We start from the raw sequence: 142,347 nt of genomic DNA, 5'->3' as shown, positions 1-142,347 counted from the left end.
AGCGCACTAAAACTGAAGGGAACACTTAAGCGCCGCTTCAGGGTATGGCGGGATAGTTTTAACGGGTTAACACCCATATATGCGGAATTGGTCATTCTGCAGTACGTAACTTCGTAATCATAGAACCCTGCAGGGAGTCCTCATCAGAGGTGGGCATTTCACCTAAAAAAATCTGGACCTCACCTCAACCTCAAAAACAATTTGCCGACCTCACTCAACCTGAACCTCATCAGTTGAGATTGAGGTCTCCTTTGACGCCCTCACCTCACTTTTCCTGAGGCCACTGCAGACCTCACTCAACCTCACCTCAACCTCAATTTGTGAGGCTGAGGCCAGCTGCTTGACCTTGGGAAACAAACGAAAAACGAAACAAAAAGCGATTAAGAAGTTTTTCAGTTAAAATAATTCTGAGAATCCTGTGATCCAGGAAAGCCAAAATGATGATGGTATTATTTAATAAGGTGTGTGCAGACACTATTGATGTGCACGCAATAGGAGAAGTTTATAATATGGGATGAACCCTCAGAGAGTATATGGTCTGCGGGCAGGGGTGTCACATACGCGCTTACCACCAGTACGTCGGTGAGTACTTTATATGTGTCAGTATTTGGCAACCTGCTTCGTGTATACTTGTTCGTATTGGAAGCCTCTCGCTCATTCACGCACGAACCGGCATTTGACAAGCACGGCCCTTCTACACCATCTACCAGAAATTGGGAGGAGGGGAGAGGTATTCACGATACTCTTTTCAGGCTTGAGAATAGTTACCGGAAATAAAGAAACTGGTCGTCGATGTACTTTCCAGTGCGACGGTTATGCAGATGCATATTAGTATATTTAGATTTTCTAGCTCTGTCCGGCATAGCGAGAACGCTCTTTTCAGTCCTCTGTATGTTGCCTTCGAAAACACTTAACAAGCTGCGACTGTAGTACACCAACAGAGGCACGTTGTATTTATGTCTGTGTAAAAGCGAGCGGCTTCTTTTATTATTGCGAAAGCATTAGATGGCTCACTTTCAAGGTCATATCCGCAAGAAACGGCACCGTGTGAGGTCACGAGCCGACAAGTCACGCGACGAAGATGATGAGGTCACATAAAAAGTTAATGCTAATTAATATAATTTGATAACGCTAAGGCTGATTAGTATAATGAGTGATTGCATCATATGAGTGTGACATCATACCAGGTCACGTAACAGCAATGTATTGTGCCATCAAACCTAGTCACGTGACTATGCTGTAATATTACATCACACCACTCACGTGACAACGATGTAATTTCTCGTCATACCAGGCCTCCATCCACCCCAAGATCCGTTTGGATTCCACATTACTACACATGCGCGCATAACGCATTACAAAGAGTGCCCACAGCCTAGTCCACATTAATGACATTCGGATTGTCCAGCAGGTAAACGCGCCAGTTCTCATGCATGGCATACTGCAAAGATCATGCCTTTGACTCTCGATATGATGGCGATGATGATGATGGTAACAGTGCATCCTTATGAGCCCGGGGAAGTCTGATATACCGCTACCAAATTAAAAATTGCCAGAATACTGATTAATTTTGTACATTACCCAGCAACAGAAGACAATTATTGTGCGGGAAAATAGTATACCTCCAGCTAATAATTAGGGATGATGATGCTGATGTTCCTGGGAGGTCAAGACCCTCCCTCGTTTCCGCCACTTCCGTCCAGGTGCCGATGGTAATGGCTTCGAAACCCTGGCAATTCTCCGATGAACTCGGTGATCCCGCGGAATTTTGAAAGAAAGGGCTAGATTACGTCTTCGAACACTGTGCAAACTATTAAAATCACACGGGGCAAAATAACTGGCCTGGAGTGGGCAGCGTGAACCGCTCTCTGTCAAGAACACCATGGCTCTCCGCTCAAATTTCCCCGCAGCGAAATCTTTTTCCGAGACCACCTCCCCACACCGGGGGGAAAAAAAAACGCCTAAATACTCATACGCGTCAAAAGAATACTGGGTACCATTTCGTCAACCAGTCTGAGACAAGCTGCTTTAAGTCAATCACTTGTTTTCCTTCAGAACTGAACTAATCAATGGTACGCCAGCATCCTAGACGTTTTTTTACCCGCGAGCGCCGCGTGAGCATTCTGCGAACCCGTTTAAAGTGAACGATGGGTCTCTGCAAAATAGTTAAAGGAAAGATAACGTGTAGTGCCTGGTCATCTGCAAGGCAGGCCGCCAACCTAACTGATCCCATACGAGAAAAAAAAAAGAGAATGATTAGAAACATACAAACAAAATTCGCACACTAAAAACAGAAGCGAACAACTGTGTGCCCCATTAAACGTCATATTAGAAGGTTTGAAAAAGCGACTCAACAGCACAGCGCGAGCATGTGATCAGTTCTATTCCCATATCTTCATTAAAAAACAAGGATAAAGAAACAGCTACCGCATCACCATACATTCATTATAGTTTTGTATTTTTTCGCCGCTGTAACACCGCTATGCTGGCGCGTTCGCCTCGTGTTGCGGTGTTTCGGCATAATAAGCGAATTTCCTAGAATGAACAAGGAATAGGAAACCAAAAGAGAGGTTATTCGGAAGGATAAAAAAGTGAAATTATATTTGCATCTGCATCTGCTTGCATTACGGGACGGGAAAATACAGAATTAATGTGAGAGTCGAAAGGAGAAGTCACCGATGAAAAGCTTCGACGGAGTTATACAGGTTTTTCTGGCTTCGTGCTTTTTTAATCAAACCAGCAGGTGTCCTTGCTAGGAACAAAACAGCCTGAATCATATTCTCTCGCCTGTGCTGGCTGCTCCAGCTTCTGTTAAGTCAGCTTGTAATGTACAGCAGGATCCCCTTTATTCGACTGCAAGGCAAGAGCCATGACGTCAGCGTCGGCAACGAGCATGAACACGAAGCAGTCTTGCTTGGGGCCATCCGCGCTGCGACGAATTTATTGCGTGCTTGTTGGACTGAACTTATTTGTTTGCGGCATCAAACAAAAAACAAAGCTACCGGGGGTCAACGTGAGTTACGTGCTTTGTGCGCTCCCGGGAGTTTGAGCCGTCCGGCAGGAAGCTACAGGTGCTACGCCAGCGGTGCAAGGGGGAGGGAGAGTGGCGTGCTGTGACAGTAACACTCCTTCCGGGAAGACCAGAGCGGTGCGTCTTCCTGTCTACTCGGGCTGAACTGACATTACGGCGCAGCACCGGAAGCTAAGAGGGAACTGTGGCATCCGGTCGTCCAAAAAGCGAAAACCGAACACGAAGCGTCATTGCATGAACACTGCGGTGATGCGCTTTAGCTCCGCTTCGGAAGCGGCACTCGTCGGAGTAAGACGTGGCAACTGCAAAAAGTCTCGACCTCAAAATTTCGTCCTCACTGAATGGCGACCTCACTCAACCTCAAACTCAGGCGTGATGTTGAGGTTTGATTTGCTGACCTCGCAAAATTTCGAGCCATCGCCGACCTGCACCTCAACCTCACCTCACGACGTGAGGTTGAGGTCATTTTGAGGTTGAGGTCGACCTCATAAGGTCAAAACCTCATTAGGGTGCCCACCTCTGGTCCTCATACCACTCCCGGCGCAGTGGTGCAGCGGTTAAGCGTGCGCCACTGCCCTGCGATGGCAGGTGCTCTTAGCGGTGGGCCGCACAAGGCCAACCGCTGAGATCATTAATCGTTCATTTAACTGTCACCTGCCATGGTGGGCAGTTTGCTCACTCTCCGGTGGGCAGGTTGTGATGATGCCGCAAGGTCACGTGACCTAGATGGGCCACCTGCCTCCTGGGTTGCTCTCTGGGGACCACCTGCCAGATACATGCTCGTGATTTTTCGCTCACAAAGCCGACAACGGCGACAATACCAACGCCGACACCGGATTTTCTGGTGAACGGGGCCTTAACCGCTATCGCGTTAAAATTCTTATTGGAGGATATTCTTAAGGCGGCGTCCTTCTACATCCCAGGCATAACATTATTGAGAGCCCCCTTTCAGAGCTCCTTTAGCTGTTGTCGCAGTTAAAAAAACCCCTCCCGCACGGGGGACAATTACTATGCTCACAAAAGGTGACGCTCATGGTTTTGGGAATCTGGCTGAGGTGCATGCGTCAACCAGGCCCGTTAATCCAGTGAGACGCTGTTATGAGGGAAGCAGATTCCCATTCGACCAACGCAGCGCCTATCGCATGACGACAAAGAGGTGTCGTACGATAAGAGATAGCTCTTCATGAAAATGAGTCTATATATACCTGCTTTCCCGGACCTCCAAACTCGGCACTCGCGGGCGATCCTTTGCTGCTGCGTCGAGACGTGCGGCGCTTGCTGCGGTGCCTCCTGCTGGTACGGCTTACGGCCGACTCGAAGCGAGGTGTACCCGAATCTTGCGCCGCCTGGCGTGCGTCATCGGCGGCGGATTCCGGGCGCACGCTGGACGGAGTCTCCCCTCCGCTCACCATGCTGCCCCGGCTGACCGCGCTGCACACCATGCACACCGATGCACACAATAAGGTGTTTCGAGCCCCAGAATACTCGTAAAATACGTCAGCAGATTACGCAGTCCGACTTCCGCGGACTCAGTAGACAAGTATGTGGATTTGCGCATTTGGAACACCCTCCCATTCAATATTTCCAGTAATATATATGGAACAGTGCTCCAGGTACTCGTTGAAGGATATGTTTCCCCTGCGCCATATTTATGACTAAGAAATAGACCACTGCTTTCCATATAGCCAGCAGGAATCATGTGATGCAGCTTTGCTCTGTACATATCTTACTGATCAGCAAACCTGGGAAAGAGATTTATTTAAGTAAGCAGAACCTTTCAAACGTTCCACAAGTTCCAGTTACTAGTTAGAATCTATGTGAAACACAAACGAAAGTGTGCTCACAACGCCTTCTTCGTTCCACATACCTCGGTGTACTCGAACTAGGGACAGCGCCTGGCGGCGCCTTCGGGACGCGTTCTGGCGTCGTCTTGCCCACCGAGGCGGCGCTGCCTGTGTGCGTGGTGGCTGGACGCTCAGCCTGGTCGTCTGGGAGCGCCAGAGGAGACTGTGGACGAAGCGTGGGGTGGCGTCTCATGCTTAGGAAGTGTCGCAAACCGCCATCGAAGGTTTGTCCTCAGTAGGCGCGTTCGCAGTGGTCTAGCAATCGTCATCATTATCATCACCATAACTACGACCGATGCATAGCATTTGGTATAGAGCTTTTTTCTATTTTTCTACTTTTTTATGTTTGTTTTTCATCTTGGCTTGATTCAGAACTCTGATCCATGCTACAAAGGGGAATGGCCGTATCAGCATAATCAGCCAATTGCAGGACAAAGGCCTCTCCCATAGCTCTCCAATTAGCTCTGTCCTTTGTCAGCTGGGCCACCTCACCCTGCAAGCTGCCTTATCTCATCCGCCCACCTAACTTCCTGCCGCATCCTGCTACGCTTGTCTTTTCTTGGAATCCTGTCCTTTACCGTTAATGACGATCCTTGCATTACATGCCCTGCCCCATGCCCATTTCTTCCTCTTGATATCGAGTAGGATGTCGTTAACTCGCGTTTCTTCCCTGACCCATTCTGCTGTCTCCCTGACCTTGAGCGTTACACGTATCGTTTTCCGTTCCAAAGCTCGCTTCGTTGCCCTCAAATTAATTCAACCCTTTTCGTTAGCCTCAACGTTTGTTTCTACAAGGTGCCTAACAATAAGATACAGCTGTTGTATACTTTTCTCTTGAGGAATACGAGTAAGCTTCAATTCATCATTTGTGAGTGCCTCTCAAATACGTTCCACCCATTTCCCTCTCGTTATCCAGATCTGCGATCGCTACCTGCCCTAAGTAGATGTATTCCCGTACCACTTCGTGTGGTCCCCTTCCAAGACAGTTGAATTTTACTTTACTTTTCTGCACGATAATTTTTAGTTCCGCCGTTCTGCTTTGCCCTTCTAGACACTCTCCAATTCATCTCCTGGGTTACTTAGCAAAGTAATGCCACTAGCGAATCGCAGATTACTAAGATATTCTATATTATCTCTTGTCGCCAACTTTTTCCAAACCAGATCTCTGAAGGCCACCCGTAAACGCGCGGAGAGTAGCTCTGGAGATATCGTGTCTTCCTACCTGACACCCTTCCTTATTGTTATATTATTACTTTCTTTATAGAGGACAATGGTGACCGTGTGGCTGCTGGATATTTTATAGTACTTTGAAACAGGCCCCTCCTACGCCCTGATTCCGTAATGCCTGCTGAGGTTTCGAATGAGTCAAATGTTTTTTCTGTAATCTACGAAAGGTAGTTTGCAGGCATAGGCTGGGCGCAGCTGGCAAAGGACAGGGTTAATTGGAGAGGCATGGGAGAGACATTTGCCCTGCAGTGGGCGTAGTCAGGCTGATGACGATGATGAAAGCTACAAATAAGGGTTGGTTATATCCTGCGCATTTCTCTTTCACCTGATGATAGTGTGAATGTGGTCACTGTCGAGTAGCCCATACCAAGACCAGCCTAATTCTTCGATTTATTAAGGTCTAAGGTTCTCATGACTCTATTAGCGATTGTCTTAGTAAATTCCTTGGAGACAACGAACGTAAGCTGATACGTCTATAATTTTTCAAGTCCTTGATGTTCACTTTCTTATGGATTAAGATAATGTCAGCGTTCTCCCAAGATTCCGGTACTCTCGAGGTCTTGAGGCATTGCGTATACAGAGAAACCATTTTTGTTAGCACAATCTCTCCGCCGTCCTTCAACATGTCCGCACTTACCTTATCCCCACGAGCTGCTTTCCCCTTCGCATTGCTTCTGAGACTTTATTTCCTCTTTCATTACCGACGGGGTGCCCAGTTTCTCTGGCTGGCTATAGTGGGTACAGCTCAAGAGCGCAGCTGCAAATGCCCCTCAAAGAAGACCGCCAAACCAAGGACGTCAGTCTACTATTATGACGCCATGGTCAATCACCTTGCACCTGTTCGCACCACGCTAGTAGCCTCAAGGCAACTGGCGACCAAGTTGCAATGACAGGTCGATGCCATTGTCTGGTGGGACCATTGGAGGGGCATTTGCTTCTGCATTCTTGGGTTGTATCCGAATACAGACCGTTCCAACTTGGATGTAGCCATATTGCTCCCTGGACTGCGGTGTGCACTTGGAGCGACCGCTTCAACCGTGCTTGCGCCAAGTGCACAGAGAATGCCAGGGAGCAATATGGACATATCCAAATTGAAACAGTCTCCAGAAGAGTAGCGCTGCATAGCAAGCCTGAGCATGAGGCGCGCTTGTCATGCGCTTTCTACAGAAAAAATGTGATGAGGTAGGCGATGCTCGCTTGCACTACATGCAGCACACACAAGCAAAAAAAATATTGACACGTGAGGATCGAACATGTTATACTTTCCCCCATCGACATCTCTAAGTGAGCTATTCTTCCCGTAACAGCCTCGGTGGAGAGACTATAGGTTGCTCACGACGGGTCTCTCGGCACGCCTCTGGAGCGAAAGACGAGCCGGTCAACTACCCTCGTCGCGTTACATCACTCGAGACGGAGACGCGCAGCGAGAAACAGCTGCAGGGACTGTCTGGTTTGGAAGCCCGAACGGTTCTCGAAAGGGCGGAGCAAGTACGAATTAATTTCCCGCCAGCTATCAACCAGATGAGAATACAAAAAGAATTTGCCTACGATAAGGCTTTCTCATAAATGGATTTTTAGAGAGCAGCAGTGGCGTGTGCTGCGTCGTCCTGGTGTCCATTGAACCCCATGAAACTCTTTTCACCTAATCAGAGTTCTTCATTTATCAATTTGACCAACTTGGGCGCACGTAGTTCAACCAATCAGATGCTTCGCAGCACTCTTACCACGGCCTCTTCCTCTGACCTTTCCTTCTCATCGTATTAGAGGAAGCACTCGTTGCACCCCACGAACCTCTTTTCGCGTGTTCATATCTCCTATTCCTCCCTTTTCATAGAAATGCTTTCACTCTCCCCATGCCCTCCTCCGCTGATTTTTCCTCCCCATCCTCTCACAAGACGAGCTCGTTTCGTCTCATAAAATATTTTCTCCTGTTCAGGCCTAATCCTCATTCTTTACAGGAACACTTCCACACTCTCCAAGCCCCCCACACCTGACTTACCTTCCTCATCCTCTTACAAGACACGCCCATAGCGGCCTATGAACCTATTTTCCCCTATTCTGACCTTCTCCCCCTCCTTACACTTCAAAGTTTCATATAGTAACGAGTGGTGTATTCTTAACATTACCACTCCGACAGAATTCGCCGTGTCGCAAAGAGCTTCTCTTCGACGCCACTTGCAGTTCCGGCGGCGAAGACCTCTAAAGAGCGACGACGGGTTACGTTCCCTGGCTCAACGCCCGGGCTGTGCTCGTCAAACTCACGCAATTCATCCATTTGTGGAAGCGCCCCTGAGTCCATGGCCCTAGGAAGCTAGGGCAACGACGGAGTCACACCGGGAATGTGCCATCATTAACCATAAAAACAGCGCCCTGCGCGCGCTGTGCATGCTTGGCCGCTGTCATCGCGACCGATGGATAAGCTGCGATGCTTACTTTTGACGACTGCCTGCGTCTTCTGGGCTTCCGGCTTTTGGTGATTTGGCTTTCCTCCCTGCTGGAAGGCGCCGGTTTCTCGACAGACGACGACTGGCGATCGCTCATGACGAAATGGCGGCCGATTCACTGCACCCGCTGGAGCCACTGGAGAATACTGAAGCTTCCCAGCAACGTAGTATTCGCGCCCTATAGAAATATCGCGCAACCAGCCGTGACTGCGTTCCACGAAGCCTCTTTCTTGATTCTCCCGAGCTGAGGAGAAAGAAGAGCTGTCGAAAGCTGTATCATCTGTCTGTTATTTTACTTTAAATATTCTTCTGTCGTTTTTATTCATACATTTTTTCAAAATTCACGCTTGGGGCTAAAATTTTGTCGTAATCTCCTATGGAAATTTCCTTGTTTATGCCACTACACCTTGGCAAATCCCCCCATGTGGGTATGTGCCATGCCTTAAGAGGACGAAGAAGAAGAAGAAGCTGTATCATTAAACGTCATGTCCTCTTCTTCTTTCGGCATTCTACTATCTCACATTTACTAAGAGGCATTGCTTGGCGGCTCTTTTTTCCTGCCTGTCCTGCTCGGCGGTATACTGTAGCAAGCCAACTTAGAGTTTTCGGTTCTGGCCTCTAGAGAAGAGTGGCACACGTGGCAGTGTCTGTAACTCAACATCACCATCATAAGCCCAGCTGTGTCCACAAGTATCCGATATTGGTCTCAATTTAACTCCCTTACGCGTCCGCTGCAGTTAATGTACTTTATGCGTCAGTGTACTTTCCAGTGAGCCGCAAAGAGCAATTACGAGGCTTTTTCTCTTAAAAAAAAATTTTGTAGAAATGTTGGTGGGCGTTGTGCTGGCAACATTAAGCGGCGGCATCCATGCCCTTCCCCTTCCAAGGCTGGAATTGCGTGCGTGGGAGAGGAACGTGACTGCGTCCAAGCGAACGACCGGACAATAGGGTATTTCTTTGCATAGCAAATGAATCGACCAATAGAGGCCGCTAGGAATGCTAAAACGCCAATAAACGCAGCATCGAGTAAATATCGAGTTAATATAACCGAAAACAGACGGCAGCACATATACTGGTTCCAGACAGCGATGCGGCAGTCTGTGTGTGACTCGCACTGAGTAACAAAAATAGCTCTGCTCGTAACGGCATAACAATCGCTTTTTTTATAACGTAAACCTATGGGGGCAGCTTGTATAGACACAGACCTCCAGTACGCCGCTAGGCCGCATCCCCCATGGGAGAACAACATCCCTAAATGTTATTCGGACGGCTGCACATAACAAAGGAAGGCACAGCATGTTGGCCACATCGTCTAAGACCGACACGAATCTTTGCGTGGGATTCAGATCGTTAGCGTTACCGAGTACTCGCCGTTGTTACGTTTCTGGGCGATTCGACGAGCAAGCGGCGACACCGAAGGTTGTCAGTAATGCCTCTATTCCGTCTCGGCAGCCGGGCAGGGAAGAGCGGCGCAGCGCTCTGCCGTGGCGCATATAAATAGCCAGCGATATCAGCGTTTTTAATACGCGTCATGTTGAACAAAAAATCAGCAATACGTGCCGCGCGACAGAGGGTGTTTTCGCCAGAAGAACGTAACACTGTCTAATCGGACCATGCATAGCTTGAAATGGCGGCGAGAACAAATGGGATGGTCACAGAAAGAAGAACCGACATGACAAGCGCTCATCACAACTAACTTTATTCCTTGTTCAGGGCAGTGGAAAGTCGGTCGCGCATGCGCAGCGTGCCAAGAACCGACAAAAAAGTCTAGTCAAGCGCACGTGGCCCCACACAGGCTAGAAAACATCTCGGAAGAGAATAGTGCACAAGCGTTCCTATAGTGCACCCAATGCATACTACTCTGCTGCCAATGCATGGATGCACGAAACTTGTTGCAGCTTGTCCGTACAAGCCATGCATTAGAATTGTTTCCGCATACACACCTGCACCCCAGGAGTTCGCCTCTGCTCTCAGCTTTGGTAGTGTGCTCAACAAGTGCAACACTGCCGGCGATCGGCCAGCCATGATGCACGACTCTATGCGTATATACTTTTCACCGTCATTTTCTGCGCTGGCCTCGTCAATGCGTTACCCCTTTTCTCGCTCAACGAAACCGAATAACAATGCAATTAATTTTCAGCGACAGAACAAGAACGCAGTAAGACAGAGGTAAAGGCAAGGGACCCTTTGTTCTTTATTGATGCCGCGATGGCTCCATTATGCTGCTCAAGCGAGAAGCTTTTGCACTGATGACTTTTGACCAAGACTGTACTTCCATGAAACTAATATTAATTACCACAACTGCACGCTTACCGCAAAATTGTCTTGTGAAGCAGAAAATAGGCAGTGCTCTATTTGTTATCGTTAACCTCTGCCGCTTTGCAACTGACGCTTATTGATAATACCAACAAAGATAGCGCATGTACAGAACGTGCGCTAAAGCAGGAACCATGGGACGCGCACAGGAGCGCAGGAGAGCCAAGGGCCAACTCGCGTGCACACGTGCTCGAACTTGGCCTCGAAATCTCTTGCTAAATAAAGTTTTTCTATCCATCCATTCGGTCTGTGCCATTAAGCCTGAGCTCATCATCATCATCATCGTCACCTGCGTCAAAGTCCACCGCATATTACAGCTCAAGACCTTGCTCTGGCAACATAGTGCTGATGGGCGAGGGTATCGCCTGCAGCCGTGTGTATGTACCGTCCGTGTCACCCTTGTGGAGAGCGCTCGAGCAGTGCGTACTTGGTAAGAAAAACTGAAATTAGAGAGCAGCCCCTAATCTCTGGGCGAAGTGCTCGTGTCTGCTTTGTTTGCGGGTCTATCTGTCACTACTTCCGCGCGAGTGTTGCCGCTGGACCCTTGAGTCTGCGACAAGATCTGGGTTTCTTTGCAGGGAAGTGCACCGCCCGAGCGCTCTACACAAGTGTGACGCAGGAGCTTGTCCGTGCTACCATTTTGGCGTCGTTGTCCAGCCTGCAGCTGCGCACGAAGAGGTGTACGTTTAAAAGTGCGTCATTTCCACGGTGTAGACTTGCTCTGCATCAGAGCTCGCTGCGGTGGTTCCTCTGCAAAACAGTGCAAAGCAAAAGGGGAGAACATGAACACCGCTCTTCTTCCGAGGGCATCGTTTTCGCGGTTTCTTCTTCCGTCTTTTTTTTTTTCGTGTACAGCGTATTGACAAGAATAGCTGCAGATTTTACATACTTTGCATCCATCCTCTGGTTTCTTCTATACTAAGTACGAGCCCGTGTGGCCCTCCAACTCAATTCCTCTTCTCTCTATCTCTCCCCAGGATGAACAGCAGTATACACCCCAAATTTCGGTTGCATTCCTACTTCTCTGCAATCATGAGTAAGGCAATCATACGTAAGGCATTTTTAGGCATGGATCAACACGTAGTATTCGCTCACGACCGCTAACTAGTTTATAATTGAATTTCTTCTCTCATCTATTCCGTTTTTAGTCCCAAACCCGAGCGATGACTATGACAGAGGTAGAAAACTTCCTATATATTCTACTTTCCTGCCAGTCCAGAAGTCAGCTGGAAAGGTCAGAAAAGTCAGCCAGAAGTCAGACTGAAAAAAGAAATGCAACTCGAACCCAATGTCGTTGTCATGGCAACAGCATCCAGAAGAAAAGACTGCGTCGCCAAGTGGGACTCGAACCAGCGCCGGCGGAAACATAGAAACTTCATTTCCCGGTGCCCCAGACAATTCGGCTATCGATCACCACTGCCTCTCGCGCTGCGCGCATGTGTAAAAATGTTTCATGCTTAAACGCCACTTATCCTCTATACTCACCAGCTCGTGGTCACCAGGTGCGCTAAAGAAGTTAAAATCGAAAGTATACTGGAGTTTCGTACCTCTGTCTATGCCGTCAAAGGTCAGCATAGGTCATGGTATAGGTCAGTACAGATCTACGGTGGAGCAATTGCCAGCAGAATAATTATGCAAGGCTAATCCCACCTGTGGCATGCAACAATTCAACTCAACTCACGTGAAGCGTCAAGAAAACTCAAATACAATCGCTGTTTCTTCACTCGTTGTGATTACGCCTCTTGAGGTAAGCTGGATTTAGCGTTGTAATGAATTAAAACGACGAAGCAGCGATTACGTCGGAGTTGTTTTCGTGCTTCACGCGACTTACAGATACAGTCCTTTGCCGTCGCAGCCATCGCTCGGCTGTTGAAAGAAATACTATAAGACATTATTTATCGGTCATAGGCGAATGCAACGTGATGATAAGTGTGATACTAATGTCATACGCATTGTTATAAAGAAGAACAGACGCAACCAAAAATTTGGTGCCTACAATCCTTTAACTCCGGGGATGTTTTGAGTTTCACGCTGTTTAGTGACACATTTACCGTAGCTTCGGCTCGGTGTCCTGACCTTTTATGCTCAATTTCGCAGCCGAGAGGTGCTTCGTATCAGTGCCATTGAATTTAAAGTTTACCATTTTTTAACGTGATCTGAGGCAATTTCTGAGGGGAACCTTAGGTTTTTGCCATCGAAAACTACCCGTTGGTCGCTACTCTCTCCGCATCGGCTGGACTGTAAAATGTTGCCACTCTTTTTCAACACGACAGACATTTCATGAATGGAACCGCCGTTTTTAATCACCGGTTTAGCCTCTCAACGCAAGCACGAGACATATCCTGATGCTGTCTGTGACCTCATTTACCTTTTTTTAAATTATGAAATTATGTGATAAAGTGCGCTTGAATTGGCGATTTTCACAACCTGTACTCCGTCTCATAAGTTTCTTGCAGCAGTGTGCAAGGTAAATATCTCCTCAGCCAATCAGGAGAGAGCGCTAAACGTTCCTGAGCACCCCGTCATCTGTGTGTCGTCTATTCGCGGCGTACACAGATTTGGTCAGAAAAAGAGTATAAATCAACGCTGTCTACGCGTACCACTAGCGTATTCACGTTTACATACGCTAAACGCAAGCATCTTGCGAAACGTTACGCCATTTGTCACACTGGCACATTTATTTCAGCGTATTTGCGATAATTCGCCGACGGAACAACGAACTATTAGCATCTGTGAGTCATCTCAGGCACTTAAGCAGATGCCTAAAGAGAGGGATTGGTGTTTTGACCCCGTGCACGCTTACGAATTTCGCCTGTGTGTGCACCCGTGCGTGTACGGGTGCGTTTTTGCGGGCATCAGGACTGCATGGTCGATATGCCTGCATGCCCCGCGGAATGGGGCGAAGAAATTGTTTGTTTTCGCGAAGGCGTTTCCTCTATTGGTTCAGGGCTTCGTTTAGCGCCTTAGGATTGCGAGGTCGGTTCGCGTAAGTCCGTATCTGCCTATTTGTGCAGTTACGGCCGTATTGCTCGTGGGTGGTGCGGCCTCGACACTTTGGGCAGAAAGCAGGCCGCGGCTGTGCCTCAGTGGTCATGGCGCTCGGCTACTGACGCGAAAGACTCGGGTTCGATCCCGGCCTCGGCGGTCGAATTTCGATGGAGGCGAAATGCTACAGGCCCGTGTACTGTGCGATGCCAGTGCACGTTTTAAAGAACCCCAGGCGATCTACGTTTCCGGAGCTCTTCACTGCAGCGTCCCTCATTTATACCGAGTCGCTTCGGGACGTTAAACTCTCAGAAACCATAAACCAAACTTCGGGCTGATGATTATCTCACTTGGGTGCGCCGTCCTGCTTGGCGAAGCCGTCCTCGAGCGTCTTCTGGAAGCTCTCCGGAAGCAGCCATGAGGAACACGCGCCGGCCACACACAGCGCGGCCGCCACTATGTTCGGCACCCACGGCTGCGTGGCGTAGCCCTGTGTGGGAACAGCAATGTCGCAGTGTGTCAAGGCACCGTCCCAATTTGTATGCGGTGCGGAGACTATAATCCTGTCATGTATACTTCAAGTTCTTGAAACTTCTGCGACCTTTTTGGCGCTACATTTCGGCCTCATTACAACGCGATCTATTCGTCTTCGGTCAACCGAAGGGCCAGGCTGGCTATCGTAAAGGCTACCTGACAATAGACCGCATTCACAATCAGGTGATGGAAGTGCGCAGAATCTAGCCTTCATGGATTACGAGAAAGCATTTTATTCAGTCAAGACCTCAGCAGTCATGCATGCATTACGGAACCGGGGAGTAAAAGAGGCACAGGTGCTACAAATGTTGGGAAACACATACAGCAGCTGCACAGCTACCATTGTCCTCTGTGAGGAAAGTAATAATACTCAATAAAGAAGGGTGCCCGGCAGGGAGAAAAGATCTTTCTAATGCTATTCACTGAGTGTTTAAATGAGGTATTCAGAGAAGTGGGTTGGATATAGCTTGGGATAAATGTTAGTGGAGAAAATCACAGCTATCAGCAATTCACTGATGACATTGCCTTGCTAAGTCTCTCAGGGGAAGAACTGCAAAGGGCAGTCGAGGATGTAGACAGGCCAAACAGAACGGCTTGTCTAAAAATAATTATGCAGAAAGCTAATGTGATATTTGCAATACGCAGTGAAGCGTCTGAAGTGGCAAGGGACATCTACTTAGGGCAGGTAGTGACCGCAGACACAGGAGTGAAAAAATAGGAGGTTTAGAATGAGGTGGAGTGCATATGGAAGACATTCTCAGATCATGAAGGGCAAAAGTCGTCAAGACACCCGCCGTCCACTATAGACCGCCCGTGTAAATTTGCAAAGCACTTTTTCTCCAAGCTGTCAACAACGCTGCCTCAAGACGATAAGCGAAGTGGCTGCAGCCGCGGAGCGTGAAAAGGTCACGTCTCCACGGCTCAGTGCAAACGCTTTAAGAGATCCCAGACCACGGGGTCCTTTTCAGCAGTATATATTCTGCACTTTAAACTCCAATGAAGTGCCAAGATTCACAGAGGTAAGAATAATTCTTCTCCTAGCGCCTACTAAGAATTGCAGATTCGGAGGCGTTCTCAAAAGCGGACTTTGCGGCCTGGGAAATTTTCACGTAGCCTGTACGTGCACAACCTCTCTAATCGCAAACAAATGCTTTCATCCATTGCACTGGAGCGTCCGCCAGAGTGACAGGCCTCAGCGTGCCGTACCAGGTCGTCGAAGAAAGGCGCCAGGGCCGAGCCGAGCCGACCCAGGGTGTAGCAGAAGCCCATGGCGACCGAGCGCACGACGGTGGGGTACGTCTCGCTCAGCTGGACACGCAGCACGGCGCCGTTGACCGACGTGCCCACTTTGCCCATCATCAGCAGGCCGAGCCGGACCCACGAGTACTCTGAAAACCAGAGCGCAATCCCGCTGCTCAATCCTTGATCCGCACCTGCCCATTTTACAGGAAAGTGATAAAATCGACGCGTTGTACTAGTGGCTATAGGGCATCCGCCTCGCATTTGAGAGTTGCTCGGTTTGATCCTCAGTGCCCCCGGGTACCCCCGGTTTTCTAATGGGTACAAGATTTCCACTGGTCTGTGCTCGGTTCTTCTGGGGTGAAGTGCTTGGGATAAAGGTATGAAAATTTGCCGGTGCAATTCGACCTTTATTGTCGTTTTCTGCGCTCAGGTAACGTGACTTGTGGGCGTGAAACAATGCCTGCAGCACTTATTACGTGCAGGAATACCGTTCCGGCTGAAGAGGCGCCACCGAAAAGGTCTCGCTGTTTCTCAGCCGCACAGACACGGAGCTGCAGGAGGAAATGAAGTTGACAGTAGCGTGGCATTTTGAAAGGCCTTCAGGCTATTTAACGAACCCAAACTCGCCATGGCAGCCACCGACGCCAACACAAGAGCTGCAATGACGTCGTGAGTCGTTTCGAGCCGGCAACCTTAATATACTGCCAAATCAAGCTGTCACGCTTAAGTGCATTTGATGCTGCATGTGCAGACGGCGGTGCGCATTGTAGCCTATTGTAGCCTATCCGACAATTTCTAGCCTGTCATTCTTTTATTGCTGTTGTTGATTGTGTCTGCAACTTGTTGGCCTCCTGTCAAGTGTGGAGAGGGAGTAGCTTTAAAGAGTGCTGCTATTCGCTTCGCAGTGGAGGCACCGACGAGCGAATATATCATTTCTTGTGCTAATGATACTGCCATCTTTATCTTTCACTGCGTGGAAGTTCTGCTGGAACTTAGTTTTTCATACGCTGCCTTCGGCCTATCTCTTTCCTTTAGTGCTTCTTCAGTTCTTTCTGTGATACTTCCTAATGTCGCGTATTTCTCTCTTCCTGCCCTGTTATGGCAGCTGCGCTTATTCCACATATTGTAGAGCTGGACCCTTTTGTGTTATGGCGTTCTTTAAATGCGTGCTTTGTTTCTTGTCGTTGCTATAGTTTTCGTATTAAGGTTCTGCCCTAGTTTCTTACTTTAGCATTGAAGTTGCGATTCTAATGGAGTAGAGCGACATTGCGTTCACAACCTTTCGATCTCCTTGTCAGCGTCCCTCTACGTTGGTGAGCTGTCACACCTTCTTCTGGGAGTGAACCTTAATTTTTCTTATTACTACTGATTTACCCCCGCGCTTAGAAGAGAACGCTCTTATAGCTGGGCTTGGGACGGAGCATCAATTGTTTTTTTATTTAAATATTCTGTTTATTTGGAATATACTGGAAGCCTCCTTCTAGGTTGTTGCAGGATTGGTTTACAGTATGAAGGTTTCAGACACGTAAAAAAAAAAACCTTCCGCTAAATGAACGTTAGGAGAAGAGAAATACGAACACAGGAAGATCAGTAGTCACCTGCAGAAAAACAAATGGTTTAATATTATATGATAAAATAAGCGTACAGTATAGAAAATAAGATTTCTTAACAAGCAGTACATGCAGTGCCGGAATAAAGTGGTTCAAATAAACAATTATGACAAGTTAGAAATTAAACGTCCGCGTCATATACATCGGTGCAACGTTTCAAAAATCCACGAACAAAGCGCCAGCTATTCTTGTGACCACGTGCACGTGAGCGGCATGCAGCACGCGCAAGTGCATTGGCCCAGACGAACCCCAGTCGGGACTGGCAGTATCGCACAACGCTCCAATGCCGCCTCGGAAGCATACTTTCTGGCATTCAGATGCGGGCGTGAAAGGGCGAAGCAATTTGCCGGATTTGATCCAGCATTTCGCCGGGCTACTCCTCTGAATACTAAAGCCCCTCGAAGAACAGCAGTCTGAAAAAATACAGAGCCAAATGGGCCTAACTGCTAGATGTATTTTTTTTTCTCGCGATACTTTTGGCTGGAAAAGACAGCGCTTTGCGTGCTTGCTACATCGTCAGCGCTGATCCCTGACACCGCGAGCGACTCCATATTCGCTGCCAGTGATTGACTAGCACGAAGTGCACCTCTTACCTGGCGGCACGAGCCACAGGGTGACCATGACGAGTGCCGAGAAGCACATGGTGCCGCAGATGGTGTGGCGCCGGCGGCAGTACTTGATGAGTACCACGTTGATGAGCTTCACGGGGTACTCGGATGAGGCGCCGATGGTGAAGTTCACGTACGGGTCTCCGCCCACGCCAGCCGTAGACACGGTCATGTGGTACCACACCAGGCTGGAGACTACCCTGCCGGGAGACACGCTACAGTCACTACAGACCTGCACCTGCCGCGGCAGTCGTTGTCCACAGGGTGTCGACTCGAAATTGGCCCGGAGCTTCGTCGAGCCAGATTTTACAGTAGTAGCTCTGAGTGCGACGCTTCGGCAAAACACGGCGTCCGACCCCACAACCTCAAACCAGTATACCCTCCGTCAAACTGTGCGTGCGCGGTAAGACCAAAAAAAAAAGATTACAGGACGGTTGCGAATTCATAACGCGAATGATTGAGTGTTAGCTGGCTTGTAATTCGAAGAAATGGAGACATATTAGAGTTGATGTATTAGAGTTGGCGCGCTAATCACCAGGCCGCCGCAAAGGTCGGCTATTGGTAGATGCATCCGCCTTTTGTGCGAGAATGGCTCGCTGGGAAGCACTGTACTCTTGTAGGGGAGGGGCATTTTTATTGGTGGGTCCCTGGCGGAGGCCTTGAGGACGCGGGCGGCGCAGAATTCGGGAAAGAGTCAAGAACAGCTAAAGGTGTAACCATTAGACTACGACAGCTGCGGCCTCGTATGCCGGGGGTGGGTGCCAGGCTCATGGAAAGGGGGGGGGGGGGGGATACATTTTTCGTGGTGGGTACCCGACGATGGGCTTGCGGACGCCGATATCGACGCAGAACTGAAGAAAGAGCTGCTAACACCGTAAAGAAAAAAAAAGAGAAAAGGCTCCACACACAAGAACGCGTTCACTTTCTCTCCTTCTGTGGCCACAGCGTTATCTCTGGTTGTTTACCGCATGCTGCGCACATGACCTTGCGACTGCTCTCAGCGAGAAAAGATACGCTCTCGCTTCTTCTTTCACGCCTCCGACGCCGCAGAAATGACTCTGCCGTGTTTGTCGCCAGAGAGCAAGGCACGTCGCTTGGTCAGTTTTCGTCAAATACACCTCGTTCACGCAAGGTTCGCACGCCGCTCAAGTTATTCCAGTGGGAAGTGAACGGGAAGCGTTTTGAGCCGAACGAACAGGAGAAGTGACATGGCGACACGAGAACAAAGATGGACGCGGGATGTCCACTACCACTCACGGAATCAAGCGCGTATCCGACAAACTCGTGGTGACCTCGAGTTCCGCGATCACACTTTCAGCGACTTACACGGATCGCAAGGTGGCTCTCGTAACCACCGATTAATGCAAAACAAATGCCTCAACAATTTGCGAGTGAAGTAGTCTTAACGGCAGCATCCCCCACAGCCACCTTTCAGTACCATATCTCTAATTCTCCTCTGCAGATCACCTCTCAAAAACTTGGGGGAAAAGCACTCAAGTTCCGGCTTGAGGGTACGACGCGACAGCGTTAATGGGTCCCTGGGGCCTCTTTGCGTTCCGCTTTTCGGACACGGGCACTGTCTTTTTTTTTTCTTTTCAACATCACATAACGCTTCACCAACCCTTAAGAGTACAATGCGATAACATTTGAGATCCCTCCCGCGCAAGAACACCTCTGTGGCCTACTAGGCTCTGCCTACTTGCTCACAAATGCGGAGTTGCATGGTCATTCTCTCCTTTGCATTCATAGATCGCTGGGAGTCCTCATACCGCTCCTGGCGCAGCGGTGCAGCGGTTAAGCGATGCGCTACTGCTCCGGCAGGCGGCTGTTTCAGACACAGCCGCTGACGGGGCTTGTGAGACCCAATTGCTCTCCCCAGCAACCTCTCGCGACCAATCATTAACTGCCACGATGGGCAGTTTGCTCACGATCCGTTGGGCAGGTTGTCATCTGCCCCGGTGGACAGGCTATGATGGCATCATAACTTTAGGTGATCTATCGGTGGCAGGCTTTTCCGCTCACAACACCGCTGACAACGCCGGGCTTTAAAGAGATAACTTTAAGGGCCCCGTTCTGCAGAGAATCCAGCGTCAGCGCCGGTGGCAACGCAGTAAAAGACGAGACAGAGCAGCTGCTCTGCGCCGTCCGTGTTTGCGCCGAATGTGCGCTTTAACATATGTGCTGAAAGAATCAGTTTTCTCTCCTGGCCGCATCGCAGTCAGTCGTGGCCTGTTTTCACTTTGCGCACACTTCTGAGTAATATATTTCATGCTGTAGATCCGTGTTTTACTCGTGCTCTTAATTACATCACTTATCGTGGTGCCCGCTACATCTACAAAGCCATCGCGTCACACCCTTGAGGCGAGTTTTTTGCAGAACGGGAGCCTGAACACAATCCCGTTAAAATCACAACTCAATTTCTTTTTTCTAAACCGTATGTCACGGCGCTGCTGCTGCTGTCATTCGCAGCCCACTTAACCCGATCGTCGCGTAAACTTTCTAATGCGAAAACTGCGAAAACGAAGGCGAAAACTGTCCAGTGTCGGTGCCTGTGTGGAGGCGGCAGGTGGTGTTTAGACGGATCTTCCTCCTTCCACCCGCCACCTGCCAACCGTTTCCCTCTTCCTCCCCTCTCCACTTTAAATGGAGAGAAGGAAAACGCCACACTAAGAATGACTCGCAAAAGTGGATATGACTAAGAATGACTCAACAAAAGTGAATAAAAGAAGCGCTCATGAAAATAAATTAATTAAGAATGTAATGAGAATAGAATCTGGATTTGAACAGATTGGTCAGTGAAACAAAATGAAGTCAGAATTGGAAGAGATTGGCGGGTAAAATAAAAACTTGAGGAGACTCAAGCTCCGCCTTAAGGGTATTACGCGATAGCGTAATGGGTTAGTTGCCATATATGCAGAAAGTCATTCTCTACTTTACATTCATGGATCCCTGGGAGCCCTCATAACCCTTCCTGGCGCAGTGGTGCAGCGGTTAAGCGATGCGCCGCTGCCTTGCGGTGGCCGGTACTATCAGCGGTGGGTCTTGTCCGGCCCAGGTTGCTCTTCCTGAGCGGCCAATCACTAATTTAACTGTCACCTTCCACGGTGCACAGTTTGCACACTATCTGGTGCGCAGGTTCTGACCTAGATGGCCCAACTGCCTCCTAGGTTGTTCTCTGGAATCCACCTGTCAGAATCATGCTCGTGACTTTTCGCTGACAACGCCGACGGCGTATTTTCTGGGTAACGAGATCTTTAACGCTATCGCGTTTCCTCCGCAGTAATCCAAATGATCTGCCATAATTTTTTTTTCTCCGAACGACTCACTGCATCAACGTGATACTTTTTTTTTTCTGTTGGGGGCTGTGACCTGTAGATACGAGTAGGTAGTTCCATTAAGTTCAATTTTTCCCAAATAGCGAGACACAGTTGGCACGGCAGGTGCAAAATGGTCTTCGGCACGACTACTATGAGAGCTTTCCATGTCCCACGAGTATCTCCATCTGCGTCTTTAGGTGCAAGCAAAGCTCGCTGTCGGCATGCACACTCTAAAGAAGTCAAATTACTCGTATATCACATTTCTTGCCAGGTTTCTTTAGCAAATTTTCCAGGCTAAGTACCCACGTGACATTTAGGAAAAACACTGAAGATAGAGTTCTTTGCGTCTGGCCACACAGCACTTTTGCGGGTCATCTTGACATCGCAAAATTGCAAGAACGACGCGAGCTGCTGGGAGATGTAAACGCAGCGGCTGCCCAAACTTCCAATAACATGCGGCGGAAGATTACAAAATGAAGAAAAAGGAGATGCCTCCTGAACCACTGTCCATGTTGGAATTCAGCTTTCTTGAACATCACTTTTGGTTTGGTTTAAGGGGGTTTAACGTCCCGAAGCGACTCACGCTATGAGAGACACCGTAGTGAAGGGCTCCGGGAATTTCGACCACCTGGGGTTCTTTAACGTGCACTGACATCGCACAGCACACGGGCCTCTAGAATTTCGCCTCCATCGAAATTCGACCACCGCGGCCGGGATCGAACCTGCGTCTATCGGGCCAGCAGCCGAGCGCCATAACCACTCAGCCACCGCGGCGGCTTGAACATCACTTTTAATTTTGAAGACACTGCAGAATATTAAACATATTGATGTGAGTGAATGGCTAATCTTCTCATGCGTGTCAAAATCTTGTTTTTAAAGTTTGTCCTGCGCTCTCACTTAATAGTCAAGGCTGCGCCATAAAAAGTAAAAGGCGTGCGCTTTTGACAATAGATAGATCAAAACTACAGCAGTCCCGAGGTGGGTTCTGCGGATATATTTATTGTTCTGGTGCAATCTTACCTTATGCGGAAAAATAGCTCTCACAGACAAGTTATCGTTGAAAAATGTGCGTGTCCAGAATTTCAGGGTACGCGTGAAGAGCGAACTCACAGCTGGAAGCTGAACAGCGACGTTATTGTGGCCCACACTTTTGTGGAGAACAGGTCAGCGATGCTTGCTCTTCCCACGTCGCGGGCCTGGGAAAGAGAGGGAAGAAAAAAGACCGAAATTGCGCACTTATTTTCACCTTTCGCGCCCATCGAGTTCCATGAGGACGGTTTAGGTAATGGGGTTTAACGCCCCTAAACGACTCAGGTTATGAGAGACACAGTAGTGGAGGGCTCCGGATAATTCGATCACCTGGGTTTCATTAGCGTGTACTGACATCACACAGTACACGGGCCCCTATAGCATTTCGCCTCCATCGCAATGTGACCGCCGAGGACAGGATCGAACCCGCGTCTTTCGGGTCAGCATCCGGGCACCATAACAACTGAGCCACCGCAGACATGAGACATTGCTGTGGTAGCAACTCGAGTAAGTGCTAAACCAGAGCTGTTGGCACATGCCCCCTCCTTTTTTTTTTTGGACTTGCCCCCATAGATCGCTATGAGACCAGTGACACAGCCCTGTCTAATAAAATACGCTGTTCTGGTCCTGCGTTGCATAAAACGGCAGGGTTGCAAAGCCCAAGTGCTGTTAGAGCTGGTGGTCGTGCTCCCGCGGCGTCAACGTGCATGGGCGTGCCATATTGCCCAGTGAATTGTTTTTCCACCTGACGCTGCCAGCCCACCGCGTGTGATAGATGTGCGCACGGCAGATTAGTGGACAATCGGAAGTCCAGCGGTCATTATGATCTCGGCCAAGTTGAGAAGTCCTATCCAATCCGCCTTTTTCAAACAGCCGCTCCACGCATACGCGCCTGTGCTCCTCTGCCATCTTCCGAGCTCCATGCACTGGTTTAAAACAACCCAGCAAGTTCTATAGTCGGACACAACTCAAAAACAAAGCGGCAGATACCCCTCAAACGACGCCATCCAGCAAATGGCGTCGACCGATCTTCATGACGCCGCGGTTAATCCGCGGTTAATTCCAAGTTGCGCTAGCTTATTCCCTGTCACGCACAGGTGCAACCATATATACTACGTCCCACTTGGCACACCTCGTAGTTTCAAAACGAGGCGCATCAAAGCGACATGAGCATGCTTTTCTTTCGCAGTAGACCGATTTCACTCGAAGCTTCACTACACCGCTCCCACGGAAGATGGCGGTAGTTGTATACTCATTAGCGGAGCACGCGCAGTTATACCCTTAGAAGTTGCGCGGTGCGATGTGTTTCCAAGCTTCGGAGCAGAGGTAAACCGGCGAGGACAACAAGCCACGCACGTGTGCACTGAGCGTGCACGGCGAAACCCGCCTGCATTAATTAATGACGCCGGCCTCGTTGCGTGCACTCACCGCGGCCTTCTTGCGCTTGGCCTCCTCGATGATTTCGTCCACCAGGTGCGCCGGGGTCTCGCCGTGCTTGGCAAACTTGGCGACCACTTGCTTTGCCGCCGGAAACCGGCCGGTGGCCATCAGCCACCTGGGAGACTCTGGCAAAAAACTGGGCTGGAGGGTTAAAACCTACTGCCCGCCCCACTCGCTGTCTTCCGTATACTCCATGCACACTGCCAACTGCATCTACAGCGCGTGGATGCCTTTTCACGCCGCATGACTTTCGACAAACGTTGTGTGGTATCTTCTGCTTCGGGCGCTCTACAAATTGCCTGCAATAAGCTATATATGATCTCCACCGTATCTGGAAAATGTCTGGTCGATGTCGGCGGAATTGTACTGGAGTAGTATTGTCGACAGTCAAACAGAGCCAAGAACGTTTTACCATGACACTAATTTTTTGAATAACTGGCTCTTCAACCACCCGAGAAGCACGAAAAGACTGAGTTTAAAAGTTGTAGATCGCAACAAAGTACTCAATAGGGACCAATTTTCTTTAAAAATAACAGTGGAATATGACCCATGCAGTTCTGCGTGCTCTTAAGGAAACGTACGAAACCTCAAAGCAGCGGCAGATCGCGGACACTAATAGTGCCCGCATTGAAATGGCCCCAAAATGCGTGACCAGTATTTTAGCGCTGCCAGGGCGCCGTACCGCTTAGAACTATAGAACAAAGCGCGTGAAGGACCCCACTTCCTTCTGAGCTCCGCTCTCTCTTCTTAGCTCAGAAATCTCTACTTCATCGAGATACAAGAGACCACTCTAACCTCTGACAACAGAGTACTCACAACCTCTCACAAACCCTGAAACACCTGAACCAGACGGACAACTGCTGCTAATTAACCCTATAACAATTTCGGAATATTCCTATCCCTCAGCTTGGATGAATGTTCGGCGTCTGCTGAGGCTGTGCCATATGCATTTGGTTTATGGTCTACAGAGTGTGCAAGTTAGTCTTAAGCCAACCGCAAGAAACAGGTCCTCTTTCTCTATTCAGTATGGCATATATACGGCAGCCCCAGCGAGTGAACCCTGCAATTATCGGAGTATCGCCTACATGATAGAGAGAGCAAAAATGCGAATTATTGTCCGCAGAACTACATGACCTGCTAACGTATAATTGCAGAAGTCACCTTTTCAACCATATTTATCAAATCAAAACCAAAGTGTAAGATGCGAAAAATCCAGGAGGCGTGCTGAAAATTAGATTCACACAAAAGCTAACACCGAACGCCAAAGTGATCGTAATGCTCGACTGACAGGTGATGACGTAGTTTTGAAATTTTTATGTTAGTTTACAGCATGCACCTCTGTATTTGAGAGTAGATTTATTGTCCTTAGGCATCCGTAAATCATCAGAATCAGTTAAAAATATTTACTATACATTTGTATTTTTCTCAATAAATCTTCCTGATTTATTCACATTTCTGTGACGAATGAGCCAATAGCGATGAAGGATAACGTAGCATAAAGTCCCCAGACAGCCACAAGGCGGGTTCAACGTGTCCCATGGTACTTACTAGCTGAGCGCCAGCAACGGCAGCAGTGGCAACGCGGCGTAGAGCTGAGTCGCCCGCCACTGGCCGGACAGGTAGTGAAGCCACGGCAGCAGAAGCATGCCCGTCGTCCAGCCGTTGCCCATCGTCATCGTCGGCATGTACCGGTACCGCGGCGACACCGTCTCCATTACTGAGAGTAAAGAAAGAACGCCATTCGCTCGCTTCCGCCCCGGGGCTTTGGGAAGAGCTGCGGGAATAGAGCCCAATTCGGCATGGCAGGCATCGCGCTTGCTCTCGAATCGTGTTGGGCTTTCGTGAAGCTCTCCTTTGATGGAAGTTCAACTTAGTGAACTTCTCTCACAGAACCCATTGCTAAAAGACAACTGTTCATTTGCAAGATTGTGTGACAACTGTCGATGGTATCCAACGCCCGTAGGGAAGACACTTGTCCGAGCGGCGAGACAACTTTTTAATCTTCCTCGTTAAATCGTAGCCTCACTTAAGATGAAATGGAAGGCCCGGCATGCATGAAAATTGGGAGTGCTATTCTCGGCCGATGTCTTGTAGCAATTAATTTTCCCTTTCATTTGTTGAGTCGCCATGGCATTCCCTGCCTTTGGTACCGCAGCAGCTGAGGGACGCTGCTTCCTAACTGTCGGAACTGAGGTTGCCGGCTAAACGGCGTGCAGAGGAACAAAATAACTAATCTGGAGAGGAACAGCCCGAAAACATAACTCGTGGTCGCGCCGTCGCGTTTTTCGCAATACAGGATAGGCGAATCATAACACTTTTTCCCAGCTGCGCTTTCTTTCCTGCATGCACTGCGCTCCTCACAAGTACGACTGGCAGGCAGCAGACGAGGAAAAAGCCAGGAGAAAGACAAGCACAAAACAGAGTTCGTGTGTGTCCCTCTTTTAGTTTCCTTTCCAGAGTAAGCATACAGTCCTGTTGTGGCAAAATCTCGTTGTCTGTCTGTCTGTGTGAAACCTCCACCTCTGGGCATTCGTCGGTAAAAATGCACCTGGCTCCCACGTACGAGCGTTTATCCACCACCACCCCGTATCCTCCCTCATGAATTCTCTCCGCCCACCACATACGTAACAGATCTACGGTGAAAGCAAACTCAAAAACTCAGTGGGAAGGCAATCGATGTAAAATCTAAATTTACCATAAATTCCGCTAACGCAGATTTTTCGCATCACATCGTTTGATCGCCTGTGTATCTTTTTTTGTCCAATGTGGCTTGTGAGAAACGGATGAAGCCAGCTTTGAACTGTGGTGTGAATTCCTTATTTCTCAGTAGAATGGAAATGCAAGCTAGTTAGCTAGTTGGAAGTTTTTATTCGTACTCAAGAAAAAGCAACACTAAGGTTACGTAGGGTAAACGAACATATATTAGATTGGGGCAGCCTAAAAAGATTGAAAAATAATAAGCCCCCCTGCCTGCACCACTGGAGGGTACACGAACAGAAGTACATAGAACAGGCGTAATGGCGGCGGTGTGGATGATCTGATTTTAATGGTCCAAGAGCAGCTAGCGCTCGTCCAAAAAGCGCCATGGCTATCGTGCTTCTGTTCTGCACCCCACTGAAAGCCCAACACCAGGTCGTGGTAAAGCATGTGCCCATTGGAAAATCGGTGGACACCCGACGACGCGCGTAATGACGTTTTCATTGTTTCTTCCGGTTATGTTTTCGAATTTTAATAAAAGTTATTTTAACTCACGCGTCCTGTAAATTCTCCTTCTGTCGTACGCGTCCCCTCAGCATTCGTTTTCCTGACTCGACCGGTTTTCTCACACAGCCCGCTTTACTTCACCATTGTCTGCCTCGGCAAACGCTTTTTAATGCTACACACGAAAGCGGCACGAAGCATAGAGCTCGCAAGCAAGCGGCGGGGCACTGGATGCGCTTCTCAGCAGTGTCTAGACCCATTTGCGCATCTATACTACGCGCAGTCGGCCGGCGGTAAGTGCGGAACTCTGCTCACTGAGTGTGTAGATGACGTCAGCGTATCCGGATATGCTGAGAGCCATGACGAACCGCGATGCGTAGTACATGGCGGCTGAGGTCGAGAAGGCAGTCATGGCACTCGCGCCGGCCGACAGCAGCAGGCCGCCAATGATCGTCCACTTGCGCCCAAACCTGCGTGCCAAAGAGACTCCAGCTGCTCGGGAGAGGCACCCTCGGAATGCGGTGTATATAAGAGATTGCAAACAAAAATTGACCAAGAAGTACTTGACCAAACGTTTACCACAGTGGGAATGGGAATTTCGGCTACGACTGCATGTGGCGACGCAAAACACTGATTCCAATCGGAGCGTTGGAAGTTATGAGATCATTACAACACACATTTTACACCACTAGCAGATATTAGCCTAGTCTACAAAGAATGTACGTATCTATAAAACCAAAATTAACGACCTGTCCCTGTTTATAGCACGCAGTGCAGATGTTTCAGCTGGACGTGTACGAAATATTTGTGAATATGCAGCATGGTGGTTCACAGGCAGTGCAAGCATCCTAGAAACTTATGTTATTAACTAAATGTGGCTGAATCAGCGTAACATCTAAAGGTAAAACCAAAAGTTCCATACAGTTGGATACTCATCACATTGGGTACGTGAAAAGCACACACAAGTTGATGAAACCGAATACTTTACCGAATACTGGATGTATTTCCGGCCGGTTCATTTCAATTGGTACTCGAATATAGAACCGTACATAAACGCAGTATCATATAGTACACCGTAATACCATACAAAAATCAGTAAGCGCATCACTCCACTCACCTAATTCGAACAGATTACATTCACTCATGCATACATACCATTCAAAAAACGGAATACCCATATAGGTTTGCGGAAAAATGTTGCTTACCAAAGTAATCTGAACGAATGTTGTTCCTTTTTATCAACTGTGTGTGCAGCACAGTTCAGCAGGTTCATGTACAGAGTTCCTTTAGTTGGCACCTAATTCTTGACAACACATAATACGAATTCCAACTAAAAGTTGTTAATTAGTGTGCATAGCCCTCTCACTCTAAAGTCTACCGCTGTGCTATACAGAGGTGACAAAAGTTTACGGGATGTCAGTTCATGTAAAAAATATATTTCTGCGCGGTCAGGTGAAGCACGTCAATGAAACGCATAAAAGCCCGAGGGGACTCGCCTGCTCCGGCTTCTGGAAGAGTTCCAATTGACTGGCTTTAAAGTCACCAGTGAGTTTAAAGTTCAAAAACTTGAAGCGCACAAACAGAAGAGGGCGAAGAGGAAGGACGTGGCACACATGTCTCACCAACGCGCCCAAACAACCACCTTGTTAAAAATCAAGACTGCCTCACTGCCCAGACCAAAGATACGATGTTAGTCGTTACTGATTTGTAAAGCACACACATTGTTCTTCTAGAAAGCCCGACAGGTGCGAAACCAACTATTTTATGAATGCTCTGAGAAGCGACAATGATTGTAAAAGTCGGTACTAAACGCTCACCAGTCAGAAATATGAGACGCGGCAACTGTTCCGACGACCATGCCAGCCAGATAGATGCTTTGAACGAAAGAAGTCATCCACCTATTGCTGCATACCATGTCCCACTGTGAAAAACATTGGCAAACATTCGCTACATTTTTTTAACTTCCTTCTAAATGGAAGGTCACAGGTTCTGCCAATATTCACCCCTATATACAATATTGCTACGCTACTAACTACTCTAGTGGCGCCATACAGCGGCTAATCTGCATTTCCTGGCAGTTGGGAAGCCTTGAGCCATCTCGGCGCTAGATGCTTCGTCTTCATCATCTCTCGTGCTGCCTGCTGCCTTGCGCGTCTAATTAAAGCAAGTAAACCAGCCCTGCTTACGTCAACCGTTTCTCGGTGACAATATACAGCATGGTGTTTGGAACAAATTTATGTAAGAGCTTTGCCGAAAACACGTCTTCAGCAGAAGACATTCTAACAATTAAATACTCCAGGAAAGTGTAGGCTGTGGTGATCTGCACGTAAATTTAAACCTGGCACTTTCATCAAACTAATAGTCCGCCAAGGCAATAAAACATTTGAGAAAAAGCTATGAAGTACGCGTGTCTTCTACGAATACACACTATAAGCACCACTCTTTCCCCATCCTGCAAAGCGTATCTGGAGTTACCAGTGGTTCAGATGTCCGCCGATATGTGAGACAGATACTGCGCCATTTCCTTTCCCCAAAAACCAATTTTAATTTTTTTTACCAGTGCATTACTTCGTAAGAAGGTTAGGTGAGGCTAAATGTCCGCATACAATAATTCTACGATCTGAACTTCCATCTTTACTTTTTTTTTCCACGAGAAAAGCGCTTACCTCTTCGGTCACTGTTTTCCCGTACACACTGCGGTCGTATACCCAAGAAGTGCACGTTTCCGAATCGCCGGCGCTTTCAGCACGGCTGAAGCATTGCTCCGTGTCATTGACAGCTGTGCTGAAGCTGGAGTTGTTCCGCCAGAGCTGGCTGTTGGCAGGCATGGATGTCCAGTTGGCAGCCATTTCCGGGTCGTCGGCGCAACGAAAGAGGACGGCCGACGGCGCCACAAACACCGGCATCATCAGATTCCACGTGACGGGCAGGCCTCGCATGAAGGCGAACACGAAAATTACGGCGTGGGTGCGGGACAGCTTGTCCAACACGGCGTCTACCGTGGCGGCAGCCATGTTGGGGCCTATAGCGAAAAGATGCTGTGGCCTCACCTGCCACGAGAAAAGGACTGTGCTTAACTCTTCAAGGGGCAATGAACGTTCCCGTGTGCCCCAGGTCGCCCTAGTTTTAGAGTGGAGACTATGTAATCGCTGATGCTTGTTGTCAACAAGGCAAGTCTTCGTCAAACCGTTCACAGTTTAACAGCGTAGCCATGCGGCTCTGTTGCCCTTGTTATAAACATAATTATTATTGTTGAGTTTGTGAGTTCGGAGTGCGGCGAATATAATGGGCCCACTTTATTCCCGCATTACGTTTGCCATTTCAACCCAAACTGAAAATGCCGCATCGTTAGTATAGTTTTAGAACACGGGGACCGTATCGGATAGGGGAACAGGGTAATAGCACCCCTAACCGACATGTCCTCCTATTCTAAAACTCCCTAGTGTCTTATCGCGACAGCGTTAATGGTGCAGTTCAGTGGAGAACCCGGCGTATATAGTCTGTCGGTGTTGTGTCGAGACTCCGAACAAGTCTAAAATTGCGGCTACGTCAAGCATGGAACGGCGGAATTGAAAATTGATTAAAACTTTAGAAAACTGGGCATTAGAAGGCCGCAACATGACTGAACATGACTTAACGTCATTGGGAGATGTAAGCGTCTAAAGTAAATGATATTTAGTAAGGCAGGAACTTGGGCTAGTTGGATATTGTTTGAACTCATATTTACTAGCGCTTAGTGAACACAAGGGACAAGAACGTCCTGTGTATTTGTGTTCTTGTCCCTTGTGTTCACTAAGCGCTAGAAAATATGAGTTCAAAAAGTAAATGAATTTGGCTGAAAAAAGGGGGGCAATTAGTCGAAAACCAAACCTGTGAACCCAATTGCGAGTCAGACGCACTACCCCTATAGGCCTCGCAGGCACTTTCGTGTGCCTTGTTTAAAGCAGGGCTTTTTATGTAAGTCGTGTGGTCTTTCGCATAATGATTGCGATTGTGAAAGAGGAAACAGTATCCTTGACTGAGTGGGCAAGAGCGCTTCACAACCTTAACGACGGAGCTACAACCTGCAAACACACTATAGACAATGGATGCACGTTTTCCACACCAAGATTTCAGCGCCTTAAACAGTGCTCGCATTTTTGTCTATTTATAAAATGACCACTGTCCAGTGCTCTCCTATTTCTTTAGTACATTATTCTTGTGTTTATAATGACCTCTTTGGCGATATCCGCTAGTGGTATCCAGGGAGCTGCGAGTTCTATACATGAATGCATCCAATGAAATCGGATTTTTAAACGAGCGCACGGAGTCGGTGTTATTTTTACGTGCCGCGATGGTAGAAGGCAACGCAATGCCAAAATCACATCCGCGGCTCGAGTTCAGCAGAGAAGCGGTCAAGGAAGCAAAAAAGGCGTCGCAATATGCGTCACCAGATGCGCCAGAATATGGCCCCGAGGTTCAAGAGAGCTGCGCGTTCCTCAACGCTGGCGTAATCAGCTCCCGGGAAGGTCGAGCCATTTTATGTCCCCTATATCTCTTCAGACGGTACACAATTAGTTGCAACCCCCAAGCGACTTCCGTCAAATCCTGCGCTATGAGATCCAGTGATAGAACTTTCCCCGAGGTTTTCTTCAAGAAGTCATCTGTCTATATGCCTCGCCTTCCTCACGCTTCATCGAGCGGTTCTCTGTGCCCGTTCATGATGCTAATATCTTGCCGGCTACTTTTATCGCTGTAACCGAGGTTCACTTAGCTGTGCGGAAAGGACGAAGCGAGAAGAAAACAAAAATGGGGACTTCGTGCGCGTTATGTTAACTTGAAACTCTCACTGTGAAGAAATATGATCTATTCAAGTGCATGGTTTAACTCAATTCACACCAGACGAACAATCAGAAAAATAACGTCCAAGCTGCGCGCTTCATTTTTTAGTCATTGTTCTTGTGTACGAACTTCATTCAGCAAGTTCCTCCGCACATTTACGGGAACCAAGTACAGCGGCTTCTGCGGTCTTACTTTTCTCCGCACGTCTGATACCTCTAAGAAGGACAATACCTGAAATGCAATGCAGCTGCTGAGAGCGCGCACAGAAATAGCATAGACAAAATAGTGCTCTACGCTGACAATGAGAGTACGCAACGAAAAGTTTGAATAAGAAATACAAATGCTTACATTACTGCAAACAACGCTCATGAATGTGTAACCTAACCTTGACCCACGATGGACAGAGAACACGGCATACGGAATTCTGAACAGCACAAAAAAAGAACAAAGGGGGGAGGGGGGGGGGGTCCTCAGTCTACTGTAGAACGTTTCCAATAAGCGGACTGAAGCTTCCCTCTTCTTGGTGCTTGTTCATTTTGTGCTGACCTCTCACAGGGTGTGAAAAAAAAAAAATTGCAGGGCCTCTACTTTGAACCTTCCAACCCGAAAGTTTAAGTATGCGCGAAAATTCCCTCAACATCCGCAGAAGTATTCGTAACAAGGCTGCTTCCACTGCGTCGGAGCAGCGGTCCACTCACCGTGCGTGGCCCCTCTCGTGTCGGAGTGACGTAACGACCGAGCCTCACGAAACGTCGTAAACCATACAGCGGTAGAGCCGGGCGCTGATAGTCAGCCCACTTTCGCAGGCCGATTGCGCTTGTGTCAACATGGCAGTGGTCCTAGAACAAAGGAAGCCGTCTGCTCTCACTCGCCTGCTCATTTGTTGGCACTTTCTCTCTGTCGCCTGCTTCTGCCTACTGCGGCACTTGAATGGACTCTGGGGACATCAGATTTTTTATTAAATTCATTGGATCTTATATAGTGGCTATGCTGATGTTTGTTCACCACTAAAAGACGCACTTAGTGTCGAGAAAATTAGATTTAAAATTTGTCGATTTTTTTTTTTCACCGCTTGATTCAAAGTGCCGTCTGGCCCGAAAAGGACTCTGTGATTACCATCTTAGCGTGAATGGCGGTATAGCCTAGCCTCAGAGATTCGTTTAAAGAAATTGGCCATGATGTTATTTGCAGTCTGTTTGTGAAAACGATCAATGCGGCGATCCCTGTATTCAATTTTTTTTCTTTTCTAGCTCACAAAAGCTCCGTTTGCGCCGAGGGCAGCCTCTTTACCGATTACCGCGATTATTGTTAAAACGCGGTAATCTATAGATACACTACAACTTCAATTTGTCCTCATTCTCCCTTTGAGCGCGGTAATCGCGCTCTGCTGAACGAAGGGAGCGGCGCCCGTCAAAGAATAAACTTGAATACCCATCATCAGTTTCGGATTCCGGGCATGTCACCCTCATACAGTCCCTAGAGGCAATATAAAATCGCTCAGCCCGATTCACATTGAACAATTATCAAAGAACTTCCAGTGTTACTAATATGAAAGCGCTCCTACACCTCTCTCGTTGGCACCCCTCGCATCAAAGTATCTCGCCTGTGTCTCTTCCATAAAATATATTTCAACAGTTATTATTTACGTTGTCTTTGGGTCCAACCACCACCATATACATCTCAACTCGCCTTAACCACAGCCAAAAGATAAACATTCCGCATTGCAACCAACACCGTCAGTAATTCGTAATAATTTCTTCTCTGATTTATTGCAAACATTGGAGCAACTTGCCCGCTTCATTTACAAGCATAAATGGCACCGATAACTTAAAGACTGCATGACAAAATTTTATTTTATAACTTATTGTTACGACTGACAGTATGCTCTGTGCAATAACTGTTTTCCTTATGCATTATATTTTTGTTTCTATCTGGCGTTTCCGGAATAATTTTTTGCATGCTATAATTTCTGTGTTTGCCTTTGATTTTTGCTTGGAATGTTTTTGTTTATTTGTGTTCTATATTTTGTATCTTTAGTTCAAGTTTGTGTCGTTTGCCGTTTTATACTGCCCCTCTCCTCTGCAAGACAGAACTAAGGACATGAATAATAAATAAATAAATAAATAAATAAATAAATAAATAAATAAATAAATAAATACCTGTGGTCGTTGGGAGATTCATGTTTTTTTTTTCAATGCTTCAGCTCGCTGCCTTTGGCCTACAACTTCACTGCTTTGGTTCCCAAACCCGTAGTGACAACTGTGAAGTGTGTTCAATTAAAATATACACAAGTTCGACCAACTGACTTTAATGGGGAAAAATGAATAGAAAAAAAAAACATTAAATGGCCTCAGGCAGGGGCGGGCATAAGAGGAAGGTGGACAGGGAGAGTGACGAACCCCTCTCTTACTCAGGGGAAAATTTTTCACTGGAGGCTGTCACGGAAAACCCTATTTTTTTTCAGACGAAAAAGGTTCAAGAAATGCATTGGGTGAATAGGCTGCAGCCGCACATAAATCGCACTCTCCGTGTGTTTCACATAAATGCACCCCTGCCTCAACGACACATGCACACTTTCGGGAGAAGAGCGCTTAAGCGTAGGCAATAAAAGATAATTGCCTAGCCTCCTTGCAATAAGTGTGTCCCGCATACAAGAATTTTCCAGCGGAGCTAGCCATTTATCTCTTCTCTCTCTCTTTTTTTTAGATATAAAGATAGCTCCTGCATCAAAGCGGCAAACTTAAGAAAACGGTTGACTCAATTTAATTGCACAGTAACCTGGTCGGTGCTGTGGCGCAAATATCTTTGGCTCAGCCGACGCGTTAATCGAAAACCGCGCGGCTGTGAAGTGCGCGCAGCCGCGCTCACAACATATCCCAGCCGAAAAAAAAAAAAACGACAGAATAGTGGAAAAATAAAATAAGTACAAAATAACAAAAAATATGTGTAATTAACCAGAAAATATTACCAGATCAACAAGCAACATTGGCGAGTGTGCTCTACAGAAGGAGTATGCAAGGAATGATGCAGTCGAACTACAGAACGCTTTACTCAAACCACAGCAGCCGCCTTTTTACCGTGTATATGTGAGGCTAGGGCTGTGGACGAGGTCACATGGCTGAGAGAGGCTTGAAATGAGGACACAGCTAGATTTAATAGCATGGACAAAGGCGAGACACTTCACAAACGCTTCTGGCGCGCGCTGCCACGTGACGCCTACTGAAAAAAAAAAAACCTCTGCTTGTCAGCGGCTCTCGGATTGCAGGCTTTTTGGTGGGCAAAAACCTAGGGCGAGATGTACCAGAGTTGCCATCTAATGTGATGTTGGCAAAATCTACAACTGAGCGGCTGCGAGGTGCTGCTGTCTTTACCTTGAAACACCAAACACCAGGGCCCGTATCCAAACTTTCATCCCTTTCGTCCAGTCATGTGTCGCCAAAAGGGACGTTCTCGATGGAACCCAAGTTAGGTTACGGGTCCAAGAGAACAAGGAGGTGAGTCACCCGGCCAAAGGTAACGCGGCATGTCTATGGGAAGCTTATCGCCACCCGCACCGGATTGCACCGCTCAAGCTACGCCATCATCGTGCGCTTCATGTCACCCAAATGCCCCTACGCATCATCCCTCTACGGATCGTACGCACACCCATACTTGCCAGGCTGCGACACGTAAGCAGGGACGCCGAATGTCAATGGCCAAATCTTGGTGGCACCGTTAGCCCGGCGCACCCTCACTGTCAGCGACACTTTGGACGGCAGCGGATCGGTTCCCCGCGCCCTCCTTGAATTACTGCTTCATGGTAGAGCGCGAAACACGCCAAAGTTACGGTTGCTGAACGTGTACAGCCTTCCGCTCGACCGCCAAACCAACTACAGCTCGCTTAGCACAGGCGCAAGTCCGCGGCATACAAGGCTCGTCCTCGAAAATTTCAACGCGCCGCACCCATACGGTTACACCACCTCAAAAGGTCGCAAACTAGTCGATCGAACCCCGCATCTCGGGAGGTGCGGGGTTCGATCCCCAGTGCCGCCGAGCACCCACCGGTGATACAATGGGTGCAAGTTTCCCCTGCATGATGCTCGGCTTCTTTAAGGTGAAATGCTTGGGTAATGGGTCTTGGACCCCACCTAGAGTAGAAGAAAAAAAACCTTGTGTCATGGCCCTCTTTGGCCACAGATGCCCTTGTGACATAAAAATTCATCATCAACAACAACAGTGTTGCTAAAAACTGGCGCTAATTTCGTACGCAGAGATGCACAAGGAAGAAAACAGATAATTATATAGAAGACACCTTACTAGAGAGAAATTTTAAGCGTCCATTAAATAACCGCACGAGATGACCAAGGAGAGACTCATTGAAAACGCTGTTGTTAATTTCGCAGTTAATAGAGTGTGGGGCATGACGCACCATGGGGCAAAGCGCGACATTATGTTACTTAATGCCCCGTAATTTTTAAACACTAAAATATATTAATGAGATATTTACCTGGTATGACCCGCCACATGTCCACTGCATGACAACATATACAGGGTTTCCAGGCTAACTTTAGCCAAAGGTTAAAAAATAAGATAGTTGAGGTAGGCCAGGGAAACCACTTACATTCAGTTACCAACCGGTTTGTGCATCATGGGCGATTTTTTGTTTTGCAATTAATTAATTAGCAATTAATATAAGTTTGTCTAAATGCGTAAATATTGACTTTAGACAGCAAATGTGAATAGCAAAGTTGGAGAGCACCTTCAGAAACCCCCATTCCATTAATTTGCGATAAAGAAAGCCTGACCTGTATCTTTTTTTCCGAACTCCAAAGAAAGCCCGCGAATTACGAAAAATCACGTGACTAGCGTATTCGCGCGCCATGGTTGTGCTGCTCTCAATCTTGGCTTGAGTGAACGAATTCAGCTGCTGGCAAGGCGCGACGACCCCATTGCTCCGGCAGGCCGATAAGTCGACCGCGGTTGCGACGCTCGCGCGAGCCAGTCTGCAAGTGTGACGGTGCAAACGACTCACGCTATAGGCAACCTCCTCCCAATCGCTCTCACTTCGTGTCTCGGGAAACTTTTCGAACACGTCGTGCTGGCAAGACTCACTCAACACATGGCGGACAACGACCTCCAGCGCCCACAACATGGTGGGCTCCCGTCCCCATTCGTCTGCGCAGGATGCCATGCTGCAGCCCACCATGACATCTTTGACCTGGCCCTCCCGGGCCACACGAAGGCCGTCCTGCCTTTGGATTTATCCAAAGCCTTTGATCGGGTTGACCATCAGGCGATCATGACGGCTCTCTCCCCTCTTCATATAGCTGTATACGTACCATCGGGGACAAAAGTGGTGTACTCCACGCAGTGGAAGCTGCAGCAACGGAAAACTGCATTGCAACGCCATCTAAAGAACGAAACATTGAAACGAGTCAAGCGACATGCCTGCAGATAATAAAGGGCTCCCATTGGCTGTCTCGATCCCAGATGCCACCTGTTGATGGCGTTACGATGCAGTTTTTCGTTGCTCCGACTGCCACTGCGTGGAGTATAACATCTTTTGTCCCCGATAGTACATAACCTATATCGGAGCTTTACGTACCAACCGCACGGCTGAAGTCCACTTTGGCCCACATGCATCACCTCCTTACTCCCTCAGAAGAGTCGGAACCCCTCAGGGCCACGTCCTCTCCCCTTTCCTTTTCAACGCGACCATGATACCGCTCGCCCATAAACTCACCACAATACCACACCTCCGGCACACCATCTAAGCCGACGACATCACGCTGAGGACCACCCACGGCACTGATGGCGACTTAGAGGACACAGTACAAACCGCCGCCACATTAGCATAAGAACACGCCCGAAGCATAGGACTCTCATGCCCCCCACAGAAGGCTGAGCTCCTCATCCTCCTCCCCACCACCTGTAACCCTCCTACCGCCCCCATAGCATGCATTGCTACGGACGATCGTCCAACCCCAGAGGTGGACACCCTCCTGGTCCTGAGCCTTCATATCCAAAACAACGGTAGAAACAGCCTCGCCATAAAGAACCTCAAGCAGGTGACGGGGGCGATCTCGCACCTCATCCGCAGAGTTTCGAGCCAGCATGGGGGCATGAAGGAGCACGACCTATGGTTTATTCACGCCTTTATCCTCAGCCGTTTCCTATATCAGCGCCTTCTCATATACACGCTCCCGTACGTCAGACTTATTATAGGGGTGAGGAGGTCACCTTGGACGCGATGCTTCTCGTCGATTGGGGAGCTTGTGGAGGCCCACAGATCTCAGTACCTTCGATTAACACAGACTACCACAGGACAGCAGCGATGGCGTAGAGGTAGAACATCCGCCTCGCGTGCAAGAGGACCGGGGCTCAAATCCTGGTGCCGCGCAATTCTCCACCGGGGTTAAAAAAAAATCCGCGTGTCGATGGAATTGCATAACCAGGCCTGGAGTGCGGCCTGATCTCGGTGACCAGAACCGACAACGCACTCTCTCACCAGTGCAGGATTTGGCCACCCTGGTGTAGTACTTGGCCACAACCTTCTATGATCAAACCAATTAACCCTCGGCCCTCAGTCCCCAGCGGCTGCAGAGCAACTGACCACGGCGGCGGTCAGACCTGTGACGCAGCGGAGGGCCTGTCCGGAGGATTCCAATTCCTCCGGACAGGCCGCCATTGGAATCTGAACCTGGCAACGTTTAACGCTAGAACTTTAGCCAGTGAGGCTAGTCTAGCAGTGCTGTTTGAGGAACTAGCGGGAATTAAATGGGATGTGATAGGGCTTAGCGAAGTTAGGAGGACAGGTGAGGCGTATACAGTACTAAAGGACGGACACGTACTGTGCTATCGCGGGTTAGAGGGTAGACAAGAACTAGGTGTGGGATTCCTCATCAATAAGGATGTAGCTGGCAACGTAGAGGAGTTCTACAGTATTACCGAGAGGGTAGCAGCTATAGTAATTAGGCTGAATAGGAGGTACAAGCTGAAAGTGGTGCAGGCCTACGCACCCACATCCAGCCATGATGACCAGACCGTTGAAAGTTTCTATGAGGACGTAGAATCGGCAATGAATAAAGTAAAATCGCAGTACACTGTACTGATGGGCGACTTCAATGCGAAGGTGGGCAAGAAGCAGGCTGACGACCACGCGGTAGGTGACTATGGGATAGGCTCTAGAAATAGCAGGGGAGAGTTATTAGTCGAATTCGCGGATAGAAATAATTTACGGATCATGAATACCTTCCTCCGCAAACGAGAAAACAGGAAGTGGACCTGGAAGAGCCCCAATGGTGAGATTAAAAATGAAATCGACTTCATACTATGCGCTAAACCTGGCATCATTCAGGGTGTGGCCGTCCTCGGAAAGGTGCGTTGTAGCGACCACAGAATGGTAAGGTCTAGAATTAGCTTAGACTTGAAGAGGGATCGGAAGAAGCTAGTGAAGAAGAAGACCATTACCGAGTTAGCCGTAAGAGGGAAAGCACAGGAGTTTAGGATAGCGCTGCAAAACAGGTATTCGGCTTTAACTGAGGAAGATGATCTTGATGTTCATTCAATGCACGATAATCTGACATCAATAATTACGGAGTGCGCAGTAGAAGTAGGCGGTAGGACAGTTCTAAAGGATACCGGGAAGCTATCTCAAGTGACGAAAGATCTGATTAAGAAGCGCACCAACATGAGGGCATCTAACGCTACCGATAGAATAGAACTAACGGAGCTATCAAAGTTAATAAATAAGCGCAAGGTAGCCGACATAAGGAAGTTTAATACGGAGAAAATCGAGCATGCTATAAAGAACGGAGGTAGCCTAAAAACAGTGAAGAGGAAACTAGGCATAGGTAAAAACCAGATGTATGCATTAAGAGACAAGCAGGGCAATGTCGTTAGCAATATGGATAAGATAGTAAACGTAGCCGAAGACTTCTGCACAGACCTGTACAGTAGCCAATGTAATCAGAGCGTTAATGAGAAAGACAGCAGTGCACAGCAATGCGTCATCCCGCCAGTAACGAAAGATGAAGTAAAGAAAGCTTTAGAAGCAATGAAAAGGGGAAAAGCAGCTGGGGAGGATCAGGTAACAGCAGATCTGTTGAAGGATGGAGGGGACATCGTGCTAGAAAAACTAGCCACAATGCCTTATGACCTCGACTGTACCAGAAGCTTGGAAGAATGCAAACATTATCTTAATTCATAAGAAGGGAGACGCCAAGGACCTGAAAAATTACAGGCCAATCAGCTTACTATCCGTTGCCTACAAAGTATTTACTAAAGTAATCGCTAATAGAGTCAGGGCAACGTTAGACTTTAATCAACCAAATGATCAGGCAGGCTTTCGTAAAGGATATTCCACAATAGATCATATTCACACTATTATTCAGGTGATAGAGAAATGCGCAGAATAATCAACCTCTATATATAGCTTTCATTGATTTCGAGAAAGCATTCGACTCAGTGGAAACCTCAGCAGTCATACAGGCATTGCGTAATCAGGGGGTAGAAGAGCCTTATGTCAAAATACTGGAAGATATATATAGCAACTGCACAGCTACTATAGTCCTCCATAAAGTCAGCAATAAAATTCCAATAAGGAAGGGCGTCAGGCAAGGAGACACGATCTCGCCAATGCTGTTCACCGCATGTCTACAGGAAGTATTTCGAGGCCTGAATTGGGAACAGTTGGGAATAAGAATAAATGGAGAATACCTAAATAATCTGCGATTTGCTGATGACATTGCCTTGCTGAGTCACTCAGGAGGTGAACTGCAAATCATGATCAATGAGTTAGACAGGCAGAGCAGATCGATGGGTCTAAAAATTAACATGCAGAAAACCAAGGTAATGTTCAACAGCCTAGCAAGGGAACACCAGTTCACAATCGGCAGCGAGAGCCTAGAAATTGTGACGGAATACGTCTACTTAGGGCAGGTAGTGACAGCTGATCCGGATCATGAGAGGGAGATAACTAGAAGGATAAGAATGGGGTGGAGCGCATATGGCAAATTCTCGCAGATCATGAGTGGCAGTTTACCAATTTCCCTCAAGAGGAAAGTGTACAACAGCATAATCTTACCGGTACTCACCTACGGGGCAGAAACGTGGAGGCTAACGAAAAGAGTTCAGCTTAGGTTAAGGACAACGCAGCGAGCCATGGAAAGAAAAATGATAGGTGTAACGTTAAGGGATCGGAAGCGGGCAGAGTGGGTGAGGGAACAAACACGGGTTAATGACATCCTAGTCGAAATCAAGAGAAAGAAATGGGCTTGGGCAGGGCATGTAATGCGAAGGCAAGATAACCGCTGGTCCTTAAGGGTAACGGAGTGGATTCCAAGAGAAAGTAAGCGGAGCAGGGGGCGGCAGAAGGTTAGGTGGGCGGATGAGATTAAGAAGTTTGCATGCAAAGGGTGGATGCAGCTGGCAAAGGATAGGGTTAATTGGAGAGACATGGGAGAGGCCTTTGCCCTGCAGTGGGTGTAGTAGGGCTGATGATGATGATGATGACCACAGGACGCCACATCCTCACCACTCTCTGAATTCACATCCGGCTAACGACCCCACACTCCTCTCCATCCGATGCCCTATCCCCTCCAACCTTTTTGTCAAACCCCTTCCCAGAAGCACCCACCCGCAACACCACGAGCACCGCCGCCAAGCACGGGCAAAGACGCTTCACAAATGTTGCGGCTCCGAGCCGGATGCCGTATGGGTGGACGACGCATTATATGGCGGGGAAGCGGCGGCAGCTGTGGTGGACCATACTTTTCCCCTTTCTATTCTCCCCCTCCCCTCGGTCACCCCCTCAGAAGTGGCCGAGGATGCAGCCATCGCCCTGGCGATTGGCCACACCGAAACCCGTTATATTCTCACAGATTCGAAAACTGCGCTAAATTTCGCAGGCGGGTGGGTTCATGTCCCTGCTATCTGCATTCTATCCTCGCCCGGTGCCTACTCGCCCAGTCACGTGAAGCTGCTCTGGGTGCCTGCGCGCACGGGGAACCCCGACAACGAGACCGTCAACAGCTAAGCCCGAGGTCTAATGCACAGGGCACAGGCCCCCCCCCCCCCCCCCCCCCCCCCCCCGTCGAAGTTCTCCCGGGAACGCATGCACACGTTCAGTGAGCAGAGTCATGCCTACCGAGCCGGGAGATAGACCTCCCCCAAGCACACTCTTGATGCAGACACCTCCGTGGACGAGGTTCGTGCGGCGCTACTCACGCTCCGCACCACCTCGGCCCCGGGGGCGGACACCGTAGCCCGAGCTTTTGCCGACCGGGAAATGGGCTCGCCTGCTCCTACGAATTTCTCGAGAGACGGCTTGATCTCATTTGACGACATTAGCAATCATTTTAGGCTGGAGAGGCGCGTTTATCCCCCTCCAGACAAATCTTTAACTAAAGCTCAGGAAACCACGTGGAGTCATCTGACGCGCTCGTTTCTAAACCCTTCGCTGCTAGCACAAATGTATCCTAGCCAGTGTAACCCCCAGCGTAAGCACTGTGGTATTCGAGTCACTTATGATCACATTCTATCGGACTGCAAAAAAGAGCCCCCTACGGCGGATTTATTACTTCTTTCTCTCGAGCGGTGGGAGCTAGGCCGTGCTGGCCAGCTCAGACCTAAGGACGCAAGTCCATGTCACTGAGTGAGCCGACCAGGTCGCCAACAGCCACGGGCTGACGGCCACTTAACATGACTGCCTTAACCAGCTCTTTTCGACGAAATATTTTTTTCTCCAATCGAGAAAACCGCACTCGAGGGGGTGGGGAAGGAGACAACAACACAGTAGTTCTTATTATAACCTAATTAGTTTTGCCGTTTATCAAATATGCAGGTGTTCCATAACTATATTGGGTACAGTCGGTCAGACCAATTGGATGCAATTATGCCAATTGGGCTCGCCAGTTGGCAAAGACTGATCCAACTGAGTATCAAATTGGAACCTAATTGGTTAATTCACAGCCCCACCGGCACGTGACTGACGCGGGTATAGGGCCGCCGCAGCACCGATTTTTCTGAGGGAAACCTCCTCCAATCTCAATAAGTTATGAGGGAGGGGGAAAATGCACGGGGGTATGAGGGAACGTGTACAGCAGTTGGTAGGTTAACCTACCAACTGCTGTGTCCAACTAGTACATGCACTCTTTAGACTGTCCATTTGGAGCAACAACTGTAATTGGAACCGGTTGCAAACTCAATTGGTCCAGTTGGGAGCCCGTTTTGACTGTCCAATTGGCACCCTCTTTAAGGAAAAGTACACGTTCCCTCATACCTCCGTGCATTTTCCCCCTCCCTCATAACTTATTGAGATTGGAGGAGGTTTCCCTCAGAAAAATCGTGGATGCGGCGGCCCTATACCCGCGTCGGTCACGTGCCGGTGGGGCTGTGAAGAATATGCAGGGCCCATCACTGTCACATATATTAAGGAGCCTAAATTAAATTTTGAAGGAAAGAGGTGTGAAGAAGACAACGTGGATTAACCGAAGAATAAAGAAGTTGAAGAGGCATTCGGTGAGGTGGAGAGAGATGAAATACACAAGGCTTACGACAAGGCTTACGTGTACTAATGCGAAGGCTTAAAAGGGCGAGTGAGAGCGAGGCACGGGGGGAACAGCAGAGAAGCGGAGGCTCCGGCGGGTCAGGGACACATCGGCTGGAAGAGAGCGACGCCGGCTACTGCTCCGGTGAGCTCGCGTTCTACGGCATCGCATCGTGGACTTCCTGCCGTGCCTGAGCCTGTTCCGGGGAGCCAACGGAGGACGGTACCACCTGCTACTGCCAGGGATATCTCCAGCGCAGTTGTCACCCAGCCGGGTGGTGTCCCCAACGCCAACAACACCGGCATCACCTCCACGGGCGCTTGGACCTGGAGCTTATACGACGCAGCCAGCGACGATCCATACAACGCCGCAGCCGCACCGAACCAACCGTGAGCACGAACGCCGAACAATAATATTAGAACGCTGGTAGCAGTAGTAGACGCTGGCAGCAGTGTGCCCGGGTCGTGTGTATTTATAGCCTTTGTGTTTTGTGTTAGTTTTGTTAGTTTTGTGTTCTAGTGTGTGTGTCACGTAGGGGGCATTAAATGTGCGTCTATATGTGTACACCTGTCGCCTTGTCCATTCTTTCGGTCCGAGTATTCTCCGGGGAGATCCGTAACAAAGTTAAGTCATTGTCCGTGGTCTCCTCATATCCTCCCGCGACATGCGCCTGTTTCCACAAAATAAACTCCTTCTCCCGTTCTATCCTTTTCTCCTGTTCTTCTGCCTCCCGAGCTCTTTTCTCTTCTCGCTCTTCCGCCTCGCGAGCTCTTCTCTCTGCCTTGCGAGCTCTTATCTCTTCTCGCTCTTCTGCCTCGCCAGATCTTTTCGCCTCGCGCTCTTCTGCTTCACGAGCGTCTGCGCGTGCTTGCGCCCTTTCCTCTCTCTGCCTATCTGCCTCCTCTCTCTGCCTCTTTGCCTCTTCTGCCTCTTTCCCTCCTCGTCATAGAGACGCATCGCCTCTTCCTTGCTTAACCCTAGCTTGAGCGCCAGTTCTAACGTTCTTGCCAAATCCATACTTTCTGCCGTCGAGAGATCGGAAAGATCCGAGACAAAGCAACAAGAAAAAAGGAAATGAATCCTGGCACAGGCTCGCCACTTATCTTTGTCACTGATCTCCCCGGAGAACATTCGGACCGAAAGAATGTACTAGGCGACAGGTGAACACATACAGACGCATATTTAATGCCCCCTGCGTGACATACACACTAGAACACAAAACTAACAAAACTAACACAAAACACAAAGGCTATAAATACGCACGACCCGGGCACACTGCTACCAGCGTCTACTAGCTGCTACCAGCGTCTACTACTACTACCAGCGTTCTACTATTATTGTTCGGCGTTCGTGCTCACGGTTGGTTCGGTGCGGCTGCGGCGTTGCATGGATCCAGTAGACGGCGTCGAGGCGGCGTTCGACGTGCTTGGGCTGGCGTCGCTGGCTGCGTCGTATAAGCTCCAGGTCCAAGCGCCCGTAGAGGTGATGCCGGTGTTGTTGGCGTTGGGGACATCACCCGGATGGGTGGCAACTGCGCTGGAGAGACCCCTGGCCGTAGCAGGTGGTAGCGTCCTCCGTTGGCTCCCCGGAACGGGCTCAGGCACGGCAGGAAGTCCACGATGCGATGCCGTAGAACGCGAGCTCACCGGAGCAATAGCCGGCGTCGCTCTCTTCCAGCCGAAGTGTCCCTGACACGCCGGAGCCTCCGCTTCTCTGCTGTTCCCCCCGTGCCTCGCTCTCACTCGCCCTTTTATAGTCTTCGCATTAGTACACGTAAGCCTTGTCGTAAGCCTTGTGTATTTCATCTCTCTCCACCTCACCGAATGCTTCTCCACCAATCATCTTTCTCCACCTCACCGAATGCCTCTTCTTCATCTTCTTTATTCTTCGGTTAATCCACGTTGCCTTCTTCACACCTCTTTCCTTTAAAATTTAGTTTAGGCTCCTTAATATATGTGACAACCACATACCTGCCCGAGGTGTTCTACGTCGGCTGCAGAGGTGGATGTTTGCCACCAGCTGTGGACGTCTTGTGCAGAGACAAGGGCTCCAAGGACACGAATTTTACAGGAAGTGCGACTAACGGCGACAAGGGAGGCGGATTTCTCCAACTGGCTGACAGAGCAGGAGCCTTCTCCGATTCCTGCATGAAAACACGTTACATATGATTTCCTTTATGGCAAGTGTGCGAAAAAATAATTGGGCCACAATTCCAACTGGGACCAGTTGGAAACTAAATTAGTCCAATCAGGAGTCCATTTGAACTCTGCAGTAGGAACACTATTCCAATTGGAAGCAGTTGGAAACTCACTTAGTCCAACTGGAACCAATCGGAAGCCGAATTGCTTCTTTTTCTTGGTGGGGGTGGGGGGATAATCCCGCCCGCTCACTTTGTGAATGCAGTGGCCCGGGCATGACACATACCTTATTTCCTTTCCTTTCAGTATAACTATAAAAGAAAACACCTCACATGTCAAGATTACCGACATTGGTTGAAACCAAATTTCTAGAATTGAATTCGGCGTACCTTTATCGTTTTTGTTTTGCCACAAAGTCCTACCATCCAACCCCATGGATTGTGGACACCGTGGATACTTGTTCATGATGACATTAGTTTCGCTTTCTCTTGGCTGCTGCTACCATCTGCTACCTTCAATCGTCATCGCGCACAGCCTGCGATGTGCGCGGTAATGGCCCCGGATTTTGCTGAAGTTTCAGTGGTTCGTTGTGTGGAGATTATTGACAGTATCCGCCTGTAGTGAAAGTTTGTTGCTATTTTGTTACCGTTTAAGCGCCCTCCCGCCACAGTAATCTCTCCTTTCTTGAAAAATGTCCGGTTGCAGGGCTGCAACACACCAAGCGGCGGGTGGGAGGTGCCATCGCGTCCATGGCGTCCGAAACAACTGTCAGTGAAACCACGGATCTCGTCGTCCAGTCGAAGTTAACAGTGTGAAGTAATTAACGAAGGCGTGGTTTTGTACGCCAGCTGACTGCAGACTGTACGATGGAGCCAACATTGCCAACGAGGGTTGTGGATGGGCGCGTTGCACCACCGTCGCGGAGAGGCATCGTGCCAACCGGCCACCGCGACCGCGTCTTGTTCCTGCTCATGGTGCTCGGCATCCCTCTCGTCGTCTTCTTTGATTTTTATTTCGTTGCACCGAGGTTTGTCATTTTAAGGTGTCGAAGCAACCTTTTAGCTGTGATAAGGCCATAAAAAAGCTGCATGGTGCACTGAGTGCAGTGCCTGCATGCAGTGAACTACATGCAAGCGCTTTGCATATTATTGAAAGTGTCAGCGATAAAAACGCACAATACTGTATGTATGTATGTGTATATATATATATATATATATATATATATATATATATATATATATATATATATATATATATATATATATATATATATATATATATATATATATATATATATATATATATTAACATTCCTCGTAAGAAGGCACGTCGAAAAGCTTGCTTTTTGCATGGTCCGCATATCGCTGTTTGGTCCAGTACCAGAAAGGTATTCGTCGAGATGAGCGCGGTACTGACAGAAAGGTTGAGAAGCGGTAGGATAATTACTTGTGGCTGCGATGCCGTATTAGAAATGGAGAAGTGTTTTAATTCAAACGGTACGGTTGCTACTGCGGAAACGAATATGGGTCGCGTTTCATGCAGACTTTTAGAGCCTGCCGACTGATGGTGCTAGTTTTCCTTGCGTGGGCTACTCATAGAGCATGAATGAACGTGCCAATATTCTTCCTTGCAGGTATCACGAGACCTTTGATAACATGATGTGGATCCATACTGCCCTGGCAACCTTTCTCGTTGTCAACATATACGGAAACCTGTTCAAGCTCCTCCGGATTGGCACAGGCGTACATGATGTGAAGACACCGTCCGTGCTCATGCCTGGCTGGCGGTACTGCCCCGTGTGCGAAATGAATGCACCACCTCGTTCACATCACTGCAGTGTTTGCAACGAGTGCATATTGAAGCACGACCACCACTGTATGTTTACGGGCCGGTGCATTGGCTTCTACAACCAACGGTACTTTGTTGTCGCTCTTCTCTACATGACAGTCGGTAAGCCATTTCCATTTGTTTTACTTGTGCACCGAGGGCTCATGCTTTCGGTCACCGCCTTACATGAACTCCATCTGCCAATATCACGCCACCCCCCCTCTCCCCCCATTGCGAAGCTGGTGCAGCACTAAGCTTAGCTTTAGTCATAGTAGCCTTTCTTTAGCTCTGCAAGTTTTATTGGCAGGTAACCGAGTGCTTGCAGCAGATGCCGTAAATGCCAAGCTGTGCTGATGCATTTATTGCTTTGCAGGTCTCCTCTACAGTCTGTCGTACAAGTTTCCCTATGTGTGTGAAATGCTGGGCGGTTTGAACTTGGTTACCGTGATTCAGATGCTGGCCCCACATTTTGGCCTTTTACTGGGCCTATATGACGTCTGGCTCTTCCTGTGCACTATTGTGAACTTGGTGGAGCTGGTCGTGCTTTTTCTGTGCGCCTACCTGCTGACAGTCGAGCTGACCTGCGTGGCCAGAAACCAGACAACCTATGAAAAGAGCCACGGCATCAAGACCTACGGCATGGGTGTGAGGAGGAACCTGCGGGAGTCCTTGGGTGCCTTCTGGTTCCTTGTGTGGCTTTCCCCATGGATCAAGTCCCCCGTGTCTGGTGATGGACTCCACTTCGATGGCAGTGTAGTATGTGTCAATGCAGATGGCGAGAAGCAAGAGTGAGACCTTCTGTTGAGTCACCTGAAGGTGCTATTTGACCGGCTCATACTGCGTGCCAACCAGTGTGTAGCTGAGCGCATCCCTCCCCTCAGCAAAAAAACAAAGCAATGACAAACAGGCCCTATGCAAGGACATGGTATAAAGCAGTGAACAGAGAAATGTGACAAACAGCACATAAAGAAAAGGGCCCTAGCTGCCGCAAACTTACCTGTTTCATTTAATGTGAGACACCAGGACTACAAATCATTGTTCAGCAAACTGGCATGCAAAATTTGAGAGGTCACATGCAGGCTAGTTCAAGTTCTGATCATTTGTGGTATCTCTGGTGCTTTACATTCTAACAGTAACTGTGTGGGCTACACAAGATGGCACAGTTTGGCAGCCCTAGAGTAGTTCAAACAACTCAGCTTCAACCCATATGAGAGGTGGCCACAGTGGACAGGATCAAGTCCATATTATTAGCTGAGCAGCTCTTGCATGTCAAGGTAGATTCTTGCTTGCATGTGAGAAAAAGGGGGGAGCCTGGCTTCGGCTTGATATTTTGCAAGAAGTGGACAAGCTCATGTCTGAACATTGTTTGGTTAGAAACTGTGTTTCCTGGTTGCACGGCTACCACTCATAGTTTTTCACTTCTCAGAACCAGCAGGTACTCTGCCATTATTAGAGATGGTAGCGATGCGGCCGCGGCGGTCGGATTTCGATGGAGGCGAAATTCTAGAGGCCCGTATACTGTGCGATGTCAGTGCCCGTTAAAAGAAATTAGGCGGTCAAAATTTCTGGAGCCCTTCACTACGGCGTCCCTCATAGCTTGAGTTGCTTTGGTACGTTAAACCCCCATAAGCCAGATGGCGGTTATAGCCCTTTCACTTGGACAAAAAAGCTCGAACCTCCAACTAAGGACACTGCAGTGTGAACAGACTTGTCACATGCAAATCAAATGCCATGCTGCATTCAGCATCACTAACACACCATTGGCCAAGAAGTGAATTCAGTGGTCATGTGCTTAGTAACATACATCATCCTCCTCCTCCTCCTCCTGACTACGACTACTGCAGGGTGAAGGCCTCTCCCATGTCTCTTCAATTAACCCTGTTCTTTGCCAGCTGCGACCACCATATTCCTACGAACTTCTCAATATCATCCACCCACCAAACTTTCTGCCGGCACCCGCTACGCTTGCCTTCTCTTGAAATCCACTCCGTCACCCTTAAGGACCAGCGGTTATCTTGCCTACGCATTACATGCCCTGCCCAAGCCCATTTCTTTCTCTTGATTTTGGCTACGATGTCATTAACCTGCATTTGTTCCCTTACCTGCTCTGCTTGCTTCTGGTCTCTGAACATTACACCTATTATTTTTCTTTCCATAGCTTGCTGCGTTGTCCTTAACTTTAGGTGAACCCTTTTCGTTAGCCTCCACGTCAAAATTCTACCACAGGGGGCAAAGGAAACAGCTAGTGGGGGGGTGCATTTGAAGCATGTATTTAACTTTTTTCATGAAAAAAAAATTTTCATTTAGGGAGGTAAGGAGCGTTCATAAATCTGCACCAAGTTGTGGGTCAAGCGGGGTACACTGATCCAGCAGGCGGCTGTTGTACTGGCAAAGCATCGCTGTCTTTCATCATTATAAGCCACTGTCCACTGCAGAATAAGGACCTTTGCCACATCCTTCCAATTAACCTTGTTCTGTGCCAGCTGCAGCCGCCTGAGCCCTGCAAACCTCCTGTTCTCATCCACCCACTTGACAGACTGCCACCCCCCACTATGCTTGCATTCTCCTGAAATCCACTCTGTTACCTGAACTGACCATAGGTTACCTTCCCACACCATTACCTGCCCTGCTCATGCCCATTTCTTCTTGATTTCAGCAAGGATATCATTAACTCATACGTGAACATTCCGTGACACACTCAAGTCTCATTCTGTCCCAACTTTACACCTACCTTGTTGCTTCCCATAGCTTGCTGTGTTGTCGTCAATTTAAGTTGAACCCTTTTAATTAGCCTGCCCCATAATTGAGTACCAAGAAGCTACAGCTGTTATGTACTTTTCTCTTGAGGGATATTGGTAAACTGCCATTCATGATCTCATGGAACCTTCAAAACGCACTCCACCCCATTCTTATTCTTCTAGTCATTTCACTCTCATGATCCGGATCTGCGGTCTCTATTTGCCCTAAGTAGATGTATTCCCTTACCACTTCCAGTCCCTCGCTACCAAGTGTAACCTGCTGTCCTATTCTGAAACTGTTGAACATTACTCTGGTTTTGTTTCCTTACTTCTTGTTCTCCGATGCGCATGGTTAAAGTTCGCTGCCAACAGTGGCTTTCTGCGCTACATGTAATATCTTTGTAATATCTGTTACAAAGCTGATGTCCAGTATGAATGTAATTTTGCCCGTCTTATTCAGCAGCATGCCCTATAGTCTCACCATGTTTGCAATATGCAAAAGTGCTACTAGTTTGGTCTCCCTGCACCAGTGTAGAAGATTGTTCATTGTTGTTTCGGTTAAGCATGCAGCCTCTTCATTTGTTTGCTGCATACACTATATTTCTGGCATCCACTTGCACCTGGATGCTGGCTGTAGATAGAATGGTTAGAGTTCATACTTGAGGCATTCTAGTTTGAAACCTGTGTGGCATCAATTTTATCTGGTCACTACATTATCTTCTGTGGTCATGACTGCTGACCTTTTTCAAAGTGTGCAAACCTAGCATTTTATTTAAGCGCAAACTTTTTTTTCTGGTTGGGTGAGAATATGTGTGACTCACCTAGAATTGTTTTAAGAGTGCTGTTTTCCATTCAGCTTTAGCCACTTATTGTCATAAGACTTGAACACTGCCTGGGCGATGTTTTTAGTTAGCACATTACACTGAAATGCTTTATTACTGCATTTGGAAGTACAGTCGAACCTGGATATATTGAACTCGAAGTGGGTTACGAAATAATTTGATATATCGCTAATTCAGTATATAAAAATGGAAATAGTTATGCTACCAACACTAGTGACGCACTTCTTGTGGCGATGCCCCTCATGCTGGTGTGCTGGCATTGCACTGATCAATAGGCGTTGTTATGCCTAACCCTTTTCGCTTCGAAGGCGCTGCTGTGGGGTGCTGTGGAGCTCAGCACTGCATGTCATAACATCTCTAATCCTTTTATCAGTATACTATGAACAGATTAATCGCTTGTTGAAATTAAGGTACAGTTATTTTCCACAACACCTTCGGCAGCCAAGGGGGCTGCCGCAAAGCTTTGTTAGGTTGGCTTCATTGCATGACAGCAATGTGGAAAATGAGTAAACCAGACCGAAGGCCACCTCAAGCCCACCCCACGTTCACCTCATAACATGGCTTCACAGCAATAGTGCTGTCAGGAGGTGCTCAAAGCCCCACAGTCAACCCATCTTCGCACTCGGAAAGTGATCGAAGAGTACTGTTAGGAGAAGCACTGCTTGCAGGGATGCAGTGCACAGTTCAATATATCAAACGACCAGCGAAATGAGTTCGATATATAGTGCGACTTCCCTATACTTTTACACAGAATTTTCCAAGGGATAACGTGTGTTCAACGTAGCCAAGAATTCGAAATATCCAGGTTCAATATATGCTTGACTGGATAGCTCTGTGATATGACCTACCGTTGCTCTCAATCTTGTTTCATATGTCCAAGATGTGTTACCCAGAAAAATGGTAATAGTCTTTTGCTAGTCTCCAATGAATGCCACAAGTGGTGGACAGCTATGTTTCTAAAAATGCGTGAGCATGTCTTGTACAATAAATTCATTGTTATTACACAAAACTGAGTCAGCGTGTCTTGTCGAGTAAGGTCTCTTTTGCAAAAGGACCATGACTCTGTACCAGTGGAATAGCAATGCATTTGTTTAGTGCTTCTTTATTGTTCGCCTAGACTTTAAATTCTTGTGCAACATGTAAAAATATGGCTCTTGTATATTACAATAAACAGGAAACATCTCTAGCTGTGTAGGGTGCACTGAGATTAGTCACTCAGAATGCCTTCCTGCCAAGCTCTATTCCCACATCTCATCAAAAGGCTTAGCTGCAGCTTGAACAATTTCAAGTGTCCATGCAGGGCAGCATTGTCTTCAAGGAGGCTTCTTCCAGACAGCATGCCAATCAGCCCGAGATGGCAAGTTCAATGGTGTTTCAAAGACTATAACCTAAATTACTAATATCTGAGTAGCAACCACACTAAAACACACAATATACTAATTTGTAATGATAATAAAATAACTGATATCTTTGGCTTCAGCATACAGCTTCAAAAAGGGTATTTAAGCCACTTGTGTGAAAACTCAAGGTTGAGTCGTCTCCATCGTTAACCCTAGAGTGATCAAATTACCCACCTTTAACTTTGTATACCAGGCAAAAAAAAAAAGATCAAAGGAGACAAACATTATCACAAAAGATACAACAACTCTCATAAATCAACAGACCAGAAAACTTCACTATGCCTTCATGTGTTCAGCAATGTAAATTATGCATCTGCACAGCTATCATAATCTCGTAACTACCACATTTATCCAAATATAGGTTTACCTTTCTTTGAAAAATTCTGTCCAAAATAGAGGGCTGACCAGTAATTAGTACGACCAAGCAAAGGTGGTATATAACCGCGATCGTAGTCATAAAGCACAATTGCTAACTACCTTCACTTGCCTGTCCCTTCAGTCTGGAAGCGGCAGATGCACGTTGTGGTAATCTCAACAGACTGAAAAGGCAGCACTTCATTTAGTTGTGCGCCATCAGAATAAAGAAAATGATGAGTACTCCAAGACACCACAGTTAATATGTGTTGCACACATGCCTGTGCACAGGCTAGATACCTTATTACCTTTTTAGCATAACTATGTGCATGGCTGCAAAGTAGGAAGCAATGTTCCCTCTATGCCATTTTGATGCATTTACCGTTCCTTGTTTCTGCCCAGAGTTTACTTGCAGTTCTGCATGTCTGAAAAAATGTCACATTGGACAAGCTACGCTGCCAATTCCAAATTGTCTTCTAGTAAGCTTGGCATCAACGAGAAATCGCTTCTGGTCTAGTTTCTCTGGAGAATGTTAAAAAAATGGAGATGCCACTAGTGTCTTTGGACTGTGATGCTTCACTTAGTGAGCGCAAAAAAACGGCAGTCAGTGTAGATTAAGATATTTTTTAACTCTCAACTGGCTTCTAACTTGGGGGTGAGCCTGCATTCTTGGTCAACATATATTTGGATAAATAGTGGTACACTTGGTGTGTCTGCAGTCATCACTTCACAAATGGTGAAAATGGCAATGGAAGATCTGATGGCAGGCAAAAGCAAGACTTGCAGCCACAATTGAAGAATATGAAACACAGAATTCCTGATGTACCACTGGGTTAGTTGGTGCAACATGCTTGATTCCACAACAAAGCACCGAACAATGACAACAGACAAATTGAGGATAAGATGAAACAGCAATTCTTTTGAAGGCAAAGGCAATCCCTGCTTACCACTTCGGAGGTAGGCACCACACATTTAATCCCATGGCCTGCTGATGGAGGGAAGCTACTAAACACTGCTAAGACCTCGTGTGCTGTCTTCCCCTTTACGTCTGCAGTCTCTGTTCTGCACACTGTTGCTAATTAATATTCTAAAAGTTGGTTATCTGATGCCTAATTTCAGTGTATCAATGAATAACTGCCTGCCCCAAAAAGTGCAGCTATCAGCACTGGACCAGTACCACAACAGTGCATCACAGTAGCACCAAAAGGTTTAAAAACACAGGTGCAAAACCATCATTTGGTCAAAACATGCCCCTGACTACCAGGGCACAACTGCAGCATAACAAAGAGAGCATGGTGCATGCATGACACCTGGTGAGTTAAAAGTAAAGTGAAAGTGCGGAAGCAGTGCCCTGCCCACACATGGAGGCCACACACAGATGCTCCATGTTGTCTAACACACACACTTGTCACAGCAAGTTGAAGACAGAAACGCACACGGAAATGAGTTGCCCTCAGGCTTGACAGAGCTTTCCATGGCGTCACAAGCGTACACAAGTAAAGGAGACGTCGAATGTTGGCGCTCACGTCGATGCCGCATCTGCTTCCACCATGCTTTGCCTCCTGCAGCACAGGAAAAGGGGAGGGGCTTAGCTTCTTAGTGCAGCTGCCCACGCAATACTGAATGGCATTAAACCACGTTGCTTGTGTTCATGCAACATTTCTCAATCACTGCTAAACACAGACTAGTGCTCATCACATTTGCCATCTGTTGCCTTGCACTCTTGTAAAGAAACACCAAATTACTAAGCTCTATTTCTTCTCAAAAAGGAGACTACGATGAAGTCTAGTGCAGGTAATAGCACAAACACTCAGTTGAAACTGCTACCTGCCATACCTGCCAGACTGTAATGAGCTTTCTTCTGGAATGTTCAAGCTCCAATGCACTTACTCCTATACTCCAAACTATGCAATGAACTTTGTTCTTTTTTTTATGGCAGGGATTCTCAAATTTTACCTCGGGGAACCATAAAAGTCTTCATTATGTGCCAAGGAACCCCGCTCTCAAAATCAGTTGATCAGTATTGCTTGTGGATGGACCCTTTGCACTTTCTTTTATTTTGTTCAACCTTTGTAAGCCTGTTTGTTTTCTTTTTCTTTCACCAAAACAGTTCTTTATTAACCTATCTGCTTCCAAAGACGGCTATTAGTTGTCCTCACTTTAAAATACTCGTTTTTAATATGCATCAAAAGAGCATGCCGCATGCTTGGCTGCTAATTTTAGATAACAGTTTTCAGGCCACATGACACTAGCTACTCACCAGTTTTGAAAATATATTGGAGGAAAAAAATTCTTTCCTCACCGCTTCTTTTGAACACGACTATGGTGTCATGAGAAGACCGAACTTTCAGGGGCTCAACATTCATGCGCTGCATTTTGGCCGTGAGGGGCATGCAGACTTCAAATCGCCTAAACTTTTAGATGACATTACCTCCATCCAAAATGAGCATAGACTTGTCAGTGGCAAAATTTTGATTGCCAAATACCCCCGAATCATGGCATAGCAGAAATCTTTATGCTAATGTGTAGTCGACAAAGGTCAAAGAAAAACAGCGAAAACTGTCGGGAGTGCGACAAATCGAACTTCGCACTTCACATACCTGACTGCTTTAATATTTTTCACAAAGAACAGAAATTTTACTTGCTCTAGATTTGAGATTGTCTTGGCAGCTGAATAAAATAGAAATTTCTTGCATGCGACCTCTGCATGCGACCTTCCCAGTTATTGCAAATTCTCTCCAGCAACCTAGCACACGTTGTGCTGTTCTGGACGGACTGCGGAAGCGAATCGGTTTAATGGCCACCTCTCACTCATGCTCAGACCTCTAACTCCAAGAAGAGAATGCAGAAAGGCAGAGCAGCGCCAGCGTTTTTTTTTTTTTCATTCTGGCAGATACCAGATTTACGGTGCAAATGGAACCGCCGCTGGCATAACTTCACCCTGGCGCCGCCGACACCGTTGAATCGCGAGGTAAAATGCCCATGAGACGCGCACTTTTTTTCTCTTTGTCTCGGCTAGGCTCGGCCAAGCCAAGACAAGCATTCAGTCACCACGTGCAAGAGTGCACGTAACTCCAACATGCGTCACCTTGTGTAACCATTCGCTGGTGTCCTAAACATGTGTACACTGACGTAGCAGTGTATTGGCACACTGCCATGTTCGTCAGACGATTCCCACAACTTGGTACTAGCTATGATGTCACAAGGTTGGGTGCGCCTTAAAATGAAAGCCCAAGTAAAGCCTAGAAATCCCCATCCATACAATCCTGGCACAAAAATTATCGCTAAACGCCACTTGCACTACGAAGCACACAGCACGACAAAACATGCACAGCGAAGGATGGACATGAGATGATACATGATCTATGCCCCCAGTCACACAGTATGCTTCATAATGCTTCTGAACCAGCTAGCCCACCAGAGAGAGAGGGTTTATTGATAGGAAAGGCAGAGAGGTTGGCCTGAAAAATAAATATCTGGCCTGCTACTCTGCTCTGGGGGACGGGAAGAGGAGATAAAAGAAGGTCACGATTGGGGACGATGATGATGGGAGGAGGTAGATGAAAAACTACTTTAAAAAAAAAAACAAGGCACATTTTCTGACATCACAAACGCGAGACAAGGTCCGTGTCGCTCAAAAAGCGTGAGAGCGCTCGCGTTGCCTTTACAGTTCTAAAACTATCTGGCCAAGCGCCGAGGATCAAATCCTCAGAGAGGAGCGATGTGTCCATAGGCTTCAGAGAAGATGCGAGTATGAGTCTTTCACGTGCATACGCTGGACACGCCACTAAAATATGTTCTATAGTCTCTAGCACTCCACATGTGGTACATTCCGGGGAGCCCGCTTGTCCTATTAAGTGCAAGTATTTGCGCGTGAATGCCACGTTTAAACGTAGTCTACGGATAACGCATGCAATAGGGCAAGGTATTCCGCGAGGAACTGAAAAGGTCATCGTCGGATCTAGTCGTTTAAGGCGGATGTGGCGGGTGTCTGGCAGGGCCCAGTACCTAGCCGTCGCCCTCCTCATCAATTCCGAAAAGAGACAAGTTGTGTCCACTATAGAGAACGGTACAGCTGTACGCAGCCCACCAGAATGTCTTAACGCCTAATGCAAGTTTTAATGCAATTCACACAGTGCCACACCAAACAAACTTAACGGCACCATGGCATTCATCGTCGTCATCAGACCTGGTCACATCCACTGCAGGAAATGGGTCTGTCCCATTGACCTCCAATGCGCTCTCTCCTGCACCAACCATGACCATGTTATCCTAGCAGATTTGCTCATCTGCCTACCTACATTTCCCAACTACATTTTAGGAGACCATTGTAATTATCAGTTACGTGTGCGTGGGCTGTGGCACTAGCTGTAATACATTCACAGTTCTAAGAGTCCACCACAATTTATTTACTCACGAAATAAGCACTATCTCTGTTGCTTGCATAGGGGAGTAAATATAGGTTGTTTAAAGCACCATCCTACCAACTAACAAATGGTTTGTACATAATTTTCCATCAAACAAGCATTCTCCAACATCTTTGAAATAGCAGGGTCTGTTTCACCATTTCACCAATACATCAGATTAGCACTGCTTGGCTAGTATGTGTTAGGTTATGGCAGCTATTCTCACTCTCCAAACAAAAGCGACAACAATCTTAGGAAAATAGTTTTGAATTAAAGTCTGAATAATATACCATATTTCCTCACACACTCACATAATGAACGCACACCTTACTTTTCACACAAGTACATACTTTTCCGCTCACGTAAAAAACGCATCCCTTTCTTTTGGCACACAGCCTGCCGATTTGATAATGGATGTTAGGTGGTGTCCTTTTTTATTGCTGAAACAATTACTCATAATATAAAGCACCATCTTTAAAATGTCAAGTAGGTTCCGCAAGAAATACGAGAACCAAAAGAAATCAAGCCTGGTCACAAATGATCTCTCTTCTCTAGCTCCAAAACTAATGTCTGTAGCAACTTATTGTAGCTAGGCATAATGCTGATTACCATAAGGTGTACTACTGTGAACGCTAGTCATGCTGTCTATGGACAGTATTGTGGTACAGATTATGGTACTCCCTGATGTGAAATTTTGAGCGTAGCAGCGTAATTTTGCCATTTGTGGAGCCCACACCGTTTACAATAGAAATGGGCACGCACTACTCTGAATGTGCGGGTCACGTGCCTCGTGACCCGCTCCAAATGAAGATGAGTCCTTTGTGGCTTTCAGCATTCCTCCTTGAAGTAGTGAGACAAGCACATTGCAACGTGTTCTTGCAGGGAGCAGCAAACGCGGGAAAGGACGCTGCAACCGAGCAAAGGTTGCACCGTTCCACTCTACATCACTAAGGAGCGTTTGTTCAGTGCGACAGTTTAGAGGCCTTGTGCGATAAAACAGCAATGCTTTGAATTGTACTCTTAAGGTTAGCTTAAGTGTCATCGTTTTCAGCCTCAATATATTCGCAAAATCAAGCTGCGCTCAAATTTAACCTTAGGGTGTAAAGTAATTGTGGGTCAAGTTTTGTGCAGGTGGCTGCAGTGAACACAACAGCCAGTATGAACTGTGTGCAACCCCTCTCGCCTGCACCCATCCGTACCCTTCTCCTCCACTTCCAACCTCATTCATGCACTCCCTTCGTTATCGCCCTACTTTCATCCTTCACCGTGCTCTTTGCTTTGTTACAGCTCTGCTGGTTACGTCACCACCACGCAACCCAGGAACAAGCGCCTAAGAGCTGCACTCTAAATATGTGTTCATCAGGCAAGTAAACATGGCAAATCATGACATGCTGAAGTTATGAACAGTCTTAGGATTAGTATATAGAGGTTAAAATTTCCGATGAGTTTCAAGGTTTTATACCATTGTGACCTACAGTGACATCAAAGTTTGCTCCGAAATTAATGGCACTACAGAATTTCAGGCATTAGGCACTAAACATTGCATTTTGTGACTGCATTGACAAAATAAATAGGCACAAAAGCGGCAACTCCTACTCATCCGCACCTTGTTTCCAGGCGTTTGCATTTTGGACAGGCACCTGGCACGAAGCAGGTCCGATGAAAGCACGCCTTACAGCCTGCAGAAATTGCAGTAAAGAAAAGCTTCACTCACCAGCTGTAGTCAGCAACAAACCAGCAGAAAAGGCATTTACGGCTAAACCTCACTTTGCTAAATTGAAAGAGGGAAAAGAAGTATACACTATAAGGGTCCACTTTAACCTCAATTTAAAGAGAGCTCAGAGGAGATACAGGTGTTATAGACAAAGGATGCTGCAGTGAAGAATTCAGAGGAGAAAAGTGATCTTACCTTTACAGTACACTGCTTATTAGATACACAAAAGGCTGCAGAGTAAGACTATACGCCTTGAGACGTTGAAAATCGAGCCAACTGTGTGATGGTAGCACGCCATGTAAATGTTCAATTTCCGCTCCAGTGTAAGACAACTACTAATCAAGCCAGTCAAAAGTGCTGCAGTAGGTTAGGAGAAGCTACAGGTCACTATGTGAACCATGTTCATGCTCACTCCACACACAGTCAACTCAAGTACACAATATCTACCAGCTATTGGTGGAAATGCTGGCTTTACAAAGGAAGAAACACCTGATTCTCAGCAGTGTGCCTGTCACTAATAAATAATAAAAGGCAGAATGCACTTGACCTTCAAATCTCCATGCGAAACCCCCCTTCTTGCAGAAACCTGACCAAACCAATGGAGTGGTGGAATATTTATACAAGTGCTGCCTCTAGTGGCACGAAGGGACTACAGCAAACTTTTGTTTATTGCTCTAGGTCCACGATCCCACCATGTCCTATTACAATCACCATCAGTTCCCACCATACACACTGCATTAAAGCTCACAATACAAGCAGGTTTTACACCCACAGACAAGTTGCTTTCTTAACCTGTTCAGACTTAGCATACAGTGCTGCCACAGCTAATGCTCCTATCTGCAATAGTTACCAATAATTTGTCACCTATGCAAAGCGCAGAACTCAAAATTTATATCAAACAGTGCAATGCTATATCTTGCCATTACCCTGGCAAGTGTTTACCACTGTGGCAACATCCACATATCATGTACTTTAGTACTTCGCATTTTAATTATACCGTACCACATTTTCATCAACCCCAAGCTTGGTGGAGTAGCTGTAACACACACACACATGGCAGAGGGAAACATTAAGTATGAAATGGAGTATATAAGCTTGCTTCACAAGGCTTGAACAAAGCGGAAAGTCGAGAATCTAAATGACTGTTTCACTGAAGTTTGAGAGAATGCTGTGCATTTCATTTCGGAACATGCAGCGTTCTTTCTGAGGAAGGTGGTAGCGCACCTGTGCACTGGGCAGCTGAAGCCAGCTGGAAGGGGAAGACTAGGAGGCGGACGTCATTGCAGATCTCGCATACAAATCCCCGGCCTGTGCACACTGGGCAGCTGAGGCAGTGCTGTTCACAGTCCTGCCGGAGGCTCCGCAGGCGCGCCAGCAAGGCCCCCCCGCTGCTCTGATGCGCCTGCTCCATATCCTCAAGCGAGTACAGGTGCTGGTCACCCAGAAGGTGTGGCGGCAGACTTTGTAGCCACTCCTGGAGCCTGCAGACAGTCGCTCAGGCTGCTCATGTGGTACACCAACTTCCATACTGTTTATGTAAATAAATATAAATGCCCGCACCAGATAAGCTGCTGGCTAAACTCAGCTAATAGTTTACCGCAAACAAGGCTTGGCACACTCTGTTTACACAGGCCCAAATCCACTTATAATCCACTTCCCAGCCAAGTAATGGATACTCTCAGAGTAAACTTTCAGATAAAGTTACTGCCAGAGCTGGAATGTGAAACCTGAAACAAATGAATTCCTGGCTGTCTGTAGCTTCTTTGGCTCACCAGTAAGAGTGGCACAGCAAACGAATCATGGAGGTGGGCTGCTTTTTATCATTTTTGACCTCCATTTGCCACTGGCTGGTGGCACTGAGGGCACGCTGTTGCCCTCAGAAGTCTTGCACTGCACACATGCCACAACAAAGTCACCGCCTAAGAGTATTCATAGCCAGGATGGCAAAGGGAAGAGTGGCAAGCATAAGATCACCAAGACACTCAACACGTAACAGAAAAATTATCAAGTACATCTATAAGGCTGGGAAGGAAAACGGGTCCTGGCTTGCAAAGCACCCACATTTAGAGACCACGCTTACCATGTGTGTAAAGTATTAGAGGAGCCGAAAAATTGTACTGAGCAGCCCCATCACCACGGATAAGGCAGCCAATTCTGCACAGCAAGCAAACACCTCCAACTTCGTCCCTTTGGAGGGACATCACAGATGAGAGTGACATTGCACAAGCAGCCAGCAAGCAACCAGGTTTAGAACATCGCAGCAATGTGCATAACACAGAGGATGCCTGCTACAGCCATCACCACAGGTGATTTAGGCAGTGTTGTCAAGGTCACAACACCAACACTGAATGCTAAGTATCTGTACCACAATTTCGATCAGGTTGAAGATTCCTTCCAGCACATTAGAGCACTTGAAGATAATGCGACTGCACATAGGAAAAAAACTGTTTGCAAATGCTCCATCATTCCACCACGAAATGTGACTACTTTATTCGTCACTTCCACTACTATCTCATTACACCCATTTTCTTTGCTACATTTGTACATGTTCACAGCTGCACTCATTCCCAAAGGAATTAACCAGGTTTTTGTTGCATGCATCACCTCTGTGTACCTTGCTTCGAAAGTTTGAAACAAACTGTTGCTTACTCAACAGCACGTCTGCAGCTGTGGATGTACTGCGCAAGGTACTGCAGTGCAACACGGCACTGGCGTATTTTCTCGAGAGCCTTGACCCTTCGGTAGAGGCCTGGGTTCAAGTCGCGCACATTGAACAGTGGGTCGGCGGCCATGCGTTCAAGCAAGTTCCGTGCAAAGTTGGACACAGGATAAAGTGAGAAGTCCCAACGTTGCAGCACACGACCAGGGATGATGGCTCGGCTGTTGTTGTGGCAGCAGTGGCAGAAAAGCTTGCCCAAGTACTCGCAGTAACGCAGGCGACTCAGCTGGGCTGCAATGAAGGGCACGGCATCTTGCGGCTAGGAAGGCAATCATCTGCATACACTATATGCCATTTTTTTTCAAGGTGCTACTTTTTACCAAGAGACACTGGCAGTTGTTTGTGAGCATGTATACAAACACTGAAAACATGCCTTGAGATGCACTTTCTTGTTGCCCCACTGAAAAGCACGACATGGAAAGCCCGTCTCGTGTGCCATCCCTGCAGGTGCCCTCATCGGCGTTTCTTCATAAAATGGCACTGTCTACATATGCTTTGGCTAATGCACTCACACCTCGATGATTTGAACTTCAAGGGGAACAAAAATTTGTTCAAATTATGTGGAGGCAGATCTAAAGGGAGGCCAATTACAGCGAGTGGCTCATGCACTGCGCTGTGCAGGTATCTGCACTGGAGATGCTTCAGCGCATGCTAGGAATTTTCACACCTAAGTACTGTGGTACAATGATGGACCTGTAATGGCCTCCAACACATGCCAGGACCTCATCAGTGCCGTCCTGGCTGCGGTTTTCCCATGCCTGCCAACATAAACTAGCACCCTAACACAGTAGCTGCGCATAAAAAATAAAAGTGCAGCAAGAAGCACCACAATGGAAGGACTCCCTGACTTGCCATGATGGTGACAGAGCAATGTGCATACTACACTCAAGAACACAGCTTGCAATAAACAGCATGCGCCGACAGGCGATGGCCACAGACAATTATAGCAACTCACGTGTACCCATGACACCAGCAGTGCCACGGTATCTACTATGAGTATAGGGTTCACAAGAGTAGTTTAAGGGGTTACATGAGTAGTTACTTGTTACTGGGTCACAGGCAAGCCACTGTGCTTTGCCAGCGAGGGCAGGTCAGCTAGCCAGCCGGTTAGAATTAACTACTGCAACATGCTGTTGCATTAAAATATTTTCTAATGCAAGCTCCGATATCTTTGTTACAGCATAAGTTGCAGCTGTTTTCACACGCACAGTCCACAGGACCTGCAGGAGATTACATCACACTACAGAACAAAAAATCCAGTGGCCAATATGCTTTGCATAAAAAAAGAAGTACACACCATCAGCTTTACAAGTGTGTTCATAACAGAACAGTCATAACATCCAGCTCACCCTGGTTCACTCGCATCCCACAGCCTGCACAGCGGTAGTTCTGCTTGGCAAGCTGATCCTTACGCCTGTGGGGAACAAGTGTCATTGCTTTTAGCGACAAATGCAAGGCTATTAAAAAGATAAAACATGACTGAATATCTAGCAGCTACAAAGGACAGCGAATCAGGACCCTGTTTGGGAAAAGCAGTACTCACATATATCGCAGCCAAGTAACTAATATAGATCAATAATTTAACTGGTATTTACTGCTTGTAAACCACGCCAAATGTTTTCACCATTAAGCGCTCATGAAGCGACCTGGAAAAACTGTTGTTGCAAAAAAATGCAAAGTGCAAAAATGTAGTTTGAGAGTAATTAATACTGGTTTAGTGGTAACAATTATCACAAAAAACGAAACAATGCAGCTTCATTTTGCTCAGTACCCCACATAATGTTAACTTTGAACTGTGCTGTAATACTTTATTACACAACTGTTCAAGAGATACCTCAAATAATTCCTTCCACTTTTACACAGGGTGATGCACATATACACGACGTAAATAAACAACTCTGAAAGTAAAACGGAAGCTGTCACCAGCTGCTAGGTATTCATACATTTAGACATTCAATTATTTGCTCAGTACAACTGTCTCTCCTCAGGAACCACGAACGCACAAGTGTAGTGCTGCTTCCAGCAGACCTGTTATGTTTCCCTTGCCAAATGGATACAAACTAGGCCACACTTGTTCATTTGCACTTGTCATGAATCATTGTCCTTTCAAATCATAGTGCGTAGCTGCAGGCATTAAAGGGGCTCTGAAAGGAGCTCTCAAAAAGGTGCAGTATTCCTGGGATGTTAAAAGATGATCCTCCAGCAAGAATTTTTTAAATTCATTTTGGAGAAGCTGAATTATCTGAAGCCAAATTTTAACTTCAGCGTCTTCGCACCTTTCCCTCTCTTCTCGTCACTCTTTGCACACTCACAAGTCAGCAATCCTCATGAGGGAATTCCCCAGGGGCGGGGGGCTTCCTGACCCACCGAAGCAATGCTGCTGACTGGCCGCGACCACAACACCTAAAAGAATCTAAACAATGGCCATATCTTAACTCACATATGCGGATGCACAACAGGACAGCAAGAGTTTCAAAATGTCACCGGAAAGGGCTCGCAAACTTTCACGCGCAATCGTGGGTTCTCTGCTGCATGTAGAAGTTATTATTTGGCTCAGATGTTCATGACGAGAGAATGAAGTGATTGAGCAAGTTTAGGTACTCTCCTCGGAAAGTATTTCAGAGCAACTTTAATGTGGGCCACTCTGTCCCTTTCTGGTGTGAATTATTACCCAAAAAGAAGGAAAGGGGGGGGGGGGGGGGGGGGGTAAAACATTTCAATTTCATTGAGGAGCATGTAAATTTTGCATAGAAAAAAAAAATTTTCATTCTCCCAGATATTCGACAATGCAATTTCTGTTGAGACCTCATTTCTCCACAACATGACTCAACTATGGTTTCAGGGTCTCAATTAAGCTGTTTCTGACTTATTCCTGTCATCAGAACTTATGTAAACAAATCAGCACATTCTAAGCGTTTCAAAGCATTCATCCTTGCAAAATTAACAGAAGAATCTACACACTGATCGGAGCCCTACCAGAGCTACCGTAAAATGTGGAGGCGTCAATCTTAAAGGGGCACTGAAAACAACAGCATCTAATTATTGTTCTCAGTGAACATTGATCCTCTGGCTCTTTCTTGCTATGTCGACATTTGTCCAGCAGCAAAAAATTTAACACCTAGAAAATTGAATTTTAAAAATTGGCCGATGGTTGTGCTACTCGGTAATGCGATTTTTCAGCGTAGCTGCTGCAGTATTTGAACCACGACTGCAGACGAAACATGCAGTGCTGAACAGAGGCAGATCTGTGTATAGGCTTCAGCACTATGCATAGCAATACATACACCACTACGAGCTTACAGCCGAGCCTCTCCTCAGGTGAATCCTCACTGGTAACACTTCCCAGTGACATTACAGCCTTAATGATGCAAGCAAGGATGTCAACGCAGACTAATGCCATTCGTTGGAAATCACATTAAATTCGCCACCTGACGGGGGCGCTATTGCAGTTGCTCAGAATTCAGTGGGTTCTGCAGCGCAATTCAGTGCCTGTCTTCCCTCTCCTCCTCCAGATTCCATAAATTTCGAGGGATTGATCATCAATCACGTGTGCAGCTGCTCACGTAGCACACCATATTACACACTATTTGCTCTTACGCTACACCATTTAAAGGTTGCCACTTTCCATTAGCACCAATCTCCTTCGAAATATAATGAATGTTTAAGTTCACTGCAGTGCACACCCACTTAACAGAGACAAAGATACCCATTTAAACTTCTCCACTGAAGCATAAATACACAGTGCAGTGCCAGCTACACAGGAAATCGAATACTTAATATTTCTGAGGAAATGTAAAGAAGAGGCGTCAGTGTTCTCCAGCTCGCTGATAAGTAGGGTGGAAAACATAATGCAGTCACAACGCCTGCACATGAGCAAAAGACCAAAAACAAGCCAGAAAGGCACGGGGGCATCTTTGTCAGCAGTCAGCAGTGGCCAGAAACTTACTTCAGTTCTGGCTGCATGCTGAAGATGATCTGCTCCCTTGGCGGAGCCCACTCAGAGTTCCCTCGGAGACGCATCTGCAAATGCCAGCCATGCTATAATGTCGCAAAGTGAAAATATAGACTCGCTTAGGTTTCCAGTCTCTCCACAGGGTACCATCCACCACTGATCCCTGCAGAACCATAAGGTGGCCAGACGACAGAAAATGTGAAGCTTGACTTTGAGAGCTTTGCCTGAGCAAGTGAAAATCAATTTTTTCAGGGCAAGGACAGAATGTCAATGCCTATTTTTGCGAGTTTAGACTGAGTCACCTAACAAGGAAGGAGCAGCCATTTACTCGGCACAGCTGCCCCAGCAAGAACACTTGGAAGTCCCTGCTGCATACACGTGTTCCTTACTTGTGTTCAAGTTCTTTAATCAAGTTCAAGTAAAGTTTGTCGATGTGTTCTTACTTGGGTTGTGTCTGCTTAGCACTGTAAACAGCGCAATGTCAAACAAATTTCAGAGCCTGCGGCTAGCCACTTGCACTTCGCGATGGCTAGGTGGCTCACCAAGTGTAAGAGAGGCACAGAAATGTGGTATGGGCACCAGCGTGACATTACTTCCACTGCATTGATTGTCATTTGGGCTGTTGCTTACACTTTCTTTTTCTTCTCTGATTTAACTTCAGCGTGCAACAGCAGCAATGCAGAGCAAACCCAAGTGAAATATTTGTGAAATATTACTAGCGTCATTCGAAAAGACTCAAATAAAGCTAAGTACACATGCACTTTATCGATGTCCCAATGATGGTTAAGCGGTTGCTTACTATGTACTAGGCTTGGCTCTTGATGTCATGGTGCAAACTGTGTCAGCTGCCGATGTTGATGAGCACAGCAGGTTTGTTCAGGTTTGCACTGTTCACACTTCAGCAAATGCCAATGGCACAACAATAAGTAGCAAAGCCGGACTTTAAAGGGCCCTGAGATACTTCCCTCTCATACACGACAAGGGCCTTGAAATGAGTACAAACAAGGTAGTCTGAAAATAATTCTTCTTAAATGTTTAACAGAGCGGACAAATAAAAAATGACAAGTATCTAGGTTTTTCGGTTTTTCCTCGATCTAACAAGGCTGTGGCTGGTCACCAGTGCACAGCTCTCACCACTATCTTGAGGGTACGACAGCAGCTGTTCAATGAACATATAAATCGAACTGAAAAGGCAGAGTAAATAAGAAAATAAGAAAGCTGACTCCGCGCGTTTCTTGTTGGCTATACAACAACACTGTAGGATCACAGAGCTTCACTGAGATGTTCACAACAAAGCAACACGCACGAAGAGTGCGTCAAAACCACTTTGGAGTCATCCATTACTTGCACAAGGCCATTTCACATGTAACAGCCATGAATGTAGTGAAGAAAGTAAGCAGACCACAGAGGACAATGGCTCACTCACTTTGTGTGCACTGTAGTATTCCTCCTCCACTTCGTCAGGCGAAACAGGCCAGGCATCAGGCAGAGGTAGCAACTGCATACCACAAGCAAACGAGCAACAGCACGCTGCTTTCTGAGAAAGCCACAGCCAAAAATTGCTGCCCCACAGAGAAGCCACAATGACAGCTCGCATGTCAATACACTGTGAGGGCAGCATAGCAAAGCTGTAAACATTTAATATGCCTCCCACTGTACTTAGTGCTGGCAATGAAAAATCTACGGGTATTTAACAACATTTGTTGGTTCTTTGACTAGGCCACACTTGGGTAAGCTGCAGTCATAGCTAGTGGTGGTGCAGGGTAAAATCCTGAATAAGCCACTGAACAGCTCTGCTAGTACACAGGAGGGTGAACCGCCAATGGGCTGATAAAACCGGAGCAACTGAGCCAAGTTACTGCAAGAAGAAAAGTTACAGGGTTGAATGACTATGAGCGCTGCAAGTCTGCTTTCCAGTCACGCACACGAATAATGTAAAGCAGGGGTCTCAAACACACAGTCCGTACCCTGAAGATTTCAACCTTTGTTGCAGAAGAACCTCACTCGTTCCCCCTTTTTCTGCCCCTTGACAACCTGTAGCTATGAATAATTACTGACTTCCAGCCATCCCTGCCTTCGTTAGTAGTTTACTTTTCGTGATAACAGAAAGGAAACTTTCATTAAAGGGACACTGAGGAGAAATTGAAGTTGGCTTGTATCGATAGAATAGCAGCTCCTGATCCCAAAAACACCACTCTTCCTGAAAACAAAGCTCTTGTAATGTAGAAAATAGCAAGAACCAAAATACAGGTATCGCCGCCACAGGCCAATCTCGCAAGTACAAGCGTGATGACTTCCTAGGACAAGAGGCGCAACCTTGGAGGAATTTCCATACTTCATGGATACCACGAATCTCTGAGGCTGGCAAAGGAAGGTTGCGCACTGCACCGCTAGCCGTCAGAAATCACGGAGTCTGCGTTTACGTCACGTTTCACGTCACTCCGTTCTGTGACGTCAAAAGAGTTGCCGTGACGTCATAAGAGTTCCCCGAGTTTGAATCAGAGCGGCGGGAAAAACTTTTTCAACTTCGAATCCAAATTTCTTTGAAATAAATGCATCTTTCGCGCCCGGGCAAGCGTCAACAAAGCCATGAAATGCCGAACTATCAGATTTTGCTAACAAAAAAAATTGATAGAGTTCTCCTCAGTGTCCCTTTAAGGCAGAAAACAAAATGAGTAACAAAAAAACTGTGGGGACGATTATGACACTTTAAAGGGAAGGTCAAAGGGTTTTTTGAGAATTCGAGGTTCTTCAAGAAATCGATTTTATAAAGCTTCAAGGTAAAGCATGCCAAGTATTTTTTTTGCCAGCATTTAAAATAGTGATGTAATCGCCGATTAAAACCGTAGCGATAGTCAGGCTTCTCCTCACAATGTTAGAGGAGTGCAAAGAAACTCGTTATAACGTCATCGTTGCCGAAATTTCAGATGTCCGCTACCTTCGCCCACGAGCTGTAGTGAGCCTTCCAACACCACCAAACAATGCTTCGTGGGCTTCACCGTTGGCGACGTTGGTTTAATTCCTTGAAACAACCGTTTATTAGCTGGAAACGTAGCGCCGCCCTATGTTATGTCATTGTTGCGGCCTCTGCCCATTGCTGCACACTGCAGAGCAGCCTGACCACCAATGCGGATTTATTCTGCGATTACGTCACCATTTTAAATCCTAGCACAAAAATAATTCGCATGCGTTACCTCCAAGTTTCTCACATTCTACCCTTTTAAACTCGTAGAATTCTAAAGCCTCTTCGCCTGCCCTTGAAGAGTGGAATGCAATAACTTTACATTTGCCATTTGTCGTAGCTTACTTTGCAACTTCTGTGTGTGTTTCCATCAGTTTTTTTGCAATTGTTGATATCAACCACCAAAAGTGGACTGCTAGCTGCAGTAGCAGGTATTTATTATCTATGCTGTGATGGTGACGACATTTTCATATATATCCATTTTTTGTTAATTTCGACTCTCTATCTAGGCTGCTGTCTAGAAACTATGTTGCTCACAACCCACAGGGCAGGTTGTGATGATGTCACAAGGACAAGTGACCTCTCTCAACAAATAAATAATTTAAAGGGGGAATTTTCCATCCTACATGGAGTCGCGAATCTCTGAGGCTGACAAAGGTAGGTTGCGCAGATCAATATTGAAGTAAGTTTTGTTTTAAAACCAATAGTGCACTTTTATCACACAAGGAAGGCAGGCAAAAGACAACCTGAATGTTGGAAGCTAAGAAAACGGATGCTTGGCTGCACCACAGGCGGCCACGAGAGTTTCGATTTGTTACGGCGCTTCTCGTCTATGAGCTTTGCAAGCCCCGTGGTTTTTTTTTTGACGCGCTTCGATTTACAAGCGCCGAACAGCGGAGGAACTCCAAGTGCCGCTTCAAGTGCTAGTTAACCTTTGAAGGAGTCTGTTAAGGCTTGTCAGATGATCACCACGGTCGATGAAAAGCTATGATGGCACGATGGTCGGTGATCGTACAAGGCAGCACTTGTGTATTCGCACGCTTGCCCGGCGAAACATTCCCGGCTGTGCCAGTCAACTTCAAACTACTTAACGGAAATCATTTATTAGGGACAGGAGACAAGGTACAAGGCAGTTCAGAAAAATTGCTGATGGCCTAGCTCTGTTAGGCCAGGATATACCTAGCGAAAGCACGGAGATTTCTGCATCAGAAGAGTGCATTCACTAGATGCGCCTTTATTGGCGGCTGTAACTTGAGCCGTCGTGGCGGAGCGGTAGCGTTTCCGCCTCAAACGCCGAAGGCCCGGGTTCGATTCCGAACCTCGGCACCGGACTTCTTCTCTTTTATTTAGTGAGTGGGCAGGGGGTTTCAGTGGCTCCCATGGATGCCGCCGCTGAATACGTTGGTTAGCGGTTAAGCGCAGGCTCTGTTAAGGCGCATTTATGCTGCGGCGAGGTGCGCGCGCCCTGCACGGCGAAGTCACGTCGGTCAAAGCAAGACCCTCTATTACTCCAACTGCGCTTGGCCGCCGACGCGTTCGGCGGCTTCGGCGCACTCTGACCGCATTGGCGGGGAGATTGGAGCATGTATCTATCTCGCGCCTAGTGCGCCAGCCGTCGCCGGCTTGGCCAGACTGATTTGGCTCCGCGGCGAGGTGCGCGTTATATTCAATAGCTGCGGCAGTTCGGCGGAGCTGTTCTTTTCGATCTCGGCTATATTAATCCATTCACAGTACATATCTGAAGGTACATGAAAGTTCGCGAGAGAGCCAGATCCAGTGGACCCGTTGGATCTAGCGGAAGCCGTTGAAGAGTCGTGCGCCGGCTTTGGTTTCAAGCCGCCGACTTCAAACGCGACCGCCGTCGACCGCCCATTTGTTTTTTGTGGCAAAAAATAAATAACTTGGCCCTTGCAACCGTGGGAGACCTCGACGCTGCCTGCTGCGCCATGCAACTGCTCCGTTCAAGGAACCACAATCCGTTGGCCTCAAAGCCCCGGCCAGCCTCCAATGGGCGCAACGCACCCCTCGCGACTCCCCGCGCTGAGGTTATGATATTTAGTTTGCAACGGCTGCTCTCTGAGGAAGGGGGAAACCACCCGCCGGCGCCTAACCTAACCGTGCTCACTCAAAAGCATCGAACGCTCTGTGGGGCTGAGGTCGCTGAAATGCAGGCCAGAGTTTTTGCGGTAACTACGTCGTCGGGTTCGGGAACAAGATCCATCGTAACGCTGGCAAGACGCCGGTGAAAACGTAAACGAAGCGACGGTGATGACCCCCGACAGATGCCTTCAACATGCGGCGGTGATAGCTTTCATTTCAGCAGCTGCTAGAGCGCACCGCTAGCCGCCAGAAATCACGGAGTCTCCGTTTACGTCACGTTTCACGTCACTCCGTTCTGTGTCATCATAAGAGTTCTCCGTGTCGTCATAAGAGTTCTCGAGTTTGAATCGTAGCGGCGGGAAAAAATTTTTCAACTTCGAATCAAAATTTCTTTGAAATAAATGCATCTTTCGCTCCCGGACAAGCGTCAACATATCCATGAAATGCCGAACTATAAGATAATGCTAACAAAAAAATTTTGATAGGGTTCTCCTCAGTGTCCCTTTAACTGCCACCTGCCACGGTGGGCAGGTTGCTCACAATCTGGTGGCCAGGTTGTGATGGCATCACGAGGTCATGGGACCTCTCTTGACCAATGAGGGTGGCCCATCAGGGCAGGCTGTGATGACGCCACAAGGTCATGTGGCCTATTTCGACCAATCAGAGAACCTCGTGCCATTGGACATCAGCCGGGTTTAGGTGTGACACTATTGTATTAAAAGATATTTTCAGTTGAAAAACTGCCTTATTTGTTCCAACTTATTCACTTTGTTTTTTTGTCTGAATATACTTCTCTTTTTCTTTATTTGTTCCTTGGGCCCCTCATCTTTCTCCTCTCCGTTTTCTCGGTACTGGCCTGTGGGAGACAAAAGTATCGCACTGCGGCCCATGAGACAAGGTGAGTTTGAAACACCTGATGCAAAGGCCCATATACTACAGTGGGACATAAAAGGAAATGAAAACAAATTTCTTGTCCTATTCCAGAGATACCGGGCCAAGATAACGCCCACTTGTGTCACAGCTTTTTATTGCTACTCTTCATTTCAGTAGCATAAGCCAACACAACTCCACCCAGACAACAAACTTACAAAACAAGCAACTTAGCCACACAGCAGGCACAAAGGCCAATGTGCTATGTATTGGCACATGAAAATTAAAAACGTAAATCCAAAACTGTAAATGAAAGCTCTTTAAAAAATTCATACTGTTTCTAAAAAGAACTCTACAAAGCATGATTAATTTTTTCCCTCTAAATTAATGACTTAAAATGCAAAACCTTAAGCATAAGTTATAACATAAGTTATAAGAACATTTTGCCCAAGACACATCCCTACTAAGCCCACACACGATTCAACAAGCCAGCCATCTTAGCCTGCAGTATTTAAATAAATAAGCATGCATTCCTTTCTTCTGTCTGTCTCTCTTTTTTTTCTCGAGGCTTCTCCCTCTTTTTATGACCCAAGGCTGACAGCCAGGCTTTTGCTTGGAAGCCAGGAAAGTGAAGTTTTCAGTGGAGGGCACTTTCAGCCCCAAAGCTGGGTGTCTGATCGCAATGGAATGGTTAGAGCAAGCCCAGGACCTGATCTTCATGAAGATTCCTGGAAACCAGTGTGTGAGTGGTAAAGAGACAGTGCAGGACATTGGGAGAGTTGAACAAAGCAATACAAAGGAAAACAGCAGAGGTATAAGTGAGTGAGCAAGACGTGTGGACTTGCCATAGAGAACATAAAATTGCAAATAAGTTCTCTGTAAATACTACCCTATGCTTGTTTAACTGTGTGGCCGCTGTCTATTAACTGCAATAGATAGATTGTAATAACCTGGCCATCCAACCCTAAATGCAGCGTGCTAACAAACGAGAGCACTTTTTCAGCTAATTTCGATAATGTAATACAGTAGAATCTCAATGAAATGATCAACGCATTTAAATTTCAGTACAATATGAATTTGTAAAATCCCCTAGCCAAAGTGTATTATGTACAATGGGGAGAATCTTGGATGTTCCGGCAGACATTTTCATGCAGCACTACGGACAGTAACCGCACCCACGAGCACTAAGCGCTTCTTTTGCACCGCAGACACTGTGACAGTCAATCTCAATGCCCTGTAAGGATCAAGCAGTGGCACGTGGCCTGCTAATCACTGATGCCACGATAAGCTGCGATAAGGTGCCATGTGGCAGTGAATAAATCCCCTCAGCCGGAAACATGTCTGTATGGATGCATTTCTCATGCTCTTGCATACAGATGCTTGTTTTTGGATGTGAATTTTGGATGACAAAAACATTTTGCAGCACCTTGAGATTAATATCATAGAGATTCTACTCTAGATGTGCACTGCTAGTTAGGAAACACATTTACTAATTAAGCACACCTTAAGTCAATTTTCAGCTGAGAAAGCCCAAGAGCCCCCAACCAATGCACATGCAGAAAAAGCGAGCTGCGCCTTTTTTTGCACACAGCACAAAACAACAATGGCTGCCTATTCAGGAAGCCTGCGTTACACAAAAGACGCACCTTTGCACTACCAGACAGTGACATTGATTGCAGTCTTCTTCAAAAACTGAGAAAACAGTACAAAGAAGCGCCGAGTAGGATCAAACAGCCCACAAGTTAACTCCCTCTTATGATGACCCCAAGGGTACATCCAAGAATTTCAGTGCTGCTAGCAAAGATCGTTCACGGGACTCAAATTAGTACAGGGGTCAGGCAACATTTGCTGACAGGCCAACCTATTTATGTACGAAAGGTGGAGTGAAAAGAATACTACAGAGGGCCAGCCGGTTTCAGGACTTAGTTGAGAGCAGCCATGCAAAATATGGCAAGCTGCAACACTTTCCCTATGCCCATTCTTCAGCTTGATCTAGTTGAAAATAGGGACAGCAAGTATGTGAAGCTAGCTTTTCCTTCTTGTGCCAAGCTGCCTCAAGTACAACGTACCGACTGGGCAGCATCCTGCTCCGAGACCAGCCACTGGAGGTCCGAGGCTTTAGGCAGATGCTTCTCGGAGAAACGCCTCAACAGGTTCAGGGCCACTGCCTCAGCTGAGGAGCAACTGTTATTGTGACAACAACAGAAAACATGTTCCAATGAGCACCCACTTCTAGCTCACCAAATGGGAATAAGACGGACCAGTTAGTGAATCTTCACATCCAATGACTATAAACAACCATGGAAAAAGCAGAAATTACGCTGCTACTAATATGTGATGAATGCTCTTGAACAGGAATCGTCAATGTGCCCAAACATAATAGTGCACAAAGCCCTGGCAGATTTTCAAAAAGTTATTGAACTGTACAACAATCCTGCACTGTGGTATCTCCCCAAATGCCTTCATGGTTCAGAATGCACTGAAAACTTTGTTAATTCAACTCCCATTATTTCGGAAATCCGGGTCATTCGGAAAGCCGACGTGGTCCCAGCCAACATCGATGTAAGTCTATGGCATATGCTCGTTAATACAAATGCTACTGGGCTCACACCGGTTAATTCCGACACGCTCCAGACAGGAGGTGACATACCGAGCAATCGAGGTAATATCCCGCGTGATGTCAAATATGCGTCAGAGAGGTGCCTGCACACCTCTTACATCAGGCAACAACAGGCGTGACGATGTTTGGAAGGCCTCAGCGCCAATTAAGTATGCAGCTGCATAGTTTCGGTTTCCCTTTTCTGCGTTTCACTCCAGACCCCGGTGATGGCGGTCCAGCCCCACACTGGCCAGCCAGCCGAGTAGAGTTTTGCGCAGCTTCGAGCACTCATTAGTGTGTCATTGGTCTTTTTGTTCTCTCACCAGAAAGAGTCTCGCTATTCCAGCGCCAACGGATTTTCCTGTGTCGCCTGTCGTGCACTGTTCGCAGTTTCTGTGGTGCGCCTCTTCACATATGACAACACTGCTTGTGAGGAGGATCCACTGCTAGCGCGTCGCAATGTGAAGAAGGCCACGGAAGCCTTTACCATTGTGGGGCAGTCCTATGTTTTCAATCCCAAGTGTGCATGCAGTATGCATCTGACGTTACGAAAAAAAAATTGTTGTTCTTGCGCAGTTTTTGTCTCAAAAGCAGATAGTCACCACACTGAGTTTGGTCAAATAAATTTACTAAAATGCAAATGGTTTCTAGCAATTTTGGGATGGCATTCATTATTTCAGACCTTCAGATAATTCGGACATTTCGCCCGGTCCCTGGAAGTTCAGATTAAAGAGGTTTTACTGTATCGGCAAGTTTTTTAAAGCCACTCCCAGCATAGAACAATTGACAGATGACAGCCATGAGCAGTTCACAAAATAGTTTTTGAAAGCTTGTACATAAAGTTAAGTACCCTGAGAGATGCGTTCATAACAGAAGACTAGTTGCTCACTTTAGTAGTGTGCAACTCTGACAAGTGTGCATTATCTTTACCACTCCCTTGAGAGTATGGAAGAACAGTACAGGTCTATAACAGCTTTTCTAGCTTTCATTACCACTGACCCCTGCTTCGCAAAGATGTCACAAAAGCTCCAGACATCATCAAGACATTTTTTTTTATGCATACCCCAGTTCCTTCTAAATTAGAAAATAATATTTTCAATCATGAATGTGAACAATACAAGCAGCAAAAAAATTCATGCTGGTGCATCTCGCTGCTTGCAGCCATTCTACACATGAAATGCTTTCGTAGAACCTGCTTTGGAGTGCCGGTGAAAAACCGATATATGCTGCACAGTTCATGTTGAGAAAAAGCTACAGATTGTTCATTAAATCATCCTAGTGTGTGCAAGTAGAACTGACACCATGGAATGCAAAGGCCCGATTTCAGCAAGCACAACTGCAGCCCTCAGCACCCTTACAAACTTCAGTGTCTTTCGGTAAAAGAAATGTGTCTTCCGAGACAATCAACTGCACCTTGGCATAATTTTCATCAATGTTAAGGGGCTCGTAAACACCTTCCGAGGAGAGCACATCAACTCGCTCATCCACTACACAGTGTTGTCACGAAAACCAGAGCCAAATAATACACTTCTACACGCAGCAGAGGACCCACAATCAAGTGCGAAAGTTGGCGGGCCTTTCCCGGCGACTTTTTCATGCTCGCACCCTGCTCCATCGCTCGCATCTGCATGTACAAGTTGAGATGTGGCTACTGGTTAGATTCGTTCATACGTCAGGCAGCTACCGTGGCCGCGGCCAACAATGCGCATAGCTCCGGCGGGTGAGGAGGCTCCGCTTCCGGAGGGGGGGCCGGCAGAGGACCGCCGACCTTCCAGCGTGCAAAAAGTGACGAGAGGAGAGGGAAAGGTGCGAAGACGCTAAAATTCATATTTTGACTACAGATAACTCGGCTTCTAGAAAGCGCATTAAAAAAATTTTTGATGGAAAATATTCATGAAGCGGTGTGCTATAACATCCCCGGTATACCGCAACTTTATTAGTGCTCCTTTCTGAGCCCCTTTAACGTTCAAAGCTTAAACCTGGTGCACGAAACCATTGGCACGAACGGGACATACCCACATTCTTGTTGGACGACGAAAGGGCCGGAAGGAGATTCACGAGACAAAAATCACCAACATTCCATGTAAATCTTTTCAATCTCACTTCAATAACAATGCAAACACTCCAAGATGAGCCTCATATGCATTCCATGAGCACATCAGTGGTAATTGAGAAGTGCATGAGTAGCAGGTGCAGCCACAGAAAATCTCTGGAAAGCAAAAGGTCTTCAGGGCACTGTTTTGGGCCTGCCTGGCCATTGGCATCATCATCAAAGCATGCCAGGGTGGAAGGCTGTGCCTCCACAGTTGATGCGCCCTTGTACCATACTATGGGCAGTGCTTCATTTCACTATGGGAGCATGAGTTTCTCCGTTTGCTGCACCCTTGTACCGTACAATGTGCATGATTCACTTTGCTGCAGGAGATTACGTTTCCGCAGTTGCATCTGTTCTTGTGCTATACTATGAGCAGTGCTTCACTGCATAGCAGGAGCTTGCATTCAAGGTCACCAAAGTCACACAGGTGCCACAGTGACTGCTGTCTGGTGGTTTGCCCTCCCCCACATGGGTGTCGTAACCATTAGCACTGTCAAAACAGAATAGATGGTAGCTGCATACCTCGAAAAGGTCACCGTGGTATACAAGCTTATGCCACATGAATGCCAAGTGCTGTTCAGGCCAGAAATGGCAAATCTGATTGCTAGGCAAGTGAAGCAAGAGAACACCACTAAAGAGGAAACTTCCTTCATTTTTATTTTTAAAATTCTAAGACAATAACTTTCATCGTGCCATGTTAATTTCTGTAATTTTTTAAAGCTGACATTGTCTCAGCTCAAGAAACATGCTGTAAACTAAGAAATTAGCATTCTGAAAAACACTACGGTCCCTCCTTAAAAAAATGAACACACTTACGTTTGACTGGCATCTTCTTGAGACCAACATACTGACGAACTTTTCTGCACATCTGCATCTGAAATTTAGCAATGACATGCATTTTTCACAGCAACAGCTGACAAATTCCCATAGCTTACAGTAACTGCTTGCTTCAACTATTTATTTCGCCAAGCAACTCCTTGAATACTAATTTAATCAGAGGCTTGGCTGCCAGCACTAAAAATTAATGCAGGCCTTAAGTAACAAAAATTGACAAAGGCAGCACATTTTCTTCAAGACAAAAATTATGCTTTTCCAGGTGCCCTCTCATAAGCACCTAAAAAAAACAATGTCCATGGAACACACCAAATAATGCTCCAGTCATAGCACAGAAACCAATATGTATGCTGGCAGGGAGGAACAAGCACTTTCTGATGTTCACTGGAGATGACAACCTGGTAAACCGGCTGGCAAGATAACTGAGGACTCTGTGCAGATATACACTGAAAAAGAGGATATATATTCAAAAACCCTCTGAAAATGTTTGACAAGAAAGCTGTGAAGAATAACTGCTCTAAGTATTGACTTGGTCAAATTGTGCCTGAGAAAGAAGCGAAGAAGCAAAAAAAAAAGATGTGGGCCAGCCCCAGTCTCAATCCTGGCTGGGCACACCTAGGGGTTTCACCACTGTTCACATCTTAAAATACTGGCAAGCAGCTCATAAAACAAAGAATTTCCTCTGCCTCATCTTCCCTGTTTCTGTCTCAGCAGACCCGTAAGAACAGTTGAGACTAACCGTAACAAGAAGTCATTCGTGTATAAGACCCACACACAGTTTGTCAACAAAGAATGGTACAATACAAAAGCACCCTATGCACTGCCTAAAGGAAAAGGGAGAGCACAACTCACCCGAGTAAAGTGAGGCCAAGGAGAGAGACAGACCACATTCATGCACCGTAGACAGGCCGGACTCCATGTCATCTGTAACAGGTGCAGGCGCAACAAGTTCGCATTTCTGGGCTTATTAAATGCTGCACATGTTGTTTGCACTCCAATGAACACAGACACAATCAACAACTGTGACTGAAGCAAAACAGCTAATCTAATTGCGTATGCTACAGCAGACAACAGCCCAAAGGCCACAAGGAAAAGATCAGAAAAGCCAAACATCTGAACCCACCTGACAGCTCATATTCATCTATGTCGTCATCATTGTCACTCAGGTCGGCTGGCAGCAGTGGATGCGAAGTAGCCAAGCAAAAAGAAAAAGGAAGGAATAGTGCAATTAATCACGCTGCACCAAAGACTAAGCTGACACTGACTATACTTTGGTTTATAATTTGTGTGCAACAAAAAAGCCACACAGTTGAGCAAGTCAGCATGACGGCAGAAATTCACTTGCTGCTTTGCAGCCTGCAGTAAACCAAATGCATAGCACAACATGGCACAGCTGAGAAAAGAGCTATGCAGAAGTAGGTAAGCTGGCCAGGAGCATGGCACACAGAAAAATGCTAAAAGGGAAGAATAAAATATGCTGCCCAGATACTGACCCTCCGAAATCATGGCAACACTGCTAGCTACTATGTATGAGCTTTTGAGAAGTAAACTGAGGCTTGGGCCCATGTTCTAAATTCAAACCCTTCAGTGATCGAACTTTGAATGTGGGCTGCTGAGGGATCGGTCCAGGACTCGAAGCAGGTACCGTTTGGCTGAGGCAGTGGAGAGAGAGAAAGAGGATTATTCATAGAGAAAGGCTGGCATGATGGATTAACACAAGTGGCTCTGGTGCTCAGTTGCAACCTAAAGTGCAGTGATGCAGTCAAACTTTCTGCATCGTGGGTACAAAAAAAACGTGACCTTCACTGTAATTATGTAAACCATCATTTTTTAACTAAAAACACACCACACACTGAAAAGCAAAATTTCATTATCATTGCCAGGTAAAATATTGCTAGATACATAACTCTGACCCCTCAGCAAAAAGAACAAATATTTCAGCTCCCACTTTTGAGCATAGCTGCCATGCAACTGTCGTGTAGTCCAAGTTGCTTGAATGCCACAGCGGTTGTTCCAAAACTGGCTTATTTCCAAGACTGTCAATTGCTGTGGTCCCGCATGCAATGTTGGAGACCATGTAGCAAAAAAATGGAGTCACCAAATGAAGCCCGCTTAGGCGGCAACATGCATACAACTATCTTTACGGCTGGTCCACTGATGCTTGCCAAAGCAGCTGGGCATCACAACTTCTTCTGCTGCTTCAGTCAATCAGTAAGCACTTCCAGCAATCTATTCTTTGAGAAATTGAATTTATGCTTAAATGTGGGCCCCGGTTAGCAATGCGGAGGCTGCCATGCAGAGTGCAAAGTGATGAAACTGCTGCACTGGCACTACTGTGAAAAGCAGGAGGAAACGGATGGTCATATCTTAGGAAGTGTGTGCAGGTGGCCTACACCTGAGATGAGCCCCCTGCCCAAGCACAGAAGCTCACCATGGAAGCAGGGCGAAGAGAAGGCAGAGCTCAGGGGAGACGTGCTGGTAGTGGCAACTGCGTGGTGAAAACGGCGATTCACTGCAAGGTCCAAGCAGCACCATCCAGGATCCTGCTTACCGTCTGTGCGGCCATCGCTGAGTTGGCGCTCGATTGGCCGCATTAAGGCTTTCTGAAGTAAAGCAAGGATAGGTCGCTAGCTTTAGTCAGCTGGTTGTGTCAGCTATATAAAAGCACATCTCTCAAGATTGCTGCCTACATTCACGCAGCCCTTAAAATCTTCACAAGCGATGTGTTTAATGTGGTATGTCATCATTCTGCATACATGATTTGAGAGTAAATTCACTAGTATTACTCAGGAAACATGGTGGTGCACACGATATATGACAATTGCCTGCTTTAGTGCATAATAACTGAAAGATGATGAAAAAAGACTTACAAGACAAAGAGAGTAAATTTTATTGAAATCTTTAAGAAGGCTACAGCCCATGCCTTGCACAATCAGAAGGAGATCAGTGGGTGCACTACCCGCCTCTCCACTTGTGCTGATCTAGTTTCGTAGCAGGCACGCAAAATTGCACAACCATCCCATGAGGCTACAAATACTGATGCTGCATTAGTGTACATGTGCATTAAAGCGTAGTCCGAATTTGCATGCTTTCATATAACTGCTACTCCTGTGGCTCCTTTAACATTTCACTCCGAGCACTGTAGTACTTGCAGCCAGTGCAGCCAAGGTCAGCTCAAAAAGTCCTTAAAGGAACTGACACACATTTTTTTTTTTTTTTTATGAAATGGAAAGCTTGCTGTCTCAGATGCTTGATTCAGCAACAGTTTTGTTTGAAAGGCTGCAGAAAATTTGTCCCAAAATTTTTCAATCAGTGCATGCGACCATTTTTAAGTATCCCAATGGTAGAAGCCATATTCAGCGAGAGCAATGGCAGTGGACCCTTCCCTGTTTTCAAACAACGTTACGTCAATGGAGCAAATGGGCACGGGGGCACACCAAAATAAAGCAGACTTGGTTGGCAAGCGAAAAAATATATGCGGCTGGCCTTCTATCAACTAGCGCATTCTGTCACGCAAAAACTCGACAGCATTGAGAAAAAAACTAGAAATTGTCGCTGCACGAGACCAAATCCATTGCACCACACCGCCGCCAGCGGAAAGTTTCGCCAACCACTCAAAGCCACGCCCATCGCCTCTCCTTCGAAACGTCAGCCGTGACGTAGGCCGGGAGAGGTCTATTGCACATCGGCAGAATTGATGTACTGAAAACTAATATAAATCCCACACGCCAAACAGTAATTAGACAGTTTTAATACAGAGTAGCATCTATAACAGTTTCCACACCCAAAGCTGTTATGGCACAGTGACGTACGCCTCGTTGATAAATGTTTTAATGGATCATGGTTACCACTTCATCCAAAGAATACAAAACACGGTGATGCCATTTAGTGAAAAAAGCTAAAACCACATCACTGGTGATGAGAAGGAAACGTTGCTTTCACCGAAGGCTACCGTGGAGACAGGGTAAGCTATAATAAAACATGACGAACACTTCTGAAAGAAAAAAAATACTGTGCACTTAAAAAAAAATCAACAATACTTTACTGAGATGTGGTCGCGTGATGGGGTACAGCAATAATGACAGAGTTTCACAGCAGGCTAGCACTTCAGTTTGTTTTACACGATTTTTGGTGCCTAATTAGAATTATAAATCCTCATTTCTTGGATTCTGGAGTGCTCAATCCTAACAATATGAGGTAGGATCTTTTCACTTCCACCATAACCTCATGACACATTTTGGGCAGTGGTCAGTTCCTTTAATGAGTTCTTTTCCTTCAAATGCAAAGTCCAGTCACCAGAATGAATTGAAAAAAATTGGCGATGGTTTAGCTTTGGTTAAAGCTGGAGTGACGCGATAGCTACAGCTGGCCGGGTGAAACTTGATGACGTGACCAAGCAAGTGACCAACCACGTGATCAGACACGACACCACGCCTCCGGCAGCTGCTCCGCACCACATGACCAACCACGTGACAGGGTGGCGGTGCCGCCATGCTGAAGGCTCGAAATGCTACTGTAATGTAGCTATCGCTACAATATGTAGAAATACTATGAAATAGTGCACCTGAGACACTACCACTTATGTTTGTAATGAAACACTGCCTGCTGATTTATGCTGAGTACTCTTGGAAATTAGCGAACAAGCCTTTATCAATTTAGCGCTGAACAGTGGTCAGAGCTTAAGAGTAACAAAAGAAGTGATGAAAGAGATAAGCTCTAAGACATTTTGTCCTCCCAGCTGAATCCACACAATTGCTGAAGGCAATTCTCGAGAGCACCCTCCCTAACCCACATGCCCATTCTAGCATTCAATCAGACTTTTGTTTCCCAGCAAGGGAGTAAAAGAGATTTCAGTTACATCCCTAATGGACATCATAAATACCAAGGCGATCATTTCATACACCTATTGCTATAAACAAGTGCAGTTAGTGCACTAACGAGAGAACAGTCTTGCCTGCGAGCTCAAATCTGTGCGCAACACCTATTGGCCTGATGCTGCATAGACACATAAACAGTGGACAATGTGATAACAGTAAAGACTTTCTGAGCCTGCATACACTGAACCAGAGTGCCGGCAGCCCAAGCCTTCAGCCTGCATGCTCAATTAGGAATGGTCACTACTTGCTTCAGAACGAAAAGAAGTTATGACCAGTCTAGAAATAATGTTGTTCATAAAGAGTTCAATCATTTATGCCCACTTGTGGCAAATCAACAAGCCAGCACAGCTCTCTGGAAGGTTTCCTCATTTACTGCAGCACACAAATGTGGAAAATGGAGTCGTTTTCAAAGGGAGACTTTTTTTGCACATTTGCATTTAGCCATTTGCTGCACCAGTGCTCAGCCCTCTCACCTCACGAAGCCGCTCCTTTCGCCGAATTCGTATCCTCTGCCTTAGACGACAGATTTCTTCATCACTGTCGCCTTGGTCGTCGTCGTCATCAGCCGCCCTCATCGCACGACTACATCGCATCTGCTCGAAAGCAGCAATCAAGGCTTCCGAGACATACATGTGTGCATTCTCCTGCAAACCACCAGGCACAACAGAAAGAAAAAAGAAAACACACAAAAGGCACCAATCTTCAAAAATTGCAACCAAATGTAATTCTTCATTAAAAACAACAGAAGCCGTGCTCAAAAATGACTGGCTTCCAACCCAACATTAAGAGTATGTGGGATCCATCAGTTTTTGTATGATATTTTGCACTGAAGCTCTGAATGCAAAGTGAGCATGTTCTACAAACCCAACTGTTGTACTTCCAAAGCTTTCTGCAAGGAGATATGACAAGAGAGGCATGAGCACCAGCTCCCAAGTTGCACAGAAGAGCTAGGTGTTCTTGTGTCATCAATATGATAACTTTTTCCAGAAGCATAGCACACAAAGAGGGCATTAGTGAACTGTTTTCCCAGCTTACTGACAAATAAATCCATAAGCACTAATGCTCAGACTTGTGATTTACAGTTATTGAGGTCCTGGCATTATGGGGACTGTTATTCAATGGCTTTGATGAATATGAAGATATAACATCTAAAGACTTCCTGCGGCACAGTTCTTCCCATAAAGTGCTGATAATATGATGCACTGGTTTACCCAGCCATAAACCTGACTTGTGAAATGCACCAGCAAGCAAGAGGGAGAGGGTTTCACTGACTCAAATTGGCACAATGCCCTCGTTGTTTCTTTTTCTGAAGCCATAGCGAGTGTTCGCCAATGTGACAAGGTCTGATGCATGGATGAATATAACCTCGTATTAGCAATATCCTTACTTATTATTCTAATTGTTTGTTTGTTTCATGAGAGCATTACAGAATGGAGAGGTAGGAAGCAAAGGATTACATTCTGCAGAACAATACAAAAGTTTACAAAATGGTGGAACATACAACAGTCTTGACATTTGTAGTGTCTGAAATGTCACCATTGGAGGAAGAAAGGTGGTTCTAGTTTGTGCAAGTTCTCAGAAGACCAGAATCATTATACACACAAGTTTTAGGAAACAACACACCAGCTTCCAAAATGAGACCAGAACGGGATTATATATATGAAGGGCAAACAAAAACATGATCTTTTAAGGGAGGATTATGATACTAAATTTCAAGGAAATAGTACAAAGTTTTCTTTTGATCTGGCAGGGCAATTCACTTCTTAATTTTTTTCCTTCATTGCTTTGACTTCCTTTAAAAACAAATGTAGTGATGTCCCTGGATGAGAGGAACAGGATATGATGTCCAAGCAAATCAGCAACAAAGACATTCACACATTTTGCAGCCAGATGCGCACGGCATAACGCCCAACTTCAGAATGGAGAGACCCTTCCCCCTTGCTTATGAACTCATCATGTGATATTATCAACAGCCTGGCCTGTTAGTATGCTGTGGTCGCAGCTTGCATGTTGCCAGTCCAGCCAAAAGCAACAGTGCCTCAACACCTCCAATTCTGTACTTATTCTGGTTTGCCTTCCTAAAACCCGCAGTGAAGCTTTACTGTCTGAGCCAGGTTCACTCTCACAAGTTGTTCGCTCACCCGGTCCAACTCGCCGCACGAACTGAAATCAGCAGATGACAAGAAGCTGGTCAGGCTCTGGCCCCGGTGTGGTGTGGGAAAGAAGCATTCAGTGGCTGGTGCCAACCTGCTGCCTGGAGGTTAAAGCAAGGCCAACACGCAAGCACAATCACAATCCCAAAGGAATGCACCAGCAAAAACATAGAGAACATTCTTGCACTACTAAAGAATTACTAAAGAATCTATGAACAGCATCAAATTAGCACTGGGACAACAGTGAACCTTTAGTAGCTCCCATATATGTATGTGTGCATCAATTATGGTTGTTACAAATGGCAATAACAGCGGACTTGTCAGCAGTGTCATACTTTGTCTGGAGGGGGATGCAAAGACAAATGGTGCAGAAAGAAGTGCAGTAAGTGGCATCATTTTTCATTTCCACCGAAATATTAAGAAAGTGCAATATTTCATTAGTTTATAATAAAGTACATGCATTTCATTACAGACTGCTAGGGAAGACCCACAGAAATTTTCACTGACATGCTTGAAAACAAGAATTCCAGTTCTCACAGGAACACTTACGATTATTTCACACGTCATGCATTAATATGCAGAGACTGGAGCTTAAGGTCCTTCAACCAAATTGAGCTCACTTTTAATATGCATTTCCCTCACAAAGGGAATGCTTTAAATCTCCTAATTTCTACTTCCTGCATGCTACTCCCGATGAAAGTGAAGGAAGAAGGTGAGAAGAGGGAAAATAAAAAAGAAAAGCTGAAAGGTGAAATCAAGCATCCACAACACTTGCACACTCACAAAAACACAGGAACATCAAAGGGCGTCTATCAAACCCATGTCCCTAAGACAATCTAGTAAGGCTTTTGTCTCATGTGCAGCAGAAGCTACATCACTCCAGGGTCCAAGGACTTTGGAGAATGCAGAGCAGGAAAATACTTGTCATTAGCATGGCAATGCCAAGGACTACTGTGCACTCATGGCAAAGATGCTCTTTCCAATACCGAGAGAAAAGTGACATTACAGTGATTCCCATGCCTTTCACTGCATTTCAAGTCATGACACACTACATTATCATCGCCATCATGTAGTGAGTGTTTCATGATCACCTTTAAAGCGAATAATTAAAGTGGATAAGACATTGTACCATTCAACTGTATCAGTATTTTCAAGCACTGCTGCGCTCTTTATGAGAAAGCAGGCAGTTTTTGTAACACAGTTCTTCTCTAGTAGGTCAGTGTTGCATAATGCTGAAAGGCATTTTACTTTACAAGCAAGGTGCTGCAAGAAAACTGCATGTAAGCTAACAGACAGAGCATTCGAATGAGCCCCCCCTTCCAGGCGCAGTGCAGGGCACATTTTGGCGCTAGCACAGAGATCGAAACACAACCAAGGGCCAAGCATGAACCTTCGTCCAGGAAGCTCCTCCGCGCCGTAGAGCCGCCGGACAGCTGCGCCGGGTACGAGACGGATGTCCGCATCTGAGGCGGCTCGGACTGAGCTTGCGGTGGCGGCGGGTCGCACTGTATGTGGCCGGCCAAATCCGACCGCGAACGAACATGGTGCGCCTTCCTGCCACCGCGGCCCCGCGCAGCGGTCATGTTTCCCGCACTGCTCACAGTTCTAGCAAGGGAGGAAGACTGGTCACCGTCGCGCTCAGTTTCGTCGGCGTTGCTCCAGCGACGCTTCAACTGTGGACACCGCGCACCGTTCTCCAGTGCTCCTGCTGCTGCCATACCTGCAGTTCAACGTTATGCACCAGCTTTCGATCCTCCTCGCGTGTGGTCAGGCACAACATGCACGCGTCGAGTCGGTAGCACAAGAGGTGCAAGGTGCGCTTGGTCCGCACGATCACCTTTCCAATCAAGAGCATTGCCACGCCTGTTCATTACCTTTGGCCAGCGATATCGCCACCGACTAGCTCCAAAGGCACACAGTTCTTAGCCGTAGCACGTGACATCGACCGAGAAACCGTGTGATCACGAATTGGCTGATTTGCAGTGGTACGAGGTATGTGTAGAAACAACGTTGACAGTTTCATAATGCAGCGGCGACTTCTACGCCTGAATACGCTTGCTTCACGCATCCAGAAGTATTCACTTGAAATTCACAGAGCGTTACTAAAGAAATTGTCATGAGCCATGCAGGATAACGGCACATGAAGCCACCTGCGTGCGATAACTTGCATCGCACCTAAATTCGCACGCCCACCGAGCCACTCATACAAACTCGTACAGCCACCTAAAAAACACAAAAAAACAACCTCCAGTCTGGAAACAATGCTCACCCATCATCATTATTATAAATAGTGATGATGATGATGATCAAAATCAAAACTATCACCGCCGCTACAGTGAACTAGAATAACCACCGCTGCCACCACCACCACCAAAATTGGTTTGGAAATTACAAATTGGTTTTGGGGGAAAGGAAATGGCGCAGTATCTGTCTCACATCTCAGCGGATACCTGAACCGCGCCGTAAAGGAAGGCATAAAGGAGGGAGTGAAAGAAAAAAGGAAGAAAGAGGTGCCGTAGTGGAGGTCTCCGGATTAATTTCGATCACCTGGGGATATCTTTAACGTGCACTAGACATCGCACAGCACACGGGCGCCTTAAATTTGCATTTCGTCTCCATCGAAACGCTGCATGCCGCCGCGGTCGGGTTCGAATCCGTGTACTACGGATCAGGCCGAGCGCGCTAACCACTGAACCAACGCGGCGGGTCCACCACCACTGCATACGACGCATCATGAACAGCAACCGTCATCCGTTTGCCCGCTATACAGTAGAGCGAAACGCAAAGGCGCTCGTGTGCTGTGCGATGCACGTTAAAGATCCCCAGGTGGTCGAAATTATTCCGGAGCCCTCCACTACGCATCTTTCTTCTTTTCTTCTTTCACTCCTTCCTTTATCCCTTCCCTTACAGCGCGGTTCAGGTGTCCGCCGAGATGCGAGACAATTACTGCGCCATTTCCTTTCTTCAAAAACCATTTTCAATTTTGAGAACAAGTGAAAGAAGAAAGGAAGAAGAGGTGTCGTAGTGGAGGGCTCCGGAATAATTTCGACCACCTGGGGATCTTTAACGTGCACTGACATCGCACAGCACACGGGCGCCTTAGCGTTCTGCCTCCATAAAAACGCAGCCGCCGCGGTCGGGTTGGAACCCGGAAACTCAGGATCAGTAGCCGAGCTCCCTCACTACTGAGCCACAGCGGCGGGTCACTACCCTACCTCGTAACGATTTCGCTACCTAGTAACCTACCCTAGAGCTGGGAGGCTGCCCTGCTCGACTGCTCTAAGTTAGAGAGCCAAAGAGCCCTCTTCGCCAGGGCCCGAATGCCGCGGAAGCCAAAGGGGTCCCGGACTAAGGACCTCTCCAAGAATTTTGTAAGGGGCTGGCCCTTAATGATAGGTGTAACGTTAAGAGACCGGAAGCAGGCACAGTGGGCGGGGGAACAAACGCGTGTTAATGGCATCCTCCGTTTCAAACATCATGTTCTAATCATGTGCAACGCTGCCAAAGCTAGCGCTCTTTTTTGCCCTGCCTGCATCCTCGACACAAAATAGTGCGTTGCTTGTGCTGAGCGAAAAATAACAAATGTTTTGCCGACAGGCTTCGTAGATCATACATCATCGAAATCAAGAGAAAGAAATGGGCTTGGGCAGGGCATGTAATGCGAACAGAGTGGATTCCAAGAGAGGGCAAGCGTAGCAGGGGGCGGCGGAAGGTTAGGTGGCCGGATGAGATGATATGAAGTTTGCAGGCATAGGGTGGGCGCAGCTGGCAAAGGACAGGGTTAATTGGAGAGGCATTCGCCCTGCTAGAGAGAACTAGTATCTTCTAGTTTAGTTCACTCTGTAGACCTGCAGTGGCCGTAGTCAGGCTGATGATGATGATGAACAGCCTTTCCCGTGCGCATGTTTTGTTTAGTTCAAGCAGTATATTAACTCTACGGTTCAAGCAGTTTATTGTAAGCCCAGGCAAATGGCACAGATGAAAATGGGTGACCTAGCAGACAATATTTTATATTTTGAGGCAATGAATGATTCGTACTTCAAAAACAGTGGATGTCGTGTTGTCTGCCTCGTCCCTTGGCCGCTGCCGCCGCTTGTTCTCAACGTGAAGTAGTCCTCCTTGCGCCTGGTAGTTTATGCAAACACTTCATAATTTTGTAGATTAAGTTTAATCTTGCAGTAGTAACTGCAGCGCTTGTGCTATAAATCATTATTTTTTTGCTGAGTAAGATATAATTCCCCCTTATTTTCAGAATACCTGCGCATTGATACATCGCTTGATCGAAGGGTGAAAAGGCCGCGCGACCGCGCTCGAGTGCGCGTCTCGCTGCAGTCAGTTAGTCCTAGCATTGATCAGTGCCTCTGTGCTTCGTGTAGTACGCCGTGCTAACGGCGGATAACTACAGCACGGTTGGCAAAGGCGTCACATGAATCCTTTGACGTAGGTACAATTTGTCTGCCGAATTACGCTGTTCTTGCGAACTCTTGTAGACGTGGCACCTTATGGGGCGAGGTTCCTTCGGATTAAGATGGAGCATTTAATCGATCGCTCTTGTATTGGGTGCTGTACTCCATGGAGCACAGAGCGTCGGTTGAAAGTTGATTGCCTTTTATTTATCAATCCGTTATGCGGATTCATGCTTCTCCCACAGCAATGTCAAGAATATCACCAAACTCAACGAAACCGAACTAAAACTCGGAGTTACCGAAAAAACATCTTGGCACAAGAAGTATAAAGACAGCGCTTGGATCTTCATCGGTGGTTTGGACTATCAGCTCACGGAAGGCGACGTGATCTGCGTGTTTTCACAGTAAGTGTGTGCGTAACAGTTCGTTTGGTTTCGCTGTGAGGAATGAACAGCGCGCTGAAAAGCGCTCGAGTTACGAATAAAAATCGGCATTATATAGCTAACAATGCAGAACACATTTGAGGCTACGCCATAGCGAAGTAGGTTCTCAAACGATACTAATTACCTCTGCCGACTCATGCAACTCAGCTTTTTAATAAGAAGGATTGCTGATGGCCGAATTGCTTAAAGTAGGATTGGTAACGTGGAGTTACGTGCGGTTTGCTTCAGTTTAGCTCCTACTTTGCACCACCTTAGCTTGACTTAAGCATTCATTATGAAAATCATTCTTCAGGAATTATGCCAAATTACTCTGCTTTTGGTTTCTGTACTTCTTTCTATGCTTTTGATGCACACTTGAAACTACCACCATTTTTCAATCGTTCAGGTACGGAGAGATTGTGAACATCAATTTGATCCGGGACAAAAAGACAGGGAAGTCGAAAGGGTACTGCTTTCTCTGCTACGAAGACCAGCGTAGTACTGTTCTCTCAGTGGACAACCTTAACGGCATTTCGGTAAGTGCTCGTCCTTTGCCAGTCTTGCCAGTTTCACTGGTACGCAGGTTTTGTTTATATCGGTACGTTAAATTTTCACATGGCCAGAAAGAACAAGTCAACATTTTAATAAGTGCATACAACAAGCATGCTAGTACAATAGCCACCTATTTTCTTTTGAATATATGCAGCTGGTAAAGCTTCTCGTAGTTAAGTGCCTTGTACCATTGAGGGTTGTCTGCCAGAGCTGCACCCTGACCTTTTGGCTGATTTCTGTCGCTTGCTCCTGCCTGTACTGCACTTTGATAGTGCTGTTCTGCTCTAATTTGATAGATGTCACACGAACAAAACACCTTGTGTCTTTGTAGAATGCCTTATGGCATTTTGTTAAATTCATGTACTCTACTGCATCATCTAATGCTGTTAGGTCATTACTACAGGTATGTGGCGAGAATTTATCATACTGTGAGCACGCTATTCTTTCTCTGTGTGGCAAAGCCTGCGTTTTTCACCCATATTATTTCATCATGTAATTTTCAATAAAAAGGTACTGGAAGGAAGAACAGAAGTCCTTTTGAATGTGTTGAGCTCTTGCTTAGTTCAATAAAATGGTACTGGAAGGAAGAGCAGGAGTCCTTTTAAATGTATTGAGCTCTTGCGTAGTTTCTTGTCTGTGTACAGGATTTGTAAAATTGTCCACATATCAAGTCCTATTAGCATTTCTGTTGCCTCAAAGCCTTTGGAGCAACAATGCTCCCTTGTTCAGGGGCAGACAACTTTGTTTGGTGGTGATGCTAGCTCCCCTTCATTTTTCCTATTGTAAACTCTGGTCAAGTACATGGACTGAATGGTATCCTTCATCTGCGACTGGCGGAGAAAATTTCTTTAGGCAATTCCAGCTCACTACTGTGAGCTCTCTCGCTTTGGCTTGGCTTGCTTTCTCTTGGTGTCTCAAAGCCTCATGTGACTTCCCCTTGTTCTGCAAAGCCCTTGTGCGGTGTGTGCTGAACAGGTGAGCCCCGCCAGGGTGCTTCTACTCCGGTGAGTTGGGGTGGTGTTGCTTTGCGGCATGGCGGCAATGATTTCTGTGGCCAGCAGTGGGTCTTTGTGGGGTTCTGCATCTGGTCCATTGTGAAGTGGCTGCAGGAATTGAGGACGAGTCTTTGACGCCGCCACTTTTGGCACTGCCCCTTTCCAGAGTCGCAAAAGAGCGACATGCACAGGGGTTGATTGAGCCGGCCTGCCGCCGCTCGCCGCCTTCTGCGACGCTCTTTAAAGAGGGCGATGGACGAGCGGGTGGCTGCGCTCGCTCGGCCGCCACCGGAAGGCCTCCCTCGCCGGCACGGGACGCGAGCCCGTCTGGAGCGGCAGCCGCACTGCTGGCTGCGCCGTGAGCTGCAGAGGCTTCGCCCCCCGTGTGTTTGGGGCAGGGCCTGTTTTGGGGGTGGGCCCGTCCCGTCCCCGACGCGGGTGGTGGCCCCGCCAGCGAGGGAGCTGGGACGCCTGGTTCGGCAGCCTGTCTGGAGCAGCAGCCATGCTGTTGGCTGTGCCGTGGGCTCCACAGTGGCTTCTCTGCTTCCCCGCACACTTGGGGACGGGCCCGCCCCGTCCCCCTCCGCGCCCACGGGGGCTCTGGCCGCCCCCGTGCTGGGAGGACAACTAGGCGCTGCGCTACCACCGCACAGCTGAAGCAGTCGGCACCAGCACGACGGTGCGAGCTCTCCTCCTCAGTGGCTAGCGTGTCACTTTGAAGATGCCGTGGCCTGGTCATTGCTGCGCCCCACACTGCCCTGCTCCAACAGCACCAAGAGGGGGGGTTTGCAGACTGGTGTGCAGGTTTTTTTTTATGCAGGATGCAAGGCACACTGGCACCGGGAGGCTGCAGAAACCATGTGGCTTGCCTTCAGATGTGACATTGGCTTTTGCATGCTGAACAAAGCCACGTTTGTTACGAATGTGCGAGTCTAACTTGGTACACAGCCTTATCTGTTTGGAAGAAGTGCTCGCCAGTGGTTCAGAAGGGCATTTGTTTCACATTAGAGCCAGTTTAATTCACCAGCACATCTCGGTATGGTTCAGAAGCCACACACTCAGTGCCAGTGTGTCACACTGTGAGTGCATTTGAATTTGTAGAGAACCAAGTGGTTGACTTCAGTGGGTATGTCTATCCTACTGCTTCTTTTTGAAACTTGTAAATGGGAGCCCCCCTCTTACACTTGCTACGGATTGTTTCATAATTGACTGGTTCAAGTTTGGCAGCTTGAAGTTTGAATTTGCTTTTGTCCATGATCAGACAGAACTACATTTTGTATAGCAAGGCAATGCTGTTCATCACAGGTATGCATACTTTGCACACCATGAGATGAGTTCAAAGCAAGGCCAGCTTGAATATTGCTTACAAAAGCATTTTTTTTCTTTGGGTGCCTTAGTGTTGTGCACTATTGGCACCAGATTGCTTTTTGCAGCCAATTCTTAGAGCTGAGCCTTTTTTTTTTTTTGGCACGTGTTTGGTAATTGGCATTACATATAAATCAAGTGACTTTTTATGGTGCCCTATTCATAACGTGCTTTTAAAGCTTACAAGCTCTGGGCCTTGCTTTTAACGTTTGTATCTGTGCAGTTAGGCTTGGGAGGATGGTGGAGGTTAAGCATCTCGGAGAGGGCAGGAAAGGGGGGTTGGGGGGCATGCCGAAGGGAAGGGGGATGCCCTGACTTGTGCCTGGCATCCTCCCTCCTGGTTTCTAGCTGTGCAAGCGCACCATTCGTGTGGACCACGTGGAGAACTACAGGCCACCCAAGGACTCTGAGGACCTCGACGCACTGATGGCAAAGCTGCACCGTGAAGGCTGCGGCCCTGAGACGGTTGCACGAGATGAGCGCAAGTCCGAGGACGACTCTGAGGACGAGATTGGGGCTGAGGATGGCCCACAGAAGGGGCCACCCCCAGCAGACAGCCGTGGGGATGACCCTGAATACACCAAGCGTCTCAAGAAGGGTGAGCAGACCCTCCCTTGAACAAGGAAACCTGTGTCTGGGCTTGCGGTTGCTGCTTCTTGTGAGCAGGAGGCACAGACCTCATGGGGCTCTCTGGGAAGTAGCTTGAATGGAGGAAGTGTTCGAAATAGCATGTGGCTGTGGCCAATCAACATGCGTGGGGTAGGCAAGTTTCTTTGGGGGCGAGGCAGCTTCCTTGGTTAGACTCGCTCTTAACACTGCCTTTGTGTCGGTAGCTCTAACAGGCCTGCATTTGTTGACCTCTGCCAAGTTTTTGCTAGAATGCTGGCAAAAAAATCACTCTTTGCCGTGGTCATGTCTGGTCCTGCTGTATTATATGCTATGGTAGTTATTGCAAGGGCTTCCTTTACTGTAAAAACATGGCACTGCATGTTCATTTAGTTCTTCATCACCGTTGTAGCACGCTGGGACATAGTGAGAGGGAGCACTTTGAACACCCTAGGTAGTTAATGTAGTTATTTTTGAAATCAACTGGATAATACTTCTGGTTATTTTCGTTTTTCATTTAAAATATCGGACATCTTTCTCAGAAGGAAGCTTTGTGTAAAGATACGTTAAATGCTAAGAACAGCTTATTCTAGGTCGCTCGATTCTATTTATAGAACAACAAATCTTCACATAAGAACGGAGCCCTGCTTGGCATTGTTCATTTAGTCTGAATTACAAAAAAGAGTGCAAAGCACAAAAAAACAAAGACGCTTTGTCGCCGCAACATTCTCTACTTTTTATTGGCCATCTGGCTGCAGTCTGTTTAGTCGCGTAATGGCGATGCTCATACTTTTTCCCTCATAATCCAGTGCCGAGGTGCAATCTAGAAAGATTTGTGGATGTGCCATTCACTCTCTGCAGCTTCTCCACACAGAAATATATGTCCAGGCAAATTGATGCCACAGACGCTTGTTTGAGGCTTGTCTTTATAGCCTGTTGCCTAGCAGAGAGCCATCCAATGCTCTGTTGCAGTAGTGCTAGTCCATAAAATCGTTTTGCAGTTCGTGCGACTTGCATCCCTGATGTACAACTCAGCCTTACCAGTCAGGCTGGAAGCAAAAGAAGAAAAGGCAGTGCTGTGACAAAATGGCGCTTGAGAGTTACCTTGTCCAGGCAGAAAAACAATATGAGCTGCTGCTTTGGCTGCTGTGGTAGGGTGGCTAGAATGCACCAAAGCAGTGTGAACTTCTTGGCTCCACTGTGGCCCTTTTCGGTCCCCATTTTCTGGTTTTCAGTTGTACATCATGCTCAGACGTTTGGTACAAAAAAAAAAATATTTTTAGATGAACGTTTAGGTTAAAGCGATGTTTCCAGGCTGAAAAAAATATGACAAGGGGACCAATTATTCAATTGCACTAAAAAGAAACCACAGTTTTCAAGAACTGAGCTCATAGTCCGTTAATGTTATAAAGAATGTGGCATTTGTTAGGATAGTATACTTGATAGTCTGGCTTTGTAAGCATTAATTTTAAATCATGAAAACCAGTCTTACTCCGACATCTGTAAAGTGCACCAGTGCAAGGCACCGCCTACTAAGGTGCTTAAATACCAAGATTTTATTGCATATTTTTTTGTTTTGTTCAGTTCATCTTATAGGGAGACCACCTGACTTCACTAGCAGGAACAAAAATAAAATTGATGGGATGTTTACCTTAGTGGTAATATGAACTTCAGAGGCATCTAGGGTGCTGCATAATGCCAGTTGGAGTGCTAACTCTGGGCGGGGTGCCTTTTGTTATCTTTGCATTTTCGGACCAATCAGTGATTACCATTGGCCCATCAGTGTAGCACATTATCATGATATCATGCATTACATCACTTCATTGTGCCCAGTCAGCTTAGCACACTACAGTGACAGCATGGGTAACGTTGCTCCATACTGACCAACAGGCATAACATACTGCACACGGTGTGTTGCAACACTCGCGGCAGAAATGGGAAACGTGATCTCAACTGCTGTCGCTGTAAAGGTTGGAATGGTGAATAGGTTGGTCAATGCAAGCTGTGAGCTGCCAACATGCACTTAAAGGGCAACTCCTGCATTCTTTCTAGCTTCACATATTTTGCTGAAATGTTCTCTGCCCTTTTGTGACCCTTAGTGCCTAATTTTGCCGCCGGGCGGCATTTTGTTGCGGTGCAAATGAATTTTAAAATTCCCATTTAGTGGCCTCAACGGGGACAATTTCTACGTTTAATTTTGCATGTGTGGCGTCGAAGTTTGCATGCCTATCGATATTTGCCCTGCATTAGCTGAAGGACAAAATTTTGAGCTTGTTGTTGGTCATGTCATAAAAATAATAATCCAGGCTGTCACAATTGTCAGATTAGCCAACCAACGCATACACGATATATTTTGCATATTTTGCGACAGTATCCATGACGTCATAGTTTGGTTGAAGGTTTACTCGTTTCTGCCATTTTTCCTTTTATGGAGGAAAAAGGCTAAGGCGCCCGTGTGCTGTGGGATGTCAGTGCATGTTAAAGATCCCCAGGTGGTCGAAATTATTCTGGAGCCCTCCACTACGGCACCTATTTCTTCCTTTCTTCTTTCACTCCCTCCCTTATCCATGGTTCAGGTGTCCAATGATAGATGAGACAGATACTGCGCCACTTCGTTTCCCCCAAAACCAATTATTATTAATTATTATTAAAATAGGAGTATTTCTACTAGGTGTATTGAAGAATGTTTTTCTTTTTTTGTGGTGGAGAGAGGGGATTCTAAGGAATGTGGTGTGGTCATCAACTCAAAATGTTGAAACACCGCCAGAAATGCCCTTTAAGGTGACTGGTATGCTGTAGCAGCACCGAAAGGACTGACCTACGCTGCACTTGCATACTGTGCACAAGGACAGTTAGGTTCCAGTGTACACTTGAGATGAGATGCGAGACAATTGCCTTCGTTTCATCAGCATTCGGAGCATTATGGTGGTTTTAACATCATCTATCAGTTTTTCAAGTGTCATGGCTAACAGTGTGATGGTGTGCCCTTGTGATTTGTGGGGAAAGTGGTTTTGTTTTCATTTATTTTCACTGATTGGCCTGGATATTCATCGTTTTGTCAGGTTTGCCGTATGTTTGGACGTGAGAGCGCACTGATGCTTCGTGGAGATACAAATGAAGAAATTGGGCACTTCATTTGTGATTTTCTCACATAACACTGTTACCTTTTCACGCAGATAAAACTTTGGTAGAGTTCTTGAAGGCCAGCATAGCATAGCATGGCTCTACATTTCTAGCATAGCTTTTTTTGCTCTGTTGGTTTCCCCCTTCATCGTCAAGGTTGGCATAACTGTGCCCACTGCAGGACAAAGGCCTTTCCTATTGACCTCCAACAAACTGTCCTGTGCCGGCTTCAGCCACCCAATCCCTGCATACATCCTAATCTCATCTGGCCACCTGACTTTCTGTTGTCCCATACTACATTTGCCTTCCCTTAGAATCCACTCCCCCTGAGTGACCATTGGTTATCTGCTGTCCAATTACATGCTCTGCTCATTTCTTCATTTTGAGTTCAACTAAGATATTGTTTGCGTGCATTTGTTCCCTCGGTCCCTTTAATGCACACATTTGGAAGCCTCGTGTACTGTTGCTGAAAGGGCTGCAGCAAATGACACTGCATGCACTGTTGAATCAAACGCCTTTACAGAACTAACACGAGAAAATTAATATAGTCTCAGATATCAGCCGTGCACTCAAAAGAAGCTGCAGGATCCTTGTTGTTGTGTTTACTGGCACCTGTGTGCTATTTGCATTGCGGTTGTTTTCTGCAGTAAATGTAGAAAATGAAATTTGAAGAATTGTTAAAAGGAGAACTGTTGCATATATTTTTGAATTTTGTTTCTTTTATCAGATGCACATTAGCCTCATAATTGTGGTGTGGGACTTCTCTGCAAAAGTACCAGTGTTCTGGGTGATAACTGTGCATGGTGAAGAACCCCAGGTAGTCAAATCTAATTGGGATCTCTCCATGGTGTCTCGCATGGCTCATGCGCAACTTCAGGACACTAATCCCCATGAACTAAACATACCATACCCGCACCTACCTGGAGTAGCATGCCAGGCCGACAACCAGGCAGACCTCTCCTTTTCCATTAAAGTCCCTCCTCCCTCCCCTCCCGCATCTACTTCAGCGCAGTGTATATTACGTATCACATTTAGTTTGTACCTAACGTGAATGAATTTTAAACGACTAGCCTTTTTAATCATGGGATTTTACCTACTTTGCGGCCTTCTTGTTATTTAGAATCCCACATCTTTATTTGAAACGCTCAGTAAAAAAAATTTTGTGCCTTGCTGCTGTGTGTTCTGGTGCTTCAATTTATTTGATCCTATATGGAAATGCTCAAAGCATTCTTCTTGGAGAAAGGCTTGGTGTGCTTGATGCATGTCGTGCTCTACAGTACTGTTCCTGTTCTGGCACCATTAGTTTCTCTTGAGTGATGAGATCTGGTGGCTAATGGAGCAGCATCATTGTGCTCCTAACAAAGTCCATCTTTACCTTCAGCGAACTTGCACGAGCTAATTTTGCTCTTGCAGGTGTCAGAAACCTTAGGGGGATTGAATGCAGCAAGAAAGTGTGAAACAGAATCGATGCATTACTGGATTAGTTAATTAGTTTCTGCTTTCATGTGGGGTCAAGAAAAGAAAATGTTTGAAGCACTGTCGCTAGGGGACTCTAAAGGATCTGCAAAAGAAAAGGGTGGGGGAGAAAGAGCCAGTGATTAAAAATTGACGGGGTGTGAGAGAGCTTGGCATTCATTGCTCAGCACGTTACTACCAGGCCTGCGAGTCTTTAGTACTATGTGTGCCAGCAGAGTGACCAGAAAAGGCTTAACTGTACTGCCATTTATTGGGCCAGCTTCAGTTGAGAACACTGATGTCAAGGAGCACCATGGCTAGCACAGCTGATGCTGACACAGGTTCATAAGTATAACACACCAGCTGTCCTACACACTGCTCTATGCTGTCGAGTTTCCAGGGTTAAGTTGATTTTTCACTGATATCGTATTGCATATTTAGCAAACCTTTTTTTTAGCATTGATGCTTATGTTGTCAAATGCTGCACTTTTGAGCTAGTAGCAGCATTTTAAGTGTTAAATGTTATATGTTAAAATACATTCTAATTGTATTTTGACTGGCATTTTCTGTGAAGCATTCATGCATGCAGAGAGAAATGGGACCACATACGTATCTTAGTGTCCAGCATCAGTACTTTTTTAAGCATTTCTTTTTTAGAATTAGTGAATCCTGAACCTGCACGAACCTCATCAGGGAGATGCTGTAAGGCACGTGTGCGCTTACCTCTGTTGTAGTCTAGCAGCACTACCCTAATGATTAGCTTGGAGAAGCTAGTGATGTGGAGTGGCAGTTATGAACTCGTGGCAACCTGATAAAATTATCGCATAATTTGTTGGTTGTAAAACTCCAGAGATATGATGCTAGGCCTCAAACAGCAAGCAACTCTAGTTACAGTGTAGAATGAACAGCTGTAAAACGCGTATAGATCATGGGTCTCCGTTCAGGACAGACACGGAAGCAACCTGTAATTTGCCCAGCTTATCAGATGATAATTAACCGTAACCTGGGCCTTTCACGGCTCACAGCGTTTACTTTTTGTGCTAGGTATGCTGCTATATTTACTTTTGTTTTCTTTGTATGTGCTGGATACAAGCTCATTACTTCTTTCTTGGCAGAGCTTGGCAGAGAAAAATGGTTAATTGCTGGTACCTTTAAAGATGCACAACAGATGTAGAACTGCTCCCTCTGCTCTGCAGTTCTCTGTGTTCCATTCACAGACAGTGGTAAGCAATATGATGGTAGAGCCCTGTAGCACTTTATGCATCTACTTCTGGCTCTTCAATTTCTGTGCCCCATCATACAAGGCAGGGTATATATTGGCAGAGAGCTTGCTGTAACTAAAGAGAAACTGAATATAAATATAAGTTGGTGTGTATCGATAGGGTACCGCATTCCAATCATAAAGAGACCACTCTCGCCGAAAGCGGTGCAAAAAGTCAAATACGTGTTGTCATCATTGCTTGATTTCTCAAGTAAAATGCATGCCATTCACTTGAAATATATGTCAACCAGCCAGCCTTTTCAGTAAGGACGTCAACATTTTGAATTTAATGGCAGGAAGATTTTTAAAGTCCAAAATTCTCACCGATAAATGCATCTTTTTCTGCCGTACAAATGTGAATGTAGCCAGAGAATCAATTTTTTGCTAAGAATAATTGGACGGATTCTCCTTAGTGCCCATGGTTAAGACTGGGCTTTGACGTCAGTGTAAGTGCTTTTAGTTTGAACGTTATTGAAGCAACCTTAAGAAACATTCGCTGTCAGAAACCTGTGCACTCATCAGCTCAGTGGAGGCAGGCCTTTCGAAAAGAATGGTTGCCTTGTATATTCTCTGCCTTGGCTCAGTGTGAGCGCATTTATCAAGCATGGATTGCTTCTATATGCATTGAGTGCTAAGGCTGTACTTCATGCTTATAGAAAGTTGATTCTGATCCTTGCAATTGTTGAGTGGCAGGTTCTCCTAAAATAGGCACTGGATTCTGCACAGAAACAAATGTACAAGTTTTTTTCCTGCTTAGTGAGTTGTCATGTAGGTTTCTGCATAGCCTGCAGCATGCACACACCTGCTTGTGCTGCATGAAATATTGCTAGGTCTTAACATTAATTCATCTTTTGTCTCTGTGTGGGGTACAAATATTTGCATTTAAACCTGCATTATCATGGTTCAGGGCTTCAATATGCAGCATTTCACTACCAGTGCTTGTGTAGCAGCCATGCCTAGGCACTAGGAATAACTAATACCACAAGCTGAGTCATAAGCTAGGTGGCCAGTTTTGCTCCTAAGCCATTTTCTGTGCCAAACTCGGATGTTCATTGCTATATATATGCTTTCCGACTCTTGGAAACTGTGCCTGGTGCTCCGTCGCCAGCATAATAAAGCGGAATGAATTGGCCTGATTCCTTTGTCCTTGTCAGGCTTGCTCTAATACATTGGTACGCTGCCCTTAAGTCGTGAGGGTGAATTAAGGATGCTCTTATTATATTGGTGCTTTATGGTGAAGTTTTACTTAGGCATGCTTTTGAAGGAAAACGGGGGGGGGGGGGGGTTAAGGCTTATTCAAGCTTAACAGCAGATTGTTGTAACCATCTCTGCCAAGTTTGGCAGCTATGTGATGTCATTTCTGCACAGATAATTTAAGTTTCAAAATTTTCATGAGTTCATTTCAGAGGATTACTATAGTCAGCACTGCATTTGTGCAATCACAAAGCTTTGCTCACACATTGCTGCTTGCTTCCCACTTGCTTAACTTAATTAGCTTGTACTCAGTCATTTCAAGACATTTCACAGTCATCATACACAGTCAGTGTTTCATGCATTGAACACGTTTACTAGGGTGCTTTTCTCAAAAGTTGAAAGCTTAATTATGGTAGCCATTGTGTGAATGGGGCTGTTGGAAGTTGCTTATTATTGAAGAATGAGCAATTAATATAAGTAAAGCTTCATTAATTTGACCTTTATTAATTTGGAAACTTGGGTAATTCAGACTGCCCGTAGAGTCCTAACCAGCACCCATATGTCTATGGCATCAGGCACTTGTTGATTAATGCTGCCTGGCTGACACCAGTTAATTCTGACAGGCCCATGAAAGGGAATTGTGGTCAGGTATGGCCAGTAGTATAAGCGGTCATATCCTTCTTGAAAGCCTGAATTGCAATGTGCATTGTTGCCCATGCACCTCTGATGTGTGCGCAGTGGCAGGTGTGACAATTGCAGAGGCCCCCTTTGCTAGGAAAAAAAAAGGTACCCTGGACGCATGGTTTTGCTTTCACTTTTTTTTAGCTTTGCATCAACCTCCAATAACGTTGTGCCAGTGCACTTTAGAGATCCCGAGGTGCTTTAAATTACCCTGGAGGCCTCCCCTACAGCACCTCTTTCTCTCTTCCTTATTTCATTCCCACCTTCATCCTTTCCCCCATGGTGCACTTTAGGTATCCACAGGGTCGTGAGACAGTTACTGTGTCTTTTTTTTTATGAAAACCAATTTTAGTTTATTGGCTATCAGTTGTGTGTCAGCCGATTGAGCCCAATTGCAACACTGTTTAGGATGCTGACTGGCGCATCGCCAGCCATTTCTTCTTTAAAGGCATCTCATCATTAATCGTTGCAGGCCTGGCATGCATTTCCCTTCCTTTCGTCAACGTGGTGCTTCTGTTTGTCCTGTGCACTGAAACTACACTCATCACGTGCTGTTCTGTATTGGTCTGGTAAAGCCTTCTCGTATGTGACACGACGTGTGAGGAAGCTCCGTTGCCATAGTGTTGCATCATGAAGGAAGCCGTGGAGATGCTGACCTTTATGGAGCAGTTTTGCTTTGACACTCATGGCTGTGAGCATTTGTTGGAACTACAAGAAGTTGTTACCAGGCATTTCCTATATAATGCGCAAACAGCTATTACAAGGATTGTATTACTGCGCAGTGTTTGTGTCCCCTTGTGTCTTCGTACGTGTCCTTTGCACTGTTTTAAGAATAGGGGCAACTATTATAGGGTTTTAAGGCATGAAATATAATTGTGGTCACATTTTGACTTTCCCTTGTCAAATCTTCCACTGTACCATATCCACTCATTTTTGTCCATTCGCCTACATGGTGCACTGTGCTAAGGTCAGTGCACCCTTGCGTTGTATCCTTGCTCAGCCCCTGTGCTTATCCTTTGCACATTTTAGGATGCAGAACGTCGTGGAATGAGCCAGTATTCCTATATGACTAGCACCGTAATAGATAGGCTTAAGTGGGTGGCCGCCTAACCAAAGCAAGTCTGACCTGACCTTGATATAGCAGACGAGCACCTATACACCTACAGGCATAGATAACCTCAAGGAATATATGGAAACCACAAGACGGTACCTGCTGTATGAAGGAATACCTCTACTGCATTTCATGCTATAGAGTAGTGCATGTATGGCACAGATTAACTTGCAAGCTTTTCACAGAATACATTTGCCGTGATGGAAAAGGTTTTCGGCAGTCTGTTAGAAACCGTATGAAAATTTGAATGTTTTTCTTCAGTCCCATGGCCTTTTGGGCTTACTTCAGGGCAGTAGTGAAGAGCAGTGCTGGCTTTGTCTATGGACACACTTGCCATGCAGTACATTGTCAGCGCTGCACTTAATCCACTACATCCCCGACTCAAGAATGCTTGCGAACCAAACCACAACTTCTCGCTTGAGGCTGGTGTGTGCAAATACCACATGCGCATCTATATGGGCTTAGTAGCACTGCATCCAATTATTGTCTCGCAGTTTGTTGCGTCATTGGTCCAGCAAATGCTGGTCATGAAGGAACAAGCATAATTGAACTCTTCTCTTGTTTCTGCAAAGCATGCCATGGACAAGGAGGCAAGGGTCTTGAACTGGATGTTGCCCGAAAAAGGTCTATTGCCATTGAAAGTTATGTCATGGTCTTCATTGCACGAAGTGATGCACCACTTTTTTTTTTTTTTTGGCAAGTAATGGGAAATAGGGATAAGGTGCTTGATCATGTGGCTGCATGCTGAAGACTTGATTTCATTTAGGCTTCACTTGGGTTAGCCTCACCTGCTGAAACATACACCAGCCTTTCACAGGTAATGCAAGTGCTTCTCACTGGGCTCGTGTACAGGCTGCATGCATTTTTAATATTTGCCTTTTAATGAGGCAGATTGTGGGATCAGATTAACTGTCTGCCCTCTCTTGTGCACTTACAGAGAAAAAGAAACTGAAAAAGGAGCGCAAGAAGAAAAAACGCCTCAAGCGGGAGAAGCGCAAACTCAAGCGTATGGCTGCTAAGACTGGCAGCAACAGCAGTAGCCACAACCAGCCAGGGTCCGGTGGTGGAGGGGGCCAGTCATCCGAGTCTGCAAGCTCCGGTGATTCTGGCAGCGCTTCTGACAACAGCCCTGTGCGGCCACAGTCACCGCCATCTCAGCAGGGTGGTGGAGATGGCCCGCCGCCTGCAAATGGTTTGCCACGCCCTCCAATCACAGGCATTCAGAGTAGACTGGTCAAACTTGCCATGGCCGATTATCCCCTAAGTCCTGTGCGACCCCGGTCACCCAGCCCTTCGGATCGGAAGCGACGTACACCACCTGCCGGCTACCGCTCTCCATCTTTCCAGCGGTGAGTGAGTGGTAATGCTGAATGCAGCCTTGAAGCACAGTATGATGGCATTTAGGTCAAGTGTGCATGACAGTCTGATTACAAGACCACGTTTTGTGTTTTTGCATTTTTGAAGTGTAACCACAAAGGCGGCTCACTAATTCCATTGCTTCATTGTCCTTGTGCCTAAACAGCGCAGTCACCTTACTGAGCAATGATCAGCTGCATTCTCATTTGCGCGTTGCCGGGAGGGAGCAAACAGGGTCCACCCTGTCCATTAACTTTGATGCTCCTTAAGGCTTGTGTTGATGGCACTGGTGATATCATTCAGTAGCAGCAAAAACAACTTAACAGCCAGCAGCAGTTTTAGTGGCAGTGACAGTTCTTGAAGCCATGGCTAAGCAGTGCTTTTATCATAAAATGCATGTTTCTTTCCAAGACTTGCAGAAGAGATAGCTTGGACAGTCGGAATGTCAGCATATAAAGGAGCTAAGGCCTCCACACACTGTACAAAGCTTCAGAGTCGGGCAGCTTTAAAAAAATATATATGCGGCTTCCGTGCTCCTTGGAAGAGAAGAATGACTTTTTGTCCTGTTGTAGGGTGAGGAAGTGAGCGACATTTTACTCTCTCTGCTGCACTGTGCTCGTGGTGCTTGCCTAACTTGTCAGGTGTGAATATCGTCAGAATGCAAAAATGCGCATTTCTTTATATAACGTTCTTCTGTGCAGGAGATCGCCATCGCCGCGGCAGGCTCGCCCGCGAAGCCCGCGTAGAACGCCGAGCTCACCGCGCCGACGATCACCGAGTCCCCGCAAACGGTCGCCCAGGCGCTCACGAAGCCCACGCCGCCGATCGCCTAGCCCGAGACGTCGATCACCAAGCCCACGTCGCCGATCGCCTAGCCCGAGACGTCGATCACCAAGCCCACGTCGCCGATCGCCTAGCCCGAGACGTCGGTCACCCAGTCCAAGACGTCGGTCACCCAGTCCGAGACGTCGTTCACCCAGTCCGAGACGTCGTTCACCCAGTCCGAGACGTCGTTCACCCAGTCCGAGACGGCGTTCACCCAGTCCGAGACGTCGGTCTCCCAGCCCGAGGCGCCGCTCACCCAGCCCGAGGCGCCGCTCACCCAGCCCGAGGCGCCGCTCACCCAGCCCGAGGCGCCGTTCACCCAGCCCGAGGCGCCGTACACCTAGCCCGAGACGCCATTCTCCCAGCCCGAGGCGTCGATCTCCAAGTCCCAAGCGACGTTCACCCAGTCCTCGGAGGCAGTCACCAGGCAGGCAGTCTGCGAGTCCGGCGCAGCGATCAGCGAGCCCGCGCCAGCAGTCTGTCACTCCGCCACCGCCACCGCGTCACACTTCCGCAAGTCCGGTTAACCAGCGCTCGGCAAGTCCGCGGCCGCGCTCTCCGAGCCCGCAGCGTAGCTCTTCCAGCCCAAGGCGCCGTACGCCGAGCCCCCCACGCCGGCGGAGCCCAAGCCCGCGTAGGAGGTCGCCGAGTCCGCGCCGGCGGACCCCGACTCCTCGGCGGCGCTCCCCGAGTCCGCGACGGCGGTCCCCGACTCCTCGCAGGCGTTCCCCAAGTCCGCGACGGCGTTCTCCAAGTCCACGACGACGTTCCCCAAGTCCGCGCCGCCGGTCCCCAAGCCCTCCGCGACGCCGCTCTCCCACTCCGCGCCGCCGATCGCCGAGCCCCGCGCGCCGCCGGTCGCGAAGTCCACGCAGGAAGTCACGGAGTCCACGGCGGCGGTCCCGCAGCCCGCGGCGCCGCGTCAGCCGCAGTCCTCGCATCCGGCGATCACGCAGCCCTCGCAGCCGACGGTCCCGCAGCCCGAGGCGTCGCTTGTCGCGTAGCCCGGTGCGCACCAAGAGGAGCCGCTCGCGGCGCCGGTCGCGCTCGGTGCGTCGCCGGAGCCCCCGTCGCTCGCGCAGTCGTTCGCGGCGTGCCTCGTCACGCAGGAGGTCTCGCTCGGGCAGCAGGCATCGCGGCCGCAGGTCACACAGCCGGGACCGGCACCACCGCTGACGACCAGTCTCTCCCTGCACCCACCATCTCTGTCTTTGCCACCCGTTTTACATGTGTTCCTCGTAATAAAGCTTCGCCAAGCGTTGCGGCCCATTGTCACTGGAAAAGGTCTGAGTTGTTTTCACTGGTGCTCCGCTTCGCTGTCCGTGCTGGTTTCAACTCATGGGGCCTCCTCGGAAGCGGCATATAGTTAAGGCTGCCCGCGTCAGGCGGTTTGTGGCGTCCTCAACTCGTGAATCTGAAATGGGCAAATGGCATCATTTTTTGGTTCAATGATTCCCCAGGTGGAGCAGGTTTGTAATAAGGGAGTAATTACGCGTCCGCATCCACCGGAGCGCAGCCATATGGCTACAAATCTATGCAGTTTCGACAGTAACTTCGTAGTTGAAAAATTGTCTGTCATGGGCACAAACCCCGGAGAAGGACGAATTTTTAATGTTAGCCAGCCTGGTAGAACAACTGCCCCGGTGAGGTGGTGGTCTCGGGTTTGGCTTCCAGACCAGGGCGAATTTTTCTTCAACTACCATATGCTAGCCTTCCCGGTTAGCTCGGCCTGTAGATTGACTGCCCCGGCGAGGCGGTGGCCGCATGCAGGTTCTAACCTCAAACCAGGACGAATTTTTCAACTACGAAGTTTCTGTGAAAGCTGTATAGCTTTCCTTTCTACTTAGGGCTGTGCTTGGGTGGATGCTAGCAAGCAATTACACCCTTACAAATTTACTCCCACCTTGAGGAATATCCCTTATCATTATACCAACACTGTTCCCACTTCGAGTTCATCAGTTCGCTCTTGCCCTACCATATGCTGCTGGCCATCCCTGTTAGCTCAGTTGCTGGAGCAAGTGCCCCGATGAAGCAGTGGTCCCGAGTTGGAATATGGGCCAGGACGAATTTTGCCCAGCTGCGAAGTTTCTGTAGAAGCTATATAGCCTTCTTTTGTAGCATAACACGTCATTTTTTTTATAATCCTCCGACTTTTATAACCTTGCCTCTCCACCACCCTCACTTCATTGTTTTCTTTCAAGCATATGAGCCTTGTTAAAGGGGTCTGCTTTCCTAAGTCTTAACCCTCACTTGTAGCAGTTTTGACGTTTGAGATAACTATCATATGGCCGACATGCTGACCGCACCGAGTTGTAAACAGGTAATAAAATCCTCAACGTGCTATGTGGTGAGTGCAACACGAGCAGAAGAGGCCGCGATTGTTCTCGCGGCCTCGCATTCCGATTCAAACTACGTAACCACCGACTCGCGAGGGGCCTGTCGGAACGAAGAACAAGGCTGCACTCCCTTCCTAGTCTATCGAATCTACCAAAATTGCATACAGGATACGGACCCCTCACACCGTTACCTTATATGGGTTCCTGCTCATCACGGGTTGGCAGGAAAGTAGGCAGCAGCCGCCCGCGCGCTTTCTCACCGGGCTGGTTTCTCTCCCCACCCGATCAGGAACCTGATTTTAAAGTGAGCCAGCTAAAGGTCAAACCCCTTACGGCGCGGTTCGGGTGTCCACCGATATATATGAGCCAGTTACTACGCTATTTCCTTTCCTCAAAACCGGTTCGGGTGGTGGTGGACAATATTTATTTAAGGCTAATTACAGGAGAGAGTGGGGACTGGCCTTAAGGGCCAGCCCCTTACAATATTCTTGGAGAGGTCCTTAGTCCGGGACCCCTGTGGCTTCCGCGGCATTCGGGCCCTGGCGAAGAGGGCTCTTTGGCTCTCTAACTTAGAGCAGTCGAGCAGGGCAGCCTCCCAGCTCTAGGGTAGGTTACTAGGTAGCGAAATCGTTACGAGGTATGGTAGTGACCCGCCGCGGTGGCTCAGTGGTGAGGGAGCTCGGCTACTGATCCTGAGTTTCCGGGTTCCAACCCGACCGCGGCGGCTGCGTTTTTATGGAGGCAGAACGCTAAGGCGCCGGTGTGCTGTGCGATGTCAGTGTACGTTAAAGATCCCCAGGAGGTCAAAATTATTCCGGAGCCCTCCAATACGGCACCTCTTCCTTTCTCCTTTCACTCCAACCTTTATCCCTTCCCTTACAGCGCGGTTCAGGTGTCCAACGATATACGATACAGATACTGCGCCATTTCCTTTCCCCAGAAACCAATTATTATTTAGGTAGCGTGCGTTGTGCTTTCGCTTAAAAAAAAATACTGCTAAATTTCGCACGCGGGCGAGTTCATATATCATTGCATCTGCATACTAACCTCGCCCGATGCCAATCCGCCCGCCACGTGGACCTGCCTGAGCACTTGGGGAAGACCGACAACGAGGCCGTCAACAGCTTAGCCCGAGGTTTTAATACATCGGGCACGGGCGGCCTCCGCCTCGAAGTTCTCCCGGGAACGCATGCACACACCACTGAGCTGAGGGACAGCTCTACCCCCCCCCCCCCCCCCCCCCACTCCATCCCTCCCTCGACAATTATGAAACCCAATGGCGACTCCTCCAGACGCGAACCCTCCCATCCCCTTATATTAGTTCCCGCTACCACCAAACCCTCACCAACCGCTCCTGCACTCTGCGCTACCACCCCACTGCCACCCTCGCCCACATCCTATTCCGATGCCCGGCGGATCCTCCGCGGGGCCTGGAGCACCTCACCACCTGGAGGGGACTGGGAGACCCTGCTACGCTCTGAGGTCTCGGTCCGGCAGAAGACCGCCACCGACCGGGCTGCCGACGTCATCGACCGCAGGAACATGAACGTTTTGAGTGTAGTGGGGCCGTGAGTGGGCCCAGGGTCATAGTAATAATTGGGTTTTGGGGAAAGGAAATGACGCAGTATCCGTCTCATATCGTTGGACACCTGAACCGCGCCGTAAGGGAAGGGATAAAGCAGGGAGTGAAAGAAGAAAGGTGTCGTAGTGGAGGGCTCCGGAATAATTTCTACCACCTGGGGATCTTTAACGTGCACTGACAGCGCACGGGCGCCTCAGCGTTTCGCCTCCATCGAAACGTAGCCGCCGCGGTCGGGTTCGAACCCGGGTACTCCGGCTCAGTAGACGAGCGCCTTACCACTGAGCCACCGCGGCGGGTGCCTAGGGTCTGCATTCCCAAACTAGAGTGTAGGGGGGGGGGGGGGGGGCAGGGTCTGCATTCCCAATCTGTTTGAATAAAAAAGTTTTTACTACTTACTCGCCTCTGAACATTTCACTGGCTAACTGCTGCTATGACTTGACACAAGGCGTCGGCATCGGCGGAACCTTCCACAAGTGCCGCTGCCGATCACCGAGAACGCGACAGCCTTTGGAAGCGACAGTCGAGGTCTTTAACAATCGAAGGGGACCAGCAGTCCAATTGCTTAAAGGAATGCCAGGCGAGATCTTTGACAACAGAAGATCATCATGAATTGTGTGTCGCACTTCAGCTATCATGCTGTTCCTGAGCGACAGCACAAAACACGCATGAATAAAAGCACATTTTCTCAATAACTGTTCTTTCTTAATGGCACTGAAACACGGGTCAGCGCGCATGCATTCCTGCATTCGGCGTCGCATGCATGGAGTGCACAGCAAATTTTTAAAGCGGTCGCGTTTCGAGACTCCGAGTTATGCTGGTTCCATGGATAAAATCCTAGAAGGCAGCCTCCAAGTACTGATCCGGAGTTCCCGGGTTCGAACCCGACCGCGGCGGCTGCGTTTTTATGGAGGAAAAACGCTAAGGCGCCCGTGTGCTGTGCGATGTCAGTGCACGTTAAAGATCCCCAGGTGGTCGAAATTATTCCGGAGCCCTCCACTACGGCACCTCTATCTTCTTTCACTCCCTCCTTTATCCCTTCCCTTACGGCGCGGTTCAGGTGTCCAACGATATATGAGACAGATACTGCGCCATTTCCTTTCCCCAAAAACCAATTATTATTAATTATTATTAGCCTCCAAGTGGTTGCTGAGGCAGCGGTCGAATATCGAGCGTTAACACACCTAACATAGTCACCGGTTCGAATCCCTGCCGGGAGCTAGACTCTAACTTAACTAGTAAGTTTATGCTGCACGAAACGCTGAGTTGTATGACACCATCAGAAACATCCTGCGGCAAACGGTTGGCCCACAAATTTTACACGAGTGGCCTGAGTTTGACGCCTGCCAGACAGGAATATATAGACGGGATCGACATAATTTAGTTCCGAGTCGTGGTGTTTGGTCATCACGCAGCCGCCTGTTATTTTATTCTATTATGTAACCACCTCGGTTACCATGCAGTGATATGTTCTATAGCCGGCGTTATAGCAGGTGGCAGGTCAGATCGCAAATTCACAACGCCTAAAAGCCACCTGCCACGGTATGCAGGTGGAGGCTTCACACAGACGCCGGACAGTTTTCGCCGTCATGACCTTCTAAATGATCTCGCATTAAAAAAAGATTTCGTTTTCTTTAATCGGAGGATTCGCCACGCGAACTGGTTTAAAATGTTCCCTCCGTAGGCGCTAAAAGGCAACCTAAAGAGTGGGTTAAATGTGAACCCTTGCACTAATGTAATCAAAACGTTAATGATAGAGACAGTAGCGCACAGCAATGCGTCATCCCGTCAGTAACTAAAGAGGAAGTAAAGAAAGCCTTAGGAGCAATGCAAAGGGGAAAAGCAGCTGGTGTGGATCAGGTAACAGCAGATCTGTTGAAGGACGGAGGGGAAATTGTGCTAGAAAAACTAGCCACCCTGTTGTTGTTGTTGCCTCAAATACGAGGCAGCTCCCTGTATACGCAATCTTTTATGACCTCGACCGTACCAGAGGCTTGGAAGAACGCGCGAACAGATAAGCTTCGCTGGCCACTTCATTAGAGCATTGCGCCATCACTGCAGCACAACACCCCGCGCGCTGAACTACCATTTTCTCGCGCTGCGTTTGGGCATCGTCGTCTTCATCAACTTCCATTCGGGCAGCGCGAACAATCAGCTTCGCTGGCCACTGCATTAGAGTGTACGCCATCGCCGCAGCCGAACGCCCCGCGTGTATGCTTTCGCATTCACAGCACGTAAGCATAGTCACAAGTGCCCTCCGTAATTTCTGGTACATAAAATACCCGGTTGAGGTTGGGAAAGGGGAGGCCGTGCTGCGGATTGACAGGAGGACGATGGATTTCATATAGCCAGCCGGTAGCTCTTGGGCCGCGGCGAATACGTCCGCCCGGGCTGTGGCCCTGGCTCTAACGGTATTTTAATCGCCCGGCAGTATAAGCCTTAATTTCATAGTTTTCCAGCGCAACGGCGCATGGCCAAAGAAGGGTGTAGACGACGGACGAAAACAAGAACGAACACAGTGCTGCTTAAACTTCTGTCAGTCTTGCAAAAGCGTTTCACATGCGCCTACGACGGCGGAACAGCACCAAACAAGGCACTCGCTTCTAAGGGGGCCACACTCTTCTTTATGCAGAACCCCAGGAACCTAGCACGGTACGTCGCTCTTGCGATGTTGGTCTGGTTCACGTTCACACCCTGAAGAACGGAAACACTGAGGAAAAGAAAGCCCGCGATGTATAAGAAATAAATGTACTTCAGCGGAGTTAGTTGTTGGGGTTGTTGGTATTGTAGGCTTAAGTTCATAGTTTTCCAGCTCAACGGCACATGGCCAAATACCGAACTAATTCCCCAACTAGCCCACAATTCTACTGAAGGATAAGCCTGCGGCGATCTGAGCTCATGAGCACGGCGCGCTCTGCAAAACTTGTTCCTGCGGGCCCCTCACCCACGACTGGTGGCTTCATCACTGGTAAGAAGAGATCAGCAGTGCCAGCTGCTGCGCGCAGGACACTCGGCCGACTCGGCGGACGCCATGTTTACGAATGACGGAGCATCACTTCGGAGCAAGCTATAGAGTTAGAGCAGGCCTCCGCAATGCTGTGTCCGTGCTGGCTTTCCCTGCTGATTTGACCAGTGAATGAAATTCTCACTGTACTTTCAAATCAGCACCTCGAACTACCTTTTCAATTACTGCAATAATTCTTCAAAAAATGACCTCAACACCACTCAAATACTTCAGGGACTATTTGTTGTCTTCCTTGACCCTGACTGGACGAGAGAGCTGTACGTATACCTTTCACACTGACCCTGACTGGAACTCTACCTTTCACATTGCTGCAAACGACTTGTGAGATGAAGTGTACCTAGAAGCCGACGCCCTGAGGGCACACATTTGTCATCTTTCCCGGGTTCCCTCTCACCATATTAATTGCCAGCCTTCCTATTTCAAGGCCGCGTACATCGTTTGAAAACACAATTAATGCACATCGCGTTATTCCGCCGTCCCAGTTGACCTCTCCATTGTGGAGCCTGCACCATACCAGGCATCAGGAAGAGTATACGGTCCATTTGTCGCCGACAGAATTAAAACAAGTCACTTTTGGATATTTGCATGAGCACCACGGACACCGGCTGCACGTCTAAATCGACGGCGGGCTCATTCCCAAAACACAACTCCTCTTGTTATCGGTATGGCTGATAACCCTAAATGACCCCGTGACGCCTCCCGATTCGCACTCTTCGTGGTCAGGCGCGAGCTCCGGGACCCTGTATTTGCATCAAACTCATTCCGCTAGCATACGCCCCACGACAAGCCCCAGCGACATATAATTGAAGTCAACATTAGTGAGTCATGGCCGTGATTCCTCTGTGAGCGCCTGGTCCCACGGTCGTCTGGGTATGAAGAATGTTTGCAATGCCCTCTTTTGACATCCCCCTTTTGTACCGCTTTGCCGCGACCGATCAGTGTACGGACGTCGAGTCAACGTGGTAACCACTATAAATGTTTTATTTTCAAATAAGTGTAAACACACATAATCCCGACCCTTCACTCCTCCTCCAATGACAAAATTGCAGAGGTCAGACGATGTCATGCACTGCCGTCTGCGTCTTAACTCTGAGGTTCCCAAAGCGAGAGTTGAAAGACCGCATTATTGTTACGCTGAACAGGCCTCGCTTCACGAAGTGACATCAACGTGATGCGTCTTCACTGCGTCAGGGACGGCTTATCGGAAGTCGCTACGAACAAGCGGTTTGCCATACAGAATGTGGCTAGCCTGCGTGGAAACGCATACACAGTAGCAGCAGCACTGCTGCGCGCTGCTGCTTCAACTCGATCGCTTCACGTAAGAGCGGTTTCTGATTGGCTGGCGCCTTTTTTTATCGGCCGCTACGATTGGGACACCGTCTCGTTAATCGTCGGTGGTGGCTTGTGTCTCATCTCACATCAAAGTCGTTTCGCGAATGCGGTCTCCCTTGCAAACCCGATGCGGAGCTCGGCAGTCCGTCGGTGTTAACTGCATGCAGCCGCTCCCTCCAACACAATAGAGGCCTGCTGATGTCAGCGTGACAGCGGAATGATAGAATAAACCCCAAAGAAATCGCAGTTGTAGTATGCCCTGCTTTTGCAGCTATCACGGTTGCGAAACGCAAGGTTATTTGAGGTCATCGCAAACGCTCGTGTCCCTGTCGCCTCGACATAACGAGCCTGCAACAGTTCGCGGCCATCGGCGCACCTACGATATGTCCGTAATGGTGAGGTGCCAGTTTAATACAAAGGAAACTGTTCGGCTAGTGTGTCATGCATTTTGAATCTTGCAGCGCAAGTGCTCGTCGTGCTTCTTCAAGCTTGTCCAGTGTACTTTTTTGCGCTGTACGATTCAAAAAGAGTTTACTAAATGTATACTTTACATGGTTTTAAAAAATATATACTCGTGTCAAAACACTTGAGTTTTGTTGCTGAAGTCTTGCGCGGCGATTGAAATACAAGGTCTGCCCTGTGTAGGAAAACGGCTGACACTTTCTTAGCAGAGTCTGCGGTACGCTGCGACTGCTTGCTCGATGGCATGAGCTTCACAGATGCGTCGCCACACGAGTACGGCCGTCAAAGTCCTCAGGTGAGATGCCACACATAAGTGTCGTCACCAGCTAAGTGACGGCAGACCTGCCAACTCCGAAGTGTTGAAAGTACTACGGTCAAACAAATAAACAAAACTAAAATTCAGTCAAAAATACAAAACGTTTTATTACTCCTGCGTATTGAGCACCTGGACAGCCCACAGCGGGGTAGATCTAGAATTAATTCTAGGTAAATCAGCAGAGAAGCGTCCCTCTGCGGGACAAGATCGCGAGGGCGTGTAGGTGCTCATTCCCGCGCTACACACGACACCCAAGTTTACAGCGTGCCCTTGTCAGCCTTTCAGAATACCACTTCAGGGTACTCCGAAGCCCCTCCTGCCGGAAGGTCCTCCGTCGCGGCAGCAGCAGGTCCTCACGCTGGGTCTTCAAACACTGCGAGCGTCCGAAGCGGCTTGCCGCCCAGTCCCCGGCGGGATTAGTTAAGCTCGAGGGCGGTCAAGGCGCGACGCGGGGGTGTTGCACGAGGCTCACCGAGAGGAAACACCACGTGCACATATGCACGCCGGGGTGTGTCTTATCTTACAAACGCCGTGTATAAAAACTGAAGAGCTTGCAGGCCCACGCAAGGAGTGACTGCAAACAGTGAGACCTTCGCGCAGAAAGGCCGGAGTGCGCTGCATGTCGATGTTGCCCCACACGCTCGCTTAGGCAGTGAGTAGCTCGAGCGAAGGCTTGAGGCGATTGTCTGGACGGCGGCGGTCTAGATGAAGCGGCCCAAAGCTGCGTAAAGGTCTGCCAGGTGACGCAGCAGGGCAGCCGACGTGGGCCTCTGCTCAGGATCCGCGCACCAGCAGTTGTCCATTACCAGGTACCTACGCCCAGAGCGCATGTCACACGCTGGTGCATGAAAGGCTGATCCTGCTGTCTACGTAGCGAAACAGACCTCCAGAAACTTTTCATTGAAAAGAGCACAGATCTGATGATGTAGCAATGCTTCTTTTGTGGTCGGAACCAAATGCTCCATTCAAAGGATGTTGTACTCGTGAGAAATATACCCAAACAAGGGCTTGGTGGGTTAGCTGGTGCTTGAAAGCGGTGACTCTGAAAAGCGGCTACTAGAAGTTCGCAATTCATGCATATTTAATATTCTAAACGTCCGCATTGAGCACCCAAAGGGTTGTATATGCACAGAAATTCCGCATTTTATATGACTTAGTAGCCCGACCTAACGTGATGTCGCTTTCAGAATGGTCGGCGCGAACAAGCATAAGGCTTAAGCGGCGTCCTTCAAGATACGAACAGTACAGTGAACCTGAATATATCGAACTCAAAGGGGGTCCAAGAATAGTTCGATGTGTCCACAATTCGACATGGAAGAAATGGCAGTAGATGCGCCTATCACCAGAAGCCAAAATACATTCCAGCCGCCATTGTGACTCGCTTCTTTCAGCGACGTGCCGGCCGCCGGCGTGCTGGCAGCGCACCGATTGCTAGGCGTTGGTAGGCCTAACCTGCTCGCATCAAAGCCACAGCGGAAGCTTCTTTGGAACTAGCCACTGCCTATCATAAGATGTCTAATCATGTTACCAGTACACTATAAAAATAATTACTCAATAAAATTAAGGTACAGATGACTTCCGCAACGCCTTCGGCAGCGAAGCACGCCTGGCAAGAGCCGCCGCTAGGCTCTAGATATTCGGGTTGGCTTTATCGCATGACAGCGATGTGGTGTGGACAATGTGTAAAGAGATCAAAGGCCACCCTCAACTGAGCGCACCCTATAAGTTCACCTTGACACACGGTTTCGCAGCACTAGTGCTGCCAGCAGGTGTCCCAGGCCGCGCAGCCGACTCTTTGTTGCGCGTGAAAAGTGAGCAAACAGCGTCGTTATAGAAAAGAGCCACTGCCGGGGCGCGGCACGCATTTCGATATATCAAGCGACCGGCGAAATTACAGTTCGATATACAGCGCGACTTTCTCTATACTTTTACATAGGATTTTCAAGTGGATAATTTGTGTGTTCGATATAGCCAATAATTCGAAACCTCCAGCTTTGATACACCCGAGCTAGGCTGTACCACTGTTCTGTGTCACTGAGGCTTCAACAAGGTATAGGCGGGGGCCTCGCCAAGAGGCTCACTCACAGCGGGTCGGGGCAGTTGACGGGCTGCGCGAGCCGGTATCCTCGCTCCAGGTGCTCGGCCACCTCGAACGGGTCCAACTCAGCGTACGGCTGTTGCGCGAGCGTCATGAGCTCCCAGAGTGCCACGCCGAACATCCACAGGTCGGAGGCGGCCGAGAACAGGCACGGGGGTCGAAGGCTCTCGGGCGCCAGCCACTTGACGGGCCGGTTCTCTCCGTCGCCCAGGCAGTGGTAGTCGTCCGGAAACAGGTCCCGCGACAGGGCACTGTCCGTCACCTTCACGTGAAGCCGGTCGTCCACGCTGCGCAAGTGTGGAGCTTCAAGCAATTACCCCGCGTGCTCACTGATGGTCTTCATCGACGGACGGCCGCGTCCGTTTAAAAACTGGTTATGAGAAAAGGAAACGTGCGAAAACTTCCCCGCTCCTAACCGCGGACAGAGGGAATGGATGGAGGAGGAAATGAAAGAAAGGAGAGAGAAAGAGGCACCATAGTGGAGGGCTCCGCCGGTGCAAACACGTACACGCAGTTCCTGGTGCCCACGTCACGGTGAACGAATCCCCGCTTGTGCAGGTATTGCAACCCTTCGGCCACCTGGATGGCGATGTCCACCAGGTCCTGGGTGACCAGCACCTGCAAGGGACAACGCTGAGTCAGTCGAAGCTGTAGAACACGGGCGGCTTTGTTTACCTGGTCGGACTGCCTGAGGAAGCGCTTGAGGTTTCCGGCGTTCATGTACGGGTAGATGAGCAGCGGGGGGCCCGGCTCATCGCACGCGGCGCCCACCACGGACAGTACGTTGGCGTGATTCATGCCCAGCAGGGACAACCCCTCGCGGACGGCCAGCGAGGCCTGCGCCGCTGACGCCTCACCTGCGATGACGCATTGGTCTGTACTACCGCTACTTCGCCAACCTCTACGAAGCAGTGCGACAGGAAACATTTTCCACTCTGCGCACCCTGCACCCGCCATAAGCTCATTATCACGGCAAAAAAGAATGAAATGGCAGGTCTTTACCCTTGTAGTAATGGGGATTTCGGTGGTAGCTTGCTGCGAAATGCCAATACCAGTGGGTGGTGTCAAAGATCTGTGATGTCAAATATATTTCTAAAAAAACTGAAAGTGTCGGGTTGTAGCTAAATCATAACTATATGCATTCAACATAGCCTCACAGTCGTCCTATACGTATGATCACTTGCTTGGGGCTCCTGAATGTTAGCTCTTTAAGATTACATTCGTATTATACACGACAAGCATGTGGCAGTGAAGTAGTCTCAAATGAAAAAAAGGACAAAGTACACAAGTACAGCGCAGCTAGGACTCGCGCTATAGCCTTGAGTTTGTGCGCCAGTTCTTTTGCTGTTGCCCATTTGGCGCCGCCGCTTCAAGGCGCTACGCCCATAAGCTTCCCTTCACTACTGCGCACCTGTGACGGTCTTGATGAGTACATTCTGCTCGGCACCCACTTCAGCCCAGTCTTCCACCAGGAGGCCGTGGAAGATCTGGCCGAATGTGCCTGTGGGGGAAAGAGGTGCGCTTCAGAGTGGAGGTCTTGCAGATAAGAAGCCAACGAGTGCTCGAAGCACGGACACTTCAGCAAACTAGGCAATTCAGAACATGAACTACCGAAGGCTGAAGCAGTGGCAAGAATGTACAAGCGCGAGCATAAAAGATTAGCACAAGTGACACCGTGCAGCGGAGCGCCCAAATCGCACCGCGAGGCTGGGGCGGGGGCGCAGTTGGCGAACACGCCTGGCACTCTTGTTATCGGCGTGTTCGCCGAGCACTGTCATCTGCCGCTCCGGTGGCACGTTGCTTGAGCTAATCTTTTTTTTTTTCTCGCGCCTTTATGCGAAGGCCTTTTCATTAAAAAACCTACACACAGGCGCCACCACTTCGCGTACTTCAGCTTACTTTTGAGTGCTTTATCTTTTGTGACCGAAATAGGCATGGCTCAATACTAGTGCTGCAATATGCATGGGGTGCTGGAGTCTAGTGTCCATGTACATATACCGTTTCTGCACTCTGACAAATGCAATTTTCGAGCCAACTAGACCAGGCCTTTCACGTTACGAGCCGATTTCATGCGGTGTTCTGGCTGCCAGCAGAGCAACATCTGACCTTGGTGAAGGTTCTCCAAGAAGGTGACTTTCCTCCTGTCAACATGGATCTCCGCGAGTCTTTCGGTGAGGTCTGCCTGGGCTCCGTCGGGCGCACCACCTGCGCATTCGAGAAGGGACACCTTGCAATCCAGGCCTAAAAGCATTCACCGAGCCGGCCGCTCAGAAACGGCACATGTTGGTTCTACGCAGCGAGAAAATCATGTCACTTTTGCAGCGATGACTGTCATTGTCAACATCATCATCAACAACACAGCTGCGTCCAGCAAAAAAAAAAATATTCCGGTGACCTTCACTTAACCTTTCACTCAGCCAGCTGCGTTCACGATATATCCGCGAACTTCCGCTCCCCGCTACGCTTGCGTTCACCTGGACTCCACTCTGTTACCATGAGGCACCACGGTTATGTATTCCCCGAGAGACGGAAGTACAGACGGGGAGCTTAACCGGAGAACGTTGCAGGTTCGCTATCCTGCAGTGGAGGTAACGGGTGAGAAACGGAACAGTGCCTAGTAGGAATTGAAAGCCGGCGATCGCTACGGCCGCAGTACGAGAACCATCTCCGTCTGGAGACGAGGATCATCTCCATCGGGGGCGAGGATCAACTCCATGCCCAGCTCCTGTCCCTTTGCTGTTCTTGGTTTCCCTAACGACATCATCAACTCGCGTTTGTTCTCCTGCCCCCACTCTGTTCTTCTCCTGTCTCTAAACGTTGCACCTGTAATTTTCCTTTCCATAGCTCACTGCATTGCCCACAGTTTCATTTTAAACCTTTTCTTTAGCCTCCACTTGTCTGCCCCGAAGGTGAGTATTGACAAGTGAGGCAATATTTCTGATGCCCTCTTTGAACCTCAGCTACTCCTGCCACGAAATAATTCAAGAAATTTGAAATCCGTGTCGGAACTGTGACTAGTGTACTTTTTTGTATGCGTGACAACTTTAAAAGTAATTTTAAAGCAATTACATCATTTTTCGGAAGTAATTGTAATGTAATGTCATTGCATCCTGTGACCAGTAAGTGATAATGTATTTTATTACCTCTTCGAGATTTTTAGAAAAAGTAGTTAGTAATGTAATATAACTTAGTTTAAAAAGAGATTTTTTCCATGTTTGCTCTGGAGGACCTGCGCCCGTCGTCACTCACCCGGGGCGCAGCCAGCAGATGTTCGCAGGGCGGGAGACTCCGGCGTCTCCCGGCCCCCGTGTTCGCCTCGGAGTGGCGCTGTGGGCTCCAGGATCCAGGGCGGACCGCACGACAGTGGACGGCCGCTGGACGACCAGGCCTGCCACGGAGGGGCTTCTTCTTCGCCGGGGGCAGCCGCGCTGAGAGAGCGAACCAAAGGGTCTCCAGAAAAGTGCCCAACCAGCTCAAATGAAATCTGTATTTCCATGCTCATCAAGGGCTTGGGATATGAGAAAAAGAAAGCTGCTGTTTTCAGCAGCTTGACGAGTTCTCATCCCTCGTTGAGTACAAGGACAGGAGCGGTTCACACAGAGGAAAAAAGTATATGCATCATTAATATTTGAATTATACAGTAATGAATTTTCATGCTTTCACGTGAGCGTACAACATGATTCACAGAGAGCTACAGGACACTGGAAAGTGCAATGTTTTTTAGAGAAAGCCCTCAATGTGGAGTAGATTTGCAATAAGGAAATAATTACACATTAGCATTCACTCATACCTTTTCTTTGTAGCCGCATGGCTGCGCTTTGGTGGACGCTAATGACTAATTACTCCCTTATTACTGGTTAATAATTTAAAGAGTGAGTTACAGTCATTTACGAAAGCACAAACAAGAAAGCAGGTGAAAAAGTAGAAAACAAGAATTACAGGCAATTACAGCATTTTCACAAGTCATATTACTCGCATAAATAAAGTTTATGAAACTCTCTAGCAGGGAGGTTTATTAATTACACCAATGCCCTTTCAATTAAATTAATTTAGTATTCGCGGCGCCATACAGCGCTACTTAGAGTTACCGTAATTAGGCTAAAACTAACCTTCAAATGCTTAAAATTTCGTGTAGGATAGATGCATGTGTTCAGACTTAGGTCAGCTAAAGGTATGAAATTAATGTTTTCTTTCATTTCTCAGCGCTTTGTAAATGGGGTAATTGTAAAAATTAAAGACACCAATTAAACCAAACTTTTCCAGTAAAGGACCGTCAGGTCAACTTTCGCCCCTACATGTTAACCCGCCTCAACTACCGCCTATATGTTCCGACGGAAATGCCTGACGCTCACTAACTATATTCGTTGTCACTACATGACGTATAGTGGAACCTAAGGTGCGTTTCGGAGAAAACTACTGCGCTTGCCTTGCCACTCAACGATATGAAATTTGCATAAGTCGCGCACCCTGACCGCGAAAGAGGATATTAGAGAGTTTTAGCATGGCAGAGAGCGCAGATGCGTATACCTGATTAGTGGACACCTGCTGCGCGTGCACAGCAGGCGCCCATCAATCAGGTATATACCACGGCTGCCGTGATACAATTCTAATAACTGGCTCTCTCGTCAGCGCTGTGCTCTTTTCCGAGAGGCGGCTCGTGAAAACTTCCAGACTTCGCCGGCCGAAAAAAAGACGGCAGCCCACCCAATTCTCGCCAGTGTCACGTGACCACCCTCTCTCGAGTAGAGCCCGCTCACCGGCACCCTGCAGTATACGGACCTGCGCAACTTCCCCTTTGGGCAGTCTGAGTACTACGACGGTGACTCCCCCGGATCCGGAGAAGGTCCCGATGCCGAACTTCCCACGAAAGTGGCTGCACCACTCGTGAATCTTGGCTCGCCCTCCTCTAGAAAACCATGATTTCCTCCGCCGAAACGATTAACAGCATGAAGGGGGCTTTCGTGCCCTCCGGGGCTCGGCGGTGGACCAGACCCAAGGGTCTAGAATCCCACCATCTCAGACAAACGGTTGTTGGAAAGAGGGACGGCAGCAAGGAAAAGAAAGAATTCAGAGCGGAAACGCCTTCTTTGTCGCACTTTCGATAGCAAGCCCACTGCATGCAGACATCGCCGCGTCGCACCCCTCGTCCCGCTTTTCTGCGGAGCCAAACGACGGCTCCCCACTCGTACTTGTTCCCTCCGACCCCTTCAACCCCTGCACCTCTTACGCTGGTATGGAAGCAGGCCTCCGCAGCCAATATCTTATCATAGGCTGGATGCTTTCCTATATGACATATCGGACCATACAAGAACGTGCTACACGACTGTTTGCAGCAACATGCGTTAGCGAAGCACTGACTGCCACAGACATTTCTCTAACACAAGGCTCGCCCCCAGATGTCAAGTCGCCGATGACCGAGGCCAGTGGTGGAGGGCGTACCTTGGCGAGGCCTTGCGCACTCGGACGAGCCAGGCGACGGCGGCAGTGAGTGCCACGGCAGCCAGTGCGGCGCAGGCGCACCCGGCCACCACCACCAGCGAGCGGGAGGAGGACGAAGATGAGGCCACCGGGGAGGGCACCAGCCCGGCGCGCCAGCTGCCGCCACCCTCATCGCTCAGCGCCTGTGCGTCTGAAAGAGGCGGTGCTCTGGAGTGCAACCAGAACAGCCATGCTTTGGTGCTTCAGCAATTACAGCAATTCAGTTACCTTCTGGCATTTTTTTACGCGAATATTTGATTTTCTGGGCTATAGACGGATACAACTCAAGAAAGAAGCGGCAGACGCTCCTCAAAGGAGACCCTCCAGCCAATGGCGTCGACCGATTTTCTTGACGCCGTGGTTAATCCAGTTGCGCCGTAGTTTTTCCGCTTTCTTCAGTCACGCCCTGCGATTTCACGCTAGCAGGTTCAAGGGGGTCGGTCAAGGGGAAGAGGGTGAGAATCAGTCGATGCCGTTGGCTCGAGGGGTTCCTTTGAAGAGTATTTGCCTCTTCTTTCTTGAGTTGTATGCAACTATATCTTTGTTTGGGCGCAGTGACTTCGCAGCAAAAGTAATTAATTACTGTCGGAATAATTTTTGTTAAAAATGCACCACTGATGCTCTTGGTATCGGAAAATCTGTGGCCTCCTGTTTGTCGGGCCAGGCGCCTTGAAAGCACGAAAAAAGTTATATATATTCTGGCACTGCCTAAGCGCGCACGCACCGAAGCGCAGCAAGCTCGACCGCGGGGCGTTTTCCGAGGCTGTACTGGACACACACACTGCGACTGCGTCCACGAATCCTTCCCTCTCGACGGCTTCACATTGTGCACGTCGCCACACTTACAAGAATCTGACTTTATCGACGCCCGTCTCAACGCCCGTGGTATGGGTTCTAGGGAAAACGAGCTTCCGTGGTTGGATCTCAATGCCTGCGTGGTTTGAACTAAAGGCGAAAATAGGTGAGAATGCCAATGTGACATGCCCGACACAGTTCTCTAGCGCCAAGGTTTCAGCAAACTTCAGCACCTGCAGGTAAGTTTGGCATTTCTTGTAAGGAAAAGCCCACTTTTTGTAACCTTTTCCGAAAAACTGTGTGCTCTGCTTCAAGGCTTTCTTGATGCGCTTGGCAGGCCAGCTCTATTTTATTTTCTTCGCATTGTCTTGGCTGGCTGTCAATTTTAAAGGAGCCATTGGAACATGACCGTTCTTTTGCTTCCATTTTGGCGTCAGCTGCATGGCCCCGAGAAGTCGTAACAATCTCGTCTGTTGTTTAAAAAGCTCAATTTGCACCTTTATAACACTGTTGTCACAAATGTGCGCACTTTTCTCACTTGTCATGATCCGTAAACCACTTTGTTATACTTAAAACCTTAACAGTTCCCGCCCTTTTCACGAGTATGCCGACCTGATTTTCACCAAATGTAATGACTGTAGACCTTCGAAGCCTAAAGATTTGTTGAGAAACCAATTGACAGCGTAAGCAGCAGGACGTAGGCAGCACGAGGATAAAGCAGTACGTTTTAAATTGTAAATGTTCGCTAACCAGCGCGCGACTGAAACTGTTGATTGAGTGAAGCTCTTATTGAGCTCATATTTATGGCCTTTGGGTTCACCTATCCTCGTGTGTTCTGTTGAAAGTCAGCACTGGTTGCGTGTAGGCGACGTTCGGTAATGCTACAGCGAGGGTACTGGCATCACGAATGGTCAGCCGCCTTTAGCTGCTGGTCGTCACCAATAGCTGTATAACTGACGGCCCTCTTGTGGACGAAGACTACCTTTGGCGCAGATCCTGTTGCGCGGTAGCGAGACCGTGGTGGCGTTGGTCGGGGAGGACAGGTCGTAGAGCGTCGTGTCCGGCGAGGACACGTTGAGCACGATGAGCACTGGCACCTCGGCACTGGCCAGGCCCGTGCAGGGCAGCCGCACCCGGAAGCTGCGGGGCGCCACGGGCAGCGTGCCCCGGGGAGGCACGTCCAGCGTCGGGCTGCCCAGGGCCCGGTGGCCCCGGCCTTCGTTCACCTGAGGGGGAGCACAGACGGTTAGCGTCCAAGCGACTGCATGCAAGCACAGCGCCTGCTGAGTTTCCGACCGACTAATCACCATAGTCAAGCCATGAGGCGGGGCTTCGTGTCCCTCGCAGAAGACGCTGATTTTTTACTTGCGGCACCGTTTTCCAAAACAACCGGTAAGTTCAATAAACCCGGCTTTTTTGTTTGCTGCAAGTGTACGTGTCAGATAAAACAGAGTGCTGCTGGGTGAAACTACTGCAGCAGTGCATGCGAGCCTTTCCCCTCCCCGCAGCGCCAAGCGTGACCGAACTCGTGTGCACGGATGCGCAGTTTGCGGTTCATGCCTGATTTTCCTCCCGATCCGGCTCCTTCTCCCGACGCTAAGCGCGAGCGAACTCATGTGCCACCTCGCCTTTGCTACATCACTAACACGGCTCCGTGCCTGAGTCAGTTGGGTGACAAATCTTTCCTCGGCCCTATGTGCGCGTGCGTAAACTTGATACTGTTACTGCCATCCGGGGTTGTTGAAAGGTGAGCTATGGGTCGCCCAATGCACGGCTCATAGAGCGTACGAACGGACCAGCGTTTCTACAGGCGCCAACAACCAAACCGCCTCGCAGAATCAGCGCCCTAGCTGCTTCGCGTGCATCGCTGGTTATTGTTCCCCGTTAAAGAGTCGCGTCCTTCATAATCGCAATGCATATATAGCGAAAAGTGTAGCAAGAGTTAGGGGAAAATTTAGGCTGCCAGCCACTGCACCGTGACTTGTGTGAAAAGTCGAGCAGCAGCAGCATGCATACTGCTCTGCTCTTGTCTGTCTGCACCTGATCAATCATGTCTTCACGTCTTGTGCGACGTTTTTCGAGCTGCCTGCCATCCCGCGAAGGCTTGCGATAGAACGTTCCTGCCCTAGACCTTTCTTACTGGCGTTGATAATGATTGCGCGTGTATGAAATCACTGCGATTGCACGGCTTCGCATAGAGTGACGTCATATGCCTTCTACTTTTCTCTCGCTTTGTGTTCTCAGCACGAAGTAGAGCACCATTGAGAGAGGGGGAGGGGGGGGGGGAGGGAGGGAGAGGGGAACGGGAGGAAAGACGCGCAGCTGACCTGGACGTCCAGGGCGTAGGCAAGCGGCAGTGTCCCCAGCGCCTGCCAGACAAACTCCAGCTCGGACACATTGGCAGGGACGGGAACCACGAAGCCCAGCGCGTACTCGTTGCGGCGCCCTTCCTTCACGTAGAAGAGCTCCACGTCCAGGCCTGCGAAGAGGAGAGAGACCTGAACTCAGATCTGCGCAAGCACGTTCCTATCAGAGGCTGCCACACTTAGCGGAGCCATTGTAGCACGTATTTCTGCGGCTCGCGCAGCTGGTGCACTGTCACGCCGTGTAGTTGCGCTGTCCTTGCGAGGTGCTGAGGCACCAGTTAAGTATGGTATGACATGTTATGGAACGGTGCTGTACGGTACGGTAAGGTGTGGTACGGTATGGTACGGTGTGTGGCTTTAACGGGATCTCCGTGGGATTTAACGGGAGATTGACCGTGCTTCTCAGCAGTCATTAAAGTCTCCCGCTTTCATACCGAGCCTACAAAACGAAGCCAGAATGCAGCGAATGGTGGCGCGCCCTCGTGGGTGCCGGGAGGAGAGCGCGCATGAATGTGGAACTCGACCCGTACAGAGGACGCGCGACCGCACCGGCGTCTTCGTGACGCGCCAGGCTCCACAGGTCGGCGGCGGCTGCAGAGCGGGAGAGGAGGGGGGGGGGGGGGGACGCAGATCGATGAGGGTCGCCGCGGGCAACGACGCGCTGGGGGTGAACCCGCCAGCTCACGATGCCCGGTCCGCTGTAAAATTTTCAAGCGGGTCGCGGCGCGCGCGCCCCTTTTGTTCCGCACGGATTCGCAGCCTTTTTTTCTTTCTCAGCCTTTTTTTCATCTTCTATTCTATACGACACAGTATCACACTGCCGGTAATGCGCAGGAGATCAATTACCGCTGACTGAGCGGAGGCGCGCAAGGCTGATTGATGGAGTCAGTCACTTTCTCTCTACTTCATAGACACTCGTTCCCCCCGTCGATCGCCCAGCCGCTTACTCAAACCACCCTCCTCTACAATTGATGTCTTTATGACCCCCTCCCCCCAACACCATTTCCGAAAAGGAGGGGTTAACATTAATAGCGACAGCGCTCATGGAACTTCCTCCCGAGTAAACAGTGACGTCGTCGCTGCAGAAGACTCCCGGGTTCGGATGCTGGCCGAAGTCATCCGGGTGGGTTGCGCGGTCATGCAGTCGAGCTGAGCAAAAACACTCTTGAGCTGAGCCGGCAAAGCCCCACCGAAGCACTCCTCTTGACTGACTGGGGCGCCTTCAATCGCTCTCCATCGTCTGTGGCTTTTGTTTACTGCACTCACTGCTTTGTAGACTTCCTACGTCACGTCGCTGAAACTAAAATTCCTTCATTGGTCGCAATCTCCCTTGTATGAGAAAACTCTAAAGCACGTCCAAGATCACAAATGTAAGAACGAAGATAAAGACAACACGCTGAGGCGTCGTGTGCCTGACCCTTCAAGCACGCTTGCTTTGTGGAGAAGGGAAGGAAAGACTGCGAGACAAACGACATGCATCTTAAACAAAGAATGTTAGCGGCCTGCTCGATAAATATATGTTTGCCTTCAAGGTAAGAGTACTATGCCACAGCTGTGTCAAATTTAATCCCTAATGCAACTCTTATTTGGTGACCCTTCCCAGCGGCCTCTTCTGTACTGTGTGGCACGTTAAGCAAATAGCCGCGTTTCAGTTGAACGGTCCTGATTTAGAGGCCATGGCCGCAAAAATTGCGCGTGACGATCGCACAGCACAGATCCCCGTGACCAAGCACAACGCAAAATGACCATCCGTCGTAGGCGTCCTTTAGAGCCTCAGCACTAGGAATGTTATTATACCCTATAGCCTTATCCTGTCTTGCTGTTTTCAAATAATAATTCGCTACGACTATGTAGCATGAAACAAAAAACTGATTTCCCCAACTGAAGCAGCCCTTTGAACCTATCTTCTAATCGATGCGTAGCCGCTGCGAAACGACGGCCATAACGATAACAAGCGCAGCTCCAGTTCAGCTTCTTTGCGAAGAGATTGCTCTACAATTCATCTTCACTTCGGCAGTCCCGCGTGCAAAGAGGCTTCATTAGCAACAAGAAAAAAATACTTGAGTAACCGGTAACGAGGTGCTGTGTATACCCGTTATAGTGATTTATTACACTATAGTCTATTAAATATAGTGACACGGCAGAGGCCCTGCCATCATCCTGAACTTAATTTTTTCGCAGAATGTGATCGATTTCCATGTTCTTTAATTCTGTTGGAAAACGCGACAAAGCCAAAGGAAAAAGAATGAAAGAAGGATTTGAAGTGGGAGAGAAAGGAGGCACGGCTCTCACATCAGCTCTCTCAAACGTCGTTCATCTTGTTCCTGGAAATTGGCGCGTTTGTCCTCGACAAGCAGTGTCGATTCACAGAGCTGACAGCCAGCGCGTTCTGGGCACCGCTCGCGATTCGCAAGGGGGCAGCACCGCCTACTTCAGCGCCATGCTTTACGGCGGGAAGGCTTTGCACCTCCTGTTTATTATTGCCGGCTGAGATGAGCCGCCTCTGCTACACGGCTTACAACTGCCGATGTCGGAAGGTGTCAGGAGCGCTCCGAGTGTCAGGAACCATCACCAAAAATTTTGTTTCCTACGCTCTCCTGGCTCAATTAAAACACAGTTTGCGAGCAAGTCCTATCAGGACCAACTGTTTGTGTGCCTGTTAGTTTGCAAGTTTGATCACAGTTATGTGCTCGTATTAACTTCGCAAAGTTTGGTCAAACTCACTTCCTATTCACGTGGTCGGCCCTTACGGGAGAAAGAGAGGGACTGCCTGGTGAAGAGAGCTTCCTGTCAAATATCTTGGCAGGCTATTCTAGGTGAAGCGATAATTAGGTACGCACGTTGTCACACACAAAAAGACACACTCTCAAAGAATTTGAGCTCATGTTTGTGCGTGAGGCATGAAGAAGCAAACGACTTTGTCACGCGCAACACGAAAGGCGGCTTTTTGCAGAGGTTTAATCAAAATCGTTGGTGAGATAAAGGCAGCACTCAGTGCCCGCTCCAAGTGGAGTCTTGAGTGTCTTCAGTGATCAGTGACCACCTAAAATTGCTGCACATGCAAATGGCATGTCCTCACGGTCATCACACGCCGTGAACTGAAGTTCATACACAAAGCAGGCAAGCACGTCCAGCTTGCCAGGACCACGAGGGGCATGGAAGACACAGCTGAGATCGAAACGACAAATGATATCGTACTGCCGCGTAGAGTCCCACCACAGGCTGTGAGCGCTTCGCATCAGCACGCACATATTTCGCACCATTGTCAGCTCAGGCCCACTGACAGTCTGGGTGCGCCGTCAACGCGGACTATATCGATTATACCACTATAGACAAGTAACGCAGTGGTGTGGTAGAATAATGTGAACGCTGTTAGTGCTAATTACTATAGTTTCTCCTGTGTGACCCGTTACGAGGCAACAGCAGTTGTTCTGTGACTGAGCTTAACCGACAGTAGGTGTAATGATAACCAGACGTCCATAGCAGGCAATGTGGCAGGCGTGCCGAAGGTGTGCTCGGCCGCAGGTGTGCTTGAAGGTGTAGTATGCTATAATTGGCCCAGAAGTGTCGGATTAGTTAAAGCAATCGTATCCAATATCGCCTAGTAGCAGAACACTTATTTGGTCACGTAATAAGGCCTCGAGAGCGCAGGAACATCTTAGTTGAAGCAGAGTCCTTTTGAACAACTCCGAAAGAAATAATTTCTCATTCGGTCTATGGCGTCCACAACGCCAGTGTCAGCCGGTTTGTAACGTTTGCAGAGGACTGTCCCGGAATGAGTTGCAAGTCTTGCATTGTGCGCTTTCATGCGAATTTCATTTGGTCTTGCATGTGATGAAATCCAAAATTAGAGAGTCGTTCTAAGCGTGAAAGAAGTAAGGTGATATAAACTCTTTGTAGGGGCTTTCTATATGACTCATGCCCTTCTGGTGCGTTGGCGTTGCTCTTGCTCTCACGTCCCGTAAACACGTTGCTACCTAGTGTTATAGCGACAGGATGGCGACGATGCTGGTAGTACAGGTTACTTCGCTCAGTAAATGCGGGATCCATTCCCGATCGCAATCTTTGTGAAAACGTTGTTCCTGATCGAGCTGGGCAACAACTTCCACCTAGGCTTCGGTGTGTCAGAGAAGAGAGGACACAGAGCGCCAGAAGCATTAAAGAAATGCAACATAACCGTGCAGCGCTTCGCGACTTGAATGCGCTCCTTGCACCTGCTTCTCCTTTCGGGCCAACGAACAAAGCGAAAAGTGGGCCTGCGACGAGGACCCTGCCACCGCACTGTAGGAGGCACACCGAGCTCGCGACTGGTTCGCATCGCGCAAAAAGAAATGAGCGCACAACCCGGCACCTGCTAATCCGCAGGTAATGAGCGAGCGGGTCCACGAACTCTAATTTATCTGCCGCCGCTTTGCGTTGAAAGGCGGAATCGGTCAGCGCTCTGAGAGCTCTCCCGCTCACGGGAGTAACGAGGGACGAGCCCCCAAAATGATCGCCCTTCGCTACGGGAACTCTGGCGATCACGAGGTGCCCTCTACCGATCGCGAGGAGCTTCTAGTGATCTATACACAGAGCTGTTTCGGGGCCCATCACTTTCTACGGGCATCCAAAGCTACTCGTGCGAATAATGCGCATTTTACGTTCAGTATTTCTTTCTTTTCTTGCCATTTCTGTAATTTAAGCACCTCGAAGCCTATCATTATCTGCACGAAAATCCCTCGTCCAGAAAAAAAAAAGCGACAAAAGAGCATAGAACGCAGTCAACAAATTTTGCAGCCCCTAGCTTGTAGTTGACGAAAACCAAGCGAGTGTAAAAATATAAAGTATTTAATCCCTGAGAAAGAAGCCGACGTAACGAGCAGCGCTGCAAACACGCATTTGTGCCGTTCTATTCCATTCGATCTATGCATATAGACGGAAGAAAAACCATCGATAGTAACGCCATCGCTGCGTATGAAATAAATTTTCCGACGGCCTCCAGCTTCTATCCATTGCGCTGTTTTTACAGCTCTCTTTCGTTCGTTCCTCACCACGACGAATAAATGAGAATTAGGCAGGGCTGTGTGAATAGCAGCGGTGCGAAAAGCGGCTCCGCCTTTCCTACCCGAATTTAACGAACGTCACATATTCATGATGTGCTGTCACAGTTTTTGACATGGATCAAACTGGCTGCGCGAGCTTTAAGCAGACTAAGCCAGCTCTTTCAAACAGCGTTTCTTTCTTGATTTTTTTCAACGTGCCGTTTTTGTGTTACGCCATTTACATTCACCTTGTTCCGCGCAGTGATGTAGGACCTGTATTTCCGAATTGAAAAAAGGTACGACCGGTGTTTCATTATTTCATCATTAGTAATATTATTACCTTCTGTCTTTTTTTTGTCTCTTCGGCCTTAGAGGTTACGAAATCGCTAAGCCTCCCGTTCCTGTCATTTAGCGTCTGCTGGAAAAGCCTCCGTCCCTACGATGTCAGAATTAGAGATTGCTATGCCACGCTTTAAACTGTACGTTTCTGCACTGTCCTTTCTTCCCCAGTGCCCCGCTGAAAGCTTTACAGGCGAGGTACCCATACACTAAGCTGGCTAGGCACAAATTCTGCAAGAGCTCTCAACTGAGTTTCGCCTCCCAGGCTGTAACTTTTTCAGTACGCTACTGGTCGGAATAATGATTCATTAAAATGAAAGTTTGGGATGTCGTCTTTGCCAAAAACGCATCAGTTTTCGACATTGTCTCCATCGACTGCGATGCAGTCTTAGAATAAAATAAAAGGGTTTGTTCTGTCTCACCCAGCTTACAACCAGACAGCACTATGCGGACATCCCCGTGACCGAGACATCGCGGTCTGAAGCGTTAACAATTCTGTCACTGTAAGAGATGCAACCCAGGAGGCACAACTTATCGAACGCCTCTCGTACCTCTGCCCATCTCTTGCAGAACGTTCAATACACGCCTGAGAAGCGTGCTTTTTTGCAACATGACTGTAACGCAGGAGAAGAAAGCTTTACCTGGAAAAAGGGAGGTTTGCAAAAAGTAGGAGTAGTTGCGTTAGACTGCATGAGCGCAGGGACCGAAATTCCGCCAAACTGAAAAATATAATGGGACGATTAAGTTAGAGTTTAAATTGTCCAATATTTGGCAACCAAGATGAATTTCAATTTTCAAATTCGATTTGAGAATTATGAGAATTGAGAAGCTTTTTCGCCAACTAAAAAGCATGGGTCCCCATCAGGACTTTGAGCACGGCAGAAATAAAGGCCCTGAAATGCATTTTATACCTGGAAAGTGAACACATCCGACAGTCAGAACATCCGGCAAACGAAGCGCAAAGTTTAATTCTTCAAAGTTGTTTTTCCGCTTGATATATGCTGTTATAAAGAAGCAAGAGCCCGCACACATGCATGCCGTTTTTGGCAGGCACTAGTGCAAACGAAACGGAGGAAAGAATTGTAGCTGAGCAGAATGTAAAAGACAGTTACTGTATTTAATGTCAAAGCGGAGCTACTTGGTGTGTAGCGTAACGAGAGACAATCATAGCGGGAGAAAACATGAACCGAGAACGAAATAACGAGGTGACATACGCTAGTGCTTGCTCTGTCGTTTGTTCGTTCTCGGTCCATGTTGTATCACGCTAGCAATTATGTCTCGCTAACTATGGTATGTTGTTTATCCGTTCTTTTTGCACGCTCAGAAGAAAATTCAGCTTCTTTGGACACGCCTTCCTCTGAGATCACTCTTACGCAGGAAGGAAGGAGGGGTTCAGACGAAAAGGTTGAAATTTCCGGCCCCCTCCACATTTGACTCCCACGCTGTGACATATTTCGCGTCTATACTGCGCAGGAACGCCGGGCGCATCAGCACGCTCAGGACCCTCACTCACTCTGCCAGGAATCGTGTCAAACCACAACAAAACTTGTACAGGCTGGCGATTTAGCTTACGTGGGAGTATTTCTCTCACTCCTGCAGTTAATTACCGCGTTTAGTTTCCCGTTTAGTTACCCGCCGCTGTCACAGTTGTGTGCGCAGCAACAAAGCGTTTCAGTGTACCGCTACTGCAAAGCTCTGTCGCTCTTGCCAGGTGCCAGTTTTGCATGTGCGCCGAATGCATACCCTCATGATGAGAGGCAACTGTAGCGGCATAGCGGCAATGCGATTAGGAGAGATTGCTGGCGCGTACGAACAACGTAAGGCCTCTTCAGATAGCACTCTTCAGATAGCAGCATTTTACGCCTGAAAGATAATTTCTGCATTCTGAACACCTTTTCGCCGAGAATGAGCACGTGCCAAATGCGGTGCGCCGTACATTATATCTTGCACAGCAGCGCATTCGAGTTATGATGTACTGTTTGGAAAGAGATAGTGCTGCTGGTGCTTCTGTTTACGCGTAAAGTATTCGGGTCGAAATAAGTGAAGCATTGGTCCTCCATTGCGTCTGTAAGTGAATACGCGCTACGTATGCTTTTTAAAGGTGGCTCTTATCTCCTTAGTCAGAACAGCACTGACTAATGTGGAAGCGATAGTAGTAGAATGGCTGCAGTGTACGTGACCAGCTCCCCATCGACAGTAAGCTCCTAAATTAAAGTGTACCGCGTTTCTCTGATCACCCCACGCGGGAAATACGGCCATACATTGCTACCACGTTCTTGTACAAGCGGCAAGAAAGAGAAGGCTCGCTCGGCGCGATCGCCAGGCGGCTCGTAAGAAGAGACAGTGTTTGCCCCGTGCAAGTCCGGTAGGGAAGCATCCATGGGCAGCCAAGCGCCGAAGCTCCACGCGCGAGCAGCCCGCGCTCTATCGTTCCAACCTTAAACGCGTGTGAGAAAGGAGCAGCGTGGCGACCACTGTCTGATTCAGTTCTCCCAGCAAAGGTCGCATGTGTGGGGGGAAAAAAATTAAAAGGAAAAATCCTACGCCAAACGCGCGACTGGGTTCTCCGTCGTCCCATTCAGCGCGCGCGCTGGAGCCGTAGCCGTGGGCGACCGAGCAGCCACACTCACCGAACAGCCTTCGGGATTCGTGCTGCTTGAGGTAGAGGTTGAAAGCCACCTTAGACGAAGCGGCGCCGCAGAGCAGAGACAGGGCAGCAGCCGCCACGGCGAGCGCCGCCATGCCTATCCCGGGCGCCGGTGACGGCCCGCAGGTGGCGCCACAGTAGTCGCCTCCCTCCCTCCCCACTTCCCTGGCGTCCCCAGACTATTCGCGCCGGGAGGGAGCCGCTCCGAGGGCAGCGCAAGTCGACGGCTCCGCTGGTCGAACTGCGTTTACGGTTGTGCCAGCGGTCGCTGTACGTGCGCGGCTGAGTCAGCGACTCTACTGGCGCGTACCACCCGGCCAAATTTTCGCTGCGCAACACAAGTGGAGCTCCGCTTACTTCTGTCTGCATCTACACATTCGCAAATGCCGAGCCGGCGACAAGATTAATAACCCTGTCACACGAGCAAAGCTAGTGTCACTTAGTGTCAAGAGTAAAACTCGCTTTTAGTGTCATTCACTGCAGAATGCAGTCAACCAGAAGTGAGCTTGGCCAACTCACTCCTTTTGGCTCGAACGCACTTCGTGCTGTAGACGTAAACAGTCAGCGTCCCTGCTCACCGAAAATTCTTGTGCAATGCTGGTGCGACCTTAATATTGGGGGAACAGTTAGGTAGGAGCAGTGCTGGCTTCCACTAGCCAGCGCAGGTAGGCGTGAGTAATCTGTGGACGAAAGATCTGATTAAGAAACGCCAAATCATGAAAGCCTCTAATCGCATATAGAGAACAGAACTGGCACAGCTGTCAATGCTAATCAACAAGCGTAAGGTCTCCTACATAGGGAAGTATAATGAGCAGTAAATCTAGCATGCTCTTGAGAACACGGGTAGCCTAAAACCGATCAAGGGGAAAATAGGCAGAGGCAAAAATCAGATGTGCGCGCTAAGGTACAAAGAAGGCAATGTAATGACCAATATGGATAAGATAGTTAAGGTTCCCGAGATGTTCTATACAGATCTATACAATAGCCGAAATAATTAGGACGATGAACGCGGAAACAGCGGTGCCGAGGAGTTGTACACTCCAACTGTAACTAAAGTGGAAGTCAAAAAACCTTACAAGCAATGCAAAGGCGGAAAGCAGCTAGTGAGGATCAGGTCTGCAGATATTTTGAAGGACACTCTGCTAGAAAAATTGGCAACCCTGCATACACAATGCCTCATGACCTTGAGCGTCCCGTAATCTTGAAATAACGCTAAAGTTATCTCAATCCGTTAGAAAGGAGATGTCAAGGAATTTAACAATTGCAGACCAATCAGCTTACTCTCCGTTGCCTTCAAGATATTTATTAAGGTAATCGCTGACATAATTAAAGCAACCTTGGCATTCAATCAACAAAAAAAAACCAGGCTGGCTTTCACCATGGCCACTCGGCAAAAGACTACATTCACATCATGAATCAGGTGATACAGAAATGGGTAGAATATAATCAACGCCAATCTATAGCCTTCGCAGATAACGAGAAGGCAGCTGACTGAGTCGGAACCTCAACAGTAATTAATGGATTATGCAAACGGGTTGTAAAAGAGGCACACGCAAAAGTAATGGAAAATATCTATAGCGGCTGCACAGCCACCATAGTCCTCCATACAGGAGGCTAGAGAATCCCAATTATGAAGGCCGTCAGGCAGGGAGTCCCAGTCTCTCCAGTTCCATTAGCTGCGTGTTTACAGCAGGTACTCGGAGTTCTGGATTAGGAAGAGTTGGAGATAAAAGTTAAAGGGTAATACCTTAGTTATCCGCGGTTTGCCGATAACATTTGCCTTGTTAAGTAACTCAGGGGTCGAATTACAAGGCACAATCGAGGACCTATAAAGGCAAAGCAAACCATTGGGTTTAAAAATTGTTATGCAAAAAACTAAAGTAATGTTCAGTAGTCTCAGAAAGGAACAAGAGCGTACAATAGGCAGCGAAGCATTGTAATCGATAAGCAAATACATCTACTTAGAGCGGGTAGTGACCGTAGATCTGGACCACAATACTAAAATAACTGAGAGCATAAGATTGAGGTGGAGTGCATTTTGAAGGTACTCTCAGGTGATGAATGGCAGTTTACCAGTATCCCTCAACAGGAAAACATATAACAGCTGTATCTTACCGGTACTCACACATGGGGTAGAAACGTGGCGGCTAACGAAAAGTGTAGGACTTAAACTGAGAACAACGCAATCAGCTATGGAAAAGAAAATGATAGGTGTAACGTTAAGAGACAGGAAGAGTGCAGATTCGGTCAAAAAAAAAAAACGATAGTCAGTGGCATCCTAGTCGAAATAAAAAAGAAATGCGCTTGGGCAGGGCATGTAATGCGAAGGCAAGACAACTGATGGTCGTTAAGGGTAACGGACTGAATTCCTAGAGAAGGCAAGCGTAGCAGGGGCCTTCCGATGGTCAGGTAGGCGGATGGGAATAAAAAGTTTGCGGGGATAAGATAGTCGCAGCTGGCACAAGACAGGAATAATTGGAGCGATATGGGAGAGCGTTTTGTCTAGCAGTGACCGTTGTCAGGCTGATGATGACGATGATGATTAATATGTAGACACACCTACCTCCACCGAAAGGTTGCTGGGCTTGGGAGTACACAACACCTTAGACGAGCTTACAGAGACACACTTAACAATGCAGAGAGGCCGGCTTTCCCGCACCAAAGCAGGAAGAATCATACTTGATCGCTTAGGACTAGGCATACAGTTGCCACCCCAAGATACCAAAACACAGATACCTAAACGCATCGCTAAGGTAATAAGAGTTAAGCCACTAGCTAAGAATATGCATCCTGCTCACCACGAGGGGAGAAGAAGGACTAGGGCAAAAGCTCTACACAACATATACAACCAAGATGAACATGCAATATATGTAGATGCCGCAGAATATCCCCAGAAACAAGCGTTCGCACTAACGGCGGTGGATACGCAAGGTAAACTGATAGTCTCCGGCACTACAATAACGAAATCCTCGGAAACGGCAGAAGAGGCGGCACTCGCCCTTGCTATCATTAACACAGAAGCTACTACCATACGCAGCGACTCTAAATTTGCCATACGCAATTATGCGAGGGGCAGAATTTCTCAGGCAGCAATGAGCATATTGGGTCAAACCAAAGACTTAGACAGAATTATTGAATTGATATGGGTCCTGGCTCACTCGGGGAACCCTGGTAACGAAGCGGCACACATAACAGCTCGAGGAATCGTCAGCCGAGCAGGGGACGCTGTCGTTGCTGAGAGTTTTTCGAAGGACGGCCTATCATCTTTTCACGATGTTACTAATCATTTTAAACTTGAAAGGAGGATATTCCCTCCTCCAGACAAAGCCTTTAATAAGGAGCAGGAGACCACTTGGAGGCGACTCCAAACGCGATCCTTCATGACGCCTTAACTGTTGTCAAAATTCTACCCCAGTGAATACGACCCTGCATGTACATTATGTGGTGATTTAGCCACTTATGATCACCTATCGTGGAATTGTAAAGAGGAGCCGCCTCCGAAATCTCTAATACAGGTTCCTACTCTCGAGCAGTGGGAGGCCGTGTTGGTCAGCTCAGACTTGGGAGTTCAAACCCGGGTAATTGAATGGGCTACCCAGGTCGCTGTCAGCCGTGGACTGATAGCCACTTAGCACGGATCGTCTGCATTCTGCCTTTTCTGACGAATTAAATGTTTTCCAATCCAATCCAAGCAGTAAGCTGTGAGCGCTGCACTTAATCCAGTGAAGTCGCATACTACACTGTGTCTTCTTGAGGCAGGTCAGCGCTGGAATTACACACACATATGCTAGGGCTTGTAAGGTTTTAGTACTGCATCTAATACCTGGTGTTTCAAGGACGACTATTTTTTTTTCAAAAATAGGCTTTTTTGGGGTAAAACTATAGCTTTTGCAGCATAGTATAGCCAGTGTTGGCGGAGGCCAGAGAAGCGGTGAATCGTTAACTTTTTAACTATTACAGCTAGGCGCCTAGCTGCAATCAGATATTTGTAGCCGGCCGTTAGTAATAGCCATATTAGTTTTTATAATTTAGAAAACACACTACCCTTCACGCTACGGCTCCAAAAAATTTCTTTTTTGACTAGTTACGTGCACTGGAAAAGTTACTTTGCCTGCATGCTTTTCGAAAGCGCATGTATTTTGGCACGATGTAGCCACATTTTGTCGAGCCACAGCGCCGAGGATAACGGCGTTTTCGAAATCCTAAAAACTGATATGGCTATTCCTAAAAGACCGGCAACAAATTTGATTGCAACTAGGCGCCTAACTCTAATAGGTAAAAAGTTAATTATTAAAAATTAACCAGCTCACTAAAAACGATTCACTAGTTTTCTGGTGTCGCCGACAATGGTAATACTATGTCGCAAAAGACATATTTTTACCTCAAAAATCCTACTTACAAAAAAAACTGCGTCTTCCCTGCATAACGGCCGCGAGCCCAATTGGTATTACGAGTACTCACACAGCGCTAGCTTAGCACTGGTGATTGTGTTCAGCGCGAAATCCCTCTTGACAGAAGCAACTTAAAAAATAAGGGCGCGCTTGACGACCCGATGCAGAAGCCATTCTTCGCGTGTACTCCTGAACATTGTATGTCACACAAAGGGACTCCCAAGTACAAGAGCTCAACAAAGTAACTGACACTTCCATTATTGTTTTTAAACTTGGAACAACCATACTTGTCGATTGTTCCTCCAACCGCTTCCAGTGTATTTATTATTGCGACGATCAACTTTTTTTTTATGCTATGGGAGGGTCACAATGCGTGCTTCATGGTCTGAGTAATGTGCTGGCACGGATTGGAGGATCTTGTCGCGCAGCATCCCGAGCACGAAGATTGGCTAGAACCATGCCCTTCCTTGTAACGCAACTGGCGTGCCACGTCTCCACTCGGGGTTTAAAGGGACACTGAGGAGAACCCTATCAAAATTTTTGTGTTAGCAATATCTGATAGTTCGTCATTTTATGGCTTTGTTGACGCTTGTCCGGGAGCGAAATATGCATTCATTTCAAAGAAATTTGGATTCGAAGTTGAAATTTTTTTTCCGCCGCTCCGATTCAAACTCGAGAACTCTTATGAAGACACGGAGAACTCTTATGACGACACAGAACGGAGTGACGTGAAACGTGACGTACACGGAGACTCCGTGATTTCTGCGGCTAGCGGTGCGGTCTAGCAGCTGCCGAAATGAAAGCTACCGCCGCCGCACGTTGAAGGCATCTATCGGGGGTCGCCACCGTCGCTTCGTTTACGCTTGCACCGGCGTCTTGCCAGCGTTACGATGGATCCCGTTCCCGAACTCGACGACGTAGTTCTCGCAAAACTCTGGCCTGCATTTCAGCGACCTCAGCCCCACCGAGCGTGCGATGCTTTTGAGGGAGCACAGTTAGGTTAGGCGCCGGCGGGTGGTTTCCCCCTTCCTCAGAGAGCAGCCGTTGCAAACTAAATATCATAACCCCAGTGCGGGGAGTCGCAAGGGGCCAGGACAAGGTCGGCGCCTTGCGCCCATCGAAGGCTGGCCGGGGCTTTGGGGCCAACGGATTGCGATTCCTTGAACGGCGCGGTTGCACGGCGCAGCAGGCGGCGTCGAGGTCTCCCACGGTTGCAAGGGCCAAGTTATTTATTTTTTTGCCACAAAAAACAAATGTGTGCTCGAGGGCGGTCGCGTTTAAAGTCGGCGGCTTGAAACCAAATCCGGCGCACGACGCTTCAACGGCTTCCGCTAGATCCAACGGGTCCACTGGATCTGGCTCTCTCGCAAACTTGCATGTATATTCAGATATGTACTGTGAATGGATTAAAATAACCGAGCTCGAAAAGAACAGCTCCGCCAAACTGCCGCAGCTATTGAATATAACGCGCACCTCGCCGCGGAGCCAAATCAGTCTGGCCGGGCCGGCGGCGGCTGGCGCACTCGGCGCGAAATAGATACACGCTCCAATCTACCCGCCAGTGCGGTCAGAGTGCGCCGAAGCCGCCGAACGCGTCGGCAGTCAAGCGCAGTTGGAGTATAGAGGGTCTCGCTTTGACCGACGTGACATCGCCGTGCAGCGCGCGCCTCGCCGCAGCATAAACGTGCCTTAACAGAGCCTGCGCTTAACCGCCAACCAACGTATTCAGCGGCGGCATCCATGGGAGCCACTGAAACCCCCCGCCCACTCACTGAATAAAAGAAGTCTGGTGCCGAGGTTCGGAGTCGAACCAGGGCCTTCGGCCTTTGAGGCGGAAACGCTGCCGCTGCGCCACGACGGCTCAAGTTACAGCCGTCAATAAAGGCGCATCTAGTGAATGCACTCTTCTTATGCAGCAATCTCCGCGCTTTCGCTAGGTATATCCTGGCCTAACAGAGCTAGACCATCAGCAATTTTTCTCAACTGCCTTGTACCTTGTCTCCCGTCCCTAATAAACGATTTCCGTTACGTAGTTTGAAGTTGACTGGCACAGCCGGGAATGTTTCGCCGGGCAAGCGTGCGATGCGAATACACAAGTGCTGCCTTGTACGATCACCGACCATCGTGCCACCATAGCTTTTCATTGACCGTGGCGATCATCTTACAAGCCTTAACAGGCTCCTTCAAAGGCTAACTAGCACTTGAAGCGGCACTTGGAGTTCCTCTGCTGTTCGGCGCTTGTAAATCGAAGCGCGTCAAAAACAAAACCACGGGGCACGCAAAGGTCAGACGCGAAGCGCCATAACAAATCGAAACTCTCCTGGCCGCCTGTGGCGCCGCCAAGCATCCGTTTTCTTTGCTTCCAACATTCAGGTTGTCTTTTGCCTGCCTTCCTTGCGTGATAAAAGTGCACTATTGGTTTTTAAACAAAACTTACTTCAATATTGATCTGCGCAACCTACCTTTGTCAGCCTCAGAGATTCGCAAAACCAAGTAGGATGGAAAATTCCTCCAAGGTGGCGTCTCTTGTCCTATGGCGTCACCACGCTTGTACTTGCGAGATTGGCCTGTGGTGGCGATACCTGTATTTTGGTTCTTGCTATTTTCTACCTTAAAAGAGCCTTGTTTTCAGTAAGAGCGGCGTTTTTGTGATCAGGAGCTGGTATTCTATCGATACAAGCCAACTTCAATTTCTCCTCAGTGTCCCTTTAATCACTGTGGCGGCCACTACTGGCGCACAGCTGCTAATAACACGTGGCGCAGCCGGATTGAAAAGTGGTTTTGAGGAAAGACACACAAACTGTCGCACATCACTGCGGACACCTCAACCTAGCCGTGGGGAAAGAGATGGAGGAGGAATTTAAAGAAGTGACAGATAAAGAGGAGCCGTAGTGGAGGGCTCCGGAATAATTTCGACCACTTGGGTCTCACGCTCACGCCACCAGAGAGAAGCGAGCACCGCCTTTGGGAACACTCATACGCGCGTAGATCAGCTTTTCCAGCGCGGCGCGGAGCGCTCTCTCCTCCTCTACGTCTTCTTCTCCCCTCTCTCGGACGGGGAGGGTGAAGGGAGAGAGCACGGACACACGATCGACCAATATAACTTGAGCAGAAAGCACTTTTTTCGCCTGTAAAGCGTGCACCTCCGCATAACAGGTAACATTGCGGCGAAGCTACTGGAAAAATTGCCACGATATTGCTTAATGGAGGTGCACGCTTTACAGGCAAAAAAAAGTGTGAGCCAACACCTACCTACCTTTCACACACCGAAAAATCACAACCGAACAGTGGGAGGTACTGTTGAGCTGCTCGGAAGGCGCCGTTCAAGAGAGGACGGTCACCTGGGCTGCGGAGGCCGCCGCGGCGCAAGGGCTTGCGACCGTCTGGTCTCCAGCCCCTTCCTAAAATCTGGTTTGGTTCGTGGGGGGTTTAACGTCCCAAAGCGACTCCGACTATGAGGGACGCCGTAGTGAAGGGCTCCGGAAATTTCGACCACCTAGGATTCTTTAACGTGCACTGACATCGCACAGTGCACGGGCCTCTATAATTCTGCCTCAATCGAAATTCGACCGCCGCGGCCGGGATCCTTCCTAAAATCTTTCAAATAAAGTTGCTACCTACTCATTTAGATACGATTATAAATATGAGTTGGAGTTTTCAGTTTTTTTCATGCGAAAACGGCTCATCGGCAGCGAAACCCGGCGTTGTCCATCAGCAGTGGTCCAGGAACCCCAGTGACATCACCATGGTCTTGCATGCTGTCAGCACAGACCATAAGATAGTAATGGTTGATCATAGGCAATGAAGCAAAGACATTAGACGAGACAGTCGCAATTAGTAACAGGACAATTTTTGGAATTACAAGGGACGTTAATAAATGATGATGGCCATTAATGACAATGGCAACGGTAAAGGCATTGAAGTTGAAGGTATCTGGGTCAACGGCCTTTAGGCTAGACGCCTTCAAGGCCTTTAGGCAAGAGGCCTTTACAGTAAAGGCCTTTGCTTGATTGCAACTTATTTTTGGAAAAGGGGAACTGATTACCTTCAGGGCCTTTAGGCCAGAGGCCTTTACAGTAAGGGCCTTTGTTTGGTTACAACTTATTTCTGGAAAGAAGTAACTGATTACCAGTAATTAACCAAAGTTTTTTAATTAGGCGCAATGTTAACATTTGAAACGGTAACAGACTTTACAAGAAAATTAATTGATTAAAAGTAATCAATTACTTGTAACACATTATATACAACTCTGGCCAAGAGTAAAGCCCCCTGATAATTAGCCAAGAGATCACACCATCACCGTTACCCCCAAGCTCACAGCCTCCCCTTCCGGCTGACTGGCCGCTGCGATTCCCTTTCCCCGCGGCGCTCCTCCCACTTCACCCTCCTTTCCACACTTCGCGAAGGTGGCAGTACGAATGCCAACGCATAAAAAAAGTAAGCATCAAAATGTCAGCTCGGCAACAGGCTCCGTAGTAAAAAATTTCGCTAACAGTAAAAGGAAAGGGTGCTCTATCCAACAAAGCGCAATGACGCCTAAAAGATTAAACCAAAAAAAAAAAGAGAAACAGGATATGCGCCTAATAATTGTGGGACATTCTATTCTACCGCAAATTTTTATTTTTATTATTATCATTAATTTATCAATACTATACGCCTTTTTCACGGGCTCAAGCAGGACAAGGCACACAGGAATACATGGGTCATTTTAGCGAACTTTTCGTGACAAGCAAAATTGTTAAAAAGACGAACAAAAACAAATAACCCACGAATGTTTAATCTTTTAGACATTTTAACATCCATCCTCGAAGATTAGTCGGGTGTCCTTCCTACATTCTTGCTCTATTATATGTAGTACGTACGGTCCACGGAAATTGTGGCATCCATCTGCATACTAATTCTATACAAAATGATGAAGCCTGCGGTAAAGATTTGTTCATGCAGCGTTAACGGTATCTCCTGAAGTCCATTTTGGAGGATGTGTGGCGATGATCACTGTAAGGCGCATTTCAGTGCTGATGGTGTGATGACCTCACATATGATGCCATCAAACAAGTGATGATGTAAGTGGCTGGTGGTCAGTAACGTTCAGTAACTTCAGAAAAAAAAAAGCGGGAAAATGTCTCGAGTGTAAGCAGTGAATACGCGAGATCACAACGAAGGCTGGCATCCATGTCAGCGCCTCCTCTACGTTATCTATGTCCATGTCAATGATGTGGCCGAGTTCCTGCGAACGCGTCGAAAAGAAACCAGAATTAATGCACGACAACCAAAGAGCTCTATGAAAAGAGATTTGATTTTTGGTTTCGGGCGAATAGTAATTTTCTTTGAGTAATTTCAAAGCGAATATTTGGAATGTCCCTGGCACATGAAAAAAAGGCTGAAAGGCACAATAGGCAGTTTGAAAATCTTGCATTTTTCTGACAGGTAAGGTCACTGCATGAAGAAAAGAAAGTATTTAAGCTTTGCATACTAATTGAAGCTATGTCGACCGTATGCAAAAATGGCCATCCGAAATCGGTGGAGTCAAGCTAAAAGCGTAGACGACGTATTTATGGGGTCTGAGGTGGGTTTGGCCAATCTGCAGGTGTCGCGCGCCTCGTGCCGGTGGCAGAGTCCGCGCCACGATTCACGGAGCTGCACGCGCAAAAAAAAATTGTCAGTTTGTGCACAATCCAGATCTGGTAACGAAAATTACAACTCGCTTCCCCGGCTCACTCATGCTGGCGGTCGCTTTCCAGGACACACTGCAAGTAGCGCGGGAGCAAACTTGCGGTCCTTCTGTTAGCCTTTGGAGTTGCTCTGGAGCGTGCATCCTGCCTGGATCCGAAACTACAGGTCCATTAGCTGTTTGGTTTTCCGCCTTAATAGTCAGCCAGGCCGTGCTCAAGTGGAAGGCATAGAAATTGCACCGTGTTGATATCCACTTACCTTTGTAGTCGTATGGCTGCGCTTGGGTGGATGCGATTGAGTGATTACCCCCCATTACATATCTCCTGGCGGTATTCCCGCAACAGAAGCCGAGGAGGTTGCCATAGCTCTAGCGGTCGCTTGCGGCTCCCAGGGAAACAAATCTCTAAACATACTTACAGACTCTTAAAGAGGCATGTAGGAACTACACTAGGGCCATGAGCATGAACAGCCATGAACATACTCAGAAAAGCGCGAATCTCGGACACAACACACATACACAGCCTGGTTTGGATGCCCGGACATGCAGGTATTAAGGGAAATGAAAGAGCGGACGGCCATGCTCGAGCGATGAGTTTCCGAGCGGGATTACCGGACGACTTTTGCACCCGAGCCTGCGACGGGGGGTATGCAGAGCACCTGGCCCTATACAGGGGCTTAAGGTATAAATATCCTCCGCCACACAAGGTACTAACAAAGGAAGAGGCTACCGGGTGGCGCAGACTGCAGACGGGTATTTTTCCAAATTTACACATACTAAACAAAATGTTTCCGACACAATACAGAGCCACATGCCCGTGGTGCGGGGCGGCACCAACGCTGTACCACATCACATCACAAGTGCGGAGCAATGGGAGAGCCGGCTCGTCAGCAGCGAGCTCACGGTCCAAAGGACCCTGGTGCAGCACGCTTACGAGGCAGCGCGGCTCAGCGGAGCCCTGGAATGAGGGCCCGACCTTGCGAAGACGGGATCCGGGATCGCCTGATATGAAGACGACGCGGATCCTGCTGCCGCCGAACTACGCAAATGTTCAATAAAAGTTTTTCACTCACTCCCCTGAATAATGGACCAGAAAAGCGGCTGTGGCAGCTGCAATCAGCTCAGCCCCTCCCTGTGTAAGACTGGGGACACGCGTTCTCCGATTAGTGTATGCCACCGTGCCAGTTCCGCCGTGTGCGCAGACACTTTGCAGGTAGAGATCGGGGCACCTGCTCGCGTCTGCTGTCATGCACATGCGCAGACCAGCTCCGGGATATGCGCGGCACATACGCTAAGTGTCCATAGAATCGGGCCTTTAGTTCCATGTGCGCCGTAGTGCTAAGCCGCAGGAGGCACGCTGAACCAAAACCACACTAAGCAAG

At 47.9% G+C, this 142,347-nt stretch overlaps 6 protein-coding genes across 9 annotated transcripts in view; 2 read left to right on the top strand and 4 right to left on the bottom strand.

The window, feature by feature from the left end:
* The window catches only part of LOC144123649 (uncharacterized), a 5,359-nt gene extending 907 nt beyond the window's left edge, over positions 1-4,452 (bottom strand). Inside the window, exon 1 of the mRNA XM_077656444.1 lies at positions 4,237-4,452. Within this exon, the coding sequence (XP_077512570.1) occupies positions 4,237-4,443 (207 nt within the window). The 5' untranslated portion in view covers positions 4,444-4,452. The remainder of the gene's footprint in view (positions 1-4,236) is intronic.
* Positions 4,453-10,716: 6,264 nt separating this feature from the next.
* On the bottom strand, positions 10,717-32,394 carry LOC144126156 (organic cation transporter protein-like). Its single transcript, XM_077660132.1, has 11 exons — positions 32,348-32,394; positions 29,495-29,878; positions 28,646-28,749; positions 27,144-27,298; positions 25,176-25,344; positions 23,616-23,763; positions 22,269-22,354; positions 17,827-18,041; positions 15,588-15,769; positions 14,198-14,337; positions 10,717-11,612 (listed from the first exon to the last, which is right to left on the bottom strand). The coding sequence occupies exons 2-11, from the start codon at positions 29,840-29,842 to the stop codon at positions 11,549-11,551; spliced, it is 1,611 nt and encodes a 536-aa protein (XP_077516258.1). The 5' UTR covers positions 29,843-29,878; positions 32,348-32,394; the 3' UTR covers positions 10,717-11,548.
* Positions 32,395-45,835: 13,441 nt separating this feature from the next.
* LOC144126155 (putative palmitoyltransferase ZDHHC24) lies at positions 45,836-51,731 on the top strand. The gene is made up of 3 exons (XM_077660131.1): positions 45,836-46,342; positions 46,949-47,265; positions 47,516-51,731. Exons 1-3 carry the CDS (start codon positions 46,182-46,184, stop codon positions 47,932-47,934), a joined length of 897 nt encoding a protein of 298 aa, XP_077516257.1. The 5' UTR covers positions 45,836-46,181; the 3' UTR covers positions 47,935-51,731.
* A 1,173-nt stretch (positions 51,732-52,904) lies between these two features.
* Positions 52,905-86,003, bottom strand: LOC144126154 (run domain Beclin-1-interacting and cysteine-rich domain-containing protein-like). Of its 2 annotated transcripts, XM_077660130.1 has the most exons (16): positions 85,148-86,003; positions 83,746-83,858; positions 82,078-82,248; positions 79,279-79,330; positions 79,159-79,215; positions 77,851-77,898; positions 77,580-77,651; positions 76,710-76,767; positions 73,269-73,383; positions 66,694-66,765; positions 65,262-65,335; positions 62,665-62,729; positions 61,246-61,546; positions 59,821-60,077; positions 58,489-58,561; positions 52,905-54,038 (listed from the first exon to the last, which is right to left on the bottom strand). In XM_077660130.1, the coding sequence occupies exons 1-16, from the start codon at positions 85,473-85,475 to the stop codon at positions 53,999-54,001; spliced, it is 1,896 nt and encodes a 631-aa protein (XP_077516256.1). In that variant the 5' UTR covers positions 85,476-86,003; the 3' UTR covers positions 52,905-53,998. The 2 variants fall into 2 exon arrangements, with proteins under 2 accessions (XP_077516256.1, XP_077516255.1); XM_077660129.1 differs by having other exon boundaries at positions 79,159-79,330; positions 85,148-85,991.
* A 2,050-nt stretch (positions 86,004-88,053) lies between these two features.
* LOC144126153 (uncharacterized) lies at positions 88,054-104,408 on the top strand. 3 transcript variants are annotated; one of them, XM_077660126.1, is made up of 6 exons: positions 88,054-88,197; positions 88,409-88,567; positions 88,992-89,121; positions 91,846-92,095; positions 101,866-102,277; positions 102,986-104,408. In XM_077660126.1, exons 1-6 carry the CDS (start codon positions 88,184-88,186, stop codon positions 104,283-104,285), a joined length of 2,265 nt encoding a protein of 754 aa, XP_077516252.1. In that variant the 5' UTR covers positions 88,054-88,183; the 3' UTR covers positions 104,286-104,408. The 3 variants fall into 3 exon arrangements, with proteins under 3 accessions (XP_077516252.1, XP_077516253.1, XP_077516254.1); XM_077660127.1 differs by lacking the exons at positions 88,054-88,197; positions 88,409-88,567; positions 88,992-89,121 and adding an exon at positions 90,299-90,928; XM_077660128.1 differs by lacking the exons at positions 88,054-88,197; positions 88,409-88,567; positions 88,992-89,121 and adding an exon at positions 90,673-90,811.
* Positions 104,409-112,243: 7,835 nt separating this feature from the next.
* LOC144123648 (tyrosine-protein kinase RYK-like) lies at positions 112,244-131,019 on the bottom strand. The gene is made up of 11 exons (XM_077656443.1): positions 130,887-131,019; positions 122,858-123,009; positions 121,513-121,756; positions 119,697-119,886; positions 117,507-117,685; positions 116,364-116,462; positions 115,669-115,758; positions 114,933-115,114; positions 114,766-114,875; positions 114,245-114,544; positions 112,244-112,972 (listed from the first exon to the last, which is right to left on the bottom strand). Exons 1-11 carry the CDS (start codon positions 130,996-130,998, stop codon positions 112,861-112,863), a joined length of 1,770 nt encoding a protein of 589 aa, XP_077512569.1. The 5' UTR covers positions 130,999-131,019; the 3' UTR covers positions 112,244-112,860.
* Positions 131,020-142,347: the final 11,328 nt, after the last annotated feature.

This window comes from Amblyomma americanum, chromosome 3 (assembly GCF_052857255.1).
Source record: "Amblyomma americanum isolate KBUSLIRL-KWMA chromosome 3, ASM5285725v1, whole genome shotgun sequence".
Taxonomy (NCBI): domain Eukaryota; kingdom Metazoa; phylum Arthropoda; class Arachnida; order Ixodida; family Ixodidae; genus Amblyomma; species Amblyomma americanum.
The sequence above is the reverse complement of the archived record's forward strand: the minus strand, read 5'-3'. Positions and strand labels throughout refer to the sequence as shown.

Coding starts and splice junctions, on each gene's coding strand:
- LOC144126156 (XM_077660132.1), bottom strand. CDS start 29,842: ATGGCTGCCGCCACGGTAGACGCCGTGTTGGACAAGCTGTCCCGCACC. Junction 28,750..29,494: donor GGAAAACAGTGACCGAAGAG/GTAAGCGCTTTT, acceptor TGTTTTTCACAG/TGGGACATGGTATGCAGCAA. Junction 27,299..28,645: donor GCGTCTCATATTTCTGACTG/GTGAGCGTTTAG, acceptor TTTGGCACGCAG/GTTTGGGCGCAAGTGGACGA.
- LOC144126155 (XM_077660131.1), top strand. CDS start 46,182: ATGGAGCCAACATTGCCAACGAGGGTTGTGGATGGGCGCGTTGCACCA. Junction 46,343..46,948: donor TTTTATTTCGTTGCACCGAG/GTTTGTCATTTT, acceptor TCTTCCTTGCAG/GTATCACGAGACCTTTGATA. Junction 47,266..47,515: donor TCTTCTCTACATGACAGTCG/GTAAGCCATTTC, acceptor ATTGCTTTGCAG/GTCTCCTCTACAGTCTGTCG.
- LOC144126154 (XM_077660129.1), bottom strand. CDS start 85,475: ATGGCAGCAGCAGGAGCACTGGAGAACGGTGCGCGGTGTCCACAGTTG. Junction 83,859..85,147: donor GAGGAGCTTCCTGGACGAAG/GTTCATGCTTGG, acceptor TTTAACCTCCAG/GCAGCAGGTTGGCACCAGCC. Junction 76,768..77,579: donor CTTGGCCTCACTTTACTCGG/GTGAGTTGTGCT, acceptor GCTAAATTTCAG/ATGCAGATGTGCAGAAAAGT.
- LOC144126153 (XM_077660126.1), top strand. Junction 89,122..91,845: donor ACAACCTTAACGGCATTTCG/GTAAGTGCTCGT, acceptor CCTGGTTTCTAG/CTGTGCAAGCGCACCATTCG. Junction 102,278..102,985: donor CGCTCTCCATCTTTCCAGCG/GTGAGTGAGTGG, acceptor TCTTCTGTGCAG/GAGATCGCCATCGCCGCGGC.
- LOC144123648 (XM_077656443.1), bottom strand. CDS start 130,998: ATGGCGGCGCTCGCCGTGGCGGCTGCTGCCCTGTCTCTGCTCTGCGGC. Junction 121,757..122,857: donor CCTACGCCCTGGACGTCCAG/GTCAGCTGCGCG, acceptor GCTCCCCCTCAG/GTGAACGAAGGCCGGGGCCA. Junction 114,545..114,765: donor GTGGGCACCAGGAACTGCGT/GTACGTGTTTGC, acceptor ACACTTGCGCAG/CGTGGACGACCGGCTTCACG.